General features: G+C 37.2%; 3 protein-coding genes across 5 annotated transcripts in view; 1 reads left to right on the top strand and 2 right to left on the bottom strand.

Annotated features, from left to right (window-relative positions):
• Positions 1-51,675: 51,675 nt before the first annotated feature.
• On the top strand, positions 51,676-99,140 carry GNB4 (G protein subunit beta 4). Its single transcript, XM_045851527.1, has 10 exons — positions 51,676-51,949; positions 76,060-76,157; positions 84,365-84,403; positions 85,128-85,234; positions 86,269-86,332; positions 87,788-87,950; positions 88,799-88,865; positions 88,967-89,168; positions 92,571-92,787; positions 95,043-99,140. The coding sequence occupies exons 2-10, from the start codon at positions 76,101-76,103 to the stop codon at positions 95,147-95,149; spliced, it is 1,023 nt and encodes a 340-aa protein (XP_045707483.1). The 5' UTR covers positions 51,676-51,949; positions 76,060-76,100; the 3' UTR covers positions 95,150-99,140.
• Positions 99,141-99,585: 445 nt separating this feature from the next.
• Positions 99,586-133,398, bottom strand: MFN1 (mitofusin 1). The gene is made up of 18 exons (XM_045851526.1): positions 133,334-133,398; positions 133,095-133,213; positions 130,691-130,826; positions 128,916-129,078; positions 126,077-126,201; positions 124,022-124,130; positions 122,493-122,600; positions 119,457-119,610; positions 119,271-119,338; positions 112,715-112,836; positions 111,082-111,208; positions 110,786-110,890; positions 110,411-110,513; positions 109,487-109,716; positions 107,708-107,860; positions 106,487-106,683; positions 104,556-104,690; positions 99,586-101,751 (listed from the first exon to the last, which is right to left on the bottom strand). Exons 2-18 carry the CDS (start codon positions 133,204-133,206, stop codon positions 101,670-101,672), a joined length of 2,229 nt encoding a protein of 742 aa, XP_045707482.1. The 5' UTR covers positions 133,207-133,213; positions 133,334-133,398; the 3' UTR covers positions 99,586-101,669.
• Positions 133,399-143,935: 10,537 nt separating this feature from the next.
• Positions 143,936-144,179, bottom strand: part of ZNF639 (zinc finger protein 639) — a 12,867-nt gene continuing 12,623 nt past the window's right edge. For all 3 annotated transcript variants that reach the window (XM_045852025.1, XM_045852026.1, XM_045852027.1), the window contains one exon: positions 143,936-144,179. This exon is cut by the window's right edge and continues 1,790 nt beyond it. The gene's annotated coding sequence lies outside the window, so the exon portion shown is untranslated.

The raw sequence follows: 144,179 nt of genomic DNA, 5'->3' as shown, positions 1-144,179 counted from the left end.
GCATTTAAAAAAAACTCAGCAAATGTACACTTAAAATTTGTGCATTTCATTGTTTCTAAATGTTTTACCAAATGAAAAACTATTGAATTGTAGTTAATGATGTTCATGCTAAAATATTTAGGGGGAAGTATATTCATGCTTGCAGTTTTGATATTTGAGTTGCATCAAAAAATGAGATGGATGAAGGTATGAATAAAGGGACAAATGGATGGATGGATGATAGATAGATAGATAGATAGATGGATAGACAGATAAATATGTGATAAGGCCAGTAAAGTAAAATGCTAATGGCAGACTGGAAGACTCTGGGTGATGGGTATATGGGTGGTCATTATACAATGCTGTCAACTTTCTATGACTGAACTTTTTTTTAAATAATAAACTGTTGGGAAAATAAACTTTCAAAAGAAAAAGGCAGTCTTCATTTGTTTATGAGATTTACTAGTGCCAACATTTTAGTAGACTTGGCAGTTACTGAGACAGAACAACTAAGCCAATAGTTGAATTGTGCTTTGCTTAAATTAAAAACTCAAAGATGCTCTTTTCAGATTTGCAACTCCATAAAACATTTATGAAGAATGCTTGTAAAGTAGAGGATTGCTTGTGCTCATCTTAAAGCCATTTATTGCTTGCACGTGCCTATGAATTCTAAGTCCTCAGAATGATCTATAATGCATGGAGTGCACGCTCTCAGCAGTGTTTTTCCTCTTTTCTTGACGTCAGTTGGCATTTGTAAGGGTTGCCAGGGTAATGACCAGACACATCTAAAGACAAACCTGCAAGAAAGAACTGCATACTTATTTTTCCCTTTCAGCATTAAATATATTTAAAATTCATAACACATTCAGTTTGATGAAATTCTACTTCACAGGAAAACCAGACTTCACAGTAAAGAACTCCCCCACGAACTCCCCTTCTTTGCAGTCCTGCTTTTAATTACTGGATTTTAAAAAACTGTTGATGGACTTTTATATATGCTACAGTTTTTATCTGGGGGAAAATTGTGAGGAGGTGCTGGTTGTATTTCATAAAATCATTCTGGTAAAATCAGTAGAAAGACCTAGTTTGCCTCACATGCAGGCATGGGACAATTGGGATCTGTTCAAAAAGGAATATTTCATATTCCTTGGAAAGTGAGTGGTTTTTAAAAATTAAGAAATAATTAATACTTGGGGTTATCAATCAACATGGTCAATTGATGTGTTTCTAATATGACAGATCACATTAATTTCAACTTTTATATCCATAAAAGTGGAAGCTGCATAACTTTCATGTTAGCAAGTATGATTTATTTTGTGGCAGCAATAAATTAACCATTGTGGGTTGAGAAGAAACCCCATCATAGTTAAGTTGAATTTCATTCTGTTTTGAAATAAACTTAACCTAATGTTAGAAAATTAAATGCTCCATGCATCTCAGGTATTATATTTCTGTTGGTTATTCTTCTATTTCAAAATAAGTTTTTACTATTATATACTCTGAAGTGTGTATATTTTGGCATTAACGAAATTCACTTATTTACTTTTCAAATAAAATTGGAAACATTAAACACATGTTGTTTTCTAGGGAAATCCTTTGGTAGACACAGAAACCTTTTTATGTTTGAATAAACATTTGGAAATATTTTACATGAGAAACAGGAACATTTTTCTTGAGCACACTTTCCTCTAGCATGCCAACTATAGAGGGTCAGGAGTATATCTGCCTTCGAATACTTTTAAATTTCCTAAATAACCCGTTGTGGATTTTATGGTTGAATATAAACCTTTTTTTGGGGGGGGACAATTTCTATATTTGGTCTGCATCACTTTTTGGACAAAAGATTCCATAAATTTAGTACCAAGTGTGTAAGATTATACATAATATTTTTGTATGCATCTTGACATTATTGGATTCTAGGTTCATACCAGGTGTACTTTTGTTGTAGGATTTGATGAAGAATTTTGTGTCCAATTACTCAGCTCACTTTTTTTCTGTCTTCTGGGGATGGAATCATTCCCATTCTCCTGAGTCTTCACCGCAGGCCTCTGGCTCAGAGTCCGAGTCCCTGGAGGTCATTCTCTCTCCTTTGTTTTTTCGTTTGTGTTTGTTTTTGTTTTTGTTTTGTTGTTTTGGGATTTCTACTTGGGAACTTCCCCAGCTTCATAATGTCTTTCTTGAAAGTAATCAGCATTTTATATGTGTAAACAGATTTTAGTTTGATCCTTAAAACAAAGGAATGGATTAATATACGTTGCATGGTAACATCTTCATGGGATAGAAAAATTGCTAGCATGGGAAAAAGGGAAGGGGAGTGAAATTTTACAATTTGAAATACCCACTGGGTTGTGCTAAGCTTTCTCAAATTTTCTGAACCTCTGTTTTGCCTGAATTTTCAGGGTAAGGGGCATCTATCAATGAATCCTTTATGGGGAACTTTATGACAGTGAATTAGTTAGTCACTGAGTATTAATTGAGACCCTGCTTTGTTGCCTGGATCTGCACTGAAATCTTTCAGTATTTGTGCCTTCCTGTGACTTTCCCAAGTATCAAGTTTCAGAGACCACATGAAGAAAACCAGTATTGCTGTGGCTAGGTGGCTAAGTTGGTTGGAGTGTTGTATTGTGCACCAAAAATTTGCAGGTTCAGTTCCCGGTCAGGGGACATACCTAGATTGCAGGTTTGATCCCTGGTGGGGGTACATACAGGAGGCAGATCGATGTTTCTTTCTCTCTCTCTCCCTCTCTTTTAAAAGAAAATCAATAAATGTATCTCAAGTGAGGATTTAAAGAGTGAAGGAAAGAGAGAGAGAGTAAAGCAAAGACTCTCCTCATAGAGTTCTCGAGAATTAAATGAGGTAATAATGATAAAACTTTTAATGCAGCTCTTGGCATGTAAAAATTGCTAAACAAGTGTTAGGTATTATGATTATTATTTAGGAAGGCTTTATCAAGTGTTTTTCTAGATGTCAAAAGCTGTCAGTTCCTACTTTTATGTCTCTCCATACAAATGCTGGAAGTTCTGGGCACAACTCCTGTATCTCCCAACTTTGGCTTCACTCTATCTGCACTCAGCACCTTTTCATCCTTTCTGCAACAATGGGAGAGGATCTCTGGCTAATATCTGGCTTAAGTTTGTAAGAGAAAGTCTTCCAGGCTGAGAACAACTAGAAATCTTTGGCTCCAGGCCCCCTGCCCTCCTCTCCCTCTCCCTCCCCCTCCACTCTTTCCGGCCAGCATAAGTCATTGACTCCACACTTCCTGCCTTGCACTGTAAACACTCCCTCCAGCTGCTGTCTGCATTCACCCCATGTTTAACTATTTCATTGCTAAAGACCTTTTTCCCAGAACGGTGTACATACTTACAACATTCTTATCCTCTGAGTCAAGTAATTGTTCACAGATTTTTTTTCCCTCCATTTCCCACAAGCCTCCTTATGTTCCCTATTCTGTGAAGTCCATTTGTAACCATTCATATGTAAAGTTAATTTTTCTGATGTTGTTAATTCTGAGCATAGTGCAAAAAAAATTTTTTTCCTGCAGCTCAGAACTGTTGGTTGAGAATTTCTATGTGTGTAACACTGTAATTTATTTATCACCTAAGGAATTGTTTAACAAGGAAAAGGGAGAGGAAGAGTCTGTTCTCTGGTTTTCAAAGTTTATACAACAGACTAAGAAAATTCAGTCTGGAGCATAACTTGACAGGGTCTTGGCACAGAAGCATAGTTCAGGCTTTTGCAATAAAGATAATAAAGATGGTGTTGAGTTTGAGATAGAATAAAACAGAGATCAATAAACCACTCAAACAAAGCTTTATAGAGTGGCTCTCAAAGGGGCAAAGGGTATCCTTAGCTTTATGGACCAAGAAACTCCATTTTTGGTTTAGACATTAGAATCTTGTGAGAAATATTTGGTCAGATATCTGCAAAATGAAGTGTAAAATGTTTTCTCTTCAGTGATACTGGGGTAGAGACAAGCAAAGAAAGCTTGAATTCAGTTTAAAGCCAAATACTAGTATCTTGCTGTCGACTTCCAGCATCACATGTAGCACTTAGTTTCCTCACAGAACTTATATTCTATTTAAATTTTAAGTTGCCTCTGAAAATAAGTAAATTGTCTTCAACACATTGTCAATTGGTAATACTTCTTATTAGGATGTTAATGATAAGGACAGATGTCTAGGTAAACTAGGCCAATTCCAGTTGTAGCAATCTCAGTTCTAAATATTCTACCTATAAAAACCTGGGACAAGTTACTTAATTAACTTTGTGCCTGGTTCCCTCATCTGTGAAATCGGATAATAATAGTAACTACCTGACAGGACTGTTGTGAAAATTAAATGAAGCAATACAAGAAGAGCACTTAGAATAGTGTGTCTGCTACAGTGTAAGCACTTAGTGTCAACAGCTATGTTAATTTTATTGCTATTTTTAAGTCATTTTTCCTGAAATCACTCAGTGTGCTGAGAGTGGCTTTTGAGCATTTGTACAGAAGTTTGTATACTGTAAAGGAGAAGGGGTGTTCCGTGCGTACCAGGCAGTGGTATGGCATAACAATAAAACACGGCCCTGGAGTCCATCTCTTTTAAATGGAGAAGCAAGGCATGAAGGCATAAGAATAGTTTCATCATTTAAAAACATGACCATTTGAAAGCCTGTTCTTTAGTAAGAACTGAGAAATGTTCTAAACCAAATGCTAAACTCTGTATTAGTTTGTTCGGGCTGCCTCAACAGAATACCACAGACTACGTGCCTTAAACAACAGAAATTCCTTTTTTTTTACAGTTCTGGATCTTGAAGTCCAAGATCCAAGGTGCTGGCAGGGTGGCTTTCTGGTGAGGACAGTCTCCTTGACTTGCAGGTGGCCACCTCCTTGCTGCGGCGTCCTTACCTGGTACACATACAGTCCTACTGTCTGTGGTATTAAAAAATGTTTAAGTATCTGTAATGCAATCCATTTTGAAATGTCATTTTTACCACATATTGAGCCTGCAACTTATTTTTTATTCTGGCCTTTACTGCCACATGGAGAGCTATCCCAGAGTTCCAGAGGAAAAACAAAAATAGTTTTTGAAATTAAAAAACATAGAATCTCTATGTGGTAATTAGGAGAAAATAGAGTAAATGATAACATGGTTGGGAAAAAAAGAAGGTAAAATCTATTTTTAGAACATACCTTCAGGCTGTTATGCATACCTTTAGGATTATTTATACAAAGTTGAATCTCACACACTTACCCTTTGTACTAAGAGAAGCTACAGATATTTATGCTCGTTACACTTAATAACACATATGAGTAGAACCTAGAACTGTGGTTGGTTACTTTTACTCTGAACATAAAGTAGAAGTGAGTCCAGAGAAAACATGAAGTGTGCTTTCCCAGAGTCCAATCCTGCCACAGAACACAGTGAATGTTGTCCTCTGGGAGAGAGACAAGCCATTTAAATTCAGAGAACAGATTCTTAACACTGGCAAGATATTTTTAGCTCAAGCTGTAGCTTAATTTGGAATCCAACCAGTTGAGGTCTTGCCTTTTTCTTGGATTGATTTTTTTTTTTTTAGTGGCAGTAGATAGCTCTACATATGGAGAAAGAGTTCTCCCGAAGTAGCATTTTAAATGTTCTTGAAGTATATATATTTTAAAACAGGTTGAAAATAATGTTCATGTTAAAGCTCTGAACATTTTTTTAAGCCGTGGACTGTTTTTAGAGTTGTGGTGTATGGCCCTAAAAAAAAAAAAAGATGCTCTTAATTGGTTTATTCAGCTACAGTTCCAACAGGGTATGCCCACCTGCACAGCTACCTGGTAGAATGGCAATACTGCCTTGATGCCAGGTGCCTGGCCTGGGAGGCCTGACCCAGATAAGGATGTGGGGAGTTTCTGGGCTTCCTGGAGACTATGTTGCTGCTGACACTCTAAAGGATCCCCCTGGGCTTAGGGTAGCTGATCCTATCAGCCATGATGGCTTGTCTGCTGCAGGGATCCCTGCTCTTGACTGTCCTTCAGAGTGGTCTAAATTCAAATTCTAATGAAATAAAAAAAATTAATTCCCCCAGTCACACTAGCCACATTTCAAACGCTCAGTAGTCACATCTGTTCAGTGCACTATTATATTGGAAAGTGTAGAGCCTTTCTTTCCATCATGACAGAAAATTCCATTGGCTAGCACTAGTCTACACCAATGACAAAATAATATTAGGCACTTCTGTGAAAAGCACTAGACAGAGAGTTAAGAGACTAGAACACAGTCTTATTCCCCCCTCTATTTTTTCTTAACAAACATACAAATATAAGGCTTCAGCTTACTATGTACCAAGTACTGTTTTAAACACTTACAAATATCATCTCATCCTTATAATAACCTCATGGGTTGGAATAATTATCCTTATCTTCCAGATGAGGAGACTGAGGCACAGAGACGTTAAGTAAGTGGTAGAACCCAGATATGAACCCAGGCATTCTGCCTTCAGAGCCTATAGTCTTACTACACTTACTATTGTGTTTATGAAAATCCATGTGATTTGAAAGAATTGGTTCGCCTCACTCATTAAATGAGGAAAGCTGGCTGAATGCCATCTAAGGTCCTTACCACTGACAGTGGTCTAGGGTTTATTCACAGTTGTTGTTGCATGCCTACTCTTGGAGTATACGAGATGCTGCATATACATCACAAACAAAGCAGACATGGTCCTTGTTCTCGTAGAGAGAGAAGCAGACATTAATCAAACACATAAGTAAAATACATGGACAAGTGTAATGGGAAGCAGTGTGACAAAGGATTGGCTTTCAGCACTGAGAGTGTTTAATGAGATTTGACCCAGGCAGAGAAGCCAGACTGGCTCTTTTGAGCAGGCAGAACTGGCTTAAGCAGCGCAGCAAAGAGAAGGGGAGATCAGGGAGCCTCAACTGTCTTGGCTCCCTGTCCAGCTGCTGTCCGGCAGTGTGGGTCAGCTGTGTCCATGCACCTGCATGGATGTGTGCTTACCATGGGTCTCTGTGGGGAGGAACAGGGGTGGGAGGGTGAGGTTGGAGATAGGGCCACAGAGAAACAAAATTTGCCCTTCCTCAGGGCACTCTTCTCTCTGGTTAGCCCAGATTCATGTCTCCTGGGCAACCAGGGCATGTGCCTACGTCAGAGTTAAAAATGGAACACAGGCTAACATCTGTAATGGGGACCAAAAATAATTTGGGTTTCAGCCTGTGCACAGTTTGCACAAAGGGGATAGTTGAGCACATGCCTATGTCAGGAATGTCAGCGTGTGACAGGAAAATGTGTGCAAAATCTCAGCTAAGGAATCTTCAGGTGAGAAACTTCAGGTGAGAAAATTATTTGTGTCAGGGCTTTTGACTTCACTCCAGAAAGAGTACTGATTCTCAACTTTCTGGGTGGAAATTTTGTTAAAGAAAAAACAATCACAAGAAAGAGAAGGGCAATTAGGAACCCCATTCTGAAGAGGCTTCTTTTCCTCCTCTCATTTTTCTGCTATAGGTTTTTGCCAAGGCTCCATCTTCAGCGTCCTTTGCTTCAGCAAACTCATTCCATTTCATGGCATTAATCAGCTCATCAGTAGACAGTGCAAATGCAGGTAGAAGGCCAAAAGGGAGATAGGCTTTGAACCTGGATACTAGGAAGAAGAATTGCCTTCCTAGGGTTAACTACCAAACAAGGGTAATGGCTCAGAAGAGTGACTGATCCTAAAGAGGTACCTTAAAATCCAGGGTGCAAACTCAATACCTACAGTGACAGGTGACAGAAATGCGGGACTCAGGCTGGGTGAAGTCCATGGTGAACTGAGGATTGTGCACTGCTACCATTACTCTGCTAACTGTTGTTTGATTCCTTTTTTTCTATTTTTCTTTTCTTCTTTTTTTTTTAAAGAGAGGTCAGAAATCTGAATTTTCATGGGAAATGTGGTTATCTAATGTTATATGTTAAGTGGCACAGTCTGTCTGCAGGGACAGAAGTGGTCTTTTGCTTCTAAGACTTGATAGTCTTGTTATATCTAAAGAAAGAATTTGTCTGTGAGAAGGGAAGTAGCCTGAAGAAAAGCATAATGAAGGGAAGGTGAACAAGAGTGAACAGAGGCCACAGTTCTCTAATTCTGCAATACCAGATGAGAAGGGAAAAAAAGAAGCCACTCTACGTAGCAAGCACACACCGAGTTATGTGTGTGGAGACGTATGCCTCAGATGATCATGGGTTGATAACATCAGCCACTAGGCTCATCCAGCTAACTCTGTCCTACTGGTTTGGTTCACAGCACGCTACTTCTGCTTGTAATTTGGTTTCCCAAGATCTGTCCACAGATAGAGAATGCAAATATGAATGTCCACTTCACTTGGTAGTTTTACTTCACTTTCTAAAATAATAAGTGTGTGTTCTAATTGTACAAGGTTATCTCTTTTGGTTAAACCAAGTGTGTCCCCCAGGACCTCCTCATCTAAAATATGCTTGAAAATTAAATTTCTGTGTGATGATTGTATATATAATCAGGTCCTAGATCTGGAACCGCACATCCCTCTGGGGGCCTTGGCTTCTGCAGTGGGAAATGGTATTTAAAGGCCACAATCTGTGCTGTCATTCCATCCAGGCCTTTTCAGTGGTCAGAGCTCAGAAATATACATTTCTGGAAATTAAAAAAATCACAGGCTCATACCCATATTTCCAATTTAACTCTAACATTATAAGGGATACCCCCCATACATATCTGTGAAAATTATTCCTAGTAACACAGTTATTTGCTTTATCCTGCAATTTAAAAAATAGTTTCAAAATAACACTAATATACTGTTAACAATAAACTATAACAATTAACAATAAGACTATTGAATGCATGGCTCATGATTCCTTTGAAGCTCTATTTGTCCTTAAAATATATTCCACTGAGGACATATAGTTAAAATTCTGTGTCAGTAACTTGAAGTAATTATTTTCTCTATGTGGTTATATCACCAACTTGGTATAGAGTTAAAAAGATAAAATATTTATTTCCATTTTTAAAATATTTTAGGAATTTTTTCTTTTTGATTTATCTATTAGATATGTAACATGTTAACATGACACCAAATCTAAAACTACATAATAAAATACACTCTGGAAAGAATTCCTTCCATCTGCCTTTGTATTAGTTTTGATTTATCTTCTCAGTGTTTCTTTTTTGCAAGTATGAGCAGATAGGTACTGTATTTTTCAGACCATAAGACGTACCTAGGTTTTAGAGGAGGAAAATAGGAAAAAAATTTTTGAAGCAAAAATGTGGTAAAATATTTAATAACATAAATAACATAAATAACACAATATTTCATCAATGTAAATATAAACAGAACTCAACAGCAGCATTAACAACCATTATTCCTCCCAAATTTGGCAGGGGAGTCCCTCTTATAGCCCCCAAAATATGGTATATATTTTAATCTTATCCCTTTTTCACACAATACTGAGAGGAGAGGTGAAGGAGGCAGCCTTATACTATCCAGGATGCTGTCACTCCAGCGAGGGGTTAGCTGTGCCCTGTGTCTCCCATGGTGTTGTGCTTGCCATGGGTCTTTGTGGGTGAGAGTATTGTGGTTACATAAGGAAAAATTCCCCTATTTATCTTTTCCCTTTGGATACTCTCAGTTCAAATTCATTACGCATAAAGCCAAAGCACCATCCTTCCTGAACTAACTATGCCTCCAAACTTTCCTGTATCTGTTCTCAGAGCCTCAGTTTTCATAATGACCCAGTATCAAAACTTTGGTCAACTTGGATTTCTCCATTCTGTTTAGTCTTCATACTTTATTAATGGCCAAGACCTTTAACATTAATATTTGTTGAGCATCAACTATATGCCAAGCATGGGATAAATAAGACATGATTGGTAATTCCAAAAACTGATATTGCAGTAAGAAAGACACAGAATAAATAAATGATTCCAGTATGGTATAAAGTGTTGTAATCAATTCAAAGTAGCTAGAGGTGTTTGGGGAGAACAAAGGGAGTACAGAAAATTCTAACTAAGGTGGACTTCACAGAGAAGGTGATGCCTGAGCTGAATTTTGCAGAAAGATGAGAGTAGAATTCAATCAGAAGGAAAAGAGGATGAAGATGGGAGAAAGAGCGTTCCGGGCAGAGAGCACTCAGGTACATGAGAGCAGGATGTGTTCCAAGAGCTACAGATATTTTCAACATACTTGGTGTGTGTAGTTTGGCAGAAGAAAGGGAGAGACCTGATGGTGAAAAATTTGTCTACACACCATGAACAATTTTTTTTTTTACCTGAAATCTCTGGGAAGCCTTGTCAAAGGATTTAAAATTGTGTAGTGATGTAATCGGGACTGCATTGTAAAAAGATCACCCTGGAGGTTGGCCAGAGAATGAGAATGGAATGAAAGAGGAAAGTCTGCAGGCAAGACTCATGCAGTAATCATGGGCAGAATGATGAGTGCCTGGGTTGGGGGCTGGGCAAAAAAGATCAGAGGAAACTGACTTGAGAGACATGAAGGAGACAGAACCAATGAGACTTTTCAAGTTAATGGTGAGTCTAGGACACTCTTAGACTTCTGGTTTGGCCAACTAAGTGGGTGGTGGCACCATTCACTTCAAATAGGAGCACAAGAGGAGAAGCAACAGGTTTACACATGAAGAGCATTGATAAGGGTATCCCAGTGGAATAACACTGTGAAAAAACAGCCCTGGCTGGTATAGCTCAGTGGATTGAGCACGGGCCTGCGAACCAAAAAACTTACTCACTCAACAAATATCTACTGAGCATCTACTATGTGAAAGGCACAGTGTTTTCTAGGTGTGTGCAAGAATTTATATACAACAGAGAGAAGATTAGAGAGGGAGATTTAGGAAAAAATGAGAGGAAAAAGAGCACAGGTATCAGTATTAGCAGGGACAAGAGAATGGAGTTCACACTTGAGAAGCGTGAAGGAAGGAACTGATATAAATATCCAAACAGTATGTTGATCTAAAATGTCTTCAGTATGAATGAATGCTGAAGTTCCAGAGCATTTCAAAGGCTGATGAACTAAGTTGCTATCAATTCTTATTGTATATAGCTTCTTGTACCTCCCTTTTTTTCATTGCTATCACCAGAGCTCAGACACTATCTTCATGTTCCTTTAGTTTGTGTATCTCTCCTGTGTTTGTTTGTTTTGTTTTTTATTTTAAAATATGCTTCCTTCTTTACGTCATATAAGCAAAAAGAAGAAATTGTAAACATAACACCCTTGTATTGCTCAAAGATAAATACTGTTAGTCTTTCAAGGTAGTTTTTCTTTTTTGCCTAGTAAAGGAGGGAGAAGAAAAACATACACTTTTTCATTTATAAAAAGAGGCTCACTTTGTATATTTTTATTTTTAACATGCTTTTAAAAACTTAAGCAGTAAGATATAAGCCTCTTTTTCTGCCCTTAAAGATCCCTCTGTGGGGAGAGAAGAGGGAATTTCAGGGGAGAATGGGAAGGGTTTATAGGAACAAATTTAAAGGACACATGGTCAAAAGCTAGGGGGAGGGTGGTAATGGGAGGGAAGTGGGGAGGGTTGGGTGGGTGGGCTGGAATGGGAGTAAAAGGGAGAAATCTGTACTTGAACAATGATTAAAGTAAAATTAAAAAAAAAGATCCCTCTGTAACATGATTTTGAATGACCTTATAACATTATAGTGTGTTTTATTGTTTCCAACTTTTTAAAAATTTGCCTTTATTAATATTAATTTTTCCCATCACTTTTTATTATCCTTTATATCCTCTTCTACCTCCACCTTCAACTTTTAAGAGCAACTCTGACCATTTCAGTATTATGCCATCTTACCCTTCTCTAAATTTATAATATTTATTGCCAGTGCCACTTACTTTACCTCTTACCATGAACTACTTTATAATATTTTATATATTTTTTAAACTTTTTAAGCTTGTATTTTGGTTTTAGCAAATACTTTGTGTATCAGGCAGCTTATGTTAGTTATGCTGCAGTAACAAACAACCCTCCAAACCTTAGTGGTTTACAACAACAACAGAAGTATTATTTCTCATTCATCATATTTTTTCACTTCGGCTACAGGTTAGCTGTGAACAAGTTTCACATGTTCTTCACTTTGGGATCTGGGCTAAAGGAGCAGCCTCTATCTGGAACATGCTGTTCTTGTGGCAGGGGACAAAGAATAATGGTAGAATCACACTAGGACTCTTGTCTCTGCTTAAAATTGTACATCACTCCCACTCACTGTTCATTGGCCAAATCAAGTAATATGGTAAGCCTGATGTCAGTGGGTGGGCAAGTATAATCTTCTCACATGGAGAAAGAGCAAATTTTCACATGGATGGAAACAGTAATAAAATCCACCTTAGCTCTAAATTTCTATGGATACATGTTTTTTGCTTGTTCTTTATGTATTATTTTTATGAACTAGCTGGGTTTTGTGAGGTTAAATATTAAAGGCTTTATTTTTCTTACTGTCTTTCAAATATGCCTGAATATCATTCCCTTCCCCACTATGAAAATTTTCTGGGGGGGAGATCTGAAAGCTTTTCTCAAAACTTTGAGGCACCATCACATAGTCTTTTCTTCATGACTTAAAAAATTTATTTTATTCAAAATAAAAACTTTAATCCCTCATTCAGTTTAGTTTTCATTTTTTGATTTCACAGAGAGCATAGAAAGGAGAGAAACATCCATTTGTTGTTCCACCTATTTATACATTTATTGCAAATTGAGATGATGCTCTAACCAATGGTGTTACCTGGACAGAGCACCCTCGTTCAGCATAAAGCACCTTCTCTTCCACAACTCTTAATCAGACTTAGGTGTGGACACTTGCAATGAGGGAGTCCGCTTTTCTCTATTGTTCTACCTCTTCCCCTAATCGCTCTGCTTGACTGCCGCCACATTGGTACAGGTCCTCCTGTCTAACAGATGCAGAGCCACTGGCTCTCTCTCATGGGTCGACGATTGGTGAGTTGCTTGAAGACTTTCAGCTACCCGCTGCACTGTATTCTAATGTGGGCAAGCACCTTCCGCTGGCCCTGCAACTGTTCCCATAGCTCTTGCTTCTGGCGTCACACTTTTCTCTCGGGGTTTTCTTGTTAGGCACACATATCTCTAGAATGAAGATGCTTTAAGGGCACTCATGCCAGCCACCTACTGCAGTGTGTGCTCTGGTTCACTTGAAGTGCTCGCGGTTTTTTGTTCCACCAAATTCTGAAAGTGCTGGCTAATCCCACAAGAGCCTTCCCTCCTCACTCTGTCATCAGGGCCAGCTCCAGTCAGTCCTTGGCTTAGACTTTTCCAGGTGCAAGTCAGTCTTCTGGGTTCTCCATCACCTGAACACATGGCAAGTTCTCTGAGATGTTCCCTTACAGCAACTTATCGCGCGTAAGGTCGGGGTGGGATGGGAAGATTTCAGTGCATAAGACTCTAGTAACTGTTTTCTGAAGTGATTCTCATCACCAGTGGTTCTCATCTCATCAATAGGCTGCAGGTGAAAAATGGGCTTATAGCCACAACGTAACTTTTGCAACTTCTTAGGTCCTAAAAGGTAGGTCAGCACTTCCTTTTGTTCACTACTTTGAGGCAATAGTTTAGGGTAAGACAAAAGGATATCATATCATGAGTATATTTATGAATATACTTATGAGTATATGAGTATATACATATGAGTATATTTAGAATATGTATTTTCTACCTGTGACACATTTTACACCTATACTGGCATAAACTGACATAAACTGACATCTAACAACAGGCCTGAAAAGTAGAAGAAGGTGATATATAGTTTTTTTTCTTTAAAAGTCTGCAGATTTTATTAGTGTGTAGAAAAGAAAGATTGTCAGTGTAGGTTTTATTGCAAAAAGAAAGCAGAAGATGTAATGACTTTTTGGATATACATTGCTTAACAACACTATAATTCTCATGATTTTTGTTTTCTTTTACGTTCCTTTGAAAATATTTATTTTTTAAGTGAACCCTGATTTTTTATATACCTCTATCATATAAACTTTAGCTTGTACCATGAATTCCATTGCATAGCCACAAGTACATAGACAACTGCAAGTTGATCATTTTGTTAGTTTAAGATACAAATATTTGCTTTCACAAGTATTTAGTGGCCTAAAACATCACAAGTCCTGGCTAGAGCGGCTCAGTTGGTTGGGCACTGCCCCTCAAAGTGAAAGGTCACCAGTTTGATTCCTGGTCAGGGCACATGCCTGGGTTCGGTCCCTGGTCGGGGTGCGTATGAGAGGCAACAGATCGATGTTTTCCTCTCACATTGATGCTTCTCTCCCTTTCTTTCTTCCTCCTTTCCCTCTTTCTAAAACTAAATAAATTTTTAAAAGTGACAAAAGAAAACCCATTATGGGTTATAAGATTACTGATTCACTCCATAAATCCATAATTTTATGTTTTCATAAGATATCTAGTTATTTTAATAAAAATTTATCTTTTTCTCATATCTAAGATGGCTACATTAAAGAATTTTACCATTATTTTTAAGAAGCACAGACTTGTGAAACAGCAAACAAGACTAGAAAGTTCAGAATTGTGGTTAATATGAAAAGGATTGGAATATCAAAGGAAAGCGGTTGTGAAAACTTACTCTCCTATCCATCCTTGGAGACTGTGGTCATCTGGGAAAAACCAACACTTAGAAAGATCCATTCCCCAGTTTAGAGCGACTGAACTTTACCTATTATTAACTATGGAAGCAACAGAAAGCAATGCAGAGACCCAGGAGTAATATTTCAAATCTTGGCAGCTAGCAAATGAACAACAGATTAAATAAATTTGGCTCGTGATTCATTCTACAATTTAAAGCCACTGTCCTTTAATTTAATCTTTTGAATAAAACTATGGTAGGTTTCCATCCTTGTAACTTGGACAATGAGCCAACCCACCCTGAAGGCTGATGGCTGTGTCTGGGTCTGTTTGTTGGCACTGGATAACACTGGGTCCTCTGACATTACACTTCCAACTATGTTAATTATAAGGGTTTTAGAATAGAAATATAGGACAGAAAATCAAAGAGATTCTCAGTTCACCACCAGAAAACAAACAGCAGTCCCAGATGGCAGAAGCTTTCTTTGTTGGGGGTAAAGACCACTGAAATATTGGTGAGCTATTGAAACCCAGAATACTTTGGTGGACTATATAGTTGATAATAGAATTTTCCCCCTAATGTTTTATCAAAATATTCAAATATGAACAATTTGATAAAATTGTAGTAACATCTCCTGTATTTATCACCTAGATTCTATTGTATAATTAACATTTTGCTATATTTACTTTATTATATAGAAATTTAAATATCTATTCATGTTTCTATGCACCAATATATCTTATTTTTAATGCATTTCAGTGTAAGTGGTAGATATCAATACACTTCACCTCTAAACATTTCAGCACGCCTGTCATTAATTAAGAGTCCAATATTTGTTTATGGGTTTTTGGGGTTTTTTTTGCTGTGGTAAAATTATATGCAGTGAAATGCACAAATCTTAAATGTGCCATTTGATAAGTTTTAACAAATACATTAACCTCGAACCTTGAGTTTTAATCTCCAATTAAAATGACTGTATTTTACTTTCAGGGTTGCATATTCCATCTCAACAGAAGAGTTTACTGAAGTTTGGTATTTTCTTATAAGCTTGAGTTTCAAAGACCACCGGAGAGATAAACTACAGGCACCATCACCACCTACTCAACTATTCCCTCCACTCGTTTAACAAATATACCAACAATAGCAGACTGGAAAATATAATGATAAGAATGATGCTGTTCAAAACCATTTTTTTAATTAAAAAAAAGAATGATAGTGTTCACAATGGCATCCCTCAGAATTAGTTTACAAGAGAAATGTGCAACATAAGTAAAGGTAATGATAAATCTACTGAAAGATACACGGTTTTTAACGATATGAAAAAAAAAGTCATATTCCTGAGTGGAGAGATTAAACTTGCAACACTGTCAGTCCTTCCCCTCCCGACCTGCTTCATTTATAGTCTGAAGAATATTGAAATTAAAATATCAATGAGACTGTACATCTATAATAATGAAATGATTACAAAATTTATGACCAAAAAATCTACAGTAGAAGAATAAGAGGTAATCTAACCCTATGAAATTGCTGCATGTGCCATAATCCCATCAGTAAATAACTCAGGAAAAAAGCTTGGTATCACGCTTGAGTTCTTTTTCTCATGCTGCACATCTGATTCAGCGTCAAACACTGTGTCCTGTACCTTGAAAATGACCAGAACTGACCACTTCTCATTGCTGCCATTATGACCCTCCCACCCGCCTCCCTTAGAGGCTTAAGAACATTGAAATTGAACTGGCGGAGTGGGAAGCTGCCGTCAGTCCACGACCTAGATGATCTAGAAGACGATGGTAGAACCTCTGTACCCCCGCTGCAGTGCTTCTGTCCAGACTTATAAGAGTAAAAAATACTGATTTTTTTGAGTCTCTGTCGCTCTTGAGCCAATCTAATCCTAAATAATATATCGACCCTGACCCTCCTCTACCCCTGCACCCCGGCCCAGGACTGACGCTCCCTCTTTCTGGCCCTGCTGCTCTTCGCTCCTGCTTCTGTCACAGCCCTTCCCACAGGAACTGTCATGAGTTAGGCATCTTTGTGGGTGCTCTCAATTTGTTGAAATCTGTAACTGGATTTCTTTTTTAATCTTTTTTTTTCTATTTTATTTAATCTTTTTTTTTACATTACCTTCTAGTCTCCTTATGCCCCGCTTCCACCAGCAGTCCCCACACTGTTGCCCATGTCCATGAATCCTTTTCTTTTTTGCTCACTCCCTCTACTCTCTAACCGTCCCCCACCCCCAACTAGCTGTCATCTGTTCTTCATCTGTGAGTCTGTTCATTTGGGTCTTTATTCTTTTGTGTTCTATTACCACTTAAATATTTCTTATCCAGCCCTGGCTGGTGTTGCTCAGAGGGTTGAGCACTGGCCTGTGAACTGAAAGGTCACTGGTTCATTCCCAGTTGGGGCACATGCCTGGGTTGCAGGCCTGGTGTCCGGTTAGGGGCATGTGAGAGGCAACCAATTGCTGTTTCTTTCCCTCCCTCCCTCCCTTCCCGTCTCCCTAGAAATGAATAAATAAAGTCTAAAAAAAATTTTTTAAATTCCTTATCCTGGAAATTAGACTGTTAGCCCTTTGGGCACAGGGACCTTTTCTTATTCATCTTTGTAAAATTTACATTTGGTTCTTCTTTATTTTTTCTATTTCTTTCCATTTGTTTCAAGAGTGTTCACCCTTTATTAAAGCATTTTTTTGTAACAGCTGCTTCTAATGTATTTGTCATTTTGGTGTTGGCATCTATTGATTATCTTTTTCCATGTAAGTAGACACATTACTGATTCTTTCAATGCTAATTAATTTTGGATTGTGTCCTGGACATTTAAAACAGTATAGGGCCCTGGGTCTTATTAAAATCCTATGAAGAGTGTTGGTATTTTTATTTTAGCAGGTAATCAAACCAACTGGGTTTAGGTTATAAATTTTGACCACACTTCTGGATTTCTGGCTACCTTCAGGTCCAGGCTAGATACTGGAAGAATCAAAATTGGAAAGTCACCACCAATTCATTGATACAAGTTCTGATCTTCTTCTGTAAGCTATCTGTGACTACTTTTCAGAGTCCTAATATACATGTATCATGCATCCTGTCCAGATTTTATAGTTGCATTCAGTGGCTGAAACAAAACAAATTGTGCTTATTCTATCTTACTCAGAACAGAGCCTCACTAAATCATTTTTTAAAATGTTATGTCTCCAGTTTCTATGGAGGTTAGATAAAAGAAATGACCATACAAAGAATGGTTCTGGGACTTCTGGCAAGATGGAGGAATAGGTGGACGCACCGTACCTCCTCGCACAACCAAGAATAGAACAACAATAATTTACAAATATAATATCACTCAGAATTGGCAGAGGATTTATCTGAATGGAAGTCGGACAGCCAAGAAGTTGAAGTAGACCCGTACATCCAGACTGGTAGGGGACGACGAGCCGGGAGGGCGCGGGGCTGGCGCAGGTCAGCGGCGCACGGAGGTTGGGGGAAATTTGGCGCAAAATCGGCGCCACAGCCATCCTGGGCGCAAGAACGCAGCGGTGATCCCTGAGTACGCAAGCAGTGGCTGGGGGAACCAGTGAGGCAGCAATTGTGGACCAGGGCAAAGCTCGCAGCCCAGGATCCCAGGGAAGTGTCTGAGCCCAGGAGAACCGAACTGCCGCCATTGTTCCCACCCATCCTCGATCCCGCCCCCGCCCCCACATATAATGTCACAATCTAGCGACTGGGGTGCCCAGCCCCGGTGAACAACTAAGGCTCCGCCCCCCCCCCCCCCACTGTAACAAGAGCAACCAGACCGGAAAATAAATAAATAAATAAATAAATAAATAAATAAATAAATAGGAGAGACAGGGAAAGACAAAAGACATGTTTCCAGCAGAACAGATCAGTCCCCCAGGACTCATCCTTTTGAGTGACCAAGAAATAGCCAATCTATCAGATGCACAGTTCAAAACACTGATGATCAGAAAGCTCACGGAATTGGTTGACTTTGGGTGCAATTTAGATGAAAGGATGCAGGTTACCATAAAAGAGATGCAGGAAGATACACAGAGGAGAACCAATAGTGAAAGGAAGGAATCTGAGTCTCAAAACAATACAGTGGACCAGAAGGAAGATAGAATCAACCAAGCAGGAAAGCATGGTGAAATAAGAATTCAAAAAATTGAGGAAAAACTTAAGAGCATCCAGTACACCTTTAAACGTTCCAACATCCGAATTATAGGGGTACCAGAAGGGGAGGAGCAACAAGTGGAAAAGTTATTTGAACAAATAATAAAGGAGAACTTCCCCAATCTGGCAAAGGGAACAGTCTTCCAAGAAATCCAAGAAGCTCAGAGAGCCCCAAAGAAGCTGGACCCAAGAAGAAACACACCAAGGCACATCATAATTACATTAGCCAAAGTAAAAACGAAGGAGAGAATCCTAGAAGCAGCAAGAGATAAGGGGACAGTAACCTACAAAGGAGTTCCCATCAGACTGTCAGCTGATTTCTCCAAAGAGACCTTACAGGCAAGAAGGGGCTGGAAAGAAATATTCCAAGTCATGAAAGACAAGGACCTACATCCCAGATTGCTCTATCCAGCAAAGCTCCCATTTAGAATGGAAGAGAAGATAAAGTGCTTTTCAGATAAGGTCAAATTAAAGGAGTTCATCATCACCAAGCCCTTATTTTATGAAATGTTAAAGGGACTTATCTAAGAAAAGAAGATAAAGAAAAGACATGTATAGAAAAAGGACAGCAAACTCACAATTATTAACAACCACACCTAAAGCAAAACCAAAAGAAACTAAGTAAACGACTAGAACGGGAACAGAGCCACAGAAATGGAGGGCACATGGAGGGCTAGCAGCAGGGGGGTAGGAGGAGGAGAGAGGGGGAAAAGGTATAGAGAAGAAGTAGCATAGAATGTAGGTTGAAAATAGGGGGAGGGCAAGAATAGTACGGGAAATGTAGAAGCTAAAGAACTCACAAGTATGACACATGGACATGAACTAAAGGGGGGAACGTGGGTGGGAGAGGAGGTACAGGGTGGAGGGGAGTGAAGGGGGAAATGGGACAACAGTAATAGCATAATCAATAAAATATATTTAAAAAATGGTTCTAAGTTTCTAGGTGCTTATGATATGTTGAAGAAGAAGAAGAAGAAGGATGAGGAGGAGGAGGAGAAGGAGGAGAGGAAAAAGAAGAAGGAAAGAAAAAGAAGAAGGAAAGAAAAAGAAGAAGGAGGAGGAAAGAAAGAACAGACAAAACAGGCTTTATAATGAATCAGTTAATAAAGTGACTTCACACAATGATCTAATCAGAAATTCCTAACTGAACAGCCACAGTGAATGGTCACACCTCAGGCCTACAACTACCCTAGGAAAATGTTATCTGGCCTTAAGCAAGCCCAGTCCACTGTTTTTGTGCATCTGGGATAATGCCTTTGAAGTACTCTTCTTTTAAAAAAAATATTTTATTGACTATACTATTACAATTGTTCAATTTTTTCTCCCCTTTATTCCCCTCCTACCTGCACCCCACCTCCCACCAGCATTCCTCCCCCCTTAGTTCATGTCCATGGGTCATACATATAAGATCTTTAGCTTCTACATTTCCCATACTATTCTTAACCTCCTCCTGTCTATTTTGTACCTACCATTTATATTTCTTGTCTCCTGTAACTTTTCCCCCATTCTCCACCACCTACCCACTGATAACCTCTATGTGATTTTCATTTCTGTGATTTTGTTTCTGTTTTAGTTGTTTGCTTAGTTTGTTTTTGTTTTAGGTTCAGTTGTTGATAGTTATGAGTTTGTTGTCATTTTACTGTTCATATTTTACTTATTTATTTTTATTGTTTTTCAAGTGCAGTTGTCTCCATTGACTGTTCATATTTTGGGTCTTCTTTTTCTTAGATAAGTCCCTTTAACATTTCATATAATAAGGGCTTGGTGATGATGAGCTCCTTTAACTTGTCCTTATCTGGGAAGCACTTTATTTGCCCTTCCATTCCAAATGATAGCTTTTCTGGATAGAGTAATCTTGGATGTAGGTCCTTGCCTTTCGCAACTTTGAATATTTATTTCCAGCCTCTTCTTGCCTGAAAGATTTCTTTTGAGAAATCAGTCTTGATTTCTTGACTATAAGACTTGATAGTCTTATGGGAACTCCTTTGTATGTAACTACCTCCTTTTTTCTTTCTGCTTTTAAGATTCTCTCCTTCTCTTTAATCTTGACTAATGTAATTATGATGTGCCTTGGTGTGTGGTTCCTTGGATCCAACTTCTTTGGGACTCTGAGCTTCCTGGACTTCCTGGAAGTCTGTTTCCTTTCCCAGATTGGGGAAGTTAATTTTTCATTAATTTTTCAAATAAGTTTTCAGTCTCTTGCTCTTCCTCTTCTCCTTCTGGTACCCTTATTGTAACAGGGTGCAGCCAAGGGGGGCCCCAAATAGGGATTTGTAATGTGGTCCAGAACTCAGGGTGTCCAGGAAATATTAGAAAAAATATATGTAGGATGTCCTAATTTCCACAAGTGTGAGCTGGAGAATGGGACACATGGAGCAGGGCCATTGAGAGCTGTTTTGCATAGCAACAGCTTTGCAGCTAACCTCTGGCATGGTCACTTAATGTATCTCTAACTTTTAACTGGTTTCATGGATATGTTAAATAGCTGTGGTCATGTTTTGAGCCAGGGGATGGGAGTGACTTCAACCCATGATGCAACTGGGAGGCAACTCCCCCTGGTTACAGCACCTATGTGAGAGCTTGGAGATGATTGGCACCATGCCATGGGGCCATGCCTGCCCAGACTTACTATGGCAGCCCAGTAAAGCTGGAAGAATATGGGAATGCTGGCAGGTGTAACCAATTGTGGGAGGAGTCAGAAATGATGCTGCAGAGGAAGATTGGTGCTGCGATTTAAATCCAGGCATGGCAGCCATGCTGGGGCTTTTTGGTACCATGCAGCTTTGGTGAAAGTTGGGACTGTGCATCTTTAGGGTATGCCCTTTTTGCTACATGGCTTAGGAAGCAAGAGAGACTTTGCCTGGAAGAAAATGGGTGAAAGGATTCTTGCTGGTGGTCCATGAGAAGGTGCCACATGGTTTTGGATTAACTGGAGATTGCGGCAGCGACTCAGCAGATGGTGCTGGAACCAAGGGGCTGCCTGAACCATGGACTTCTACTTCTTTTCCTGAGATATGGTACCCCAGACTGGGCAAAGGGGAAAAGGAAGTACTGTGAGTTTGTGGGCATTCTAAAGGACTTTAGTATTTTTAATGAAGACATTAAGTCATTACTCTAAGTCTGTATAACTTTTTAAATAAATAATCCCTTTCCATTTCACCAGTCTCTGGCATTGAGAGACATCTTCCTCTGGTGGTGGACAAGACAAACTTAGTACAGGGTAGGGGTTCCCTGGAGCACAAGGGTGGGTCCCCAGTTTGTTCTGTAACATTATGATTCAGATGTTGGAACATTTAAAGATGTCCTGGAGGTTCCTAAGCCTCTTCTCATTTTTTGAATTCTGTTTCTTCATTCTGTTCTGATTGAATGTTTATTTCTTCCTTTTGCTCCAAACTGTTGATTTGAGTCCCAGCTTCCTTCTATTCACTGTTGGTTTCCTATATATTTTCCTTTATTTTACTTTCCATAGACTTCACTTTTTCCTCTATTTTGCAATCATACTCAACCATTTCTGTGAGCATCCTTATTACCAATGTTTTGAACTCTGCATCTGATAAGTTGGTTATCTCTCCATTGCTTAGTTATATTTTTTCTGAAGCTTTGATCTGTTCTTTCATTTGGGCCATATTTTTTTTTCTCAGTGCACCTGTTACATAGTAAGGGGCAGAGCCTTAGGTATTCACCAGGGCAGGGCAACCCACATCACTGCATTGTGGTGCTATATGTGGAGGAGGGTCTGAGAGGGAATAATGCCACTTGATCAGGTCTTGCCAGGCTGTCAGTCACTTCCCCCACTCCCCACTAGCAAATTGGGCCCTTCTGGTGCTGATTCCTGGGTGGGTGGGTTTGTGGATATTCTAGGACCCTGTGGGTGTATCCAGCAAACTCTCCTGTGAGGCTGGGAGTTTCTCCCACTGCTGCAGCCCCCACAGTTTTTTATAGCCAGTGGTTTTGAGACTTTCTTTCCCAGTGTTGGAACCCTTGGTTGCACAGTCTCTCTTGCTCCCCAGTTGTCCCTTCCAGTTCATCCACACTCAAATGTGGGACCACCTGGTCAACCAACTGCTGCCTTGCTGCAAGTCCTCTTTCCCCAGGCTGCCCAACTCTGCCCCTCCTACCAGTCTGGATGAATGTTTCTTCTTTAACTTCTTGGTAGTCAGACTTCTGTACAGTTTGATTTTCTGGCAGTTCTGGTTGTTTTTTGTTTTTAAATTTGTTGTTGTCCTTCTTTTGGTTATGCAAGGAGGCAAAGTATATCTACCTATACCTCCATCTTGGCTGGAAATCTCTGAAATACTCTTTACAAACTGTCATTCTAGGAAGGATTTTTCCGTCTGTTGATATCTTGCTTCTAGGCGTGTCTTCAGCTTTGCTCAAATTCTAATGAACTCATAAAAAATTTCTACAGATTTGGATGTTCTTATGTCAACAGCAGAGATACTTTTGCTAAGCCACTGTCACCAAACCAGAACTTAACTAACCTAATTGCAGTTTCAGCCTCTCCCAGGAGTAGAATTTTTAAACCAACCAATATGGAATTTCCAGATTGTCACCACTGAGATAATTTGCCTGATAAGTTCCCCTGCCTTCCCATAAAGAAAGGTGACTTTGCCTGAAAAAAATCCACTCTTTTATTTTCTTACTCTCACCTTTTTTCTTTTAAAAATTTTTAAATAAAAATATTCATTTTTACAGAGAGAGAAATGGAAGGAGAAAGAGAGGAAGAGAAACATCTATGTGAAAGAGAAACATCCATTGGTTACCTCTAGATGTGCCCCAACCCAGGACCAAACCTGCAACCCAGGCATGTGCCCTGATGGGGGAATGGAACCAGTGACTCTTTGCTCCAAAGGGTGATGCTCAGTTGAGTCACACAGATCAGGGCTCCCACCCTCTTTCTGCCTTTAGAAACCTTCTACTTCATACTATTCATCAGAGCATCCTTCTGGTTGCTAGATAGGATGCTGTCAGGTCCCAAATCACTTAATAAAACCAATTAGATATTTAAATTTACTCAGTTGAATTTTTTTTTAAATATTGATTGATTTCAGAGAGAAAAGAAGTGGGGAGGGAGAGAGAGAGATTGATTTGTTATTCCACTTATTTATGTATTCATTTGTTGACTCTTGTGTGTGCCCTAACCAGAGGTCAAACCCATAACCTTGGCATATTGGGATGATGCTCTAAGCAATAGAGCTACCTGGCCAGGGCTGAATTTTGTTCTTTAACAAATGTATCCTAGTCCATTATAGGGTTTTATTTTTTTTGTGTGTGCAAAGCTGTTGGGAATGAGGAAAAAACATAAATCTAGGAATTAAGTAGTCCTGGATCTGAATCTACATTTCATAGAATGGAAAGTGGATCAATATAAAGCTCACTGAAAGGATTAAATAATTTCATGTATGTAAATTTCCCAGCACACATAATAGAAGATAAATGTTAATTCTACTTCTTTTTATAATTTAGTTTTAGGAAAAATATTGCCTTAAGAAATAGTATCTTCTTTTGGTCATATGGTAAGAATTATGTAATGTGTATATTTCTTTAAGCATTGTCTGACAGGCAGCTCAGAGCTAAGTGTGATGAGGATCAGTATATTCATTTGTGGAATTGGTATATTTGTCTCTGTAGAGTAGCGTGGTATTTAAATTTCTTTTTTTTTATTGCAATAGCCAAATTGTATAATGTGACTTTTGTAATAAAATATTATAACTTTTTTGGATGTAGATAGAACATAGCCATAAAAAAGCTAGTGTATCCTATGCCTTTTAATTCATGCAGTATTACTAAATGTTTTATGTTCCTTAATTGAAAGTTTGCAGTTATTTCCTCATAAAATAAATCATTTAGAATTAAAGTAGAGATAGTTATTTCATAGTCATGAAAATTTGGTTATAGAATAGTCACATCTTATAGTAGAAATTTATGTTTTACAATTAGAGCTAGTATGTTAGATCTCAAAACTGCTATTGCTCCTATGTATGACCCATTTTATTTTCCAAATTTTATTCACTGATTTGAGAGAGAGAAAGGAAGAGAGAGAGAGAGGAACATCGGTTTGTTGCTTTACCCATTCACACACTCATTGGTTGCTTCCTGTATGTATCCTGATTCACTGGGGATCAAGCCCACAACCTTGGGTTATTGTCCAACCAACTAAACAACCTGACCAGAGCTATATGACTCATTTAAAAAACACTTTATATAAGGTGCTGATAATATTACCAAACAGCAGGTAGGGTCCTGTTGCCTGCCATCACCCTCTAGGCAAAATTCTGGAAGCAGAGGTTTGGTAATAAAGGAGTCTTTATTCAAAAGCTACACAATTTTGGAATAACAGCCTTCCACGTGCATTAGTCACTTAAGCCCATAAATTAAGGCTAAAACCTTTAACTCTTGAGTTCTCCTATCATTCCCCCTGTTAGTTTTTAATTATCTTATTTCTATAAGATGTATTTACAAACTAAAACAACATAAGATACAAAAGCTACACAACTTTGGAGGAATAGCAGTGTTCTACCTCAAAGCCCATCCCTTCTAGAACAACAAAGAAGAATAACCCTGCCACATTCTGCCAGGCCACACCAGTCCTAGCCTGCACCTAGAGTTCCTTCTCCCATTTAAAATACCATCCTTTATGAAACACAGGCAGCTGCAGCACAATCATCCAGGTATCCCCAAGGAAGAGAAAGAGAGCAAGTCTCTGCCCTCCTGGTTAAATTTTCCAGCCCATAATTCCATATGCACTGGAGGCACCCAGCTTTTCAGCCAATCCTGTCCTAGACTGGCAGATCTGCACACCCCCCCCACACTATGTTTCTGCCCAAGAGTAGGGAGATCTGTCACATGCTCGTTCACCACCACCTCGGGTGACTTCCACCTATGGCCCTTCCCTCACTCCTTCCTAGGGATCTTATCAGGTCTTTCTGTATCAATAACATGTGGAGAACATTTTTCTAACAAAATAAGACATTATTAGCATATTCATCACAGTTAAACAGTATGCCTTTCTTTGTTAAACACTGTAGGAAATAGTTCATAGTCTAAAAACATTCATAGCACATGTTGAATTAAATGACTCATTTAAAATAGGTTTGGTTAGATTTTTGAAATAATGAAGTGTCTCATGCTTCTGATGAAAGCCTTCTTTTTTCACTCATACTTTCCTTAGAAGGAGTCATTTTTAAATAGGAGTGTTTTTTAACTACAGGCCTGATTTCTCCAGCTTGATGTATGCCAATATGCTTTTAAAAGAGTTGCATGATTATGTTGTGAGGCCAGATGTTTGAACAGGTTTTTTGTTGTTTTTTTTTTTTTAATTTGCAGGCACAAGCTCCTTTTCACAGGGCAACACAACTTCCTAATTAGTGATTGAAAGTTGTTTTTGAAGTCTCAGATTTTCCCTAGTACTTTCATTTATGGCAATGCAGCCGTATCCTTATGCACCAGTTTACTGAATTTGAGGCAAAACTTTGCTTTTTAAAATTTATTGGGCCAGAGTTTTCTCCTTTCCAGGAGCATGCCTGTACTTTTCTCCTCCCCCTCTCCTTCCCCTGAGGCATGTTACCTTTACCTTTCTCTCTCCTAAGCTCCAAGGCCCTTCTTTTGTCTCTGTAACTCTAAGTTTGTCTGATATAGATAAACAAATAAATTGGGCCAGTTGGGCCAGTTTCACTCTGCTCAGATGTCATTTGGGCTCAAATGTGCTTATATTTTGCCACATCAAGGAAATAGGATTTAAAAAACCTGTCTTACATAACCAGAAATTCCTCTTGAAATTCCGTTGGACTCCTGTGACTTATTATTACAGGGAGTGTAAGGGATAGTCTTGTTTTATCTTTATTTTTTCCCTACTCTTGTTTAGCTGAAAGATATATGAATACTCTTCAACTTTAGGCAAATATCAATTACTGTAGCTGGAAATTGGAAAAGCTTGATTAAGAGCTCCTCAAATTAATATCACAATTTTAAGATGGAGAACACTGCAAATTAAGCAGGGAGATGTTCACCTAATAAGGGATTTATTAAGTGAATCAACACTTGATTCTTTAAAATTGTTTAACAGAGGAGTGGCTTGAAGAATGTTCACAATTACAGTAGTGGAAAGAAGGCAGTTACAGAACCATACATCCCAATCTAACCTCACCATCAGCCCCTATGGCCCTCTAGTCTCACAAGGTTTGCTGTTTCCCAAGCTGACATAACACTGTCTTCCACATGGGCTGTCTTAGAAGCTATTTCTTCCTTCTCCTTATTTTCTTCAAGTTTCAGCTTACACGTTACTTCCTGATCCCTGGTAATAGGTTAGGTCTTACATGCCTTACCCTCTTCTAGTTGATCCTTAAAACAATAGTGGGAGGTAACCAAGCCAAGTGGTTATCAACTTCATATTAGACATGAAAGCTATAGATTAGGAAAGTGAGGCATAGAGTGGTTAGATGATTTACTTCAGATCATGATCACACAACTAGTAAGTGGCAGAACTTGATAAAACATCTTCTGATACTGTTACGGGAAAGGGGACTTGGCCTGGAGCTGGTCTGCCTCCGGCCAGCTGGGAGTGTGTGGGTTTCTTGACTTCATACAAGAATAAATTCACAAGTCCAGGTGATTTTGAGAGTACATTTGTTAAAACTGGGGGCAGTAAAACCAGGAAGAGCTTAGAATATTGGAAGGACAAGAGAGAGCCTTCGTGGGGCTGCTTTGGCTCTCTAGAAATGTTATAGGAAAGAAGTGAGTCAAGGTGAGGCTGCTGTGGCTCACTGAGAAGTCAGAGGAAGGGGGGCCTTGGAGACAGGTTCAGGAGGTCAGCCCAGGATGAGCTGCCACTGCCCATTGCTTTCCTGTTTGCAAGACTCATGGGGTCAGTTAGGGTTTAGGAGATGCATACCCATGGGGAAACAAGAGAGGGAAGGAAAAGGTACAGATGTACTCCTGGGAGGGAGCGTGCATGCTGGGCACTGTGTTTGAGGGTTTTTGAAGGCTGGGAGTTTGGGGGAGGTCTTAGGGGAGGATCTCAATAAAATATTCATCAGTTTTATGCTAATGCCCCCAAAATGAGATTTATTCCCTTAGCTTCATCTGTCCTTGTGTGCGGTTGGCAAATGGCACTAGTTGGATTTCTGCTATCTATCTTTGTCAGTAGGGTGATTTCAGCTATTTACCCTCTGGTTGGGAAGCAAACAAATCTGAGGGGATTGTAATTGTTTAAATCACCATTTTACTTGGTTTAGGAGTGAAATATGATCTCCTAACTGCATCACTGAAATGTAAGTTTTCCAAAGAGTAGGAATAGCACAAAGAGATTTAAGAGTCAGCGAATAACAGCTTAAGTATGTATTTAAAATGATTATATTCAAAGTACAGGACACCAAGTTTTATAAGTTGGAAGACAATAAAATTCTAGAGTTAGAACTGGGAAAAATGCATTCCACTTAGCACTGGCCAAACCATTAGCAGCAGCCCTGACTGCTGTGGCTCAGTAGGCTGCACGTTGTCCCACAAAGTGAAAGGCTGCTGGTTTGTTTCCTGCTCAGAGCACATGCTTGGGTTGCCTGGTTAAGGCACATCTGAGAGGCAAGAGGTTGATGTTTCTTTCACACATTAATGTTTCTCTCCTCTTCTCCCTCCCTTTCCCTCTCTCTAAAAAATAAATAAAATCTTTAAAACATTAGCAGTGAATTATGTCCTGTTTCATGTTTCATAACTTAAGGAAAAAGCAGAGAACTTTAGTGGAGTCAAAGCATTTTACAAGGCTAATTAAATACCATAGGAATATTAACTGAAATTTGGAAATAGGGAAAAGAGATATCAGGTGATCTTGCCATGTAGTGCTTTCTATTTACAGGCCTATTTTATAACCTTGCAAGGAGAGAAGTTAACTTGTATATACAGTTGAGTCTCATTATTCTCAGTAGTGATGTTCTATAAAAGTTGCCATTAGTAAACTACTGAAGGAACAAATACTGGTTATTGCTTCTATGGAAACTATAGGGTTACGGTAGTTTCCTGAGATTTTCTGGTCACAACATTTTCATTAACTGATCAGTAAATAACTTTGTTTTTACACATGATTCTATTTAAAAACTATATATATGTATATGTATATATATATATACACACACATATGGTTGTTTGTATGGGAAATAATATAATAATTAAAAATAATAATACAAGAATAACTGTGTTTTCTGTATTTAAAACTATAAACATACTTTTGTCCCACCCTGTGTATATATATATATTTATATATATAAATGAGTAGACAGATCAACAATATGGAATCCACAAATAATGAGAATTGACTTTGTTTGTCCTACAGAGTTATAAATAATTCCTATTCACTGTAACAGAACCCTACAGATTATGGCATGTGGCCCTGCTAGAGGATTAACCAATTTTATACCTAAGAGAGAAATCAATTAAATTGCCTTTATAAGCATGGTTTCTCAATTTGCTCTTTGAATCAGTTATAATATCCTACTGGTTCTCTTTCATTAATGTAGAATAAAAATCTTTGACATATGTTCATTTTTTATTTATCTGAGAATCATTTTTTTTTAGAATTTGAAAAATGAACTTTGTAAATTTTCAGAGACTAAGACACTGAGAAACTAAGACACCGACTAAGACACCCATGGCTAATAACTGAAGAAACTGAACTAGAAAAACTCGAACACCCTTTATTTTAAGTCTAAATTTTGCAATTTTAAGAGATTAACCGATTTGGAGAAGGAATGGGTGAGAGATAATTCAAAATTACTTAAACTGTGTTGATTTGTCAATGTAAGAAACATCCAAACCTGTAAGAATTTTTATGAGGTTTTTTTTGAGCCAAACTGACAATTGCTGGAAAGCAAAACCTCAATGAATTGAGAAAATGCTCCAGAAAATGGCAGTTTTGCACTTTATTTTATACATTACAATAAACAGAGGAGGCATAAGGGGGTTACACAAAATCCACTGGTGACAGATGAGGGAGGTGGGAGAAGGCAAAGCAGGGAAACCTTTGGGACTGGATAAAAAGGTAAAATGATAGACACATACTTCTCTTCCATAGGTGGGTACAGGATAGTTAAAAGTAGCAATGAGGGGATTTATGTGGTGGTTGTGTCCCAGAGGTTTGGAAAAAAGGGAAGTTATCTGACATTCCAAAGGTATGTTATCATTGGTGCAAAAAGACAATAGACAGGCTCAGTTAAGGCAAAGATTGACTTTTTGTCATGAAAGATTCCAGCCTATGGCAATGACTGCCCGCCATGACTTGCTTTTGGCTAATAAGTTTTAATTTCAGACCATCCTTTGTGGTGACTTTAGGTGTCTGAGTTCATAAGGCTGTCACATAGGCCTCTCCTGAGCTTGTCAGGTTTGGTATGTGTCCCCTTTTCATCCATAGATTGTAATAAAATTTGTTAAATATTTTTACTTTAATTAGCACTTTCTAACTAATCTTACTAGGATACGATCAGAAAGAAAAATTTTTTCCTAAAGTCAAAATGGAAATCAGCCATCTAAATCTACAGAAAGTAGCAATAAATTACTTAAACTATTATCTGGTAAAAGGTAACAATTTTTTTCAGTCTTAATAATAGAGGTTGTATTTAGTATCATGATAAGCAATTGCCTATATCTTGCAGTTTTTTGCCTATTGTAATTTCAATAATTTCTTCATCATATAAATCTGATACAGGTAGATGGCACGACCATGCCCTGGAGTGAGGGAGGGTTGCAGGAAATGCTGGAGATGGCAGGGGTGAAGCTGAGTGTGGCACATGACGACAGATTTTCCTACCCCTGGGCTGAAACTAGGTTGGAGGGAGGCCCAGTGCAAAGACTCTACAAGACAGCAAGGTGATTGACAGAAGGAAAAGCTCTCTTACTTCCTTTCAGAACATGGCAGCAGGGGGAGGTGCTGACTTGTCAGTCTAGCCTGGAAAAAAGTACATTTTGGCTGTGGAGCTGGACCTTTCCAGAGCACATGAAATTTTGGGACAGGAGATTTAAATGGAGGGTAGGGAGAGACACATGGTGCTTCTTCCCCTTGCTCACCCAGTGGGGTCTGGCTCACACCAAGGCCAAGTCCCACACACTGGGCCACGCTCCAGGGATAGTCCTGGACCACACCCCTTCTCTTCCTCTGGGATCTGTGCACAGATGCACATGCTGGAGTGCTTGCTGTCCCCAGGGGCTGGGGCAGCTCAGGCCCCAGGCCCCATGGATGGAGCCCCTGTGTGACCAGCTGCAGTGGCTGGCAGCAACCCAGGCCCCTGGTGTGGAAAGCAGTTGTGGCGTGGCAATGGCAACACCGGTCCCACACATGTGGACTCCAGGGAGGAATCCTGAAGCCAGAGAGCAGTCCATTCAGCAGCCTCGTGCTCCAAAAGGACATATACTGGTAAGAATGGAGTGAAACTTCTGGACATGGTTTTAGGGCTCAGTCTCTTGGGGAACAAAAGGGTTTTTTTTCTATGTTTTTCAGAAGAGAAGAACCTGGATCCAGGGAGTTTCCTGCTCCCCCAAATTGTGCAACATTTTAATAAAGACCTTTTTACTTCCTCACCAAGTTTTTTCTTATGCCTGTGTTCAGCAGCGAGCAGCCAAACCCCACTTTTGTTGAATAAAAAATCTACTACACAGCTTCCTACTGAATTGATGGGAAAAATCTTTAGCTTGGGATGTCATATATTCCTCATTTTCCCTTTTTATCTTTGAACTGCTCATGTATATGGGGTTTCCATATACATGAGCAATTTGATTATTTTCTCTTGCTAATCGGTCTCATGTCTGTTTAATTGTTAGATCAGCTGAAAGAACCTTTAGGATAGAGGAAAGTTTCTTCCTTCCCCTTGCTTCAAAAAACCTTAGAATAATCCCAAAATATTTCAGAAATATAAATTATTTTAATTTTGAATTGCAAAATGAAAGAATAACTGCATTGTGATGGCCAGCAGTAGAAGAGGTTCTACCCTTGAATAATCGGTGTTTTAGTAAAGAGAGGAACTAGCCTTAAAGCCACAGCATCTTGGTGGGAGTTGGGGTTATAAAGAAACAGAGTAGAGGGAGAATTCTGTCTTTTTTGAAGGTAAATATTTTCTTATTTCAAAAGTAAGATGTAATAGCTCTGATTGATGTGGTTCAGTTGGTTGGGCATCATTCTGCAAAGCAGAGGGTTGCTGGTTTGATTCCAGGTCAGGGCACATGCCTGGGTTGCGGGCCTGATCCCTGGTCGGGGCATGTGAGAGAAGCAACTGATTGGTGTTTCTCTCACACTGATGTTTATCTACCTCTCTTTCTCCCTCCCTTTTCCTCTCCCTAAAAGTAAATAAATAAAATCACTTTTAAAAACAGTAGGATTTACTCATTTTTTAAAACATTTTTGAAAAAATATGGAAAATTCACAGAAGAAAATAATAATCAGTTGCTACACTATCACACAAGAGATAACTTTTTACCCTAACATTTTGCTCTATGTCCTTTGTCAACATAAAAATGAGCACAAACTTGTAGGGGATTTTTGTTATGAGTTTAGTTGAGCAAAAACTAACTGATGATAATTTTTGGGAAGCAAGATCTGGAATACTCTGGAGAAATATAGTTTTACATTGCCTTCTATACATTTGGAATTAAGGGGGAAACTGTAAGGAAGATTGCATGGAGGTGGGAGAAAGCCATGTAGGGAAATCTATATGATTAGATTACAGGACAGTTAACAAATTATGTGCTTCGTGGGAGTGGTTACCTCACAAAGGTCTGAAAAGGAAGATTACTCTGGCATTTCAATGGGGTGTTAACCTAGATGCACAAGAACAGTGGACAGGGCTTGGTTAAGGCAAAGAAAGACCTCAAATCATGGGCCTGAGGCATGACTCCCCTCCCTGACCTGCCCAGTTAGGAATTTGTGATTCACCTTCACAGGGTGATCTGATCACCTTTTCTTCCCTGAGCTCTGTCAGATTTATTATGGAGCCCTTTTTGTTCACAGCTGTACTCACAATCTTTTTGCAGAAGTTTACTGTGTCTAAAAGTCGGGTGGAGATGACTGAACAAGTTGGAGATGCTATGAGCAAGGGAAGACCAGTGTTAAATATGTGCGGGTTTGAGCAGTCATTTCATGAGTGAATGTCTTAAGTGTTGATGTAAGAATGTCCAAACCTGTAGAGAATTTTTATTAAAAATGTATTTGAGCCAAACATAACCTGGATGCAAAATCTCAAAGACTGATATCAGTGTTTCCTATAGCAGCTGTTTGCAGCTTCTTTTATGCACTTGGAACTGAGGAGGGATCCTAAGGAAGATTACATAAAAGCAAGGAGGGGATTAAATTACAGGACAGTCAACAAGATTGTGTGCTCTCTTGAACACTGTTTTGGCTTATTTCAAAAGTTTGTTAAGCTACAGTCTCAGAAAAAATAAACAGGGCTTGCTTAAGGCAAAAGTAAAGCTTTTACTAAAGAAATTATATTTCTGGGGTGTGAACACACACCATGTTAGTTCATGATCAGATCACCCTGTGAGGTTACATCCATAGAACCCCTTTTTCATCCACACATGTAATAATACATTTTGATTCTTATATAATACCTTATCTGTGTGAACATGGATAGTAAACACAAATCCCACTGTACTTAATGATAGTATAAGCCGTGGGTGGGACATGCATGCTGTGAGATAAAGCTGTGCCGGAGAGAAATTATGGTATTTCCCAGGCTCCTCCTAGAGGAAGTCAGGACCTTGGGAATGATGGAGGCTAGTTTATGGTGGAGAGAAGGAAAGACAAAGACAGTGAGAATTAAAGAGAGCATATGAAAAGGTGTTCAGAGTGCACCTGGAAATTGTTATTGCTGTTATTACAGGGAGTCAGAATATCTGAGTTCAGCTACCAAATCTATCCAGTGCTTTTAAGCAAGTCACTTCCATTGGGGGCACTTGTTATTCCTTTGTAAAATGGGCTTCACTATCATTAGGATTTCTTATGTTTCCAAAATTCTGTACTTCTATGACCTGAGAATATGCAACATTTCTAAGGGATATAGGAGCACTTAAGAATATTTAAAACAGTAATAACCCTGATGTTTGCTATTTTAAAAGTTTGTAGCTATCTAGGTGTATTTTTCCAATATGTGCTCTTATCCATTTTTGCAATAACTGCTGCTGATATTTTATTTATTTATTTTTTCATTTTTTCTATGTGTACATATTTTTGTATAAAATTTGGATCATACTTTATTTGGTGAGCTTATTTTTACATTTAGTATATTGTGAGTTTTTCCCCAATCAAAAGTAAGATTTTATTGGCTGCATATTATTCTATTATTTGGCAACATCATAATCTAGTTAAAATCATTCCATTATTTGTTGAGTATCTTATTTATAATCTTTCATTAACAAATTTTTCATTAATAGTTGTGTGCATTTTTAGTTATGTATTTTAGATAAACTCTTACCAATAGTATGATTAGGTCAAAGAGTTTTAGTATGCTTAATACATATTGCTAAATTGTCCTACAAAAAGGGTTTACTAACAAATATCCACGTGAATTTGAAATTCTTCCGGCAATGGTTTCTCCATTTGACTTCTTTAAGTCTGTGTTCACTGGTCCAACCCATAGCTCTATTATACGAGACTAATATAACTCACCCCAAAAGCATATCTGTAGGTGACTAGAAAAAAGTCTCCTACTTATAGGTTGCCATTCCTTGGCCCCAGTATAGTAAAGGTGGAAAAGATGCCATTACATTCACAACATTCTTGCAACCATTTAAACATTAGTATGTTTTTGCATTTTTTCAGACCCATATTAGTCCAAATAGTTACTGAACACCAAAGAATATCAAATGACTGAGACTGAGATGAAAAGAGAGAGGAAAAATGATTTCCTAATGTTAAAGATCTTAGAATCCTTATGAAAAGGACTTTATTCATCAGTGTTTCTCAAACTTGGATGTACTTATGAATTACTTTGTGGTCTTTGTATTTAATGGAAGTATAACTGACACACAACATCACATTAGTTTCAGGTGTGCAATATAATTCAATAGTTGTATATATTGCAAAATGATCACTACAATAAGTCTAGTTAATATTTGTCACCATACATAATTATAGATTTTTCCCTTATGATAACTTTTAAGATCTACTTTATTAGCAACTTTTAAATATGTAATACAATATTAACTATAGTCACTATTCTGTATATTACATCCTCATGACATTTATTTTATAACTCTGAGTTTGTACCTTTTAACTCCCTTCATCCATTTGCTCATCTCCCAACTTCATTGTCCCCCTCCCCAGCCCCTGGCAACCACTGATCTGTTCTCTGTATCTATGAGCTGGGGGGGGGGGTTGGTTTGTTTTGTTTTTAAGATTCCACATGTAAGTGAGATCATATAGTATTTGCCTTTCTCTGACTTGTTTCACTTAGCATAATGGTCTCAATGTCCATCAGTTTGGCAAATGACAAAATTTCATTCTTTAATGGTGGAATAATACTCCATTGTTTAAGTATGCTACATTTTCTTTATCCATTCATCCATCTATGGACACTTACATTGTTTTTATACTTGTGTGTTGTAAACTGTGCTGAAGTGAATATGGGGGTGCACATATCTTTTCAAGTTAGCATTTTCTTTTTCTTTGACAAATGCCCAGAAGTGGAATTGCTGAATCATTTGGTAGTTCTATTTTTAAGTATTTGAGGAACCTCCATACTGCTTTTCATAGTGGCTGCACCAATTTACATTCCCACCAACAGTGCGCAAAGGTTTCCTTCACTTCCTTGTCAAAACTTATTTCTTGTCTTTTTGATAATAGCCATTCTACCAGTTGTGAGTTGACATCTCATTATAGTTTTGATTTGCATTTCTCTGAAGATGTTCATCATTTCTTCATCTACCTGTTGACCGTCTGTAGACCTTCTTTGGAAAAGTGTTCAGATTCTCTGTCCATTTTTTAAAACACATCATTTGGCTTTTTTTCTTTTTTGGTATTGAGTTGTATGCATTTTTTATGTGTTTTAGATATTAACCTGTTATCAAATATATGATTTGCAAATGTTCTTCCATTCAGTAGGTTGCCTTTGCTTTTTCTTAAATTTTTTTCTTTTATTGATTCTAGAGATGGGAGAAGGGAGAGAGAAAGAGAAGGAGAGAAACACTGATGGGAAAGAGAAACATCCATTGGTTGCCTCTAGCATGTGCCCCTACTAGAGACTGAACCTGAAACCCAGGCATGTGCCCTGATGGGGAATCAAACCTACAACTTTTCAGTTCGCAAGATGACTCCCAAGCAACCGAATCACACCGGCCAGAGAAGTAGGTTGCTTTGCATTTTATTGATGGTTTCCTGGGGTGGGGGGTTATTTAAAAAATGTAGATTCTTTTCTGTAGGTTGAGGGGTGGAAGCTTTAATTCTGCATTTGTAACAAGCTCCACAGACTACTCCTTGAGTGGTCAAGTCATTTGACTGTTAAGAAAGGTAATAGTTTGGGGTACCAATTACTTACCCAGGCTCATTATAAACACTTGACAAATGTCTAGAGTTATTCTTTTCAATATTATTATTAATTTTTACACCAATTCTTTTCTTCTCCTGTAGTAGCAATGGCAAATTAATTTCAGGAAATTGTCCTTGTAAAATACAATAAATTTCTTCTATTTGGAAGACAAAATAGCTATTCTTCCAACATATGCTGGATGACAGTTTCTTTTCAATGTCTTATTTCTGAAATGCAGAATAGAGGAGGGATGAATTCAGAGACAAGTGAGTTTGACATCTTTTGCTTTCCAAGGTCTTTGTTGCTTTGAATGGCTACAGATATTGCTCCCTGACTCAGTAAATATATCAGACCAATGAATATATCAGACCACTAATAAAACTCCTTTGAGAAGTTGGGGGAGAAAATATAGTTTTCTGTCCTTTTTTTTCTTAGCTAAACAACTTTAACTCATTATTTTTCTTTTTTAAAAGATTTTATTTATTTTTAGAGAGAGGGGAAGTGAGGGAGAAAGGGAAGGAGAGAAACATCAGTGTCTGGTTGCCTCTCAAATGCCCCCTACTGGGAACCTGGCCAGCAACCCAGGCCTGTGACCTGGATTGGGAGTCAAACCAATGACCCTTTGGTTTGCAGGCTGGCACTCAATCCACTGAGCCACCCCAGCCAGGGCAAACTCATTATTTTTCTTTAAACTTTCTTAGACTTTCAGTACAAGCTTTTTGTCTCTTTTCCTTCATTTGGGCTGGTTACTATCTTTATTTTCTTTCCTTTCTCTCTTTCTCTCTTTATTTCTTTATTTCTTTATTTACTTGTATTTATTTATTTATTTAGTATTTATTTATTTGTATTTATGAATGGGGTCCATTTAGGTGGAAAGAATCTTCTGTTTAAGTACAATGATTTTGTGATAAATCAAAGTCTGTGAGAGAGGTGAAATGAATCAATGACTTTTCTATAGATGAAAAAGAAAAGCTCAGAAAGCTAGATTACTTTTCCAAGGTCACACAGCTCATAAGTGACAGAGGCATTATATGAACTTAGATTTTTTTTCAATGTCATGTTCTTTCAAGCATGCCATGCTTACTTGCAAATCTGGGAGATAAAGCAAGCACACAGATGACTATAATTTAAGCCAACGTAGGCAGTAGTGATGTAAGTATACAAGTGTAGTATAAGCTACATGCTGCAAAGATCAGAGACAAGGAGAGATGTGTTCAGTTGGGAAGATCACACGTAGCTTTGAAATGAGTCTCTCAATGAGGTACTTAGTTCATGAGATAGCACTAGAAAAATTGGAAATCCCAGGACCTCTTCTCAGAAGCAGGAAGAGCCAAGTTTCAGATGAAAAAAACATAAAGATAAAGCTGGAAGGGGTGGGTTAGGGCCAGATCACAGACGTCTATGCATGCCAGGTGAGTCAGAAGCCTATTTAGTAAACAACTAGCAGCTGTTGTAGATTCTTATCAAAGAAGTTACTTAAGCATAGCTGAACTTTAGGAGAATAACGTCAGGAAAAGACAAAATTTAATAAATGTCATTGATGTACAAAATGCCATGGTAATTGTAGGTCAGGAAAGAAAATTATCTGGGAAGTTTGTATGTTTTTAGTTGATCTAGGATGGATTTATTAGTCAATCATTGTCAATGCAGAAAAAAGTAGGTCTGATTTCATGGAAGAGAATGAAATTGGAGACATTTAAGCTTCTTTAAAATTTATATTTCAGCTCATATGTGGACTCAAATAATTAGTGCATCCAAGCAATCCCTTCCAATACTAATACTTGAAATCATTTTTAAAATATTATATATTATTTAGGTATTCAAAAAGGCAAAGTTAAAAAATTGTGTTTTTTTATTGATTTGAGAGAGAGAGAGAGAGAGAGAGAGAGAGAGGGAGAGATCTGTTTGTTGTTTCACATATTGATGCATTCATTGGTTGGTTCTTGTATGTGTCCTGACCAGGGATTGAACCCACAATCTTGGTGTGTCAGGATGACACTCTAACTGAACTACCCAGGGCCAGGTCTAAGTTGTCATTAAAATAAAAGATAAAAGAACAAATCTACAGTAAGTTTTATTTTTAGAGTTGCTATTTCATCAACTAAGCTGAGATGAAACAGTACTCCATTAGATGACAAAGCTGTTTTTATTTCTCTTTAAATTTATTTCTGAGTTAATACAAATCTGACTCATTGTCACCAAAAAAGAGGAACCTTCTTGTAGAGACTTGTGCAGCTGCCCTGGGTCAATCCCTACAGGCAAAACTTGTCTTTGAACAATGCTAATAATGTAAATGTTAGTTAATTGAATTCTGGGTTTGATTGTAACTAAATCAGATTTTTAAAAATATATTAATAAATTGGACTAGAATTCTCTTTGAAAAAATTTGATTTAAAAATGAAGCAACCTACTTGTTACTTGAGAAAATGCAAATTCTAACACACTGATTCCAAAACATTTGTAATGAAAAAAATCCAAAAATTTCTCAAAAAATAAGATGGAGTAGTATGAATATCTATAATGAGCAATCATACCTCGTTGTAAAAAAAGGAGAATTAATATCATTTTGATTCAGGTCTTTTAAGCCAGGAAATCCATCTGACAGAAGGGTTAGTAGCTTCAGTTCGTTTCAGTCGAATCAAAACACAAAGAGCAGTAAATAAGTAGTTACTCCTGATAAGAGAGGGTAAAAAAGGAGCAGCAAAGAAGTTAAAGTTCCCAGACTGAAAGGGATTTCAGCGTTGGTAAGCGTTGGGGCAAGTTGGGTGATGGTGGAGTCAACTGCCTGGTTTTTATTATGTGATACAACTAAAGAGATAAAAACAAAAACAAAACCCAAAAAACTTCTGAGGCATTTGCTAACCAGAATTTTTGTCCTGATTATTTAGAAGGAAATACAATATTCAAAATGAAACTTAAGTGAAAGCAGTCAAGTTACTGTTGGAGTGTAGCCTGCAATCAGGCACAGGAACATACCAAGCAACCATTGGTCAGAAAGTTCTGGCTTCATATGTCAGCTCCCCCATTTATTAGATGTCTGATTCCATATAGGAAAGTCTCAGGAGCAAGGATATTGCTTCAGGAGGGGAATGTTTCAGCTACATTTGCATAACATTTTTCCTAGGTTGTGTAGTTGCTGGGGTAGCTGTGAGGGCTGTTGGAGATGGGGGTGGGGGGCAAGAAGGGTGGGGGCCTGAACCCACCACACCCACCCTCTGGCCCTGCCTCAGGACCTTGAGCAAGATTCTACTCTCTCTAAGCCTAATCTCCTTGTTTGAACCATGGGAACAAGATACACTTACAAGTCTGCTGTAGATTAAAACAGAGGCAAATAACATGAAGTATTGGCTCTTAAATATTCGATAAACATAAATGAACTGAAGGGATATTGAAAGGAAAATATTAAATGAGGATATCTGTTCCAAGGAAGATAATTTCTATTAAGGAAGTTTGTTTTTTTTTTCTTTCTGTTAGGGAAAGTCTTAACTCTGCTTTGTTCCTACAGCAATTTAGGTATATATTTTCTGATATTTTGTCCTAATCGCTGATTTTTTTTCTCCTTCATGTACTTTAAAGCAAAGCAAAGCAATTCTTGTTTAAACCAACATTACTTATATTCTTGCTCAAATGCAAAGGGCTGGGCTTTCCCACAGGGCACTTAAAACCAGGTGATGATATCACAGCCATCAGCACTCAGCACACACTATGAGAACAGAAGTTGGTTCCACCCAGTAGTTTTCTTCCATCCTTGGTCCCTGAAGAGAGTGAATTGTTCTAGAAGCCCTTATTCACTGCTGTCCCATGGAGGGCAAAATATTAAAGCAGCCCCAATGCCCCTCCCCACACCACATTAAGAACTAAAATAATAGTCAAAGGGAATGTAAACTGTTAAGGTAGCTCAGTGCTCATAAGTTACCTCAGAGTAAAGGAAAAGTATAAAAACTGTTCCAAGATTTTACAGGGGTATCCAACTTTTGGCATTTCTGGGCCACACTGGAATAAGAAGAGTTGTCTTAGGCCACACATTAAATACACTGCAACACATAATCACAGAAATATATAACATTTTAAGTAAATTTACAATTTTGTGTTGGACTGCATTCACAGCCTTCCTGGGCTGCATGTGGCCTATTGCCTACAGGTTGGACACCCCTGCACATGTACCCTCCTTCCACCTCTGTCATACCACCTCACCTGTCAGAACACTCAGGTACTAGAAATATTACTGTTGATTCAAGCATTTTGTTAGCCTGATTCTATTCATTCTAAATAACTATGAAGATACATTTTCTGCTTCTGGTCAACATAGTGAATAGGTAAACACAGTACTTGAAACCTCCCACAACCATATCACAATTACAACTAAACTATAGGACAACCATTATTCAGAACCGCCTGAAATCAAGCTGAACAGAACTCCTATAATATGACATCAAGACTGGTAGGAGGTGAGGAGACCAGAATGGTTCAAAATCAGGAGGGATATCTTAGCTGTGGAGGTCCCTGCCTGCAGAGCAAGGGGTCCCAGCCCCACACTAGAACCCTCAGCCCAGGATTCCAATGCTGGGAAGAGAAATCCCCATAACTTCTGGCTGTAAATACCAGTGGAGATTGTGACTGAGTGAGATGTAGGGCTTCTGGAGCCCCAAGTGTTCCTTTAAAAGGACCGTTCACTGACTTACTCAGACCCAGTCGCTCTGAGCTCCAGTGCTGGGGCAACAGCTGGAAAGTCACCAGGGGCATATGGGGAGGAACTAAAGTGCCTGGCTTTAGGATCAAGGTTGGAAAGAGAGCTTTCTCCTAGACAGGGGTGCTGGCAGAGGCCGATATTCCTTTGCTGTAATCCTCCCCACGAAGAACTTGCAGGCTTCTGTGTCTCCATCAGCCTGACTAAAACTGTTCACCCCAACCTGGTGATTCCCTGAGACTGTACCCTACCCAGATTTCATGCCCATCCAAGCATTTCCAGTGGCTTTTATGCAAATGGCCTCTCTTGGCTCATAATTCAGATTTTCCTGAAATTTCTCAAACAAGCAGTATCTGGTCTCTCTATATCCTATACCTCTTGCTAAGTGACCCCAGGTCTGGTACAAATGATAGCCCACCTCAGTTCACAGGCTGGTCTTTCCTGGACACCTCTGAACCCAGCACAAGTAGCAGCCATGAGCAAACTGCTCTGTAGTTCATATTGGGTAGTGGTCCTGGGCAGGGAACAGTCAGCAGCTGATCTTGGTCTGCACCTCCTGGGATGTCTCAGAGCCAGTGCACCTAGTGGACAGCTTTAAACCATGCCAGATCACAACCTACCACCTCCCTAAGCAACATACTCAAGTGGTGGACTTGGTAGGCACCAAAGTCCCACTGAAGTGAATCCTGCTCTGTGGCATGTGCCCTGACATAACAGCTCCTCCCCTGTAGTCTCAACTAGTCCTTGAAGCTGATCGGCCTGGGAGTCAATCTCTTCCAGTGATGTGCCAACAGCAATCAACTCTCAACTACAAGAGGACAGTGCACACAGCACACACACTGGGGGTGCAACTGGAGCAACCGACCCAGGTGACTGAAGAGGCTGTGCCACTGGCCCATATAGGACACCTACTATATAAGGCATCTCTACCGACACTGAAAAATATAGCAGCTCTACCTAATGCATAGAAACAAACACAGGGAAGCAACCAAAATGAGGAGACTAAGAAACAGGTCTCAAATGAAAGAAACAAGAAATAGATCCAGAAAAAGAAGTAAATGAAATGGAGACGAGCAAACTATCAGATACAAAGTTCAAAAGAATGGTTATAAGGATGCTATATATAGTGAGAACTTCCAGGAACTTAGGAATTTCAATGGAATTAAAAAAGGCATGGAAACCATAAAAAAGAACCAGTCAGAATTGAAGAATACACTGTTTGAAATAAAGAATATATTACAGGGAATCAATAGTAGATGAAGCAGGTAAGTGACTTGGAATACAAGAAAGCAGAAACTATCCAATCAGAACAGAAAAAAGAAAAAGAATTTTTAAAAATGAGATTAGTGTAAGAAGACTCTGGGACAACATCAAGTTTAACAACATTTGCATCATAAGTGTACCAGAAGGAGAAGAGAGAGAACAAGAAATTGAAAACCTATTTAAAAAAAAAATGATGGCAAACTTCCCTAGCCTGGTGAAGGAAATAGACATACAAGTCCAGGAAGCATAGGGAGTCCCAAATAAGATGAACCCAACGAGGCCCATGCCAAGACACCTTGTAATTAAAATGCCAAAGGTTAAAGACAAAAAGATTCTTTTGTAGAAAGATTTTTAAAATTTATTTTCAGATAGAGGGGAAGGGAGGGAGAGAGAGAAACATCAGTGAGCAAGAGAAGTTGACTCTTGTATACCCCCAACTGGGGACTTGGCCTGCAACCCAAGCATATGCCCTGACTGGGAGTTGAACCAACGACTTTTCAGTTTGCAGGATGACAACTAACCTACTGAGCCACACCAGTCAGGGCAAAGAGAGAATCTTAAAAGCAGCAAGATAAAGACAGTTAGCTTTGTCTGGTATGGATCAGTGGGTTGAGCACTGGCCTGTGAACTGAAAGCTCACCCATTCAATTCCCAGTAAGAGGCACATGCCTGGGTTGTAGGCCAGGTGGGGGAGTGCAAATGATAGATGCTTCTCTCACACATTGATGTTTCTCTCTCACTCTTTTTCCCTCCCTCTCTAAAAAAGAAATAAAATACTTTTTTAAAAAAGAGGAAAATAGTTATTTACCTATGAGAGAGCTCCCATGAGACTGTCAGCTGATTTCTCAACAGGAACTTTGCAGGCCAGAAGGGATTGGCACAAAATATTCAAAATGATGAAAAGCAAGGACCTACAGCCAAGATTGCTCTACTCAGAAAAGCTATCATTTAAAAAGGAAGGACAGATAAAGATCTTCCCAACATAAAAAAGCTAAAGGAGTTCATCACCACCAAACCAGTGTTACAAGAAATGATACAGTCTTCTTTAAAAAGAAGAAAAAAGATAAAAATATGAATAATACAATGGCAACATATACATATCTATCAACAATTGCTTTAAATGCAAATGGATTAATGCTTCAATCGAAAGACATATAGTGACTGAATGGATAAAAAAACAAGACCCTTACATATTCTGTCTAGAAGAGACTCACTTCAGACCAAAAGGCACACACAGACTGAAAGTAAAGGAGTGGAAAAAGATATTTCTTAAAAGTGGATACAAAACTAAAGCTGGGGTAGCAATACTTATACCAGACAAAATAGACTTTAAAACTAAAGTTATACTAAGAAAGAAAGAAGGACCCCACAATTCCACTTCTGGGTATTTACCCAAAGAAACCCAAAACAATAAATCAAAAATATATGTGCATCCATATGTTTATTGCAGCATTATTTACAATGGCCAAGTTATGGAGGCAGCCTGATTGTCCATCAATAATTGAATGGATGAAGAAGTGGTGCATATGTACAATGGAATATAATTCAGCCATAAAAAAGATGAAAATTTGCCATCTACAAAAGCATGGAGGGACCCAGAGGGTATTATGCTAAATGAAATAACTCAGACAGAGAAAGACAAATGCCAGATGATTTCACTTATATGTGCAATCTAAAAAATAAAACAAGGAAACAGAATGGAAATAGACTCATAGATATAGAAAATATTTTGACAATTGTAAGATGAGAGGGGTTTGGGAGGGTAGGTGAAAAAAGTGAAGGGATTTAGAGGTACAATTTGTAGTTACAGAGGAGTAAAGTACAGCACAGGAAATATAGTCAATAATATTGTAATTACTATATATAGTGTCATATGGGTAATAGATTTATCAGTGTGATCACTTTGTAAGTTACATAAAAGTCTAATCACTGGGTTGTGCACCTTAAACTAACATAATATTGTACTTCAGCTATAATTTAAAAATAAATTTTTTTTTAATTAAAAGAGATCTTTTTGCCTAAGAACTCATTAAAGACTTACAAATGAATGAGTGGATAAATGAACTTGCCAGTGACCATTCCTGAAAGTCTGCATTCATTCATTCATTCATTCACTCATAAAAGAAACACAATGGATCCCTAGTATGTGCAGGTACTGTGCTAAGACTATGCATCCATAGCCTTTGATATAGTGATAACACATGAGTCTTCCAGGAGTGAGATTTTGGCACAAAATTGTCATGCAATGGTAAACCTCTAGATCATACAAAATAATATATTATATTTTAGAGATGGTAGTTAAGGGCATAATTATACAAGAAGTAAGCTATGTAGAATATAACTTGACTACATCACACACTTGACTAAAACTGAATTTGTTATCATTAACAATTTTACTTGGCTTTCTTATATGGGTTTATGTGGGCTTTTGGAAACATGATTAAAATATCCTGGTCTACTTAGAGAAGATGGCTAACAATGTCTGAACTCAAAACTTCTTTTTTTCTTAAATAGTTCTTTGAGCAAGCACAGGTGTTTAAAATCATTCCTTTAATCTTAGAGGTTTGTACTAAAGAACCGGCTTATTAATGTTTGTTGTTATTGATACTGAGAACAGTGTTTCTACCACAAACAAAAATATTTAGTATAGTAGTTGATCTTCCTTCCTTCTTTCTTTCCTTCCTTCCTTCCTTCCTTCCTTCCTTCCTTCCTTCCTTCCTTCCTTCCTTCCTTCCTTCCTTCCAGTAGAGTTTGAAGATCAGGCTAAGTGGCTTGGTATTATACCAAAGCATTAGTTTCCATCAGGAAATTATTAATGTTATTCAATTATTCTCTCTCAGCTTTCATTGTTGAAGGGAAGTGACATACTGTTGACAGCTATCAGAGCTCTTCATGCTTTATTGGAAAGTTATTTGAAAAATTACCATATCATTAAAATCAAATCTCCAAAAATTTCAAAAGTCTTTCAGAGAACTTCTCAGACAGGTGTAAGATAATATCATTACTATATATTCACTCTCTGCCTTCTAGCATTCAGATACTGGTTAAAGGGGAAAGGGGCTTGAGTGGAATGCAATGTTCCTGAAGAGAAGCTAGCCCTTTATCTTAGCTTCCTTCTCTTCCCCAAGGAAGGGCAGCCTGATAGAATCACTTGGAAGGTTCTCCATCTCTACAAGCAAAGGAGGCTCATTTCCCAGCTGGATACCCACCTGGTCTTGGATTTGCTGACCTGTGGAGGAAGGTGCTTTCAGAACCTATGAAGAGCATCTGGAATAGAATGCATGGTATTGCATGGAGGCATTCCAGGCACAGAAGGGCAAGGGCAGTCCCTCCCATGTCTTGGTTTTTGATACAAAAGGAAGGCAGAGGAGCCTGTTTTGAGAACAGTGCTGACACAGAAGGCAAAGAACCTACTCTCAGAAAAGCAAAAGAGTTAGATGGAGTGAAAAGTACAGTAAAATAGTAAAAGATGAATCTGGAAAAGATAGGGTGAAGACAGATTATGTAAGACCTTGCATATCAGGGCAGGGCAGGTATAATCAATTCAGTAAAAAATTAGAAACCATTATAGTATTTTTAAAGCTAAAACTGGATCTAATCAGTACTCTGGGTTAGGAAAATCAATTTGACAGAAATGCATGGACTGGATCAGGGCAGGGAAAGGTAGGAGGTAAGAAACATGCATGTGTGATGCTAACAAAGATTTGAAATTAAGCACCATTATGAGATACTACTACATACCTATTTGCATGGTTAAAACTAGAAAATATGTGTATATACTGACAATATCAAGTGCTGACAAAGACTCAGAGCAACTGAAACTCCCATACACTGCTGGTAAGAATAAAAAATAGACCAACCACTCTGGAAAATGATTTGACAAGTTTCTTATAAGGTTAAATATACATTGACCATATGACCCAAAAATCCATTCATGGTTGTCTACCCTAGAGAAAGGAAAATATATATTAACATAAAATCCTGGACATCAGTGTTTATAGAAACTCTATCATAATGGCCCCCACATGGAAAACATCCCCGAAGTCCCTGAGCGGGTGAATTGATAACAAAATGTGGTACCTCAGTGCCATAGAACACTACCAAGCAATATGGAAGAAGGCATTGTGCTGAGTAAAAGAAGCCAGTCTCAAAAGGTTCCATATGCTATAATTCCATTCACACAATATTCTTAAAGGGACAAAACTATATTTATGGAGGACAGATCAGTGATTGCTAGGGGTTATGGGAGGGAGGTGAGGTAATAACAACAATAATAATAATAGGCTAGCAGGAGGACATTTTCAAAGGGTTATGGAACCATTCTGTATTCTGATTGTACTGGTGGCTACATAAATCTGTACATGTGTTTAAAATCATAGAACTGACTTTCCAGCATGTCTGCAGAGTGAGTAATTAGCAACAGTCTACCATCTTTGGAAACAGGAGGGAAAGCAAACCTGGCAGAGGTACCCATTCCATTTACCGCATGCTCAGTAGCTGGTGATTGGAAGACACTCTGCAACAATGTTCGAGCCCTGGGCAGGAAGGCCTTCTTCCAGGACTCTTTGTTTCACAGTCTCTGTCTCTTTCTTGAAGACATCATGGCTACCCTCAGACCCCTTTTGAAGCTCAAGATAGTAAAAAAAAGAAGACCAAGAAGTTCATCAGGTACTACTCAGACCCATGCCAAAATTAAGTGTAACTGGTAGAAACCCAGAGGCATTGATAGTTGGATGCGGTGGAGATTCAAGGGTCAGATCTTGATGCTCAACACTAGTTACAGCGGCAACAAGAAAACAAGCACATGCTGCCCAGTGACTTTTGGAAGTTCCTGGTCCACATTGTCAAGGAGCTTGAAGTGCTGCTGATGCGCAACAAATCTCACTGTGCTGAGATTGCTCACAATGTCTCCTCGAAGAACTGCAAAGCCATCACAGAGTAGCCCAGCTGGCCATCAGAGTCACCAACCCCAATGCCAGGCTGTGCAGAGAAGAAAATGAATAGACAGCTTGTGTGCACACTGTGTTTGTGTTGATAAAACCACAAAATTCTGCCATCAAAAAGTAAGTAAAATCAGAGCCATACATCAAAAAAATGAAGTCACATTTACAGTATGATAATTATGAACACTGAAATTCCAAAATGAAAACAAAGTAAAAAAAAACAACAAATTAGGAAGGAAAGCAAGATATTTTCCATTTGAAATATCTGACAGAGGACATCAGCAAAAAGAAACAAAGTCAATGCTAAATAGGATGAAGAAATGGAAAAAGAGAACCTTAAGTTAGTATATAGATTCACTGATTAATTCAGGGTTAGTGAATATGCTTGTGACAGATTGTACTTCCGACGCGGCTGCAACAACATGTCAGCCTTCATGCTCTCCTGGAAGCTTGCTACCCCTCCATCAAGAGATTGGTGCCCCTATCTTTGAATTTGTGACTGCCAAGACCAACAGTGTATGGTAGAAGCTATGATGTGAGCTTCCTGAGGCTAAATCATAAAAATGCAATGCACTTCCTTCTTGTTCCCTTAAAACACTTGCTCTTGGGACCCAGACACTATAGTATGAGGGCTTTCAAGCAACCCATGGAAAGGTCTGTGTGAAGAGTCATGGAGGTCTCTGTCCACAGCCCTGGCTGATCTTTCAACCAAAAGCCAGTGCCACTTGCCAGCCATCTGAGTGAGCCCTTTTGAAAACTGAGTCAAACTAGCTGACATTGCCTGGGGCAGAGAAGAGTGTGTCTGCCAAGCCCTGCTGAACTTGGCTGTTATGAGCAAAGGAAATGAATGCTGTTATTCTAATCTACTATATTTGGGGGTGGTGTGTTACATAGCAATAGATAGCTAACATAATGCATTTATTCACTTATCAACACCAAAATCAGAGTGCCTTCCTGGTTTGTAGTGTTCAAAAGAATTCTTGGGACAGGATGAGTCTTAAAGGAAAAGAGTACATGACTGATTAAGAAGTTAGACACTGGGCATAGCATTAAGTGAGGCATTAGTGATATTTGCAAATCCTGTTAGAATCCAGAACTCGCATTTTAGATATTGAATAAGACAAAATTCAGATGGGTTGTGACCTTCCCGAGGTCAGACAGATATTTAGTACCAAAGCTAAAGGTCTAAATCTGAACTTTTGATTGCAGTTTTGTATTCTTTTTACTTTGCCTGTCCCTTCCCAATAACAGATTCCAGAGACCTGAATCACAGGACCCACAACGGCCAATATATGCCTGGGTGTTTCTACTTCCTCCTCCCATGCCCATGACATACATCATTAGTTAAATACAGCACTCTTCTACGGTCACTGATGTGCATATAGATAATTAGACCCAAATTGCAATTAGAGACCCTGAATAGAAACATGCAAGAAAGATGCTATCACTGATTTGTTGTTATCAGGAGTGTCAGAAGAACACAGCAAAGGTGGGCTCAAAATATAAGCTATAAAATGATGTAATATCAAAATGCATTATGCACAAGCAAGAGGGAAGGCTTTAGACATGACTGCTCAGGATAAAGTTGTCTGAAAAAAAAACTCACAAATTTCTTACAGAATCTGCTTAGGAATCGCTTCTCGCATCCTCATGGAACTCTGTTCTAAATCCTATCAGACAATTTCTGTTTAGTATTTTTAAACTTATTTTGTTGTAGTTGAAAGAAAACCTTTACTTTAGTTCTAATGTGTGTAAATAATTTGACCTCACCTTGGAATTGGAACATATACAACAGGGCAGTACAGAGAAGTAGTACACTTTGGTAGTTCTGTTCTTCATAATGCACTTGGCATTGTGTCGGAGCAATAGGCTCAGGAAAAAAATAGAGTATTTCTAGGGTATGATTTAAAAGCAGATGTTACAAACCTGTGGCATTGTGGATTTTAGGGTAACTCACTGAGAACAGGATTCAGATTTATCTAATATAAGACCAAGAGGAGAGCTTCTGTGAACTACATCATAGGAGAACAAAACACTACAGTAGCAATTGCAACTGTAATGATCACTATCCTCTTTCTAGGAGTCTGAGTAGGGCACAGATAGAGTTAGGCATTGGAGGTTATTTGGGTAAGATAAATAACCAAGTGCATCCATTCATTCATTTGTTTGTTCATTCACTAAGTACCTAGTATGTGCAAGTATTCTGTTAAACAGTATGGGGAGTACAAAGATGAAACAGGCAGAGATTTTGTCTTCAAAGGTTCTCTAGCAGGAATGCCACCATCCTTTCTTAATAGAGTGAAATTTGAGAACATGAGTCTAATTAATGACTTAGAAATCTAAATATCGTCCAGTGGCACCAAACACAAGAGCCTTGGGTTTAATCATTAGAAGCAGGATGTGTCACTACAATCATCTACACAAATCAGCAGCCTTCAAAAAAGTATTAATAGCATGTCCTTCCTTCTCTCTCTCTCCCTTTTTTCTACATTCATTACATTATCATTTGAAAAAAAATTACTAATTGCTGCATCACTTAGATGCATTACTGTGCTATTAGGAAATTATTCCTGGTAATGAAACTCTTTTCATCAGCTCTGCTTTCAGATTTGAAATACAGGCTCATTCTTTAACAAGTGTTCTTTTCAGAAAAATATGCAGCAGACGTGGCAAAACAGAAATGTAGTAATACTCTATGAAATTGACTAGTTTGGATAACATTTAAACTTTCCTTTTCTGTAGTTGGACTTTTTTTTATCATAGACATTTTTCTGTCCACATAAAATTTTCAAGAAGATTAAGGTAATCATTTTGTGTACTTTATTCTCAAATCTTCAGAGATCAGTAAACTTCTTGTTAGATCTTCTCAAGTTTTTGTGCTTAGAAGCCCTTGATTTACATTTCCCCTAATCTTTTCTAGAATAGAATATCTCAGTACTTTCCACTGGATTTTCCTAAATACCAGCAACTTAGTTTTCAGCTAACAGTCTAACCTGACCACTTCTCAAAACACTACAATATCTGTTAAGGATCAGTGCAAAAGAACAAGACAGAAAGAATCTAACATGAACTTTGGAGTCAATCCAGTTTGGGTCCCACATTAAGCTCTGCCACCCACTGTGTAACTTTAGATAAATTACTTAACCTTGATGAGCCTCAGTTTCCTTATCTGTAAAACGGGGATACAACACACATTGAAAAGTCATTGTGAGAATTACGTCAAGTATGGTACAAGAAAGCTGGGAGCCTGGTGCTTAATAGACACTCATTAAATAACAATTTCCCTTCTGCTTCTTCCTAAAAAGGGCAACAATAACGCTCAGGATTTTAATCATTAAAACACTTAAACAGTTACAAATCCAAACCATTCAGATACCAATCAACCTTTCTGGCACTTTGATATGTAGAAGATTTGGGACTTCCCCCCTTTCTTCTTAATGGAAAAAAGCACACCTTAGGGAAAAAGAAAATTTGTGAGAAATTTCAACACTCTAGCCCCACGGCTCTTTCCAAAATGGTCACATTTTTTTCCCACAGTTGCCATCAGAGTGTGTTTATCATGGCATCATGTCTTTTAAGGTGCTGAGAGATTTATTCCAGGTGATAATGGGAAGCTGCTGAAGAAGGAATGGAGGGCTGCGGAGGGGTTCAAGTTCACTTACGATATCGTTCAAATCTTTCTCCAGCACAGAAACTCCACAAAGAACTCCTCTGCAGTTTTCCTTACCCAGGGCTATTTCTTTAAATTGTTTGACGTCAGAGAAGGAATGCTATAGCAACAGTCTGTCAAAACTGAAATTAACTCAAAAGAAAGATGGGGGTGGAGAAAGGAAAACTGTTCCCTCGGCGGGTACTGACTTCAGAGCAAGTAAATTGGGTAGATGCATTCACTTTATGACATCTTAAACATCAAACACCAAGAAAAATGTGGAGAAAATCAAGCCGGTTGAGAAGCCTAGGATGTTTAAGCCAGAGAAGAGCGACGTGACAGGGTTATCTGGAAGGCCTGTTTTCATCCCTGACAGTAGTGAAGAATAACTTCCAAGTATTGATCATTTATTTAGAGGAAGGCTCTGTGTAAACGTTATCTCATTAAATATTTTAGCACCTGTATAAGGCAGATACCATGTCCCCTATTTTTCAACAAGGAAATCGAGGTCCTGACCACGGTCCAGTCGCACAAATAGCGATGGTAGACCGCGGACTGCAATGCAATTTTGTGTGACTCTGGACTTCAGTTTACTTTCTTACATTTACAATTTCATAATGTTAAATCTAAATGAGACCTTGGGGTCTTCTGAGCCAGCCCCCCTGTCCTGTCCACGGGCCAACTGAGGCTTATGCAGTACCAGGAAGGAAACCCGCCACACCACTTGGGCCCTACTCAAAAGTGTGCGCTGGCGTCCAGGCGCCACGCCGACAAGAAAACGAAACTGCCAGGGAATTAATGTTTTTCTTCTTCTGGCAGGAAACGAGACAAAAAATAGGAAGCAGAAGCTGTGCTCTGCGTCCCCTCCCTTCGCCCCCCACCCAGGCCCCGGGCGCGCTCCAGGGGTTGCTCGCGCCAGCAGCGCGCTCGCGCCGATTCCGCGCGCCTCGTGCCTTGCGCCTCGCGCTTCGAGCCACGTCCCCGCCCCGGCCCCCGCGCTCACGCGGCGGAGTTGGCAGCCGAGTGGCGCTGGCCTGGGTGTGGCCAGTGGATCTCCGCGGCGCTGGTCTCAGCGGTGCTCTGCGCTCTGCACGCCAGCTCCGCACGCGTGGGGCTGCTGAGTGCCCAGCGGACTCGGGCAGCGCCGGACTCGGGCAGCGCCAGGTCGACGGGTTGGAGCTCACTCTAGGTAGGCAGCAATTGAGCGAGCTGTGGCTCCTCTGTGCGCCCCGCAAGGGGATCGCCGGCTTCCCGCAGGGGGCGTGAGGCGTCGCAGGGCCGTCCACCGGAACCCGGCCGGCCCGGGGAGCGGCTCGGGGCCAGCTGGCTTCCTCCTGAATCAGAGACCCGGGGCTCTGAGCGGTAGACCCTGCCGGGGAGGGACAGGACGGGCGTGCCTTAGTCGCGCTCTGTTCCAGCGAGGGGGCCGTCCGTATTCCTAGCTTCGTGACCCCCAGGTTTCTCTCGACGCCCGGGACCCTACCTTCCTAGGGCAGAGCGAGAGATCGTTCTGAAAATAGCGGTTATCCGGGATTGCCCAGAAGGGTTATTGGGTGGAGAGCGCTGTGAAAGCTCAGAAAAGTTCTCCGAGCACTAAAAATGAGCCCAGTGGTTTCGTGTTAAATTTACTTTGGAAACGATATGATTCCCCAGCATTTTGGGAGTGGTTGGGTGAAATTAGTGGATTTCAAACACTTGTAAGATCAGTACATAATAAAATGTTTTCCTTTAATCCTCACATCCTTTTTCTGCTGCAAAATACAAATGATTGGCTTATACTTTGATATTTTTTGCTATTTGGTAAAGGAAGATTGACTTTCTAAAAGCCTAAAAGCAGACGTTCATTTGTTTATAAAAGCAATGCGTTGTTATTTTGCATCTCTCTTCCCCTTTCTCTACTCCTTTTCTCTTTTAGTAAAGGATGTGGCTGCATCTGTCTGCCTCTCCGCCACTGGCAAAACAGCCAGCTTGTGGATTAGCACCCTACTGGGAAGTTTTCTTAAGACATTTAATTGTTGATTAGATCTCTATGTTGTCAGCCCATTTTAGTGTTGTAAACTGAGATGGTGACCTTTAAGTACATCTTGTAGAATAGAGATAGAGCACACACTGCTTATTTAAGATGAAAGCGAAGTGACTTCTAGTCAGGAGGAAAACAAAGGTCTGTATACACACGGTTGCAAGCCTTGAGTCTCTGCCCAGGCACATTTTAAGACTTCAGTGTGGGGCTTTGGGGTTATTACTGATGTTAGGCTCTGTCACATAAGAATGTCCAAAGCTGTGGAGAATTTTTATGAGTTTATTTGAGCCAGATCGACTACATGTGGGGAAGCAAGATGTCAAATGCTTCTGGAGAATTACAGTTTTGCAGTTTCTTTTATACATTTGGAATTAAGGAGGGAACTAAGGAACACTCTGAACGAACCTGCGGAAGAAGGCAAGGCAGGGACATCACTATGATTGGATTACAGCAGAGGCTTTCAGCCTTTTCATCTCATGGCACACGTAAAATAATGATCAAAATTGTGCAGCACACCAAAAAATATGTATTTGTGCTGATCTTACAAAAAATAGGTATAATTTTGATTCATTCACACTGGACAGCTATTGTTGCGTTGGCTATTGTCATTAAAAAATTTAACAATCTAAGGGAAAAGAGGTCAGTGCCCTTGATCGAATAGTCAGGTATTGTACGTTTTTAAAATTCTTGGGGCACACCAGTTGAAGATCGCAGGATTGCAGGATAGTTAACAAGGTTGTGTACACTCTTGAGGGGGTCTGAAAAAGGCATTTCAAAGGTGTGTTAACCTAGGTGCACAAAAACAATGGCCAGGGCTTGCTCAAGATGAAGATGACCTTTTATTTGGGCAATTACAGCCCTGAGGTATAACTACCCGTCATGACCTGCCCAGCCAGGAATTTCTGATCAGATCATTCTGCGAGGTTACCTTCAGTTAGATTTATTATAGAACTCCTTTTTCTTTTTGTCCACAGGTCTGAAAGTTTATTGTGTGTTTCAGTATTTGGTTAAAGATCATTTTTAAGATTTCTTTGCTGTATTTTGGTTTGTAGATGAATTTGGAACTGAAATAGAAACTTTTAAAATATTGTTTTCTGAACATGGTTAACTCTTGTGTGTGCATATTTGTAAAATTATAAAATTGGTTCATATGGCTGTAATATATTTAGATTTATGTTTTTGTGAGCCATAGGTGTTATTTAAGAGGTTATTCTGAGTCATTTCTCTTTGTTAACCTGAAGAATTGCTTCTTTTATTAATTTTTCAGCTTTACAGAAGTATAATTGACACATAACATTGTTTACATTTAAAATGTATAATGTGATAATTTGATACACATATATTGCAGAATGATTACCACAATAAGGTTAACACATTGATTACCTCACATAATTACCTTGGGGGCGTGCTGAGGGCACTTAAGATATACTCTCTTAGTAACTCTCAATTGTGCAATAGCATATTGTTAACCATAGTCACCATGCTGTACCTAAGGTTCCCAGAACTTACTCATCTCCCAACTGGAATTTTGTACCATTTAATTGACATCTCCCTAGAACTGTTTCTTTTAAGTCATTGGCACTTTAGTATGTCAGTACATATTTTTACACTTTATAAATAGTCTCTGGGACATTTTGAAAATTGAGAATTGCAAGTAAAAGTTAGACATTTTTCTGCCCTTACCAAATACTGCCTGGGATGGCGTGATTTCTCTGATTTCTTTCAGACATGTTTTGAAGTTCACTGTGTGATTATTTTCTTTAGCTTGCTAACTAGTTTAATCTGCATTCATTATAAGAACATCTGTCTATTGAACATCTGGGTCGGGGCAGTGCTATACATTATTCTATTTATATCTCACATTGACTTGGCAAAGGAGGCATTATACAGTTCTCTAGGTAAGGAAGCCACCTCTGAGATGTGCTGGTGGTCATGTAGTTAAGTAACTCAGTTGGGGTTCAAGGCTAGGCCTCTCCATCCCTGGAGTCCATGTTCTCTGTGCCACACTGACTTACAGCCAGGGCATGAGGAATGGTCCTCAATTATTAGCATAAATTATTAGCATATTTGTAACTTTTCCAAGACATGTTAGAGATGTGGGTTTATTTTTCCAGCATGATCATTACTATTCATCTGTGTTATTACACAGATCCTCACACCAGCCATTCCCTTCTTGCCTGTTTATTTATTCCTGATTAAATGTGTAGCTTAGAGTTCAAAACCTCCCTCTTGCTATGGCAAAATTTCTTTTTATTGACATTAGTAGTAGCTAGTGGTAGTTTAATTACCCTTCTAAAATAATAGCCCGGTTTCAGTATGGGTTCTTAGAGCCATAGATATAACTAATTGGGATGATTACAAACAGGATGATAATCTATCTTGGAATTTGGTAACCCTTTGATATCCCTCAAATTAAACCAGAAGATGTTTTGACAGATATTTCTCCCTGTAATTATCCCATCCCTCCTACAGCTTCAATTTCAGTTTCTATGGAATCATTTACATTATTATGCAAACATTCTGTTATGGCTCCCATCTATTTTTTAAATTCTCACCCAAGGATATTTTTCATTTGATTTGAGAGAGAGAAAAAGGGAAGGGGGAGAAACGATGTGAGAGAGAAACATCAATCAGTTGCCTCCTGTATGTCCCAGACCAGGGATTGAGCCTGCAGCCTAGGTATATCCCCTGACCAGGAATCAAACCCGAAATCTTTTGGTTAATGAGATGATGCTCCAAGCAACTGGGCCACCTGGCTAGGGCTATCTCTCATCTTAGATAAAATTCTTTCTTGATCCAGTATTCTGTCCCATTTCTCTGCTCCACATGTGGAAAGCATAATTTTTTTTGATAGAATGAAAATAAATATAGGACTGATCACCAGAAACTATTGAGTTGGCCAAAAGATCCATTATGTTTTTTCCATAGAATAAAAGACAAATTTTTCATTTTCACCAATAACTTTATTGATTTGGATATTTTGAGTATGTCAGCTGTCTTCCGCTATTGGCTTCCAATGGGTAGAGGCCAGAGGTGCTGCTAACCATCTTCCGATGCATAAGACAGTCTCACAGCAAAGAATTATTTGGCCACAATGTCAGTAATACCAAGAAACTTCGCAAACCACTTTTGACACATTTGATCAGTCACAGCACTTTCTCCATACGCTGCACAAATCTCGTTTTGCATCTCAGTTGCGTTTTTACCTTTCTTAAAATAATAAAGCTTAATACACCAAAATGTTGACTTATTGTCTACCATCTTCAATATTACAATGGATACATAAAAATCCAATTGTTTTTGATAAATTTTCAAAAAAAATGTGCACTATGACAGCTGTCACAATACAACCTAACAAAATTGTTCTGAATGAAGTTAAAGACAATTAAGCACTACTAGAGCCATCGTATGGAAAAAAACTAAATGAACTTTTTGGCCAACCCAATAGTTACCTACAGGGGATGGGTAGGAACTAAAAAAAGGGATAATGGAGGGAATGGCTCTGATTATACCTTTCTGTATAGTTTTGAGTTTTGGAAACATGTCAGTGTTTCATATGTTCAAAAATGAAATTAACACGAGTGGGGAAACCCCCCAAAACTGAATATAAACAGCAACAAATGAACCAAATGTATTTTAATGTATAATATCAATTCTCAGAAGAAAAAAATGAATCCAAGTATGTTTCTAACATAGGACTTTGACTATATATACACCTTTAATCTAAAGATAAAAATGACTTCCAAAAAAATCTTGAACCCTGTATAATAATCTATTACTTATAGTGGTAAAGATAAGACATAGCAATTCCGAAACTATTTTGTCTATATTGTAGGATTGGGCAAATGAGTAAATTTATTAATATTTGGGAATCTTGGGTATTAACTGAGGGAGAAAGGATATAAAAATAAGAAGTGGAAGAAGGCAATGAAGAACTCCTTGGTGTTGGATTGGGATTAGATTTATTAATATGAACTTGTGATTAAAATGTATATACATTCATAAGTACGTACACATAGATTTTCTAGTTCTGTATAATGAAAGGGGCTAGAAATAACGACATCCTAGCAGCATTTATCACAACTAGTGCTCAGATCGAAATGGCTGGTTCCAGCCAGAGCTAGGGCAGGGAGAGGATAAGATGAGCCTAAAACACAAAGAAGTGTTGAAAAAAATTGACAGAGGCATGTGAAAAGCACATAGGACTAGCTCGAATGGCCATACTGGGAAAATTTGAGCATCAAAATGAATTAAAGGTAATAATTGATTATAACCCATTGAATAAAATAAGAAATCAACAGCCATGATAAGTAAATAAAGTGAGGAAAAGGGGAAAGCTCTGCTAAATAGATCACCAGTTAAAAAATGTAGGAGGAACAATAGAAGTCAACAGTTTGTGACTATCATCGTGGTAAAACTAGGCAAATGCTATTAATGGAGAAAGTTGGATAGGGAAAATGGTAGTAATACTATTTCCAATCATCTCTGTAGAATTGATCTCTGTAATGACTATAGGGAAAAAGAACTTCACAGTGGAGAAATCTAGCAGACACCACCTCAACCAACCGATCAAAGTTAATGTCAGCAGTGGTGGGATAAACATGCTTCTTTTGATGTGCTTGATCTAGAGACATCATTACTTTTCTGTAGTATTTCTAAAATTCATAACCAAAATCAAACCACAAGGAAACAATAGAGGAACCTTAATCGAGGATTGTTCTACAAAGTAACTGGTTTGTACTCTTCCAATATGTTACTGTGCAGAAAGATAGAGAAAGGCAAAGGAAGTGTTCCAGATTATAGGAAGTTTGAGAGTCCTGACCGTGAAATGCAACATGTAATCCTGGATTGGATCTTGGATTGGAAAATCCAGTTGCTCAAGAATATTATTGGGACATAAAATTTGAATATGTACTACATAATAAATATTCTGCATAATGAATAAATGGTGTTGTATCAATGTTAAGTAAGTGTCCTGAATATGAATGCCCTTTTTTAAAGATATTCAGTAAGTTATTTAGGAATAAAGTATCAAAGGATCTTCAATATACTCTCAAATGGATACATGATAATATTATGTATAGAGAGAGTGAGAGAGATAGAGCGAATATGGCAAATGTTAACAATTTGTCATTCTAGGTGAGGGTATGAGTGTTCACTGTACCACTTTAGCACTTTAAAACTTTAAGTTTGACATTTTAAAAAAATGAAAAGTTAAAAATAAACCTTTAAAGATGTCCCCCCCAAATTTTCACATAGGCTGCCTCTACTCCTCATCTCCTATCTTCTTCTGAACACCACCCCTGCCCTGCCCCATCCTGCCCCCCCTAACCCCCCACCCCCACCCCTGCCCCTGGCCAGCAGGAACTTTATCCTTAGTGTGCCATGAGACCATTCTTCTCAAGTCACCAGGAATGTCAGTCTTGCCAAATTAGATCTCTTGGCCATGTTTGACTCGGGTGACAGATAGAACTCTCTCCTTATTGAAGCATTTTTTTTCCCTTGGCTTCTGGGACCAGTAACTCTTGTTTTCATCCTGCTTCTCTGGCTGTGGTTTCTTACTCTTTCCATCTCAGCAAATGTCTCCACCACCCACCCAGTCGTTCATGCTAAAAATCCTGAGTTATCCTTAATCCCCCTGTTCTACTCATCCTATATCTGCTCTTCCATGGCAGGTATTATGGACTCTAACTTAAAAATTATTCCAAATATGACTCTTTCTTATCACCTCCATTGCCCCTCCTCTGTGTCAAACCACCAGCTTTCCTGGCCTGAATTATTGTAGTAGCTAACCAGTTTTTCAACTTCCAATCTCTATCTCCCAGCAGCCAGCATGAACTTCAAAAGATGTAAAGCAAATCAGATTATACCTCTTAGTCATCTGAACCCAATACTGTTAGATAAAATGTGAAGTTTTTGCTATGGTCAGGAGGCCTACGTGATCACATGGCTGGGTCGCTGCTCACCTCCCTAATGGCTTCTGCTTTGCTCACTTCCCTCCAGCCTCACTGTCCTGTCTGCTGTTGATTAAGCAGCACGCCAGGCTGGTCTCTGATTCGTGGCCTTGGCAGGTGCTGTTGCTTCTTCTGGGACTGCTCTTCCCTGCCCACCCCCCCTGCCCCCACCCCATTATCCGCACACCTCACTCAGTCATTTCATTCAGGTCTTTACTTAGGTTAAGTTATTTTAAAGTAGCCTTCCTTGTCACCCTCTAATTTCTTGCAGTATTTTTTTTCCTGGACAGTACCTATCTGTACTTGAAATTGTCATTTATTTATGTGCTTTGTTATCTTTCTCCTAGACAGATATAGAATAAAGCTCCATGACAACGGGAACTTTTGTTTGTTCTGTTTGCTGCTGAACCCTTAGAGCCTGGAATGTGCCTGGCATGTGTTTGGAACTCAGCTGTTTGTTTATTTATTTATTTATTTACTCTTTATTGTATTTTTTCCCATTACCATTTAGTCCCAACAGTGTGGTGATTGCAGGGGTGGTGGGAACTCAGATATTTAACTAAATGGATAGCTACCTGAATTGATGCTTGCCAACTCTTGTGCTGTGTTTTCTCTAACCCTATTTCAAACGAAGAGGACTGTCTCAGGGAATCTTAGAACGTTAGTGCCCTTTAAAGTTTTCTGGTGACACTGCCAAAGCTGCTCTGGAAGCCAACAAGATACCAGCTTTGTTCCCCCCAGTTTCATCTTTCTTTTGTCTGCCCTCTGGTGGAGGTAATACTGACAAGCAGCAGATGAATAGTCGGTAGGAAGAAACAAAGATGGAACAGCCTTGGTCACAAACTGGATAATTAACTTTTAAATTACAAAGATTAAAAAATGTTAATTTTAGTTTAGCGTATAGATTAATCATAATAAAATCAGAAAGAAAGGAAAAAGGCAATAGTTAGATGAAAAAATACAACTATTTAAACTGTAAAATGTTTTGATTATTTTAAATAATTTCTGTTCAAAAATACTTGTTTCTATTAATATATTTAAAAAACAAAAATCATGATAATATTTATTGAGACCATGTTCCAATGGCCACTGTGATGAGTACTTCACCCCCACGCACTAACTTCAATTCTCATGACAAATCAATCAGTTAGGTAATATTCTTATCTCCACTGGATTAAATGAAGAGACTGAGCCACAGACAGAGCAGGACAGGAAGCTGGCCAATGTCATGTAATAAACAGTGAAGCCAGAGTCTAAAACTCCATCTGTCTAGTTTCAAAACCCAGAGATACTTATCATTTCACATTAGAATGTGACAGGTGACCCAGTGTCAAGCCCTTCACCTCTCCCCAAGTCTCTTTTTCATGCTTGAGCCCTTCAGAGACATCTTGCCACCCGAACAACCTGCTCCTGTTTGCACTCTTCTGGTGATGGGGTGCTCACTCTCTGATGAGGCAACTTGTCCAATTTATGGACAACTCTAATGACTTGTAAAAGTCCTTCCTTCTCCAGGCAAATGGATTGATTTAAGATTCAAAATCGGTCCTGAGTAGACTTGTTCTTGATGCTATGAAAATATTTTAAATATTTCCCTTGTTTAGTTCAAAGGCATCTTTTTCTCAACTGTCATAAGAATGTCAGTTGGCCTCTGTTGACTCTTCTACATGTCAGTCAGCATACCCCTCTGGAGAAGGCGCATTCAAACCCCAACCTTTGGGTACTTGAGGCAGCATTCTGAACTATTTTGCCTCACTACGTTTTGCTAATGTCCTGTGTGTGGTACAGGCACCAAAGAATTTCCTTTGGTGCAAAAGTCATGTCAAAAAAAAGTACTTGATAAGTTTCTCAATATCATTTTCCAGTGTGCATTATGGAGTGCCCTTTCTTCTCAGATTGCTGACAACTACATCTTATTTAATGTTCTGAAGTAGAAATCACATAAAATGATTTCAACACTTGTGGACTTGCTAAAATAATATTAAATTTTCCCTTAAGGTCCATATTTTATATTTAAAGCAGTATATAGCTTAAAAATTGCCCCACCCCAGTTTTGGTTTTAGCAGGTTTAGTTCCTGTGCCCTATAGTTATTACCAAGGACACTCAGTATATACTTTGCTGGATAAGGGCAGATTCCCACTGGATGCTTGTATGTCGTACTTACAGTTGGAATCCCCAAAGGGAACATTTGTTTGGAGGGTAGCATTAGTGTTGGCATCTTTGCAAGTTTGCAAGTACTTAGAGCTCTAACATTCTATTTTTAATAGGCACATAATATTTCATTTTACAGATATACCATACTGCTCTCCTGTTGATTTAGTTTTGTAATTTTGTAGTACATAAACATTTGGTGATCACTATCCTTAACTATCACTCTTATGTATTCAAAAATATCTAGTTTTTAGGAGCCTTACTGGTTTTTCTTCATCGTCTAACCTGTAACAAGTCTTAGGTATAAGACTTAGTTATAATCTGCACCATAAACTGAGGACCCTACCTTGGGAGGGACAAAGATGAGAACAATGGTCCCTGTGCTCAAAGAGCTAATAATCTCTTGGCTTTTACCCAGGAATTTTGGATATTTTTGTTATGGTAACATTTAGCAATGGCTTGACTCCATTTTTTTCCCTTCAACTTAAAAAAATATATTTTAGTGATCTTCTTACAGTTGTCCCAATTTTCCTCCTTGGCCCGCCTCTTCCTGGTGCCCCCATTCCCTCCAGAAATCCCCTCCCTTAGTTCATGTCTTTGGGCCATGCATATAAGTTCTTTGGCTTCTCCATTTCCTATACTGTCCTTAACAACCCCCTTTCTATTCTGTACCTACTAATTTGTACTTCTTAATCCCTGCACCTTATCTCTCATTCTTCTCCTTCCCCTCTCAGCTGATAATCCTCCAAATGATCTCCATATCTATGATTCTGTTCCTGTTCTGCTTGTTTGCTTAGTTTGGTTTTTAGATTCAGTTGTTGATAGTTGTAAATTTGTTGCCATTTTAATGTTCATAGGTTTGATCTTGTTCTTATACAGTTCCCTTTAACATTTCATGTAATAATGACTTGGTGGTGATGAACTCCTTTAGTTTTATCTTGTCTAGGAAGTGCTTTATCTGCCCTTCAATTCTTAATGATAGCTTTGCTGGATAGATACTAGGTTGTAGGTCCTTGCTTTTCATCACTTTGAATAATTCTTGCTAGTCTGTTCTTGCCTGCAAAGTATCCTTTGAGAAATCAGCTGACAGTCTTATGGGAACTCTTTTAGAGGTAATTCTCTGCTTTTCTCTTGCTGCTTTTAAGAAACTCTTTATTTTTAAATTTGGCATTTTAATTATGATGTGTATTGGTGTGGTCTTCTTTGAGTTCAACTTGTTTGGGACTCTTTGTGCTTCCTGGACTTGCATGTCTATTTCCTTCACCAAATTAGGGAAGTTTTCCTTCATTATTTTTTCAATTATGTTTTCAACTTCTTGCTCTTCCTCTTCTCCTTCTAGCACTCCTATGATTTGGATGTTGGTACATTTGGAGAAGTCCTAGAGGCTCCTTATTCTATCTTGTTGTTTTAAAATTCTTTTTTCTTCTTGCTGTCCTGATTTAATGCTTTTTTTCCCCTTAGGTTTCAAATTGTTGATTTGATTCTCAGCTTCATCCCCTCCACTGTTGGTTCCCCATAGATTTTTCTTTATTCCACTTAATGCAAACTTCATTTCTGCCTGGGTCTTTTTTATGCTGTTGTGGTACCCAATGATTTCTTTGAGCATCCTGATAACCAGTGTTTTGAACTGTTCATCTGTTAGGTTGCTTATCTTCATTTTGCTTAGTTCTTTTGCTGGAGTTTTGTTCTGTTCTTTCATTTGGGCCATATTACTTTGTCCCCTCAATTTGGCAGCCTCCCTGTTTGTTTCTGTGTATTAGGTAGAGTTGCTTTGACTCAAAATGATTTAGGAGTGTGGCCTATAGTAGAAAAGGCACCTATAAATTGTGTGGTGTGGAGCCTTAGGTCATTCATTGCCTGGGTGGGGCAACCAATTTCACTGCTTTGTGACTCTGTGAGGGGGAGGGCTCAGAGAGGGGACAGTGTCACTGTCTGGCCTCTGGAGATTGCCCCTGAAGAAGCTGTCTCCCCAGCATTTGCACTTCACTTTCTCCCTATATGTCACTTGTGCCCTTCTAGCTGTTGCCCTGGTGCTGAATCCCAGAGCAGGTGGGTCTGCATGAGTCATAAGTTCATTGCAGCCCTTTAAGAAGAATCTCTTGAGAATCCCAAAGTTTCTTCCGCTGCCCCAACCCCCAATGGTTTTTATAACCAGAAGTATGGGGACTTATCTTCCTGGCTCTGGAACCCTGGGCTGGATGATCTTGTCTGGGGCTAGCATTGCTCACTCCCAGGGTGTCCCTCCTGATTATTATCCACTACATGTGAATGTGGGGCTGCCCATGCCCCTGCCACTCTGTGCCACTCCACCTCTCTGTGACTCTCTGTGTCTCTGCCCTCCTCCCCATCTGGATGAATGTGGCTTCTCTAAATCCTTGGTTTGTCAGACTTCCATACAGCTGGATTTTCTGACAATTCTGAGTGATGCTTGTTTTGTAGTCTAGTTATAATTTTTGCTGTAGTTGTATATGGAGGTAAAGTGTGTTTACCTATGCCTCTATCTTGACTGGAAGTTTCCCCTTCAATTTTTATGAGTTCCTCAGTTAATTAACTTTACCCAGGAATTGTTCCAAGTACAAAAATTGAGCTCTAACTATTTGGTAATGTAAAATTAAAACCCAGTAATGCATCTTAGGCTGACTAAGGCTTTGTTGTCTAATTAGCATATGGCATAGACTATACATTGTATTTAAGATAGTTAATAAGGCTTATACAGACCAACTTTTATAAGGAAATAATTAAAAATTTTTTTTTTACTTTCTAGACTTCTGTAAATGGAATTATGTATTTAAATGGAAATTGAAATTCATCAGCAGTATTCTCCATTATGTTCATTATGTATTAAATGGGCCTCTAGAGAAGCTGTTGTGGGTAGGGGGGGCATGTGATAAACTCTTAGAAAAATGTCTCCTTGTCATGTGGTATAAAAAGCAAAAACAGCTGGTACTTAAAAAATTTTAAACTTGGATATTAGTTTTCATGGTTATATATTAACTTTGATCAATGAAAATTTATCAATAAGGAATTTCATTATGTTTATTAATTATTTATGTGCCACTATGGAATCTTTGCAGGGAGATAAACAAATTTTAAAAGACACATACAAAGACTCCTCCATGCCTTCAGATGTAAAAATGAGGAGAAATGTTGGTCTGTAAATTTCACCCAAGGTTATGTGCTAACTGATCTTCAGTGAGGGGACATCTTTGTGGAGTTGTTAGAGGTGATAATGAGAGTATGAGGGGATAAGGAGTAGTGTGTGCTCTCTTAAGGCTGCTGAAGAGTGATACTGGTATATGTGGTGCTGAGTGTTGCAGGATGAAAACACCAGTAGGAAACTCAGAGCAGTAGAATAAAGCTAAATGTGACTAAATGTAACAAAAAGTGAATACACTATTCAAGCTCCCTTTGACGGATGGATTCTGAGAACATTAGTGGTGAGGGTAAGGAATTGGGCATGGAGTGGAATCCCCAATAGCTAACCTGAGTTATTCAGGTTATTCACTAGCTGTTGGTCTAAACCCAAGAGAGCAGTTGCATGGTATTTTGTTAAATAAGTGTAATCTTGAAGTAGCATCATCTCAGAACAATATCATAGACTTTCTTTTTAATTAGTAAAACTTCCAGTTTTATCTTGTTTCTAGGTGTTATGGCTTTGTGTTAGAGAGCATGAAATCTGCACTGGGAGAAAGACACCGAGTGCTAATTATGAGGTCTGTCTGGAAAAACTCAAACCATTGTTAATATAACAATAATGGTTTGTATGACATCAATATAACCTGGCAGCCAAGGAGAATGGACTGGAATGCACATGTGTGAACAATGATGACTTCACTGTACTTGTCAGTAGGGGTGATAGATGCTGTAGAGTAAGCATGTGTACTGTGTCGCCACCACATTCAAAATGACTGAGGAAGTAGAGCAATGAATTTGCATCAGATTTTGCATTAAGCTTGAACATTCCTCCACGGAAACTATTGGGATGATTCAGAAGGTCACAGCTATGGGCAACTGGTGATTGGCACCTTCATCATGACAATACATCTGCTCATGCATCATGTCTCGTGCAGTTTTTTGGTGAAACATCAAATCATCCAGGTGATTCAGCCCCTCTACAGCCCAGATTTGGTGCCCTGCGACTTCTGACTTTTCCTAAAACTAAAATCACCTTTGAAAGGGAAGAGATTTCAGGCCATTGATGAGATTCAGGAAAATATGATGGGGCAGCTGATGGCGTTTGGGAGAACTGTGTGAGTCCCAAGGTGCCTACTTTGAAGGGGACTGAGGCATCACTGTCCTATGTACAGTGTTTCTTGTATCTTGTATCTTCTTCAATAAATGTCTCTATTTTTCATATTACATGGCTGGATACCTCATCGACAAAGCTGATATGATTGGTAACTTCTTATTATTGGGAGCTTTAAATATTTTACTTTTTTTAAAGTGATGAATACATGGAATTGCAGCTATTTTGCCATGAATATGTTAATTGCGCAAGTCCCATTTTGTCCAGTGAAGCCCAGTCAGCAAATAAGCTAGACCATGGTGTCTATTAGGCACTCAAACACTTACTAAATGCAATTCTCATATCCCCAGTTTTTGTATTTTCATTCTTTAGCAGTGAAATTCATTAAAAATTTTTAGATGTAACTAAGAGTGATAGGTAACCAAGTCTGATAAGTTTAAGGATTTTTTTCCCCCCTGGTTAAACAAAAACAACAAATTATGTGATTTTAAAATGATACAAGACTGCCCTGGTTGGGTAACTTAGTTGGTTAGAGCATCATCCTGATACTCCAAACTTGGAGGTCTCATCCCCAGTCAGGGCACATACAAGAATCAACCAGTGAATGCATAAATAAGTGGAACAGCTTGATGTTTCTCTCTCTCTCTCCCTCCCTCCCTCTCTTTCTCTTCTTCTCTTTCTAAAATGAATAAATACAAAATTTAAAGTGATACAAGACTATGTGGACTTAGTGATATGGAATGAACCTCATATGGTCCTATTAAAAAAACTCCAAGGGGCGCTAATACTTGAGTAGAGTCATATAAGAAAAGATAGGCTGACAAGGTTATGATTTATAACTTACAAAATCATTTATTTTCCTAATATTTGGCCCACAAAGTCTTAGAAATCCTAAAACTAGAGGTGTATCTACTTAGAGAATGTTGTTTTAAGACTAAGTAAAAGCTCTGCTGTTTTACATAGCTGACAGTGAATTTATTAAACTTGGTTCTTTAAGAGGTAGTGCAGCTAAAAATATAAGCATACTACAATGATTTCAGCAGATACATACACAGTGGTTTCAAAGTGTATTGAATAACATTCAAAGGAAATCTTTAGTATATTGTTCTCATGAAACATTTGGTTTTGGTGACATAATGCTTTAAATATGCTCTATTGTAGCACTTACATCCTGATATAATTATTACTACTTATCTGCTTTTCTTACTGGAATGGGCCCATTCCTATGCCTGTTGTGGGTAGGCGTGAAATATATGTTTATTGAGTGGAAGAATGGTTCACATGGTGATTTGGATTGACAGTACATCAGGATAGTGCTCATTTCTTTATTTTATTGTATATTTTAATTGATTATTGTTATTCTATTACAGTTGTCCCAATCCCCCCCTGCTTTGCCCTCCTTCACCCAGCCCACCCCCCACCTCCACAGTCAGTCCCCACACTGTTGTCCACATCCATGAGTTATTCATACATGTTCTTTGACTAGTCCCTTCCTTTCTTTCCATCATTTTCCCCCTCTGTCCTTTTCTCAGGTCGCTGTCAGTCTGTTCCATGTTTCCATCGCTCTGGTTCTATTTCTCTCATTGGTTTATTTTATTCATTAGGTTCCTCTTATAAGTAAGATCATATGATATTTGTCTTTCACCAACTGGCTCATTTCACTTAGCATAATATTCTCCAGTTCCATCCATGCTGTTGCAAAGGTAAGAATTCCTTTTCTTTCTGCTATATAGTATTCCATTGTGTAAATATACCATCATTTTTTGATCCACTCATCTACTGATGGGCACTTTGGCTGTTTCCAGCACTTAGCTATTGTAAAAACCACTGCTACGAACATAGGGGTACATAAGTTCTTTTGAATTGGTGATTTGGGATTTAGGGTATATTCTGAGCAGTGGAATCACTGGGTCAAAAGGCAGTTCCATTTTTAGTTATTTGAAGACATTCTGTACTGTTTTCCACAGTGGCTGGACCAGTCTGCATTTGGTGTTCTAAGGTTCTCTTTATTCCACATCCTTGCCATCACTTGCTTTTTTTTTGTTTTGTTAATGATGGCTGTTCTTTTTTTTTTTTTTTTTTAAATGATGGCCATTCTGGCCAGTGTGCAATGATATCTCATTGTGGTTTTAATTTGCCTCTCTCTGATGACTAGTGATGCTGAGTATCTTTTCACACATATAGGCCCTCTGTATGTCCTCCTTGGAGAAGTGTCTATTCAGGTCCTTTGCCCATTTTTTATTTATTGTTTGTCTTCCTGGTGTTGAATTGGATGAGTTTGTTATATATTTTAGACATCAAACGCTTGTCTGAAGTATCATTAGCAAATATATTCTCCCATACAGTTGGTTCCCTTTTCATTTTGATGTTTTCTTTAGTTGTGCAGAAGCTTTTTAGTTTGGTGTATTCCCATTTGTTTATTTTTTCCTTTATTTCCCTTACCCTAGGAGATACATCAGCAAAAATATTGCTGTGTGGAATATCTGAAATTATACTGCCTATGTTTTCCTCTAGGGCTTTTACGGCGTCATGACTTATATTTAAGTCTTTTCTCTGTTATGAATTTATTCTGGTGAATAGTGTACATTGGTGGTCTAGTTTCATTTCTTTGCATGTACCAATCCAGTTCTCCCAGCAACATTTATTGAAGAGGCTATTTTTATTCTATTGTATGCTCATGCCTTCTTTGTCAAATATTAATTGACCATAGAGACATGGGTTTATATCTGAGCTCTCTTCCATTGATCTATGTGTCTGTTCTTATGCCAGGGCCAGGTTGTTTTGATTACAATGGGCTTGTAATATAGTTTGCTATCAGGTAATTTGTTCTACTTTGTTCTTCTTTCTCAAGATTACTGCAGCCTTAGGGTCTTTTTTGAGTCCATATAAATTTTTAAAATGCTTGTTTTAGATCTGTGAAATATGCCATTGGTATTTTAATAGGAATTGTTTTGAATCTGTAGATTACTTTGGGTAGTGTGGACATTTTAATGATGTTCATTCTTCCAATCAATGAACACAGTAAATACTTCTATTTACTTGTGTCTTCCTTAATTTCTTTCTTCAGTGTTTATAGCTTTCTGAGTATAGGTCTTTTACCACTTTGGTTAAATGTATTCCCGGGTACTTTGTTTTCCCTGTTGCTATAGTAATGGGATTTGTTTCCTAGTTTCTCTTTCTAATAGTTCATTCTTGGTGTCCAAAATACCCTAAATTTCTGAATATTGTCTTTATATCCCACTACTTTGCCATATTCACTTATTAGTCCAAATAGTTTTTTGTTGGAGACTATAGGGTTTTCTATGTACACTATCATGTCATCTGTGAACAATGGCAGTTTTACTTCCTTCTTTCCAATTTGGATGCCTTTTATTTCTTTTTCTTGCCTGATAACTGTGGCTAGAACTTCCAGTACTATGCTGAATAAGAGTGGTGAAGGTAGACACCCTTGTCTTATTCCTGATCTTAAAGGGAAAGCTTTTAGTTTTTGCTGGTTGAGTATGATATTGGCTGTAAGTTTCTCATATATGGCCTTTATTATGTTGAGGAATGCTCCCTCCATTCTCACTCTGCCAAGTGTTTTTATCATAAATGGGTGCTGGACTTTATCATATGCTTTTTCAGTATCTACTGCTATGATTATGTGATTTTTGTCTTTCCTTTTGTTTATGTGGCATATTATGTTTATTGATTTGTAAATATTGTGCCATCCTTGCATCCCTGGGATGAAGCCCACTTGATCATGGTGTATGATCTTTTTTAATGTATTGGTGGATCCAGATTACCAACATTTTGTTGAGGATTTTATCTTGTATGTTCATCAGAGATACTGGCCTGTAGTTTTCTTTCTTTGTTGTATCTTTATCTAGTTTTGGAATTGCTTATTCTTTTAAGGTACTTTAGGACTATAGACAAAAATAATAGGAACGATTCAGGAAGAAAAATCTTTTTGAAAGATTTCCCAAAATGTTGACTGGACAATACTAGACCTACTCATTTAAAGCTTCCAGTGTATCTCTCTATCTATATAGGGGTAAGCAAAAGTAGGTTTATATGATACAAATAAATAATAAACTCTGTGTTTCACATACTCACAGCTATAAACCTACTTTTGCCCACCCTGTATATGTAGGAGTTTTAAAATGATTCACTGAAAGCATAGAACATATCCATTCTATATTTAAAACATGCACTCTGCATTAGATTTTCATGTAGAACCTGATATTAATGTACTTCTAGTCTTTGTTAGCTTTGCTTCAAAGACTTCTTCCTCTTTTTTCCCTTTTCTTGATTTAAAAGATAATTTTTTAATTTTAATTTTAAAAATTAAACTTGCTTAAGCACTTAGCTTTTATAAATGGCAGGTAGTCTAAAGCATTGCAGATGCCACACACATTTCATTTATAACACACAAGTGTGACTGTGTATAGTAATGAAACAACAGAATCCATTTGCTTTCAATTCCATGAATTCCTGTTAATTTTTTATTTTTATTCATGACATTTCATTGGACTGTGAATGTACTCTCTCAGTTTAGATTTCCACAACAAGTACATGTCTTGGTCAATGGGAAAACCCCTTATTAGTATCCAAAGTATTCACCCCAGAAGGGTTTGCGATATTTAGATAAAGACCGTGTTTTCTTATTGATGGATTTATTACTATATGTAGGCTTATCATATTCTGTCTTATTAAAAAATTAACCATAAGTTATTTTAAAAAGAAAAAATATATAAAAATGACTTTTGGCAGTTCAGAATCCAAGTTGTAGTTTTAGTTAATTCCAAAGATACATAAAACATTATTTTCTTAGTGGGTTTTTCTCATATACTTTACTACTTTAATGAATTTTAATGCATTTAAGTCTTAAAGTAAAATAAATTGTTTTTTCAAGTTATCTTTTCAAGCAGCATGGATATTTCAAGACAGAATATATCTTGGTTCCTAAGCTGTCCTTTCCTTGGGTAGTAAATGTCCTTACTACCCAAAAAATATGAGGACCATAGACTTTAGAGTCCTCATATTTCTTAAAGAGTAAAGCAGAACCAAAGACAAATAGATTATTTTGAAGGTGATAATGGCTGCCAAAAAAAATCAAGGTTTTTCCAGATGTATTGTTTCCCTTGAAGAAAAGGGTGATAACACCTGAAATATACCAAAGAGTTGTTTGTGATCTCTGTGTAAAAACATTTTAAGTTGTGAGTGTTGAGATACAGGAAATTTATATATGGGACCTTCTATGTTTTTTTTTTCTCTATTGCTTCTTTTTGCATTCTGAAGCCATACTTCAGAAACATTTTCCCCCCACAATTCAGAAATGGTAAATAATTTAGCAAAATATAAAACCAGTAAGTATGAGAATGATTTTTTCTATAACTATGATTTCCATCTAATACTTTATTTTTTTAAGTACTTAGATGTTTTGTTTGACCAGGAGGATAATGTAAATGACATTTAGCATTTAAAGGAACTTTTTAATATATCAACACATTCTTGAACTTTCCTCTAATCACATGGCTTCAGATTTGTGTCCTTGTGTAAACCACAGTTTAGACCTTCGGTTCTCGAGCTCCAAGAGGCATCAGCAGAATTACCTGAAGTGTTGGCTAAACCCAGATTGCTGGGCTCCAACCCCAGAGTTTCTTATTCTTTAGACCTGGGAAAGGGCCTGAAAATTTGAATTTCTAACCAAAAAATTTCCTAAGTGATGCTGATGATTCTTGTGGCTAACCTCTGAGAACCACTGATTAGCTATTTGGTTACATTAGTGGTTATCACTGTTTCTTCCCTTACAGTCCTGAAGGGTGTAACATTAGTAATAGTGCCTCACTGCAGACATTGGAGTGGGAATGGGCAAAGTATTGTTGGGTTGGGTCAGGTGTCTTCAGGAGGTGGGTGGAGTTTGAGGAAGCCCTTCAAAGGACTGGATATTTTTTCTCCTATCCTCTCCCCTCTTGGAGTCTTTCTCCCTCTCCCAGCCCCATGAGAGATCTTGGTCTATAAGAAGGAGTCTATATTGGCTAGGGATGATGGTTCATACTTCTCCCAGAAAACAAAAGAACTGGGATGCTGAGGCTGTGAGGAAAATTCTTTCTGGTAATCATTTATTTTCCTTTTGTATTTAAAGTATGATTGTATTATATTTACTGATCCATCATAGATATAGATATCAGCTTGAGGAGTGTTTATGGTTATAGCTTCTTCATAGATTCCCATTCTGGGCTAAATGAGCTCTAATATAGTATTCCAACGACATTTTAAAGAGTGGACTGATTGCATGGGATGGTTCTGGGCCCTCCTTTATTTTATTTATTTATTTTTGTAAGATTATTTATTTGAGAGAGGGGAAGAGAGAGAGAAAGAGAGGGAGAGAAACATTGGTTGGTTGTCTCTTGCACACCCTCTCCCCCATCCAGAGACCTGGCCCTTAACCCAGGCACGTGCTCTAACTGGGAATTCAACTGGCAACCATTCGGTTTGCAGGCTGTTGCCCAATCCACTGAGCCACACTAGCCAGGTCTCTAAGGACATTTTGTAAATGTGTATTATTTAATCCATAAAACAATCTCCTGGGGTAGATTGGTCTCTGCTGTACAGATGACAGAATCCAGACTTAGAGAGGTTAAATAATTTCTGGAATCACACAGTGATTATAGTCACATTCCACCTCTGTTAGGTTGTGTGAACTTGGGTGAGGTCCATAACCTTCCTAACATAGTTTCCTCATCTGTTGAATGAGGAAGGTATTAGCCCCTACTTTCTGAGGTTGTTTGAGATTGTTAAATGAGTTACTATGAGAAATTTTGAATCGTGCATGGCACATAATAATAAGTGTTCAATAAATGTCATCTCTTGCTTGGCAACTGCTACTTGGTATCTTTTAAGTTCTGGGTCATTATGCTTTTATACCAGTAATCCTCCTTTTATGTATTACAGGTTAACAACCTCTTCTCCACAGTTTGGATATCCAAAATGCATTGAAAACTGCATTTTTTAAAATAAATCATTTACTGGCAAAACCTGATGTAATTTGAACTTGTTTGGTGCCACAACCTGAGCTGAGCTAGCATGGAACTTGCTAGTCTGTTTTTTCCCATTGGGTTGTGAACGTGCTTACATTTTGCTGTAGTTCTCCTTCTTGATTTTGTGAGGTGCTTCCCCAGGGTCCATTTGGGGTGTTATGGGATATTTGGTGAACACATTTTTTTTTAAATCTGAAAACTTCATCCCTGGCCAGGTAGCTCAGTTGGTTAGAGCATTGTCTCAACATGCCGAGGTTGTGGGTTTGATCCCCAGTCAGTGCCCATACAAGTGTCATCCAATGAATGCATAAATAAGTGGAACAACAAATATCTATGTTTCTTTCTTCCTCAAATCAATAATTGAAAATTAATTAAAAAATAAAATCTAAAAACTTCCAAATTCTGAAATGCATCTGGCCCTAGGGCTTAGGGTAATGGATATGGACCTGTGTCTGTTTTTTTTCTTAGACTGCAAAGCCCTGGCGAGCTGGGACTACATCTTATTCACATGTTGCCCCAATTCTTGGGCACATAGTAGGCATTCAGCCAATGTTTGGTGAAAGAATGAACTATGCCAGAAAACAACAGTGAGGTGCAGTGAAACAAACCTGACGCTGAGAGCAGCACCTTATTTGTTTCCTGACACAAGACTAACAGACCGCCTTCACTTTACAAGAGGCAGAATTGGTTCACTTTTGGAGCACTTAAAGATGTTCAACGTAGGCCCTGGCTGGTGTAACTCAGTGGATTGAGCGTGGGCTGTGAACCAAAGGGTCACTGGTTCGATTCCCAATCAGAGCACGTGCCTGGGTTGCAGGCCAGATCTCCAGGAGGAGGCCCACGAGAGGCAACCACACATTAATGTTTCTCTCCCTCTCTTTCTCCCTCCCCTCCCCTCTCTCTAAAAAGAAATAAAATCTTAAAAAAAAAGATGTTCAATGTAATGAGAAATTTGGTAGCAAAATAAAAAACCAAAACGTAATGCCTGTGTTACAGTTTCAGCATCTCTAACTTCTGTTTTTCTCTCTTATCCATTCACCCATTCAGCTCTAATTTTTTGCTGAGTTCTTGAGAAAGAAAGCCACCTGGGAATATCTGTATAAGGAATACTTGGGATGGGTAGGCAAGTGTGTGTTTAAATTCCTTAGGAAGAATGATCATGAGCGCTTTAAACACCTGGCCCAATTCCTTATAGGTTTAGGGTGTTTTGAATTTTACAAAGTATGGGAATTATAGATCAGAATTTCAAAGAGAAGAGTAGAATATTACAGATATGATTATAGTAACAAACTTGAAATTCACTTTTCTGATGAATAGACTTAGTAAGTAAAAGTAGTTTATGCTTAAATTGTGAGTGCAATTTAAAGTATTTTTCCATTTTATATGCTGTCATAATCAGAATGAAAATTGTTAGTAGCTAAGATATTTGTATTTCCTTGTCTCATATAGATTAAAATAGCTATTCACTAACACAGCAGTATAATTGTGCAGGCTACATAATGCCTTCCTTTAATAAAAATTCTGTGGGTATTTGAAGAAATGGAGGAAGAAGGCAGTTTGAATTATGCAACTGTGTTTTTTTCCATTTTGTTTAATAAATTGGCTGGGATACAGTGGCTCATTGGTATTTTTTGATATTTGTAACTGGTACAGCTGAACTTCTAAAAGATAACTGATATGCTGCTTTCTGCTCAACTTATAATGCTTTCACTGTGACAGTTTTCTAAAACGGGTTAAATGAATCAAATACTCCTGTTGAAAAAGAACTTAGTTAAAACATTACAGTAATTGAAAGAGCTTATATCAAACTGATTCCTGTTAAATTATTCGTTTAAAATTGTTTTAGTCAGCAACTTCAGTACCACTTCAGAGTTGAAGTGAATGGAGGATGGGTGTCTGAAAAAAATTCTGATGGGAATCTGGCATTGGGGTAGTCATTTTGGGCTCTAATCAGGAGCTGAGGGGATATAAACCTTCTCAGGGAAGCAGAGAAAGTTATTCTGTAGAAAGAGGAAAAACAAAAATAATGAAGAGAAAAACAGGGCAGTTAGAGAAAGAATACTAGTAGTTTTCAGGCTCTGGTCTCTTCCTGAGGCAGTTATATTCATGCCTTTTGGTTCTGTGATTCATCCTAAATCTTCAGAACAGTTTCCCCTTTATTTCTTAAGCTATTTCAAATTAGCTTATTTACCAGAGAAGAAAGTGTCCTGGTGCTAGGGATATAGCAAAGAATAAAGCAAACAAAGTTCCTGTATTAAGGAGCTTATATCCTACTAGGAGGAAACATATCTAGATGGTGCTGAGTCTCACAGTGACCATTTGGAGACAGGGAAAGGGGGCTAGATGGGAGCATGAGTGCTACCAGCGAAGGTCCCTGTGAGAGGTGCTTTTGAAGCAGAGGTAAGGGAGCAAGCAATGAAGACATTGGGGGTGGGGCTAAAAGCATTTCAGGGAAGGGAAGAGCAAGTGTAAGGACATTGATGCTGAAGCCTACTTAGTGTGTTCAGGGAACATCAAGAAAGCTTTGGTGTGGAGGATGAGAGTGAGAGAGAGAGAGAGAGAGAGAGAGAGAGAGAGAGAGAGAGAGAGAGAGAGAGAGAGAGAGAGAGAGGGAGAGAGGGAGAGGGAGAGAGGGAGAGAGAGAGGGGTAGATGAGCAGGTCAGAGGGCTGTGTACAATGGTTGAGGAGGGCTCTGTGACTCAAGATAAGGAATAAGGCTCTTCTCAGAGTGGAGTGAAAAACCATTGTCAGATTTAAAGCAGAAGAGGGACTTGTATTTTAAAAGGGTCACTAGCCCTGACTGCTGTGGATCAGTTGGTTGAGTGTCTTCCTGGGAAGCAAAAGGTCATGGGTTTGAATCCTGGTCAGGGCATGTGCCTGGGTTGCAGGCCTGATCCCTGGGCAAGGTGTGTGCAAGAGACAATGGGTAGATGTTTCTCTCCTTCTCTTTCTCCCTCCCTTCCTCTCTCTCTAAAAATAAAATGCATTTTTAAAATGATCACTAGTTACTATATTTAGAATAGACAGGGGAGTGGTCAAAAGCAATTGAAGGGAAACTAGGAGAGAGAGAATGGTGGCTTGAATCAAGGTGGTCAAAGTGGACATAATCAGAGTTGGTCAAATCCAGGGAACTTTTTTGAAGGATGAACTGACATGCTTTGTCGATGGTGTACATGTAGGGTATGAAGGAAACAGAAGTTAAGCATGACTCCCAGGTTTTTGGCCTAAACAATTGGAAGGATGGAATTACCATTTACTGTGATAAGGAAGACCTGAGTGAGGTGGGGAGGGGTCTGTTCTGAAGTATTAAGATGGAAGTGCCTGTTAGACATCTAAGTGGGGATGTCTGCTGGTGCCCTTTTGTGAAGTACTTCTCGCTGGACTCCATTCTTGTACTAATTCTCTAGGATTCAGTCTTGAAAACCACGACTCAAGATTTCTCTTCCATCCTCTGATCACATTCCACCATAAAATCCTTTATAAAGAATCAAGATCTGCCCTGGCTGGCGTAGCTCAGTGGATTGAGCGCGGGCTGAGAACCAAAGTGTTGCAGGTTCGATTCCCAGCCAGGGTACATTCCTGGGTTGCAGGCCATAACCCCCAGCAACCACACATTGATGTTTCTCTCTCTCTCTCTCCCCCTCCCTCTCTCTCTCTTTCTCTCTCTCTCTCTTTCTCCCTCCCTTCCCTCTCTAAAAATAAATAAATAAAATCTACAAAAAAAAGTTATCTTTGTTTAAAAAAAAAGAATCAAGATCTATATTTACTAAGCAATCTTCCGTTTTAGTAATAATTAACCGTCTCATTGGAGTTTTTGAAGGACTGAAAAGAAGCTATATGTCAATATTTTTCAAGCAAATTAATATGTAAATGGAGAACTGAATTAGTGTCTCTCTGTTTTTTATAGTTGCTTTGTGTTGTTAATTTTGAAGTAAACAAATTTAAAAAATGAGTGAACTGGAACAGCTGAGGCAGGAAGCCGAACAACTACGAAATCAGATTCAGGTAAGAGCATTCTTTTTCATTTTTTTCAGAAAAATTTTTAACACTTTTATTTAGTACCAGTAATGAACCAAATTTGTTCAATAGGTTATCAGTCTACTTATTTTAAATAGTTTATAAGACTAGAAATGGTCAATTTGCATTTATCATGCTTCTAAAGATCTCTCCAAATGTCATTCCTGAAAAATACATATGTGGAGTAATATCCTGTGTGTCCAGAAGAAGTTAATGTTATATATGTAATCCTCGCTGACAGACAAACATAATTCTCAGTCACAGACTTGGAATCATAGTTTGATATTTGGTGCAATAGGAGGCAGATTACCACATTGTAATATACTAAAAATTATTCATCTCTAAAACATTAGATTGCAGAAAAAACATTAAAATTATTAGTGGCATAATAAAGACATGTCTATCTGATTTTACTCTTAGAAATCAACTCAAAGCAGGGAACCGTGAGAAACAAATACAAGGTCCATCTTTAATACAACTAAAAGACACTTAGAGCTTCTTAGTAGAATGGGGTAGAGTTGTCAGATGCAGAAGTGCCTCAGGGGGTGGGAGGGCTCCGAGAGGGACTTCTGCAGCTGTAAGTCTCACACAGAGGAGGAAGTGCTCCCTCAGGAACTCCAGTAATAACTCCAATAATCCTTTGGAACAATGGAAATGGATGCTTCCCTGGACTGGGGAATATCAAGGTAGGCAGAGGGTGGGGGGGGGGGTGGGGGAAGAAAGGATATAAACATTCCTTCTTTTAGGAAGCCTCTCGTTGACAGGGTGTAGGAAAGAGACTAATTATGTGTAGATCAGGGTGGCTAACTTCTTTTCACAGGGAGAAAGGAAGGGTAAAACAATTTACAAATATAAATGAAGGACTTTGGCACGAAGCAGGGAGAAACTCTTGATAGCTTGAAATCCGGCAGTGGCCCTTTCCAACATGAGCTTTTTGCAGTAGGTATTTCAGAACTCATCTACTTTAAAAGTGAAGAGTAAGAAAAAAGGAACAAGTGCAGCCTCTCCACAAAGATGTTACAAGAAAAGAGGGAAAAGAGCAGGATGAACAAGGAATGGCAAAAAACACTCACTGGAAAAGTGTTGATTCTGAGTGGGTTGGAATCATAATTGGTCTTGTTGCCAGGAATTCAAAGAAGCTGATGTGTTAGATGTGAATAAGAACTCAGAGTTGATCAAACCGTAGGTGTCTGAGCAAAGCTGACAAAACAAAGGAGGAACTTATTTTGCCTGGGATGAACAGAGAAGGCTTCATGGGCTAATCCCTGAATTAGATGCTGCTGCCACTACCAGAAAGGATTCTCCACCATCTGTAGTTTTTGTGACTTGCTCCAGATGGTGAGCAGGAGCTACCTGTTGGCCAAGCACATGGTCACATGCCCATCTCATTGTTAGAAAATTCATTCTCTGTACTTAAGAGTTTGCTTTTTTCCCTTTTTCTGTAGATTCTACCAATAAGTAAGATCATATGGTATTTGTCTTTTTCTATCTGACTTATTTCACTTAGCACAGTGCCCTCAAAGTCGATTCATGTTGTTGCAAATGGCAAGATGTTGTTTGGTTTTATGGCAGAGTAATATTCTGTTGCCTATATGTACCACCTGTACTTGATCCATTCATCTGTTGATGGGCACTTAGGTTGTCCCCATATTTTGGCTATTGCAAATAATGTGGAAATGAACATGGGATGTCTGTATCTTCTCAAGGTAGTACTTTGGTGTTTTTTTTTTCAGACAAATACTATTATTCAGAAGTGGAATTGCTAAATCACATGGTAGTTCTAATTCTAATTTTTTGAGGAACCTGCATACTGTTTTCCAAAGTGACTGCATCAGTTCCATAGTACACCTCAGCAGCAGTGCACAAGGGTTCCCTTTACTCTACATTCTTGCCAACACTTTTTATTTGTTGTCTCTTTAGCAATAGTCACTCTAACACACAAGGTGATATCTCATTGTGGTTTTAATTTGCATTATCCTGATTATTAGTGATGTTAAACACCTTTTCATACCTTTCTTAAGTCTCCTTTTGAAAATGTCTGTTCAGATTCTCTATCCATTTTTTATCAGATTTCTTTGTTGTTAAGTCGTATTGAGTTCTTTATATGTTTTGGAAATTACCCCCTACCATGTATATGATTTGCAAATATTTTCTCCCATTTAGCAAGTTGCATTTTCATTTTGTTGATGCTTTCCTTTGCTGTGCAGAACCTTTTTAGTTTGATGTAGTCCCACTTATGCAAGTCTTCAATCCATTTTGAGTTAATTTTTGTGTTGGTGTAAGACAGTGATCTAGTTTTATTTTTTTGCATGTGCCTGTCTAGTTTGCCCAACATTATTTGTTGAAGAGACTGCCCTTTCCCCATTGTATATTTTTTCCTCCTTTCTTGTGAATTAATTGATTATTATGCATGAATTTTTTTCTGGGCTGTCTGTTCTGTTCCATTGATCTCTGTGTTTGTTTTTATGCCAATACCATACTCTTTTAATTACTGTAGTTTTGTAATATAGTTTAAAATCAGGGAGCATGATGTCTTCAGCTTGTTCAGTTTCTCAAGACTTCTATGGCTATTTGGGGGGGTCTTTTGTGTTTTCCATACAAATTTTAGGATTGTTCTGTTTCTGTGAAAAATGACTTTGGAGTTTTGATAGTGATTGTATTGAATCTATAGATTGCTTTGGGCATAATGGACATTTTAACAATGTTCGTTCTTCTAGCTCATGAGCATAGAATATCTTTTCATTTATTTACATTTTCAGTTTCTTTATCAATGTTTTATAGTTTTTAAGTGTTCTTTCATCTTCTTGGTTAAATTTATTCCTACATATTTCACTTTTTAAAAAATACTTTAGATTTTTATTGTTGTTCAAGTACAGTTTTCTGCCTTTCCCCCCAACCCCTCCCCACCATCCCAGCCTTCCTCACCTCCTTCCCATTTCCATCCCCCTTGTTATTGTCCATGTGTCCTTTATAGTTGTTCCTGTAAGCCCTTCACCCCAAAAAACTGCTAGAATAAATGAATTCAGTAAAGTTGCAGAATAGAGAAATCCACATACAGAAATCTGTTGTGTACTTATATCCTAATAAAGAACTATCAAAAAGAGAAATTAAGAAAACAATCCCATTAACAATTGCATCAAAAAATTGAAGTATCACAAGCTGAGCCACACCAGTCAGGGCTGTCGTATTATCAGCATGAGCTCTGAGAGGCAGGGTTTGAGGTTTGCCCACTGCTGCATCCATGGTCCCTGGAACAGTACCTGACGCACCCTATTCAACGCGTTTTTTAACCGAATGACTGAATTACGAAGATAACCTAAATGATATAGTTCATTTCATAAAGCTTAAAATTAGGGAACCTTTTTTTTTTTTTAGAATTTATTCTTCAAGTCCACCACTTTTGGAACACGGTTCAGGTCATCACTGTCATTTCTGGAAATTCTTTTCATTGTAGGAAAGTGGGCTAAGTCATTCCTTGCCAAATGAGGTTTCTCAACCCACAATTTGACTAAGAATGAGAGAATCAAATCGTATGTTTGTGTAACTACTTATAACACCCTGACATAGAACTATTCTAAGTGTTTATAAATAGGTTGAAAGGGCAGCCAGACAGACTGTGCATGCCATCTAGGGTTTGCTGCAAGTGGAGGCAGGCGTTTTTCCCTGGGCGGCCTGGAACACGGTGTCCGTCTGGGACAGTTACTTAACAGATACTGTGTGCACCGTCTTTGCACAGGAACATGCTGAGCACAGTGGGGGAAAACAAAGTTAAAGAGGATACTGCCCTAACCTTTGGGGGAAAATATTGTTTCAAGTCTAGAAGGAGGAATTAATGGCATGTCCGATTTTCCCACGTATACAAATCCTCTAAATTTATTATTAACTAATAAACTTGGTTGAAAACATTTTGTTACTTATTATATATGTTCTTTTCCTGCCTTTTCTTATTTTTTTATATTGATTTCTGTTTCATTATCTTCCTTTTTGATAATTCCCTTCAGTTTGTGTAAAAATTTAAGGTGTCTGAAAGCCTACCCTATAATGTTTAGTCATAAACACCAGTTTATATGTTATTAATTAATTCTATTGATATGGAAATATAGATGTGACTTAGTATAAACTGGCTATTTATATAAAAATTGTTTTTCCTGAGATTTCATGTCTTTTTCTCATATTGGATCTAAAATATTTTATTTCTAATAGCATCTGTATCCAGTGTACTTGGAAAGCATTTTCATAGGAGTGTTATACATTTTTTAAAATATTTCTAAAATGATCTGGGTACACTAGCAATATTTCTTCTATCACCTCAACTTCTAGGTTCCAGAACAAACAGAACTCTTGCTTTTTGCTGAAGCTTAGTAACAAATGTAACTGCAAATCCTGTGGCCTTATTAAATCAACTTTGTTTTTAATCAGGGGATACAATTTAAGAATCTTTTAATTATAAACCCAATATATATTTGCACAATGAAATACAGTTGAGAGTCCATTAAAAATCAATTAGCCACAGACATGGTTTTTCAACAAGGGTAACAAGACCCTTCGATAGGGAAAGAATAACCTTTCTATGAAGTCGTGCTGGGACGACAGGGCACCCACAGACAGCAGAGTGAACCTGGGCTCCTTCAACACACCATGTGTCAACACTAACTCAGAGTGGTGCCCAAATATAATGGCTAACAGGGTAAAATTGTTACAAGTAAACACAGTTGTTCATCTTTATGACCTTGGATGAGGTAATGGTTTAATATGACACTAAAAGCACAAGCAACAAAAAGAAATAGATAAATTGAAAACTTGTGTGTCAGAGGACACTATCAAGATGAAAAAGAGAGCCTATAGAATGGGAGAAAAGATTTGTAGATCATACATCTGATAAGGGTCTAGTATTCCGAATGCTAGAACTCCTACAACTCAGCTGTAAACAAGTAACCCCTCTGAAATATGAGCAAAGGAGCCCTGGCTGGGAGGCATAGTGGGGTGGAGCATCGTCCTGTGCACCGAAAGGTTGCAGGTTTGATCCGTAGTTGAGGTGCATATGAGAAGCAACTGACCTATGTTTCTCTCTCACATTGATGTTTTTCTCTCCTCCCCCCACTTACCTTCCTTCTCTCTAATATTAATAATAAAAAATATTCTCGGGTGAGGATTTAAAAAAACATAGGCAATGAACTTAAATAAACATTTCCCCAAAGAAGATATACAAATGGCTCATAAGCACAAGTAAAGATACTCCACATGAAAAGATGCTCAGTATCACTAATCATTGGTGAAATGCAAATTAAAACCACTAGATACAACTTCACCTCCACTAAGATGGCTGTGCTAATACTAATTAAAACAAGAAGAAGACAGCAACAGCGTTGGTGAGGATGTGGGGAAATTCAAACCCTTGTACATTCCTGTTGGGAATATAAAACTGTGTCACTATTAGGAAGAAAAATTTGTCAGTTTCTAAGTTAAACAAAGAATCACCATGTCAACCATCAATTCTACTTCTAGGTATATACCCTAGAGAATTTAAAACATAAGTACACACAAAAAATTGTACGTGATGTTTGAAACATTATTATTCATAAAAACCAAAAAGTGGAAATAACTTAAATGTCCATCAATTAATCAATGGATAAACAAATATGATATATGAGGGGGACCCAAAAAACAACTTATTTATAAAAAATTGTATATTTATTTTTACATGTTTAAACTTCAGTCAACTTCAAGGTACTCACCATTTGATGCAATACACCTATTGAGATGTTTTTTCCACTGCTCAAAACAGTTTCTGAACTCCTCAATTTTGATGCCTTTTAGTTCTTCTGCCATTTTCTATTTCACCTCTTCCACATCAGCAAAATGTTTCCTTTTGAGGACTTTTTTTATCCAGGGGGTAAAAAGTCACTTGGAACCAGATTGGGTGAATAGGAAGGGTGGGGCACATGGTCATGCCATTTTTGGTGCTCGTATATCACCCATCATGAAATGGACAAATGCATTGAAAGAGTCTTAAAAAAAATTTACAGAAGCCAGACGCAGCCTCTCACAACAACACCAGGGGGTACACTGATACAGATGGGTTATAAACTCAATTCAAAGTAAAATTTCTGTTATCATAAAGAATTCAAGGACTTCTAGCCAGGATGGAGGTGTAGGTGGACACACTATGCCTCCTCGCCCAACCAAAAGAAGGACAACAGCAAATTTAAACACAAAAAAAACACCAGAACTGACAGAAAGTTGAACTGTATGGAAGTCCAACAACCAAGGAGTTAAAGAAACATTCATCCAGACTGGTAGGAGGGGCGGAGTTGGGCAGCCGAGTGGAGAGGACTTGAGGCCAGGCTGTGCCTGGTGGGCAAGGCGGCAGCTGGTGGAGCGAGCAGTCCCACATTCACCAGCAGATAAACTGGAAGAAACAACTGGGAAGCAAGGCAGACCATACAACCCAGGGCCCCAGTGCGGGGGAATAAAACCTCAAACCTCTGACTAAAAACACCTGTGGGGGTTGAGGTGGCAGTGGGAGAAACTCCCAGCCTCACAGGAGAGTTTGTTGGAGAGACCCACAAGGTCCTAGAATGTACACAAACCTACCCGCCCAGGAATCAGCACCAGAAGGGCCCAATTTGCTTGTGGGAAGCAGGGGAAGTGACTGAAATCTGGCAGAGAGCGGAGCAAGCGCCATTGTTCCCTCTTGAATCCCTCCCCCACATACAGCGTCACAACACAGTGACGTGGGTTGTCCCACCCTGGTGAACACCTAAGTCTCCACCCCTTACAACAAAATAGATGCATCAAGACCAAAAAAAAAAAAAAAAGGCCCAAATGGAGAAACAGGCTAAAGCTCCAGAAAAAATACAACTAAGCAATGAAGAGATAACCAACCTATTAGATGCGGTTCAAAACACTGGTAATCAGGATGCTCACAGAATTGGTTGAATATGGTCACAAATTAGAAGAAAAAATGAAGGCTATGCTAGGTAAAATAAAGGAAAATGTACAGGGAACCAACAGTGAAAGGAAGGAAATCAGGTCTCAAATCAACGGTGTGGACCAGAAGGAAAAAAGAAACATTCAACCAGAACAGAATGAAGAAACAAGAATTTAAAAAAAAATGAGGAGAGGCTTAGGAACCTCTAGGACAATTTTAAACATTCCAACATCTGAATCACAGGGGTGCCAGAAGGAGAAGAGGAAGACCAAGAAATCAAAAACTTCTTTGAACAAATAATGAAGGAGAACTTCCCCAATCTGGCAAAGGAAATAGACTTCCAGGGAGTCCAGGAAGCTCAGAGAGTCCCAAAGAAGTCAGACCCAAGGAGGAACACACCAAGGCATATCATAATTACATTAGCCAAGATTAAAGATAAGGAGAGAATCTTAAAAGCATCAAGAAAAAAGCAGAGAGTTACCTACAAAGGAATACTCATAAAACTATCAGCTGACTTTTCAAAAGAGACCTTGCAGGTAAGAAGGGGCTGGAAAGAAGTATTCCAAGCCATGAAAGGCAAGGACCTGCATCCAAGATTACTCTGTCCAGCAAAGCTATCATTTAGAATGGGAGGGCAGATCAAGTGCTTCCCAGATAAGGTCAAGTTAAAGGATTTCATCATCACCAAGCCCTTATTGTATGAAATGTTAAAGGGACTCTAAGAAAAAGAAGATAAAAATATGAACAGTAAAATGACAACAAACTCACAGTTATTAACAACCACACCTAAAATAAAAACAAAAACAAACTAAGCAAACAACTAGAATAGGAACAGAATCAGAGAAATAGAGATCATGTGGAGGTTTATCAGTGGGGGAGTGGATAGGGAGAAAGGGGGAAAAGGTACAGAAAATAGGTAGCATAAATGGTAGGTAGAAAGTAGATAAGGGGAGGTTATGAATAGTATAGGAAATGTGGAAGCCAAAGTACTTAGAAGTATGACCCAGGGACTGAACTAAAGCAGGGGGAGGGGTTGTGCAGGGTGGAGCTGAATAAAGGGGGGAAAATGGGACAACTCTAATAGCATAATCAATAAAATATGTATTTTTTAAAAAGATGACTAAAATGGTTAATTTTGTGGTATGTGAACTTTATCTCAATAAAGTATGTTTGCATACCTATATTTACAATGAAAATACTATTTTAAATTATATTTAGTGAATTCCATGTGTAAATGCATTATAATCTTCTTTCTTTATTTCAGGATGCTAGGAAAGCTTGTAATGATGCAATGCTTGTTCAGGTAAAGTTTTTTTCCCCTCAGTTTACTTTACTAATTCTTATGATACAGCTGCACACTGATGCAAATGACATTCAGTTTTTCATTAGTGTCTCATTGAATAAGTGAGATCTCTAAAAATGCTGTAATTTGTCAGATGCTGTAAAAGTGCTTTGAAAGCATACTTGTTATAAAAGAAGTCTATGGAAAATAAATACTATGAAAATATGTAGGTTCTTATATGTTTCTTTGAAGGTAGCCTCTTGATTCTTTATGATATACTCTGAGCCTTTTTAATTGTATAAACTCTTAGGAAGTTTTCGTTAATTTAATTAACATTAATAATTTTCATTAAGGAAATATGTTATATGCTTGACAAATATAAAACTGGCTTTCTTATAAACAGTTAAAATTATAAATGTTTTACTCCCGGATCATCTACTGTTAGGTTTTTATTTGGGCTTCTTTAACTGAAGTTGGGAGGTATGTCTGTTCGGTTTAGTTAATAGTCTACAGAAGCTATTCCTACTGGAAGGTGTGCAAGTGGCACCACTTTAAGTCAATCATACCTTTTTCTTGAACCACATATTGGTCCTATAATTACCCTGTGGCAATATTTATATTAGATTGCCTTCAGTTGCTCTAAGGTTGTTTTGTATCAAGATTTCTTGCCTATCAGTAGTTTCTACTTCATTTCCTGAGCCATGACTAAAGAAAAGAATAACATCATTCATATCTCATTCTAAAGATCACATCGAACATGGACTCGGTGGGCCGGATACAGATGCGAACCAGACGCACACTGCGGGGGCACCTCGCTAAGATCTACGCTATGCATTGGGGATATGACTCAAGGTTTGTGCTGCCATTTTCAAACTGTCCGCAAAATTATAGTCATTAAGAATCATCATTTACATGTCCTTAAAAACAAATAATTTCTAGTTAAAACTGCATTTATGAAGTGTTTGCAGAAAATGCATCTAATATGAAACTGCTTTCAGTAAAAATATTCAATGACACTTTAAAAGTTTAGAAATATTTACTATGGAAAATAAATACATCTCTTAAAAATATCCATTATCAAATTATCCAGGTTAATTGTTTGAGATTTCTTTTCTTTGCAGTTGGGTATTATACTTTGCTTTTTACTATGTCAAAAGCAGTTCTATTGAAATTTCAGCAAATAAGCATGTATTATTGAATATTGCTATTTACAAGTTACTGAGTATTACTATAATTATTACTGAAATTCACAAAGGATCAGAGTGCATATCTATCGTTAGCTCTCCAGATTGCATTTTTCAAGAAGGTAGTCTCTTTTGAGAAATTACTTGATTAATTCAAATAGCAGTTATATTTTCCCCTTGCACTTTCTTTTGGCATTAATTTCATGCCACTCCTCTGATTTACTCAATTTCTTATAAATACGTGTAAATATCTTATCTACCAGATAGATGGTGGAGCCTCAAAGGTAGGTGGTATTTTCTGTGTTGTACCCATAACACTACCTTCACAGGCTTTCAATGGACATGTTCAGTTGAATGAAATACGGTTGTTCAGCTTCCATGTACTCTGATGTCAATAAATTTAAATCAGTAAATACACACCAGTCAGCCAGTGCCCACCAGGATCTTGAATAAGAACCTAGACTGCTGTCACCATAACATTGGTGAATCATAACACAGACATTTTTAGCACAGTGTCTAAATTTTGCTAAATTTTATGTTACGTTGAAAATTTTGGCATGAAGAATAAATTTCTTTTAAAGTTGGGAAGATTATTTTCTGGTATCAAGTTTTTATTTGAAAAATTGTGTATATATTTTGGAACTGTTCTACATTAATGCGATATATAACTAATTTAAAAATTATTTTTGTTTGTTCCTCTAGGCTACTAGTCAGTGCTTCTCAAGATGGAAAATTAATTATTTGGGATAGCTATACAACAAATAAGGTAGAATTTCTTAATGATTCTCTGAAGTAACATATTATTTGAAAAGGTGTTCATCAGTTCTTTCCTTTGTTCTATTACTTCCAATTGTAATTTCCTTCTAAGATAAATGTATTCCATTCATTTTAATTTAGATTAAAATGAGGCTTAGTGTTGGATTTAATACTTAGCCACTTTTTTTAATTTCCAAGAACAACTGCGGAAATATTGTTCAATATGTTTTACTAGACTCTCATATTTTATATTTGAATATTAGAAAAGAGTGTGTATCAGTTTTACATACAAATGATTTTTTAAACAAATTCCCATTTCCCAAGGTGACAGTGACCCTGAGATTTTGATTCTATTTGTGGGTAAGCCAGGATGCTAGTGTGAAGCTTTTCTTCGTCCACTCTGGGCGTTGATTTGTGTTTCTGGACAGCTCAGAAGAGACAGTAAATCAGAGGCAGATCACAACTTGCTTAGATCTCTTGCTGGGAAAAGCCAGTGGGGTCACCCTAGTTTGTCCCCTGGAAGGAATCTCTGGCATGTAGGTGTTGAGTGGTAGTGGAAAAGCTTCAGGAAAATGTTCACAGGTCAAATACCTTGAGATTCTGTGTATACTGTTATCATTGTTTTTCATTAAAGTTTAAAGAGCATCATTTTGTGAAGTAAACAGTATCTTCAGACTGGTAGAGAATTTAAAGGTAGCCAAGACAGATTTGCATTCTAACAGTTTTTCTATATTAATTGGCATTGAGCATGTGTCTTTCAATTGTATTTTCCTACAACAACCAAATTGTGTATTAAAAATATTATTTTGAGGTAAGTGAGAGCACAGTAGTAATCAGATGATGTGTTGATTCTCTGTATGGACCATTTAGCCTTGCTAGTCCCATACACATTAAGTTTTGCTGCCTGACTTGCAAATGACTGGTGTTGGGCAAGAAAGCACCAGGCACAGGTATGAGTAGATTGCAAAGTGTTCCCATTGTTTAAATTTGAGCCCAGAGTAAATTTGAGTCTAGAGTAAATTTGAGCCCTGTTATTAGAAGGACCATCTCTTCACAGAAGAACCATTGTAACTGACTCTGATACTTATATTACTTAATGATATGTTGGAAGAAATCCGTCTTTTGAACACTACTGCAAAAACAAAGAATTTTATTACATTTTTTATCTTTAACATTTTACACTTAATATTTCCAATTGTTACATAGCTTGAAATATCCTTGTTCTTGCTTTATCTCTTAAAAGAATAAGTTCTGAAAAGAGCAGTTATTTATAATAGAGAAAAAATAATATGCCTTTCAGTGTACATTAGTATTTTAGTTTCCTTTCTGAATTCATTGCATTCTCTATTTTGCCTCAATTTTTATATGCATTTAATTGTTGGTAATATTTGCTTCATTGTAAACGGGTGAGGAAGCTGACTGTCATACTTAGTAACAGTGCTTGTGTGTTCTGCTTGTCCTGCAGATGCATGCTATTCCTTTGAGGTCCTCCTGGGTGATGACCTGCGCTTACGCCCCCTCTGGCAATTTCGTGGCCTGTGGAGGACTGGACAACATCTGCTCTATATATAACTTAAAGACCAGGGAGGGGAATGTGAGAGTGAGCCGAGAGCTACCCGGTCACATAGGTGAGCGCCACTGAATGTAGTCCTAGTTTTCCTAAAAATAGTACTAGTTCTATAAAGATGATAAATTTATTGTGAAAATTCAAACAATAATGAAAAATACAAAAAGAAAACAAATATTTTTTGTATTCTCTGCAACCATTTAACAATTATGGGATTTTGGTATCCATACTTAAGTATGTAACTGAAAGTGTATATTAAGATAACACTTATGAAGTATTTTTCACTGGGACAGCATGTTGCTTTATCTGCTGGAGTGCACACCACACATCACTCAGCAGTAAAGCTTTTGGCTAGCAGTGTTAAGTAGGAATTTTTTGCCAGTCCTTGGGATTTTGCCTCTCCGAATTCTTTGCAGTACTATTTGGCCATGCTTTTTACAAAATCACTACAATGGTATTTTCCTACCATTCCTGTATTTTGAAATACTGGTCAGTTCTGAGCATACAAATGGCACCTTTTTCATGAAGCATTCACTGGGGTGGTTGTTCTAGTTTGTCACAATACTTCTAATCGCTCTGCAAGGTACTTCATCCCATCTGCCAAAGATTATAGATATTGAGAGGAGTATGTCTCTCCTCAGCTAACCTGTAAGCAGGAGGGACTGTGTTTTACTCAAGCTGTAACTTTCAGAGGGGCCATCGTAATGTCAGTGTCACAGTAAATACCTAAGAAAGAGTTCATGAATAAAATTTCATTTCAGACAGCATAGAGTTGAAGTAATTGAGAGTAGGATGCTAGATTGTACTAACAAACACTGTTGCCCCGGTATTTTTAAGAATATTAGTATTTCATATGCTATTTTGAGTTATTTAATCAATGATAACCTAAAATGTTACTCTCTGCTGTAGGCTACTTGTCCTGCTGTCGTTTCTTAGATGACAGCCAAATTGTTACGAGTTCAGGAGATACAAATTGGTAAGTTTATTCCAGAAGAACACTGATTTTGGGGTTGTGGATGGTAGAAGGAACTAATGTAAGAAGATATTAGAGTCATTTTTATTCATTTCTAATTACAGTGCTCTATGGGACATCGAAACTGCCCAGCAGACCACCACATTCACTGGCCATTCTGGAGACGTGATGAGTCTCTCTCTGAGTCCTGACATGAGGACTTTTGTTTCTGGTGCTTGTGATGCCTCCTCCAAGTTATGGGATATTCGAGATGGAATGTGCAGACAGTCTTTCTCTGGACATGTCTCAGATATTAATGCTGTCAGTGTAAGTGCTTAGCATTTCTAAGGGAAATTTATTGTGCATTTACAGTGCCGAACTCTATAGCATGATCTTCACAACAAATTGCCTATGAGAATTTTTAAAAATAATGTTTTTATAATGCTGAATTCCCAAAGAGTAAGGTTGGTTCAAAAAACAACCCAGAAAGGTTTTCTCCATAGACCTAGGTTTTTATTTGCAGATGAACAATAAGCTCTATTTCCAGATGTGGAGGGATAGACCATCTTGAGCAAATAAGGTGGCTGTCCACAGGTGTGTTCAGGTTGTTCACAATATGCCCGTTTTACCCATTCGATGTCTGTTGAATCTGTAGGATAGCTTATTCATAATATTGGTAACTTGCCTTAGTTTTTTCCCAGTGTCGTGGGTTGAATTGTATGCTTCCAAAATTTTAGATTAAAGTCCTAACCTCCAATACCTCAGAATATGACCTTATTTGAAAATAGGGTTATGCCATGTGATTAGTTGAGATGCACTGGATTAGGGGTCCTAATACAATATGACCAGTGTCCTTCGGAAAAAGGAGACATTTACAGACAGCAGGCAGAGAGGGCAAACCGTGTGAGGAGATGCAGGTTGAAGACAGACATCTACAAGGCGAGGTGAGAGGCCGAACAGATCCTTCCCTCACCACCCTCAGATATCTTGATCTCAGACTTCCAGCCTCCAGAACTGTGAGATGACAATAAATCTGTTGCTTAAGCCACTGAATTTGTGGTTCTTGGTTATGGCAGCCCTAGCAGACTAACACGTTTGGCTAGAGGGTTATCGGTTTTATCTATCTTCTCAGAAAACCATCTTTTGTTTTTAGCAATATTCTCCATTTTGTCTTCTGTTTCATTGATTTTCACTCTGATCTTTGTTTTTTCTTTTCTGCCGCTTCCTTGGGTTTCATTTGTTTTCCTTTTTCGATTTTCTTCCCCCACCCCTTTTTCTAGTTTCTTAAGGTAGAAAGTGACACCATCGATTTGGAGCTTTGTTTCCCCTAATTTTGGAACTTAAAAGTTATGGATTTCTTTCTAAGCATTGCTACTAGCTACACCCCACAGATTTGTGTGTTGTGTTTATGTGCACTTGGGAAAATTCCACTGTTACTGGGTGGAGAGTTTCATAGACGTCAACTTGGTCAAGATGGTTGAAATTGTTATTCAGGTCTTCTGTGTCCTTACTGATTACTGTCCGTCTTTTCTATTCATTATTGAAAGGGGGGTGTTGAAATCTCCAGTTGTGCATTTGTCCATTTTCCTTGTAATCTATTGGTTTTTTGCTTCATGTATTTCAATCTATAAACCTTTAGAATTATTATTAATGAATTGGTTCCTTTGTCATAATGAAATATTCCTCCTTATCCCTGGTAATGTTATTTCCTCTGAAATATTTGTTTGATATTAATACAAATATCCCAGTTTTCTTTTGATTAGTGTTAGCCTGGGCATATCTTTTTCCTTTCTTTTACTTCTTAAATAATTTATTTATTTTCAGAGAGAGGGGAAGAGAGGGAGAAAGAAAAGAAGAGAAACATTGATGTATGAGAGAAACATCAAATGGTTGCCTCTTGCATGCCCCCAACCAGGGACCTGACCCATACCCAGACATGTGCCCTGCCTGGGAATTGAACCGGGGACCTGTTGCTTTATGGGACGATGCTCAACCAACTGAGCCACACCAGTCAGGGCAGTCTTGCTTTTTCATAGTGTGATGATTTCTGCGTTTTATAGTTTAGGCCCAAAGCTGACTTAATAAGAGTTGCATTTAAAAAGTAGGGAAAAAACCCCATTATTTGCATGTGATATTTTTAGCTATCTAGATACCCCCAAAAAGAGTTCAGTGTACTTTTTGGATTATAAAAAGTATTATAAAATCAGTAACTTTGTTACACCGACAATAGCCAGGTAGAACAAAAATGGAAGAAAATCCTATAGAGAGCAGCAACAAAAATTATAAAATAGACAAAGAATAAATTTAGCAAGAACTGTGCAGAATCTAAATGAAGACAATTATAAAACTTTAATGGTAAACATTTTTTAAAAATTCATGTTTCTGAATAGGAATAGTGACTGTTTAAAAAAAATCATTTATCCCTCAAACTAATTTTTAATACAAATTTTAATCAAGATGCAAGTGAATTTTTTTGAGGTGAGTCTGAGGAATATGGAGAGAGGAGACCTCTTCATCAAATATCTGAAAGCCAAGCAGGAAAAAAGGAGAGGACAGACTGATTTGAAGCAGAATAAAGTGTGTTGCCATGCCAGATAATAAAATTTACTGTCAAGTTACAATGATTTTTTTAAGTGTGATACAGGTACCAAAAAAGGGACAGAGAGAAAACTCAAAATTAACATTTTTGAGTATATAAGAGTATAGAGAATTATAGATGTAGCAACAAAATGAGTAGAAAAATTATTTCACAGCTATGACAATTGATTAACTATTAAGAAAATTAAATTAGATCCCCATACCGAATGCTGCATATCAAATAAATACCAGATGGGTAAAAACTAAGATGTGAAAAATGAAATTATTAAAGAGGGAACTAGAAGAAAATATAATTGAACATCAAATAACAGTCTGGGAAGGACTGACTTTGTTTATAAAAAATTAAATCTCAAAGGGAAAGGTAACCAAATTTGACTATATAAAAATTAAAAATTATGTTTTTAAAAAAGTAAACAATATTAGAAGGCAAATGATAAACTATAAAATAATTGAAACAAATTTATATTCTTTATTTCACTCCAAGAAATCAACAAATGAAGTACTAACAACACAGTAAAAACTAAGCAAAGGATATGAACAATTATTTCACAAAAGTAATGCAGACAGCCATTAAATATATGACAAAAAGTTGTCTCCTCTTTATAAAAGAGTCAACATTGAGTAGCACCAGTATCTGTGAAAAGGGATGCATAAACTAATAATGCATGGTTTTGTTAACTACTAGCTTAACATTATAACCTAGCCTAGCTGGAATGATTCATGTCCTTTTTCATAAAATCTTTCCTATTTATTTCTCATAATGGGATTTTGAAACATTTAAGAACCCACATATTTATGGAATTTGAATTCCATCAATAGTAATATTTATATTTAAGTATTTCAGTAAGACACGTGGAGGACCAGAGCCAATACTTACTGAATACTAGCTCTGTGCTAACCAATGGGCTATGTACTTGGCATAAGTTATTTCATTCAATCCCAACCAACACTCTGAAACTGGAAGTAAGGCCCAAAGTGTGTGAGAGACCTCAGTGCCCGACAGCAGCCACCGGGTCAAAAGCCAAGCTGGAATTTGAATCTCGGTCTGTTTTCTCTGGTGTATTATTACACTGTCTCACATGATTTTCTGTACATGTCTATGGAATAAATGCTTGTTGCTTTCCTTTCTAGTTTTTTCCAAGCGGATATGCCTTTGCCACTGGCTCTGATGATGCCACTTGCCGTCTCTTCGACCTACGTGCAGACCAAGAGTTGTTAATGTATTCTCATGACAACATCATCTGTGGGATCACCTCTGTAGCCTTCTCAAAAAGTGGGCGCCTCCTGCTAGCTGGCTATGATGACTTTAATTGTAATGTGTGGGACACGCTAAAAGGAGATCGTGCAGGTTAGTTCCTAAGTCCACATTATGTGTTGGTTTTGTCTGGGAACACGAAGAGGTTCCCATCTGTTGTTTGAGGCTCCTGGACACCCAGATGTGGGGAATGGCAGCCCAGTGGTTCTTGGGCATGGTCACTGTTGCCCTTTGAGTTTACAGTTCATACACCCTAGTTACATTTCTGTTTTCTGAACAGTTAACATCTAGTTCTGTCATATCTTCTTTTTTTTCAAATACAAGTGAAAGTTTATTCAGGAAGTCAGAGGCAGAAAAAGTGAGCCAGCTGGGCTACGTGGGCTCAGGAAATGTTACAGAGGCAACAGAAAGGCCTTTGGAGCTTAGGAGAAAGAGAGCAAAGGGGCACACCTTGAGGGAAGAAGAGGGAGAAAGATATGCGAGAGAGAGAGAGAGAGAGAGAGAGAGAGAGAGAGAGAGAGAGCGCGCGCGCGCGAGCGCGCACCCTGAAGAAAGAAGAGGTTGGAGAAAGGCATGGGGGGAGGGTATGTATGTGAGAGAGCGAGCATGCAAGTAAATGTGCATTTTTTTTGTTTAATAAGTTTTGATATAAAAAAGAACTGAATATAATTCAGTGTGGTCTTTTCAAAATTAGTTTTCTTATAACCTTGACAGGAAACATTCTAAGTGCTGTAGACAATCTTCCTCCTGGAACAGATCTTGTCTGGGACAGGACAGAACCGCTGTCCCCCTTAGCCCCACACTCTGAGTTTCTGTCCTGCAGCTTCCAAAGTATTAGTACACACATCAAGTCACTGGGGACTGTCGCAAATTACGTAGGGTGATTTAACTTTTTTTAGAGTTAAAGTTATATGTAAGGAATCAAAAATTTCTACATGGCATGTTACCAAAACACAGTAGTCCTGACAGCATGTTTTCTGCTTCCAAAAGTGGCTTAACTTTTAGGCATTAACTGTTGAGGGTTTGGCTCTATCATTCCCCCTCCCTACCACATTCCGCCCAGCCACATCCTTCCTGTCTTCCAATTTTTCCCATTTTGTGAATTTTGTTTAGATACCAGAGTTTACATAATTGTGACTTTTTTTACACAGTACTTAGTGCTGAGCCATGAGTTATATACTCTGACTTCTTTTGCTATGCATCTTTTTAATGTTCTCTAGGGTTAAATTAACTTTTTGGCTTATTCTTAGTTTTGATGTACTTCTCACTAGTTAATCTTCAACCTTTCTGCCAGTTTTGATATGTCTCAGAATGGACCCATTTTCATTCACTGTGTATTCAGTGGGCCTTTCAATCTGGTGACTTGTACCCTGTAGTACTAGGGAAGCTGGGGGTGTTATTTAATTGCTGTCATTTCTCCTCTGTTACCATAGTTTTCTGTTAACAAAACTATGAATATTATAATGCCAATAAGTTCACAACTGAATCTAAAAAACAAGCTAAGCAAACAACCAGAACAGGAACAGAATCATAGATACGGAGATCTTTTGGTGGGATATCAATGGGGAGGAGGAAGGGAAAGAGAAGAATGGGGGGAAAGGTACAAGGAATAAGAAGCATAAATGGCAGGTACAGAATAGACGGGGGGAGGTTAAGAGTAGTATAGGAAATGGAGAAGCTACAGAACTTACATGCCCGACCCATGCCCGACCGGAACTAAGAGGGGAAGATTGCTGGAGGAAAGGGAGGTGGGTACCAGGTGGAGGGAGGTGGGAGGTAAAGAGGTAAACTGGGACAACTGTAATAGCTTATCAATAAAATATGCTTAAAAAAAAAAGCAAATGAAACTAAAGCTAGATGAGTTTGATGGCTTCAGAAAGCTATAACCAAAACATTCCAGTGTTTGGTGGTTTACCGAATAAAGTAAATAAATCATGTTGGTATTTCTAGAAGTGGTGACATAAGGCAACTTCATTCTTATGTTTTGTTGTTCTTGTGGAAAAGGGTCTATTTCACTGAAAATTTTGTTTTGAAAATAGCATAGCTCAGTGGCAACATTTGGAGTAGCATAAGCTTATGTAAAGTGATAATGTTTACTGTTGTCCTAGATATAAGAAAGCATAATTATGAAATAATTTTTCAAAAAGAATAGCACGACACACCTCAAAAATTCACGTAGCACAAAGAATTGTATTTTACTTACGTGTCCAGCTTACCCCTGGCACTCCGTCTCCAGACTCAGAGAAACTTGTTAGCTTCTAAGTAGTAACCTCCCATATCTTCTCTGCAGACCTAAGTTTAATTCTACAACTTGCCATTGCTAACGTTTTACTGAACTTTGCTTTTAGGTGTTCTTGCTGGGCACGACAACCGTGTCAGCTGTTTGGGCGTGACTGATGATGGCATGGCTGTTGCAACAGGCTCCTGGGACAGTTTTCTCAGAATCTGGAATTAACAGTGCATACAATGTTTCTGTTCTCTGTTGATACCTGGAAAAATCAGTGCTGCAGCCTAGAGCTGTGAAAAAAAATTCTACCTTATATTTGCAGTTGAAGATTTTTCTATTGAGATTATATACAAAGAGCAGCTTTCAGTAAAATACAAAACAGAAAAAAAATGGTGAAAAAAACAAGGCAAAGGTGCTTGCTGAATCAAAAGGACCAGTGTATTGAGTTGAGCTAGTTTAACTTTGATGAATTTTGCTTTTACTCAGTTTGTTTCCTTGTGTAGAACAAAATGTATACATTATAGCAACCTATCATGTTTGTGTTTGCCTTTTTTAAGAACTGCATCTTTAACTTTGTATACATCAGAAATGTCACATTTTTGTTTTTTAATGGAGGAACCAGGCACAGTAATAGAGTAGTCCCTTATGTGCATGTCCTTATATTTGAAGAAAGTCTCTGTGAATTCTGACCTCCTGGTTGCCTCAAGTTTTAAGAATCGCTAACAGGGTAGGTACCTGGAGTGGAGTCCTTTTCAATGTCCTTAGTTTCTGGTGCATCTTTTACCATCCTATCAGTTTAAGTAAGTGCTCATTTTCAGCCCTCTGAGAGGAAGATAACCTGAAAGCTAGGGAATAGAGATTTCTCTATGAAACTTCAGACATACATAAGAAACTTTATGAATAGGTAGATAGCAGTAATTGCCTATAAATGGTTCTTGACATTTCAAAAAGGTTATGATCAAATGACACTTTGAGTAATCCTCCAAACAACTGGACTTCACTATTGATTTCATATTCAAGAATCGAGTTAGTAGCCTACTCATTACTCCAGAACAGGGATGAACGTCTGCACCGTCCTTGCATCTGGAGCACTTCCCCAGTGCTGGTATGTGCTCCATTGGTATGCATCTAGAGCTAAGGAAACGTGACGGATGCCTTTTTTCAAAGTGTAAAATCTAGCCAATCACTAGACCTGTGTATAGTTGTTACAAGGTGGCTTAATGAATTTATGTTCACCTAAAATCTGACCTGATGTAAACTGTGCCTTCAGGTTTTAAGAAGGAAACATTTCAGCTCTGCTCTTCTGTGACTTTTCTTCCCTGAAAACAAAGTAACTGGTTTCTTAGTGGTGCGACTGTGCTTCAAAAAATGCCTAGATCCAAGTGACTCCATTTTAAAGCCAAAAGAAAAATTCAAAGAGCAATTCTTAAAGGAGCCAGAGGAAAATACTAAGCAATTCATTCCTCTGCTTGTCAATGGTATAATGTGTTGTCTATTACTAGAATGGGCCCTCCTGGATTTAAACAGATACTTTCCCCCTTGCATTTTTCTCTTACAAATAAATCTAAATGATTGACAATGGGAGATTGTTAGTCTTGCTTGATGGTGCATTGTGTTTTGTTAGTAAACTCTGTCAGATACTTGTTGAGATAGGGTCACCTATAATCCTGAATACTTACAAATTTTATGTGTCAGTTTTCATTTTTATGTTGTGAATGTGCTAACAAGTACACCAACTATAATGAAGTCAGTTTTAACATTGTTGATATTAAAAAGAGAGTAAAATGAATAAAGGAGGATGAAGATATGGGGCCAAAATAACTTGTGGATGGCAGGCACGAATGGATTTATACACAGATTTCTATGAACGTTATCCTATTAGTGTTTGTGGACTATTTATATTACTTCATATAGAACAGCTCTTTAAGATCAGGCAAAAATATTTTAAAGGAATGTACTCACTTCCAAAAGGGGGTGAGGGTTTGCCATGTAGTTCAGCAACTCATTCCTAACTCCTAATCAAGAAAGCACTTCTGCCATGTGAAAAATAGAGTATCCCCTCTACTTTTAAAGTTATTCTAGGAGCAAAAAACTTTAGTCAGAGAAGCACCCAGACTACAATTCTATGATCTTAAACATGCTGATAAAAATTTATTTTAATGTTATTAGTTTCTATGCATAGCTTAAAAGCAATTCCTGTAATTAACTATTAGGCATCTGAAAGCTACCGAAGATTGTGGCTACTTATATATATGACCAAATGTGACCTTGTTACCACATTAACTTACTAGTTAAACCTTTGCTTTCTAGTAGTATGAATTCCACTTGCTAAATATTTTTAATTGCAGTTTGAGTTCAGCTGATTGTCTATTTAATTATTGTTCATTAGACTTCCTGAAATAAAAGAAAATAGTACATAACACATAGAAACTGTATAGTTCGGATCTTGGCTTTAGAAGACTTAAAAAATATGGCCAAATGTAGTTTTAAGGAATTTGTACTATCAACAATATTGCAGTTATCTGAGGCCTATCAATTCTCTTTTTACCTTGTAAGAAACAGGTTTTACTTGTGGACTTTGTTTTCTAAAGATCTGACAAAAATATTTTAAAGGCATATATTCTTTTCTCAAACAACTTAATAGTAACATGCCCTGTGGTTAACCAAAATCATCCCAAAAACCTGCTCAAAAAGCACTTGCTACCATAAGCTAGGTCCCTCCCTAGCCCTTAACACCTGTGATTCCAGGGTTACACACACCATGAGTTCCATCTGCAAAGAGGCAAAGATTTGGGCTTAATATTTCAGCTACAAGGGATACTAGCTGGCAGTTCTCCTTATTTTAATTTAGATTCAGCTGAACCGATTAATAATAGTGCTTGTGTCCTAGACATGATGGATGTAGGGGCTTCTGGAATATGGGGTAGACAATTTTAATCTATTAAAAGAGAAATAGATCTTCACTTTTCCAGGTGATAAAATGTTTATTACTGTTAAAAAATACTGTGCAATATTATATAACTGACCTTTTGAGTTCTTAGATTTAATAATTAAGATTGTCCATTTTAAAAGTGAAAACCTTCAGGGAAGTTTATACTTTGAACACTGGTGAATGTCTCACATTTAAAACCGTTTAACAAAACTGAATAATTGTGGCTTATTTGTTGATGTATTTGAACTTATGGAAACTGACTGAACAATCTCCCAAAAAAGCCAATCATTATTTTAATAATGAACATTATCTTTCTAGAAACTTTAGGCTGTGAGTCAGGATTAAATCATTTAAAAAAATTTAGTTATCTTAAGGTTCTAGTTCCCTTTTTTGCCATCGTGGAAAGCAAAATTTTATCTCTCTCCTCTCCTGTTCAAATTTTTAAAAGACCCACAAGCTAGACTATCTTTCTTGTGAGGAAGGGTAGCACAATGAATAAAATTGACATTTTAAATTAGTTTAAGTAGAATATAAAGTACACTTTCTATTTACTAGTTTTTCTCTTGTTCATTTTGAGTTGCCCTAAATTGAGTGCTGTGTTTTAAAACATTGGTTACCATAGGTACTCATGAAAATGGTTTGTATTTGAATGTCTAAGTTAGCATTGTTTTAAAAAGTAATTTATTAATCACAGATTGATGGTACACCTTGTATTTAGCAAATATGTTTGCATGTTGATGAAATATCCTAAGTCTTTTTTTGTTAAGTCCAATTACTGATCCTATAAAAGTTATGAGAATGCAGCATTATGGAAAACCCAGTTGATTTAACTGGTGTTCAATGTGCCCAAAAAACCTTAGATCAGGCAGTATGTATTTCTTAATTAATAGAACTTCAGACATACTTGATATTTCAAGACTTTTCTTTCTGTTACACAATGGTGCTCTATTCTGTTTTCTTTACAAAGCATCATCTAAACACTGTATTTGCATATTCTTACCCAAAGGCATCCCCAACTAAGTGGGTTTTTTAAGCTGGTTAAAATGTTTTTCTTTACCTACAATGGTTCATACCCACTTGTGGCCAACTGACTGGGAACATCAGTAGTACGATTATGGGAGAGGCGAATGTACTAGACTTTAAACCAAACATAAGATGGATTTGTCCCATGATTTAACAGTATTCTTGGATCTTCCTTGCACACTGATTCGTTTATTTGTACAGTAGCTCTGTGAAATAATGTTGGCTGTGAATTGATATTGTAATCAATAAAGTGCTTTAACCAGGTTTCATGTGGCATATTTAAGTCCCAGAACTAAACTCCAAGCCCAGTATTTCATGCTCAGTCCTAATTCCTTTATCTAAACATTTGTCATGGGCTACAGAACATGGAAGAGATCATGTGTTCCTGATCTATCCTTTTGTACTATGTTGCCTTAGCCCTAAAGGACCACAGATTTTCACTAAAAAGCACAATTAAGTCATTCTTTCTCTGGTGCCCCCTTAGGATATAAACCATTCTATTGCTTATAGGACTGATTAGAAGGTTTTTACTTTCATCACCACAACCTTGGAGAAGGATGAATGAAGAAGCTTTCAGTTTATGGCCAGGCATGCTAAAAGAGTTAATCCAGTCAAAAGATGAGTCAGCCCACCCAAGACAGTTTCCAGTCTAAACCATAAAAATCAAGAATAAAGCTCACTAAATGCCCATATAAATGCTACACTGATCAACTATCAGACAAACAAGTTTTATTTTCACCTTGAAGTTTGCATACTTATAAAAAATGTACTTTTGTAAAAAGTTGGAGGTTATACAAAGTTTATAAATATTCCTGCAAACACACACAGTGAACAATAACTCTGAACTACATCAACTGTAAATTACATGATTTCTGTAGAATTCACAGGCTTGGCTGTAGGTGCATTTAGTTCTAGGCATAAAAGTTGGGTTTCATTATTTTAGTGTTCCATTTCCAACACTCCTACATTTTCAAACTTCATCAGGTGGAACTGCACTCAAACTGGTGATGGAAAACTTACTACAAGCTTACATACCAGAACCACAAATCCAGGAGTTCCCAAATGTTAGTGTGCCATCGGGATCACCAGGGGGCTTGTTAACAGCAGATCACTGGTCCCCAAAGTTAGAGTTTGATTCAGTATGTCTGGGGTAGGATCCAAGAATGTGCATCTCTTACAAGTTGACAAGTATACTGTTGATCCAGGGACCAAACTTTGAGAACCGCAGTGGTACACTAATGAGGTGATACCAAACCACTATGCTGTTTCAGAAATTCAAGTACTATGTATAAAGTTAAGGACTTGAACTTGTAAACTAAATTAGCAGTATCCAGTCTTAGACATCAATTTTTCATGTTGCAATTGTTACCCGATTCACACATGTTGGTGGCAGGTACCAATTTTTGGTTATAAAGCAACAACAAAAGCTATTAGTTAATATTTATTTGGATTTGACACTTCATCCTAGTATCTGATTGGCATAAAAATATTTTTTAAAGGCTTCTATGGCCTAAATGATATTCTCCTTAAAATACCCTGAAAAACAGTTTTGCACCTGCTGTGAAAAGACAGAATGGCATCTAGGAGCCTTAAAGGCACAGAAAAGGAAGTAGTGAGTCTTTAAAGAAGAAAACAGCCTGAAAAGATATCCCTCCCACAGAAAAGCGTGAATATATGTATTTGGCCAAATGCACTGTGTCCTCTGTGAGTGCGCATTTCTAACAAGCATCCAGGTGATGCTGATTTGGTGGTCCTCAAGGCTACATTTTGCATAGCAAAGCCCTAGAATATCATTTTTAAATGTTTCCATATCAGTTCCAATAAGTTTTTAACACAAACACGCACAATACTTGAATCCATAAATACTTCATTAAGCTAAAAAATACAGTGCTAATTTTCAACCATGCCCCGGCAAATTCATACAATTAAATAGAAGTAAAGCCACCCTGGGGGACAATCCAGCAGTGCCCTCAGCAAACACCTTCTGTAGAACGGTTCGTACATGACTCTAACCACCCAAAATTCAGACCTCCGTTTCTGGCTATTTTATCACTTCAAACTTCAAAGGCGATATAGAAAACTTTCCTTGCTGCTGTCATAGCTGAAGCTGAAAACATTCTTTAGAAACATCAGCACGCTATGTTTGACCCAGAAACTTTTAGAAGAGACTATTTAGAACGACAAACCTTTACACGCTTTACATCAGTTTTAATGGGAATATAAGGAGTAAAAAAGAGCGTATTTATTAGTGTTTTACATACCTGGCAGAGTGGCAAAAATGACTGTAACTTGCAAGATAATACACTCAAGAACATCCTACACTCCTTTTTGGTGGTTAGAGCAATGGAGATATAAAACAAAAATGTGACTATTCCCATTAAAGTGACATTGAAAATTAGTTTTGATAAAGAAGATGAAGGGAGCATTCTCTAACTCCTGGATGCCAGGAAGCAGAGTTTTTCAGAATCAAAAACGAAGAGAGCCCTAAGTAAGAGCAAGGCCCCACCCCTCAGGGGTCACATAATTGGTTCTGTTGCTTCTAACTAATTCATCATTTTAACACATCAAACTATTTAGCCTGTTCCTTACCTAAAAGTGAAACTAAAGAAACATAATAACACTCTTCAGAAATGCAAACACCCTGAGATAGATCATTATCAGAATTTACACAAGAATTTGCTATTTAGGTATAGTGGGTACAATTCATATTTAAAATAATTTCATAAAAATAACTGTCCCAAATCATCCAAGTTGCATTTTCTCTTATGATGATCACCAAAGCAATCTCTATTGTTAAGATGCTTCTTCATTGCTTGAATGTAGAAACTGCTTAGTAAAATTCTCCAGCTCATTTTTAAGTCGAACAGCTTTATTTCTATTTTAAAAAATAAACAAAACACCAAAATAATTATTAAGATCCACAAGAAAAAAAAATGCATCCCATCCCATGTTAAAAATAAAAAAGCCCCCAGGTTGCTGCTGCTACATTTAGCTAAACTCAGACTAAACAATGAAAACCCTTTTTAGAGTACTATACATGCTACTGCAGCTTTGCAGTAAACAGAGTCCAATGTTCAGAACTTCAAAGGATGAAAAGCGCAGGAAACAGTAGTCCTATCACTTTACATGGGAGATAGAGCCTAAGTCACGTACCGTCACAATTGTCCTTGACTTTCTTTTAAGTTAAGCATAGAGTAAGTGCTTTTATATATGAACCATAGTGTAACAAAATATTTTTTTAAAAAATATTAGAATCATACTTGATTCAGCCAAATGTCCATAAAAAGAGAGGAAAACAGGAACTAAAACTGACCAACAAATACAGATTTATGTCTCCCATTCTCATATTATGCCAGGGCACATACATACTTGAGGCCATCTAAGTTACATGTACATATGAATGCCACTGCAAATTTCTTTGGACAACTCTTTTTAAAAAATTTTTTATTTAGTATTTTTTTCTTAGAGAGAAGGGAAGGGAAGGAAAGGAGAGAAATAACAAAGTGTGGTTGCTTCTTGCAAGCCCCCTACTGGGCACCTGGCCCACAACCCAGGCATGTGCCCTGACTGGGAATCAAACCAGCAACCCTTTGGTTCCCAGCCCAAGCTCAATCCACTGAGCTACACCAGCCAGGGCTGGACAACTCTTCTGAAGTACCAGGGCAATCAAATTTTATCTGAATGGCTGAGCAAAATCCAGTAACAATGGAGATTCCAAGTATGGTATTTGTTTTTTTTTAATTTATCTTAGAAAAAGGGTAAATTAGCAGATCAAAAATATTCATACTTATTCCAGTCCAGCCAAAATCAGAAAGGTACATAAGTGTCAATAATTTTTTATCATGTTTTGCCATAACAAGATGAAAGACTATTTAATAACCTTCCTAGGTTAAAAAAACAAAAATACTTCTACTGGATATAGTTTCACCAATTTGGGAAGCTGTAACTTATCAGGAGCAATGAAACACTTGGGTGTGTCTGTGTGTGGGAAAGGAGGCTGGCATCTAAGACACAGGCAGTCATCTTCTCCAGAGATTCTGAGACTGAGGTACAATGAGAACGTGACTGTGGATCAGATCAAGACACCATGGAGAGACACAACACCAAGTGTTTTAAATACAAAGTCTGTCCAAAAAAAGTCCAGCCATATAACAAGAATGGTTTGTGTTACATCAATGTAACCTGGCAAACAAGCAGAGTGGACTGGAATGTGCATGTGTGAATAATGATGACTCCACTGCCCTAGTCAATGTGGGTGGTGGACACTGTTGTGTGAGCATGTGGACTGTGTGGCCATTGCATTCAAAATGACTGAGAAACAAATTTGCATCCAATTTTGTGTTAGGCTTGAACATTCCCTCATGGAAACTATTTGGATGATTCAGAAGGCCCCAGCTATGGGCCACTGGTGATTAGCAGCTTCATCATGGACAACACACCCGCTCATGCATCACATCTCGTACAGAGTTTTTTTTGGGAAAAGATCAAATCACCCAGGTGACTCAGCCCCATACAGCCCAGATTTGGTGCCCTGCCATTTCTGGCTTTTCCCAAAACTAAAATTACTTTGAAAGGAAAGAGATTTTAGACTGTCAATGAGATTCAAGAAATGTGACAGGGCAGCTGATGGCTAATGGGAGAACTGTGTGAGGTCCCAAGGTGCCTACTTTGGGGCCTGAAGCATCACTGTCCTATGTACAATGTTTCTTTTTTTTCCCTCTATGTACAATATTTCTTGTGTCTTGTATCTTCTTCAATAAATCTCTCCTTTTTCATATTACATGGCTGGATACCTTCTGGACAGACCTTGTATATGTCCCAAAATTTGGGACACAAGGACATCTTCTCCAATTGCAGACACTGCAAACTGCTCTTATATGGACAACTGTATGTAGTATGTACCCTAGTAGGCAGCAGCAGGGATTAAATGATGCTTAATGATTCCTTCAGACTCATAGGTGAGCCAGTAATTGGGTAGTGAAGTAGGAAGTTAAAAACTGCCAAGAAGTATAGACCACATGGCAAAACTGCTGGTCTTGTCCTCTAATGCAGAATTTATTTAGACCCCAAAGAATCCATGATAAATCACATTAAACCAGAATTCCATATTATACTAGGATATATTTTACTTTTATAGCTTCAAATGTAGTAGTCCTCAGTGAAAATGGTAGTTATGGGTCTTAGGTATACAGAGCTAAAAGTATCGATACTTATAATTACAGAACTTGTGATCTCAAAGGGGACTAATATTGCCCTGGCCAGGGAGCTCAGTTAAGTGTTGTCCTGCTATGCTAAAGTTGTGGGTCCCTGGTCAGGGCACATACAAGAACCAACCAATGAATGCATAAGTAAGTGGAACAACGAATGACTGTGTTTCTTTCCCTCTCTCTCCACCTTCCTCTCTAAAATCAATTTAAAAAAAGGCGGGGGTACTAATATATCTTAACAGAGAGTTCTAAGTTTAAATCTAAAAACATTCATTTACATCAGATGTTTTTTCTTGTTGAAATCAGCATTCACTGAAATTGTAATACTATAAAATTAAATATGGAAAATTATAATTAAAGTCAACAGAGAGCTAAAGTTTTAATACAAATTCACTAGTGGTTTACATAATTATATTCTGGTTATGAGACCAATAAATGTTCATATTACTGAGAAAAAAAATGGTTCAAATACCTTAAGAGCTTTGAATTGTTTTGAATTTCCTCCAACTGCTCTATCTCTTTGGAAAATCTAGCAATTTCTTCTTCCAGATGCCTTTGTGTAAGGTCAACTTGTTGGCACAGGCGAGCAAAAGTGGTTGCCATTTCCCTTAAAATAAAAAACAACACAAATGTCTTAAAATGCATGAGCTTTTTAAAAGATCATATAAAAGGAGGTCACAAATTTAAAATATACTTAAGAACGTAGGTATCAAAAAACAAGATGCTAAGAATGGGATAAGGGAGGTATGGCACCTGTAGGCTTAATGTGACTGTGGGTGTAATTTTATCTGGCCTCAAGTCCATGCTCAACAGACAGCATCACCTCTGCTATACGGCTGTGAATATGAACAAGCTATAAAAAGGCAAAAGATGGCTACATTTCTTCAGAAGCACAGTAAGCCTTACTCTTATCTCCTGCCATAAAAATAATTACTGAGAACAGGAAAGAAAATTTAATTAACTCCTGTGACTGAGGCAAAACTACTTTAAATCATACCAACATTTAATCATATTTCTAGAACTGAAGGGTATTAATTTGTATTAATTTATTTTGTGTGCTAGTTCATACGTTAGCTTTGGCAAACATCATGTTTGTATTTTGTAATTGGAAGCATGCCTCGTAGTTGTACATCTCTGGAATACAAGTAACTGTCTTACTTGTTTTTCTCTGCAACTAATATCCTGTGCATCTTCACCATGGTCTTTTTCCTTTCCACTCTCTCCCCATTGCAACAATCATCAATACTGAACAAATGAAGCATCTTTCATTATTTTAATGTTTTATTAAGTTAATATTTAGCTAATATTTGAACTGAATAATTAGTTAACATTTTCCCCATTAGAGTGACACCCTCTAAAGAAAGGATCAAGTTATTTTTAACTTTTTTTTAGACATTATTTCCCATAATGTCTAGCATAGTTATTGTCACATGGTAGACAATGAATAAATGTTTGATGATCAGATGAATGGAAAGCTTCATTAACTTTGTTGTTATGTACATGAACCTCAACTGACTTCTACTACAGACCCAGCTATCTTCACTGGAGGAAAGATCTTCCTTGATGTAAAATTAAACCTATTACATAAAATCTGAGCTCAGTAAATATTTGGTAAATGAATAAATGAACTAATTCAGTAGTCTCATGTCCATTCCCTAATTTTCTCCATTCTCTGTAGCTGTTAGTACAGGTTTTCATCTTATGTCTGAAACAGTTATCATCTCCCAGCAAATTCTTGTCTCCTTAATCTAAACCATTCTGTACACACCACACCACTGCAAAGCTATTTGTTCTACAGCTATGTATTAATGATATCATTTCTATGTTTCCTAATTATCCAAATCCCTGTCCTATTGTTAGGTTCATACTTGAATGTACTCCCATCCCTCCATACATACACAGCTCCTACTAAAATTCATGTTTCTGAACACATTGCTTTGCCTACCCTCTTTGCCTTTGGTTTAAGCTGTTTTCTCTGCCTATATCTTCCTGTTCTGCACATTCTACACCTTCTCTAGAAAATTTTATTGATCCACTAATCTTCATGATTTCAGATTCTAGAGCCTCTAATATTACTTATCACTTTTTACCTTTTATTATAATTGTGTACATTATATCTTCCATTAAATTGCAATCATCTTGAACTCAAGAGAACTTTTTAATTCAAATACAGAATATTATGCATTGATTTAATTGGAATTCTATACATTTCTACTAAATCAATGAAATTAATATTTATGATATATAAAAAAAGACAGTGGATCCAAGTATTTATCAGAGTAATAACAAATGTGTTTTTTCACATTGTGATAAATGAACTATACTCTTGTGCATTTTCTCCACGTATGTCACACTTCAATGAAACTCCATTTTTAAGAGCTAAATATGAATTTTTCAACTTACTGTTGTACTTGATGGCTACAGTTTGCACTTGTGAAGCTAACAATCATCTGCAGTTTTTCAGTTGCATAGTTCACAAACTGTTGCTTAAAAGCTCTTTCCTTGGCTCGGTTGGTCCAGGTCAGCCTTTCATAAAGATATAAAGCTCCATACATACTTAATGAAACAGATATGAGTTTCCAGCCCACAGTTTTCCAAACCTGCAAGATAAATTTACAGCTCAGTTTGAGAAAGAAAAACACTTCTGGGGAGACTGTACTACATACAGGTCTTTTTGAGTCAGATTCATTTTTAAAAAGTATATATTCCTGTCTAGAGAATCTGAAGTTATCAAAAACCAAACAAGCTGAAAAAGGAGTAGTACATAAATATCAGGCAAGAAGTTTTTAACCTGCTAGACATTTGGTAAGTTGATTCAATGTATCTCAAAAAAGGAGATTGATTTCTTTTAGGACAGAGGTTTGAAACAGCAAACTATGTAAAGGCATGCTGTTAAATGATATTAAATTTTTTTAACATAAGAACTACTACTGAAAAGTAATCTTTAATACCCTTTGTATTCAGAGAAGATTAGGTAAGGAATTTGGATCATTCTGGTTACCCCACGTACAAATATCACTTCTTTGTGTGCAGTGATAGGAAAATAGTTGGAAAGCATTATTTTAAGGACCAGCGAGTTGGTGATATTTCTTTCCTAAAGATGTATTTTAAAAAAATTTATATTATGGTAATAACTTCACTATATATATATAGATATATCTATACATATCTATATATATATACCTATATCTATCTCAATCATTATGCTGTACACCTAAACTAATACAATGTTATATATCAGTATTTTCAATTTAAAAATCTTTAGACAAGACTTAATTCACTAATTCTTTTTTAAAATTTTATTTACTGATTGATTTTAGAGAGAGAAGGAGGGAGACAGAGAGCAAGAAACATCAATTTGTTGTTCTACTTATTGATGCATTCGTTGTTTGATTCCTATATGTGTCCTGATTGGGGATCGAACCTACAACCTTGGTGTATTGAGACAATGTTCTGATCAACTGAGCTACCCAGCCAGGGCTTAATTCACTAATTTTAACCTACAAGTTTTCATGACATTTTACAGATCTAGGAAATAGAAGTAAATATACATTTCTCTTTGTGACCTAGCAAACAGCTTTGAAAATTACAATCTTCACTACAATAAAAAGTCCCATTTCTTACCACTCCTCCAACAACAATGATGCCCATAGATGTTCTGGATGTAAGAGAAGCTAACCCTGTTATTAAGGTAACCATTAATTCTTCTTGTGATGCATTATCTGGCGTTGCTGGATTATTAGGAGCAGTGGGAGTAGAAGCTAAAGATCTGGGGAGCTAATAGCAAGGAAAAAAGAATTATCACAATTAAACAACTACAAATGAAATAACATTTATAAAATTCTACTGCATGTTTTAAAATTATAGTAGTAAATTAATGACAAGAGTAATGCCAATTAATAAGTTTACCATAAACATATGAAGAAAATAAAAATGGTCTGAAACTCATTTTTTACGACCTAGATATCATAATATACAATCAGTCTACGCGTTAACAGTAGGCCCTCAACTCAAGAAAAATTAAAACTGTATTTAAAAAAGTTCTAATACCAGAAGTGCAACCCTTTAAAAAAATTGAACTTTAGTATTAAACCTTTTACACTTAAAAATTCATCATAAGAAAATTAAAAGATAAGCCACACACTAGAAGACCATATTTGGAAATCACATTATCTGATAAAGGACTTGTATCTCAAATATATAAAGAACTCCTACAAGTCAGTAAGAAGTCAAACAACCCAATTAAAAATTGGGCAAATGATCTGAACAGACATTTTACATAGCAAAATACACAAATGGCTACAAGCACATGAAAAGATGTTCAAAATCATTAGTCATCAGGGAAATATAACCAAGCTACAATGAGATACCACTTCACTCACACTAGGAACAAATAAGGCTGATAATAACAAATCTGGACAAGAATGATAAGAAACAGAAAACCTTAACACATTGTTGGTGGGCATGTAAATATTGTACCCACTCTGAAAAAAAATTTTGGCAGTTCTTCAGAAAGCTACACATGGATTTGTCTATGGCCCAGCAATTTCACTATTAAGTATATACTCAAGACAAGTGAAAACAGATGTCCACATAAAAGCAGAACCTGAGTGTTCACAGCATCATTACTCATAATAACCAAAAAGTATAAACAACTCAAATATCCATCAACCGATATGTGGGTAAATAAAATGTGTGAGGTGTATAATGGAATGGTCCTCAGCCATAAAAGGAATGAAGTACTGATGTATGCTACCACCATCTGTGCACCACGATGACCCTTGAAAACATTCTGTTAAGTGAAAGAAGCCAGTCATAAAAGACAACATTTTTAAAAATTCCATGTATTAGGAAACTTCTAAAAAGGGCAAAAAGATAACTACTGACTAGCAGTAGGGCTGGAGGTGGGAGTGATGATTGACAGCAAAGGGCACAGGGTATCTTTTGGGGTGATATAAATGTTCTAAAATTGGACTGTGGTGATTCATAACTATCTGAAAAATTATTGAATTGGTAAATTCAAAAAAGTTTCTTAAACCTGTATTAATTACAGTTTATCTAAAGTCTAAAAACAACAACTTTTAAGATGAGAATATAAAAAAAGAATTTCAATTATGTAAGTAGAATGACCTGTAACAGTACAGAAGGAAAACTTTCGACTTGGTTTTCTGCTATGAATAGCATACCTAATTCAGAAATGGCTCCAAGTGATAGATATTAGTTCACAAACATGCAAATTCCACATAGTTTACCCCAGTAGAGAAAATCACATAAGCAAAATACAAAAGGAGAATCTTGAGTGGTGAGAATAAAAGACACATACCTGTGCAGGAGTACAGCAATAAACACCTGATAAAAAAAGACTACTTCAAACAATAGAAGCAAAACAGAAAAAATCTGTACCTGAAAGAGGGGCTCAGATAATCCTAGAAGCACCCTCTGTGCATTCGTAGGGCCCAAGAAACGATGGACAAGGGAAGACCAGCCCAAGGAAAAACGAAATACAATATCCTCTTGAAAATCTGAACATAACTTGTGGCAATTTAGGTCATAGCTAAGATCAAATTTCTTGCAAGGAATCAACGTATGTAGTTTATTCTGTACACCAGCTGGAAGCAATGGCTTTAAATTTTCTATAAAGAACAAAATTAGGACATTTATTTTAAAAAATAATAGTGTTAAAAGGAAGAAAACTGTACTTGAACAATGATTAAAATGAAAAATAAAAAATAACAGTAAGTGTGGTGACTGTGGGCTGTAGGGTGGAGGATAAGGGAACTAGATAATATTGGGAAAATAAAGGAATTTAAAAAATTAAAAATAATAGTAAATAATGTTTTCATTTTATTTATTTTTTAAAAAGATTTTATTTATTCCCTTGCTGGTGTGACTCAGTGGATTTAGCGCTGGCCTGAGAACCAAAGGGTCACTAGTTCAATTACCAGTCAGGGCACATGCCTGGGTTGTGGACCAGGTCCCCAACAGGGGGTGCTTGAGAAGCAACCACACTGATGTTTCTCTTCCTCTCTTTCTCCCTCCTTTCCCCTCTCTAAAGATAAATAAATAAAATATTTTTCAAAAAAGGATTTTATTTACTTTTAGAGGGGGGAAGGAAGAGAAACATCAATATTTTTTTTTTAAAAGATTTTACTTATGCCCTTATTGGTAGTCAAGCCGGTAACCCTTTGGTTTGCAGGCCAGAGCTCAATCCACTGAGCCACACCAGCCAAGGCTGTTTTACATTTTATTAAACATCTAAAGGAAAATATATCCTTTACCAACAAAATAAAGAAATACTACACATGAACTTGTGGACATAACTATTACCAATAATTTCTTGTTGCGATTGAAGCATTGAAGTGTTGACTTCACTGGTGCACCGATCAGCCAAATTTCTTCCCATACCATCTTCTATATGCTTATTTAATTCCTGGTAAAAACAGTAAATGACCACATCATTTTTTTCTCTAGAATATAAAGTTTTATAAAAACTTTAAAAATGTAGTAAGTGTTAAAATGATCTTATTCTAAGAGGATAACTTTCTTATGTATTTTAATACAAAATAATTTACATTTATTACAAGAGTGCACAGGAAATGGTGACAGTTCAACTGTGTACTGACTGCCATAAAGCCAACACATAATAGTATAGAATAAGGTGAGGGAACTATCTGAATAACTTTTAAGTACAATTTAACTTACATTTTTATATACTTTCAATACACTTGGAGTAGGATGGAACTCAGAACAAAATTCATCAACCAAAACAGAGAGTCGACAAATTTCATCTGTCATTGCACATGACACCTGGAAATATGGAAAAAAAAAAATTTGCAAACAAAATTAAACAAATTCATCAATCACTCAAAAATTCAAATTGAAAAAAAAAAAACACCCCAAAAAACAAAGTATTCCTTTTAAGTTACAGGAATAACATTTTAAGCATTATGAAAAATATTTCTATTCCATTTTTTAACCACAGAGTTCCTGTTACCCACCTTGTTTGCCACCTCCTCTGTAACCTCCCTGATTTTCTTCTTAACATCCAGTGTTAAAAGGTTCATCTGGTTTCGGATAAAGTCCAGTCTATCAATTTGGTCTTCCCTCTCTTCCATTGAATAAACTCTATCATAGTATGAAAGTAATTAATATTCAGAGGATAGTAAAGTCTCAAAGCAATTAAGCAAATGCACTCAATTATATATTAAACTATCTGTTAGCATGACAGAAGAAAAAATCTTGTACTTCAACATTGAAAGATTTAAATACTTCACTTACAAAAATTTTACAGATGACTGGATTTAAACTACTTTGTTTCTCTGCCCATGTGTCACCTGAATCCCACCAAAGGATTAGTAAGAATTCTAAGCATCCAAACACTTCACAGATATGAAGAGAATTCAATACTGACTTTATTTAATATATAAGGGCCAGCAAATTGGCCAACTCTGCAGATGCTAGTTTCTGTTAACATTTTCTTGGAATGTAGCTGTGCTCATTCATGTACTAACTACCCAAATGCCTGTTTTTGCTCTAAAATCGCAGAACTGAATAGTTGCCAAAGATAGTATGGCCCACAAAGCCTAGAATATCTGGACTTTGTTGTTCTGAGGTATTATGATTACATAAACCACCCTCAAATCACATCTTTTTTAGGTCATGTTTAGTTCAATGTCCTATGTTTTTAAAAATTAATAAGGTCAATCCAGCAGACCATATATTCATTATATAGAAATAGTGTACAGAGCCTGAAATCAGATTCTAGAGTATCACCCTTTTGTTATATAAGCTGGAAATTCTCTAGTTTTTAAGATAATACATTCTTAGAAATGTGTTAAAATTAGGCAATAAACTTAGATGTGAGAGGAATTGTTCCCAGCAATATCAGATACATTTAAAATTCCAATTGCATGTCATCTTGGACTTTTATGCTTTATACCTTTCTTTTAATCGGCTTAAGCTCACTAAAAAGGTTCAACTGAGGCTCAACATCACTGTATTTGTCACATCAAGTAACATCCTGATCATTTCAAGTGTATCAAAGTTGTAACAACTACTCTTTTCTTTGATGGTGTTGGCATTTTCAAGCATTCATTTTCATTTTTATAAAGTAATAAATGGAATAAAATACTGCAATACAGTATGACATATATGGTAATGCTTACCAAACTGACTTTCTGGCTGGCAGTTAATATCACCTTTGGTTGTTTGCCAGCTGGTAAAAAACCACCACTGGCATAAAAGAGTGATTTCAAGGGATCAATGTATGAATATATGAGTGACTGGTCATGTGTTAAATGTAAAAAAGAGGGTCATCTATTTTGATTTCTTCTAGAAATTTAGCTCGAAAAATGTCTCTTCCACTGCTGTAAGATATTTTAAAACCACTAAACATTTTCAAACCACAACTCATACACAAGAATACTGAGGTGCAGGGAATGCAAATGATGTGTACAATAAGTAAATAAATATTTACAGTTTCAAATATTTAAAAATGTACAAGTAAAGATTAGCTAAACCCAGAAGTTTTATTCTAGTAGGAAAGTATTCATAATTATTTAAAATTTTAGCTTAAGGAATTCATATTGACATAAAACTTACATTTTTATTTTGCAATAAATGCATTCATACCTTTTCTCTGCTGCTGCCACGTTTATTGAATCCATTATGTCTTGCACAGTATCTAGTATCTGTTTAGCTCTGATAGTGTGCTGTTCAAACTTTGTTTTCACTGCTGACTGCGAGATACACTCCTGCGAGGGGCCGAAGCCATGACACATTACTGTAATTCCATCCCAACATTTTTAGGAATTTTAACACAAAAACTTGCTGTTTATAACTTTAACCAAAACAGAAATTAGGATATAAAATAAAGGCATGATAAACACAACTTAAAATTACAAAGGTTAAAAAAATTACAAAGATTCAAAAGTAAAAAGGGCTTCCAAACAGCAAGTTCAAATCTTTGTGTAATTTTACACAGTAATGTGCAATGGTTTTTATATTACTTTTTGAAAGTAAATAACCAAGTACTATTTTCAATGTTAAAAAAGGCTTTTCTTCTAGAATTACTGATTTTATTTATATCACCTTTAATCTACTTCTAGTTTAAATTTTTCTCATACTTGCAATAGATAGCCTAATAAAGTTCTTCAGTTATGAACTCTAATTCTACAATTTAAAAAACTAGTTGAATGCTGGGATTCACATAAAGTTTTTTAAAAAGGACTTTTGCAGATTAAAACTTGAACAATTTAAAAAATACTCTTAAACAACCTGAGTAATACTTTAAATTGTTTATAGAAAAAGTCTACATTTATTTCAAAGACAACTGTTACTATCATTGGTCTGCAGTATGTGCATACTGGTCCCCACAATGCCCTATTATTAGTTTTACCTTCAAGTTCATGCAGCTCATAACCTGTTAACAGTTGTACAAATCAGAGCTTGATGACCAGTGTTTTTTTTTAATAGAATATTTCAGAATCACATATAGTGGTGGATGTTTATTTTGTGAAATTTTAGTTTCAATTTTAATATATATACATACTAGTTATTTAAAACATTTATGATGATTCACTGAATGTTTGAAAAATCATTAAATTAAAATCAGCCTTTCATGTTTACTTCATAGAAAGTCAAACTCTGTACTGACATAACACTTGAAAACAACTACAAGTGTTTACAGAATAGTACTATCTGATCTTTGAACAATCACAAAATGTTCAACCAGGTCACAACATCAGTAACTATAATAGGTGGTTTGTAGGATGCCATGTTTAATTCTGTGGTGAGTTATTAAAAATTAGGAATACACCCCAACTTGAACATTTCTCTGCATTTAATGTTTTGTACTAGTTATACATATGGTATAACTTTTTATACTAGATATGCAAGGGTGGACATCCTCCGAAACAGACTATATTTATAAAAAATTGTGTATTTTTTTGTACATGTTTATACTTCAGTCACCTTCAAAGTAATCTCCATTTAATGCAATACACCTATAGAAACATTTTTTCTACTGCTCAAAACAGTTTTTGAACTCATCGATTTTGATGCCTTTTAGTGCTTCTGCTGTTTTTTATTTCACCTCTCTCACATCGGAAAAACGTTTCCAGGATTTTTTTTATCCAGGGAAACCAGAAGGTCACTTGGGGCGAGAATGGGTGAACAGGAAGGGTGGGCCACAGGGGTCATGCTGGTTTTTGGCAAAAAACTGCTGAACACTCAGCACAGTGTGGGGCAGGTGTGCTCATAAGTTATACATCACAAAATTCGCAAACATATTGAGTCTTCATTAAAAAATTCATTGAAGCTGAATACAGCCTCTCACAACAATGTCAGCCAGTACACTGATACAGATAGGCTCCTAGAACACTCACCTAGCAAAGGAAGCCTGTACTACAAAAGGCATGACCTCCAGAAGATAGTTCCAGGGCTTGGGGTCACTCCTTGTATATAACTAGTACAAAATTGTGGTCATTCTTTCTCAAGTTTTTACTATCCTTCATTAAAATAAATAATTTTCAAGATTTAAAGGGTATTTACTTAATACTCTAGTCCTACACACAGGGTGGGGCAAAAGTAGATTTACAGTTGTGGGTACATGAAAGAGAGCTTATTCTTTTATTTGTTAATTATTGTATTATTTTCTGTACGAGTAACCATAAACCTACTTTTGCCACACCCTGTATATCATCTTGAAATCAGTATGTTACATTCATTCAATGTACTATTTATAAACTAGCTTAGCTTTCAGATCTCTAAAATGGTTATTTGTTCACTTCACAAAGACAAGACTTAAAATGTCTTTTGCCACTTTAGCTGCCCTCTTCAGGATTTGTTTGAGGTATAAAATACAAAGCAAAAATCCTTTCTCTAGCTGTAAGCACTTGAGGGTAATTCATTTAGTGAACAGTTTTGAAAGCTTTAACTCAGAGACCATTCCTTCCTTCCACTGCAGGGCCTCACTTCTGCTGATGGGTAAGTTCACTGACACATTACTCCATATCACTAATCATGAGGGTATTGGTGGTAGGAAGTTACAGCATTCCTGCTTAGTACATGCCAAAGTAAAACCACTAACAATTAAACAATATTAAACTTTTAAAGTGCAAACCTGTTTTTTTAACAAATAAAACTTCTGTTTTACTTTAAATACTGCCTCATTAATTGCCAAATTAACTTCCACAAAAACTATAAAGAAACACTAAAATATTTTTAAACGAAAAAAGGTTAAAAAAATTTTATGTTCCTCGATGAAGCAGATCTAGATATCAGCAATGAAGTCTTCAATTTGTAGATAACAGCACAGTATTAGAGCTAAACTAGACAGGAAAGGAAAATCTTCAAAAGTTATTAAGCAATATAAAATTATTCCTTGATTCAAAATATACAATGAACAACAAGTATAAAGAAGAAAATAGGCAATCTTCAAATTAAAACACCATCCCACAATGGTGTTCCCACTGATCAGAAAAATATCAAGAGTCAACCTGCAAAAGAAATACTCTGTTTTACTGAATTATTTCTCAGAACCCTTAATAAACTAATATGCTTTGGATCTCCATGGGGAATATAATTATCAGAAACTCTAATTTTCTGAGTTTAATATATTACATCAAACTAACTTAAATTCCATCTTGTTAAGGTATCCATTAGACTGTTTTATAACTTATTAAAGATTCAGAACCAAAACAATAATCATATCTCAATTAAGATAGCTTTCAGATTGTCTAGTAACATTTAAAGAAGCCAGCTGGTAAGCAATTGTACATAATTACACCAATAAATATTAATATTTATATATAATTAAAACATAAAATGAACTTGTCAAGGCCCCTTGATAACACACCCCAAACACTCAATAACATACTACTCAACACTCTTGACTTACTATTTTAAAGTACTATTTTTAAATAACAAGAAAGTAATAGAAAGAACACCAATGTAATATGTCTTTCAAGTAAATATACCAAATGTTAACATTCAACCTCATTTGTGTTTATCTTCCTTCTCTGGCTATATCTATATAGAAATATTCATATATTTTACATATATGTGTGTGTATATATTCCTGCTGTGCGTATATAACCATATAACCATTCCTGCTGGGCAATCTGATAATTCATTGCAGCCACCACACCTTACTACTAAACATACAGATTCATGAGACAATTATTGTATTTAGAACATTTATCACTGGGACAAGACTGTTAACCTAACACAGAGTCCATTTTCAAATTTTAGCAGTTGTCCCAGAAATTTGGTTTACAACAAATTCATTGACATTTTACAGAAGAGTTATTTTATATATTTTTGTCCATCACACAACCAAAATTATTAAAAGGTAATGGCCAAAGAACTGAACAGAGAGATTTAGATTTCTCAAGGGCCTTCAGAACATATACCTGTTTAAATACAGATAGAACACAGAAAGAAAATGTATTAATGGAATTAATGTTCATTTTGATTGACTTTACTTGATTTCATTTCCAAGCCTTATTTAATTTGGTACTTTGTTTTTTCATCAATATTTAGCTCCCTTGCACCAAATAAATCTCAAAGAAATCCACGGCAAAAATCATGATAAAATAATGAATTTCAGCTTTTCTTTTCACCAAAATCATTAAAACTACAAAGAAAGGAGAATTCTAAAACAATGACAAAATGTGTATAAAGGCCATATTCTGTAATATAGCCTTTAATGCAAAGAAAACAAGAAAGTAATAAATGGAAGTTAGATGAAAAGAATCAAAACATCTGAATCTTAACTCCTGTATTAAATAGGATACTCCAAAAACTGTAATTAAAAATAAACAATGAAGCCTAAACTGAATTATGAAACCCATTTACAAATTCGTGGCCTTAAAATTTTTCCCTAAAAAACAAAAAGCAGAACGCACTTTCCACAGAAGACTGACGACTGTGTCTATCCAGCTGGAGCTGAGACACTGAAGATGTGTCTGGGAGCAGGCCAGTGTGGACCACTGACTAACGGCCTAGCTGAAGAGGGTCCTGGCCATGGAGCCACCTGGCTCTGGGCAGCCTCACTGCTGTGCTGTTTTCACAGCCATGCTGTATTACCACTGAACTGTTTGCACTAAATAAAGTTTCCTTCTTCAAAAAGAAAAAATTGAAAAAAAGAAGAAAAAGCAAAAAACAATGATGCTTTAAATGTTTGGACACCCAGACAAAATTTTTGGTCCATCTTATTAATTCTTTAGATAAATTCAAGTAATTTCTGATTCCATTTTAGATCTGTAACAGTTTCAATTAAATGTTTCAAATTCTAAATCCTGGCATTCTCTGTGAGTTTATTTAAAAACTCCTGCTCATAAGCAGTTTCTTTCCATATATAATTTTTAGATGTCCAAACATACTTTTACAATAAAACAAAAACTGCCAATTTTCTCCTATAAACATTAAGAATAGTTTCTAAGTCTGCCTGATTATTGTAATCAGTTGGAAAGCTTTGAAAATATACCAATTCCGAGGTCCATCCTAGCCCCACTGGATCAGACTCTGGAACAGACCAGGCATCTGCAGATCTCTAAAGCACCTCATGTAATTCAGCCAGGTTTGGGAACCAGTGCTCCATAGTACATCTTTTGTTCTTCTCATCCCCACCTCTTCAAGGAGTTATTTTGGGAAAGCTAAACTGTACCAAGAACCAGTATATAAGTGTATAACAGAACAGTATATGATTTGGTAGGAGAAGCCAATGACAAACAGGGAAGAGATGGGAAGAAGGAAAGGAAGATCAATAAATAAGGAAAGACAAGGGAAACAGAATAGATCCCCTCCCAGATGTTTCCCCATGGATAAAATAACTGGTAAAAGTGAAGAGAACATTAAATCTCTTGTGAAAGCAAAAGAGAAAGACAATAAACAGACAACAATGATCTCTTGGTAACCGAGACTTTCATGTATCCTATAGTCTGAGAGGACATCTGCTGCTATCCCAGGGGGTCTCCAAACAATTAGAGAGATCTTACCTTAATAGCTGGTAGTGGGTTTTCTTTCTTAAGTAACTTTTCTTCATCTATCTGAATAATCTTTCTATTTCTCACCAAATTAAAGATGAGGGACAGTGAGCAAATATTTAATTCTGCCTAGTACATTCAATATTCATGTTCTTACTATTAAGGCAGTTACTGCTTATGAGAAAGAACAATTATAGACCTGGCTGGCGTAGCTCAGTGGATTGAGCTCGGGCTGCGAACTAAAGTGTCGCAGGTTCGATTCCCAGTCAGGCCACGTACCTGGGTTGCAGGCCATGACCCCCAGCAACCGCACATTGATGTTTCTCTCTCTCTCTCTGTCTGTCTCTCTCTCTCCCTCCCTTCCCTCTCTAAAATAAATGAATGAATGAATGAATAAAATCTTAAAAAAAAAAACAATTACAGATGGAAGTTTTTTCAGTTCTGAGGTCTGTGTTCATTCATGGGTAAGGATATGCAATCTAAGCAGAGCTAGACTAAACAGGGCTAAATAAGAGTTTAGATATCTTTAACATCTAAAGAACTTTTCAGTCCAATGCAGGATAAGTTTTAATATCTCTGAATAAAACACCTACACCAAGACATTAAGAAGAATCCTCCCTCCTCCATGCTGCAAACACATTAGTTATACATGTGCCTCAGTAATTCCTGCCAAATTTCTGAAGTACAGGACCTGTATCTTAATTATTTTTGTATTCATTCATGTGTTAAGGACACTTGGTATAAGACGTGAAAAATTAACAGGTGACAACATAGTTTAGAAATGTAATAAACTTTCATCAAATACCAAACTATGTTCTGTATGTCCCTACAAATATAAGATACAAAGAAAAAAAAAGATGATCTTCACTTTGCTTTATTATCCATTCCAACAGCAATTACATTTGCTTAGTCTTATACCAAATTACTCAATATAGAGAACTTCCCTCAATGCACAACACAAAGAATATTAGAAAGTAGCTTCTTGTGGATATAAGAAAAAAGAATAAGAAAGAAATTAATTCTCAATTCTTACGGATCATCCATTTTGCAGGGACTTCCATTCTTCAAACTTTCCTCCTTTCACTTGCTATGTAACTCTACTAAACAACAGTAAGGTTACTGACAAAGACAAATAGTGAAAATCACTCTCATCCAATGCCAGGGTTTCATATTAACCGATACATTCACATAATTCCTACCTCAAAGATTTGTTCAAAATTCTGAAATTCTTGTAATCTTGCCCGAAATCCTTCAGCAAGTGCCCCACCTGTAACATTTAGGTGAAGATTTAATAACCTAATCTATACAGTAAGACAGGATTTCTGGCATGCCATTTTTATAATCTATATTTGTATTTCAAAAGGAACTCTATGATGAATACCTACCACCTTCTGGCATCCCCTGTGCTTTGTGCATTCTAGCATTGAGAACCTCCTTTGCAGAAACAAAAAAAATACGATTCCGTGCTTCTAAAGGACCCACAACTTTGAGTTCCTCCACCAAAAAATGTAGGCATCTTTCTGTGTGCTGTCTGCGTACCTAGAACAAAACAGGGTATTCAATGAACTGCTAAGAATTAAACAAATATAATCACAACTGACAGCTACAGACCAAAACTCCACTTAGAGTGATATCATAGTAACAGTTCCCATATACCTAACAAACCCTAATTATAATTCTAATAAAGTGAAGTGTGATGCTTGCTGACAGAATATTTCTCTCTGTTAACTTACAGTAGTGATTCTTCCTTTGAACATTTAATTTAAAATTCTGATGGATCATCAAATATCACACAGCTGTTATAAAACATATTGTAGACAAATATTAGTACTTCATGGCATGGGAAGATATTCCTAGTTCTGTACCAAGTATGTGCGTGATTATACCACAAGGAAATGAAGAGTGTATATGTGTATTTATGTAACTTAAGAGGTGGCATGCAGGCCAACACCTAAAAAAATGGGTAGCATTTTTATTTCTTCCTTGTGCTTTTTGTATTTTCCAAATTTTCCACAATGAAGTTATTAATACCTTTGAAACCAGAAAATAGGGCTACAATAAGCTACAATGAAGCAATTTTTATTTTGAAGTCAGGACACAAATACTATATTTCCCTTCTTGATAATACTGCGAATTAAAGTTGGGGAGAATGCATTAGCTGGAGAAAAGGTTACAATGTTAGGTTTAAGATTAGCACTTGGGTATTAAAATTAGGACTAAGGGTTAAAAATAGTTAGGGTTTGGTACTAGCTTTTAGTTATGGTAAGAAATTTCTATGTTAATACTTATTAAAATTAAGTATATAATACTAAGTACTTAATAATAAAATTAAGCTACATAAGAATGGAGAAAAAACATTTGTGGGTCATATTTCCCAATTCTCTGATGATTAAATGAGAACCCAATTTCAAAGAGATATTACAACAAGAGTTAATAATACCAGGATATAAAGCTTCATATAAAGCAAAATTCTAACTTTGGGTATGGGAGGAACAATGAAAACAAACAATTGAACATGTGAACCCTGATGGAATAACGTAAATTTAATTTTTTATACATTTCATATATTACAATAAACATACACTACTATCAAAATCAGAAAAAATAGTGTCAAGTAATTTAAATAAACATTATTTATAGACCAAATATTAAGATACTCTATTCTTTTTAAGGTCTTTTTTTTAGAAATGTTATTCTTTTTAAGGTCTTTAAAAAAAAAAACAAAACCCTCACTTGAGGATATGTTACCTAATTTTCAAAGAGGAATGGAAGGAGGGAAGAAGGGAGTGAGTGGGGTTGTGGGGAGGGGAGAAAGAAAGAGGCAGGGAGAGAGGGAGGGAGAGAAACATCAATGTGGAAGAGAAATATCGATTGGCTGCCTCCTGTATGTGCCCAATGGGGATCAAACCCACAACCTAAGTATCTGCCCTGACCAGAGATCAAACTCACAACCTTTTGATGTATGGGATGGCACTCCAACCCACTGAACCACCAGGCCAGGGCTCTATTCTTTTTAAAAGTTTCTAGCCCCAGCTGGTGTGGCTCAGTGGGTTGGATGTCGTCCCACAAACCGAAAGGTCGTCTATTCGATTCCTGGTTAGGGTACATGCCAGGGGACATGCCAGGGCACATGCAGGCTAGGCCCCTGTTATGTGGCATGCAAGACTCAACCAATAGATATTTCTCTTGTACATCAATGTTTCTCTCCCTCTCTTTCTCCCTTCCCCCCCTCTAAAAATAAATAAATAGAAACAAAGTTTCTAAAACCACCAGCATGACAAAAATACCAAGTGTTGGTGAGGATGGATATAAATCACCTGAAACTGTCAAATCAGCTGGTGGGGAGTATAAAGTGGTGTAAGCACTTGAGAAAACTCTTGGGCTGTGTTAACTAAAATGGCATATTCTTAACCTGTAATCCAGCAATTCTTCTCTTAGATATATACTCATATCTTACTGATCTCTGCATTATTGACCTTTTGCAGAAGGTAAATCTATGGTTGGGGGGTGGGTTATTCTATAGTTTAGGATGTTCATCATTATCTCTAGCCTCTACCCACTACATGCCAGCTGCACATTCACCCAGCTGTCAACAAAAATGTCTTCAGACATGGCCAAATATTCCAGGATGTCAAAACTGCCCAACCTCTCACACTGAGAACCACTGGTATACACCCAACAGAAATATACACCTACGTGTTAAAAAAAAAAGACATATATAAGAATGTGCACAGCACTATTATCTGTAATAACTAAAAACAAGTAATTTACCATATGCCTATCACTAGCAGAATGAATAAATCAATTGTAATTAATCACAGGACGAAATACTATACAGCAGTGAGAATGCTATTCTTCAACTATGCACAACAGTATGATTGTATATCAAAACAAGATTGAAGAAAAGAAATCTTGACACAAAAAAGTAGTTACAATATGGTTCTATTACACAAAAAGTTAAACTGGAAAAATCAGTCAAAGGTGTTAAAAATCCTAAGTGATTATTGTTGGGAGGAAGAATAGAGGATGGAAGGAAGTTGCTCCCAGAGTGCTGGGAATGTTCTGCTTCTTGATCTGGATGGATCCTGACAAAGTTGTGCTAAACTGTAAAATTTAACAGAGCTGGACACTTATGATGTGTACACTTTTCTACTACATTATACTTCAGTAAAAAATTTCAAGAAAACAAAGAAAAGGGGAGTTTCAAGATCTAAAATGATTAGATAGTAATTTTATAACACAATTTCCCTTCAAAGTAGGTTAATACCTATATCAAATACTGACTCCAGATTTTCTACACTTATATGCTTTTCTCTAGTGAAAGAGCAGCTGCTTACGATGTGCTATATCATAGGTATACAGTTTTCTCAGATAACAATGTACATGACTATATGTCAAGTATTATGGGGGAAAAAACTTACATCTTCCATATATTCTGGCTCTGATGCAGAGGCGTCCCAACGATTATTCAGAATGAAAATATTAGGCTTGGAAAGTCGCTCATTTACCTTGTGAAAAAACTGTTTTTCCTAGAAAACATCAAACAGCCAATAGTATCTATGTTCACTTCTAAAATCTATTTTTATATTTTTATCTATAATTAAGGTTTTCTTTTCATCTAAATTACGGAACCATTTAGACAACAGTGATTAATACTCATTGGTAAGTATCCCAAAGTACTATGATCATTAAACTTTTCAAAGATGAGAAAATTATAATATAAAAAAAGGAAAAGTAAAGATTTTCCTGCTCCAGCCGTAAGTCTTTTTCGAAATTCAATTTAACAAGTATTTTATCTGGCTCTGTTATATGCAGGACATCAAAGGTACTACTGGTCATGACAGTCTAAATTTTCAAACAGCTACCTCAAATCTTTTTTAAAATTTACATAAAGTAAAATAATAATATAAGATTAGTGTACAACACATCATAATAAGCAACAGCAGAAAGTATGTGCCAAAAATACTGTAAATCAATGCTGGGACTAATCAAAGGAAGGAGACAACATTATCTAGTTGAAATTATGAGAAGGTCCATTAAAAAGGTGGTGATAAAGATGGACTTTTTGAAAAAATAAAAAGTTGGAAAGGGGGAGAATTATGGGCAAAGAACAGTATAAACAAAGGCACCAAAGTTAGAATACATGTCAAAGTTTGTTTATCCAACTCCCCAATAGTAGTTATTTTCTAACACCGATTTTAAGCATTTATCTATCTTTTATACCATCAGGTTATAAACAATGGGCAGTGCTGTCACAGCAGCCTGGTCTCTTGTGATGCAGACTGGGCCACTGGCCACACAAATGCTAATCAACAATGCAACAAAACAGAGGTCTAGCTGGTAACACCTAGGGTATATGGTGTTTGGCCATTTCTATGCTTTTGATGAGTAACAATTTTTAAAAATTGTAGTATAGTTTTAGATATTAGATTATCTAAAAATCTGGAAATTTTTTTTGGAATGAATCTGGATCTAGAAAATTTGGGACAATCTTCTAAGTTTGACAATAGTCTAGAGTATACTCAAGTTAAGCTAGGGAAGGGTTAACAAAACTCAAAATAGAAAAGCCTTGCCTGCCAAATGTGGGAGTGAGGTGGTGGTGTTATACCTTATTCAAGAGACTTAGTATCCTAACAATTCTGGTGCCCATTCTTTCTGAAACTGGCAAATAATCATGGCGAATGTCAACGACACACACGTATCACACCCTGAACTCAAAGATTCAGCAGAAACTAATGCCATCAAATCCCACACTGCTATTCAAACCTTGTGGGAACACTCAAGACCAGAATCAGTCCTTCCTGTCCGAAGGAAACACAAACCCTTCTGTTCACCCTTGATATTAGAAGTTCTTTCAATCCAATATTTGGATTTCTATGGCTTTTCAGAATTAAAACAGACACCATTTCATTTCCTCCCACTCAAACTTAGTAATATAATCAAATCCTACCGTGTTCATTAATGTTGATTCAGAGTTGGCAACCAAAACAAAAACATCAGCATCTAAGCAAAACTTATCAATCCAGCTATCCAGCTCTGTAGTGACATCTGTGCCTGGACTAATGGGAATAAAATAAAAATTATATAAAATTTCTTTCAAAAAATTTGGATTGTACACAATTTTTAAAACTTTTATAAGTAGTTTAGAGACTAAAGGACACTTTCTACCAGTCATCGTATGAAGTCTAGGAGATTTACATTCTGACCTATAAGAAAGCAGCTGTGGCAAGGTGAGATAGCCTGTGCTTTATATAATTCTACCTATTTACTCCGCTGACAAGGAACTCCTAGAGCCTATCCAATTGACGACAGGTGGTAAAAAATAAAAAATTACCAAAGACAAATAACCTCATGGTTTTTAACAAAGCAAATAACAAAATTGATAGTTCAATCTGTTAAATCTTTATGCTTTAGAAGGCTAAAAAATACGTAATAAAAAAACAAACTAAGCTAATGCGTAATAAAAAATGAAGGTGTTATCAGCTATGTATAGTACAGCTCAGAAAAGACTAAGTGCTTATAAGTGTAAGTCATGAAAAATAAAACAGCCTCTGCTAGACACAAATTTAATATACAACCTACACTATACAATTATAGTGCCGCTATCAAATTGACAGGTTGACAGTTGGTGTCATAGATACATTCTAGGTATGAAATAAAGCAAAATTATTGGCTAATATTACTACATTTAAACCAAGTATGTTTAATTCACAAGCATCTTCTCATTCATTGAGCAAGTTCTGTTGATTACTTGAAACACTTCAAATTAAAACGAATTAAATGTCCATCATCAAAAACAAAATGGGTTCCACAGAACACTGAATTTTAACTGAAAAAACCAAAACACATGAAAATTTTTAAAAACCATTAACTACCTTTTTTGGTTAATGGCGTTGCTTACCAGATATGCATTATTATTTCACAAAGCACCACTTTAGTAGGGTGATTTAAAGAACACATATAGATGCAGATTAATGAGAAAAATTGGGAAAAAAATTCCAACAGTACTTGATTAATTCTTGAACAATGATGAGCTATATGAACTGTCCAGCAAAGTTACTTTGGGAAACTGGGTCTCAAGAATAAATTCATTACCAGTTTTAAAAATTAACTATTTAGAATTCTCTATCTACTGGGTTGGCCAAAAAGTTCATTTGTTTTTTTTCCATAAGATGGCTCAGGTAGCACTCAGTTGTCTTTAACTTCATTTGAAACAATTCTGTTAGATTGTATTGTGACAGCTGTCATATCAGCATGCACTTAAAAAAAAACTATAAAAATTGATGAATTTTGTGTAGCCATTTTAATATTGAAGAGGGAAAAAAATACGCAACATTTTTGGCATATTATGCTTTATTATTTCAAGAAAGGTAAAAACACAATTGACATGCAAAAAAAGACTTGTGCAGTGTGTGGAGAAGGTGCTGTGACTGATCAAACATGTCAAAAGTGCTTTGCAAAGTTTCCTGCTAAAGATTTCTCATTGGACTGTGCTCCATGGTTGGGTAGACCAGTTGAAGTTGATAGTGATCAAATTGAGACATTAATTTAGAAGAACAATTTATATTGTTCTATTGGTGAGAGATAGCCAACATACTCAAAATAGCCAAATCAATAATAAAGTTATTGGTGAAAATGAAAAATATGTCTTTTATTGTATGGAAAAAACCATACAGACTTTTTAGCCCACTCAACAGTTATCTAGAACTAGATAATCTCTAAGGCCCAGCCACTCACACAAGCTATGAAGTCAGAGTAGAGAAGTAAGACAAGAGTGGCCATCCTTGAAATTTCTTATAATAGAATTAGACTGATAAATTGGCACCTTTATGATATCATTAAAATACAAAAACCAACACCATATCTGTCCCTTAACAATCTAGAAAATGAGAAAAAAGCAGCAATTGAACATTTAAAATTTTTATGTACTACATGCTAAAGCAAGCAGCATTATTCTAACAAATACACCCTTACAAAAAGAAAACAAATTCATATGTAACTTTACCTGTCTACTAAAACCAGGTCATCTCTCAAGAGGGCACATTTTGCCTTTGGCCAAAACACATGCACGAGAGAGCCAGCTTTCAAGTCTTTGTCCATATGCAGGGCATGGGCCAGCTGATTAACTGTCTAAAGTGGGGGGGGGGAGAAAAAACAAAACACTTACTTACAATAAATTGCAATAAAAATTTAAAATACTATGATCTGACACATTTATTTTTTACAAATATGCAAAAAAGCAGAACTTTAAATAATCTAAAATAAAACCATGTGAGCAATCTTGAGAAACCTGTGTTTTAAGATTACCAAACAGAAAAAATAAACTAGTACCCTTAAAAACAATTTACTCTACCATTCTACACAAATTATCAGAGCTGTAAAAATTCTAAACACCCCCCGAAGTGGAACTTTGGCAATGGAATTCCTATGTAACCTCTGAAATTGATATTGTATGTAGAAAAAGAAATGTATACTATATCAAGGGGGAAAAAAAGCAATACCAGAAACAGCACATGATATAAAGCCCTTCTTTAAATACAGAGAAACAAACCCAAAGGGTTTCCACTGGTTTCAGGAAGTGTGTGAGTTTTGTTTAGAGTTTTTCTTTTTGTCTGCTGTACTTTCTCATTCATAAAATGAATGCATATTGCTTAGTACTAACAGGGAATAGAAGAAACATCCCCTTTCAGCCACAGTGTGTGACCCAGTTCAGCCCAGCTCAAGATGCTGACAAACTTCACGGCTGGTGCTTGAAAGACAGAATTGTGGTGCCTGAAAGAGCTTTTCAAGTAAATAAGGTGCATTTGAACATGTGATAGTTGATATATGCAAAATAGAGGTTTCTGCTTTCTTTGCCCCTTTCATGGTAAGAGCAGGAGTGAGTTCTGATGTGCCAAATGTCTTTAAGACATATGTCTACCCCACAGAGAATTTCCATAGAATTCAATTTCAATATTTAATTTTTTTCTACCAACCAGTCCCAGCCTGCAGCTTGACACAGTAACTAGACTAGCTATTCTACACCTATCTTAAGACAATTTAAGATGTTCAAGAACTGAGGTTTGACTATGATCAAATTTGGGACGAGTTTTACTGAATGTAAATTATGCTTCAATAAACATGATTCTAAAAACTTAAAAAAAAAGAAAAGAAAAAAATCATTAATCAAGGAAGGGCATCAGCACATATACCTTCTGGTCCACTTGTGATCTATGCCACATTTTAAAGGGAAACATTTATTTTCAAATGGACACAATAGTCCTGATCAGGGTTGAAGTGAATCTCCATTAGTACAACATTAGGTAGGTTTTTTTTTTATTGCTCTTATAAACTTTTTAATAGAATTTAAACTTGTACTAAATTCTTCATGCCTCACTTATAAAAATAAAATAAAAGCATCTATCTACAGAACTATGGTGAGGTTTGAGTTATGAGAAGTACTCAGAACAGTTCATGGTACATAGCAAGTGCACGATAAAGTATTAGCTATTATGGTTGCATTTCTCTTACTAAGAAGTAAACTATTACTTAGCATGAAAACAAGACTGAAAGTCTATTTACACCTTAAAGCAGGCTACTACTTGAGCTAAACAAATTTAAATTTTGGAGTAGAGGAGAGGAGTAAAAGAACATGAAGGAAAAGGACTGGAAGTAGACAGCATATATAAGGAAAAGCAAATGATTACCTTAAAATATCACAGCACACTTGACTTGAGGAACGAAAGTCAGAAGTAGTCTGAATTCTAATTTGCTAAAAACCTTCATTACAAACTAGGTGATCCTTCATTTGTATGGGTTAAAAGTTTAAAAATATTTTCATAAACTTCTTCTCATTCCTAATAACTAATGTGAAGGTTACTACACAAATCGAGTTACCTGACACACATCAAACAGCAAACTCACAGAACAAGAATCCGACACATGAATACACCTACAATTTACCAAAAACTAAAAAGTTCAAACACTGAACTCTTGCATTTGTGGAAGAGAAGTTACAACTTAAGAGCAAGTGACTGTGGTGAAACATAATGCCTTTACAAAAAGCTCTCATTCCGGCCAGAATCTCACATCCAATTTTCTTTCTTTCTTTTTTTTTTGCTGAAGGAAATCTAGTGGCACTGAATCCCTTAAGAAATTTATAAAAGGTAGATAATTGTCATTGGCTCTCATCTGATAAAACTATAACATTTATTCATGATTATGTTTACTAAATACTCCAATGTAAAAGTTTCTAAAAGCATGCATGTATCAGAAACAAATTCCAAGGGCCCAAATTTTTTAAAGTTTTCTTTAAAAAGCCAAGATCTGAGATTAAATAGTAGTAACATACTCTAACATTGTTTTAAAAATTTAATAAGCTTTTAACTCTCATTTACTTATATTTCAAGTTAAGGACAGGGTTTCTTCTCCCGACAATTTAATTCTGAAGCAAAAGAATTTTAGAGAATTTAAAATATTAGTGATGGCTTTAAAAACTATGAATACAGCCTTAGCCAGGTGGCTCAGCTGGTTGGAGCGTCATCTCCCACAACAAAAGGTTGTGGATTTGATGCCCCATCAGGGAACATACCCAGGTTGCGGTTTGATCCCCAATAGGGGTGGCACATGGGAGGCAACTGATCGGTTTCTTTCACACATTGATGTTTCTCTCTCACATAGATGTTTCTCTCTTTCCCTTCCTCCCTCTCTCTGCACCCCCCCCAAAAAACAACAAACATATTTTTGGGTGAGGATTAAAAAAAAGCTATGAATAGACATATTAATGGTTCTATTAACATCTTATGTTTTTTAAAGAACTAGGGCATTTTTCAGGTACATTATGTTGCTATGGTCAAATGTAATACCTTCACACTTTTTTTTTCATCTGATCCTTCTGTCATAAGGTAGGCTTTATCTCCATCGGTTCCTTCAACACTCAGTAAGCAATTGGTTGTATGGCCAATCCCACTGGGTAGGACTTTATCCCACAACATTGCATTTATAACAGAGCTCTTTCCACTGCTTGTCCTGAAGAATGAATATACAAAACCATGAAAAACAAAAGATAACAGTAAAAATTTTGTTCTTTTATTGGGCCTAAGACTGACTTTTCTAGAATTCAAATGTTGCTAAAATTTCACTACTTGCCATTTTTCATGAAAGAGTCAACTACCTGATTTACATGAATATTAGCAATGTACATTGCAGAAAGATAAAGTAGAGGAAAACAAATCCTACCTTTCCTATAAAGCTCTCCTTACCTTCTCTATCTTTCTTGCTTCTTGTAGCAATTTGAAATCACAGCCCCTAACTCTGTGACACTACCCATTACAAAATGTGGCCTAACGCCGCATGTCCTTAAATTTAGACTGGACTCTTTTCACATCCATAGCTAAGACATACTTCTCCTTCTCAAGTAGGGCAGTTGAAGCATCCCGCTCCAGGCGGCCTTTTATTTTCCGCTCCTACTCCACCTTAATCTGAAGTGCAGCACCTTTAACAGACCTACCTCATCCTTGACTCTTAAAAGCCCTGAGAATATGATTAAGTGGGAGAAGCAGACAATAAAAACATAAACAAAAACAACAGAGCCCTGTAAAACTACTTGAAGAACATAAACAAGGTACTCTGGTAGGGAATAACTGAGGAAGGATACTTTAAATAAGAGTGATAAGGGAAGGTTTCTAAGATAGTAATATTTAGGATGAGATCTAAAGAGAAGGAGCCAGACATACACAGAACAAGGCAAAGAGAATTCTAGGCATAGGAAATTGCAATTGCTAAAGCCTTAAAAAGGAAAATAGTTGAACAGGCATATGAGGTTTAGTGAGTACATAAATGCCTCTATTGGTACATAGCCCACAATATTTGAGTAACCAACTATAAACATAGTCATTTGTCTTTGCAACCTTGGTGCCTAAGAGTGCATGGTACATAGGTAGTTAACAAATGATCCTTAAATGAATGCAGAAGCTGTGGCAGAGATCATTCTATAGCTCCAGCTGGTTACATTAAGAAATGGCACTTTCGCCCTGGCTGGTATGGCTCAGTGCATTGAGTGCCAGTCTATGAATGAAAGGGTCACCAGTTCAATTCCCATTCAGGGCACGTGCCTGGGTTGCAGGCCAGGTCCCCAGTAGGGGGCGCTGGAGAGGCAACCACACGTAGATGTTTCTCTCCCTCTCTCCCTCCCTCCCTTCCCCTCTCTAAAAATAAGTAGATAAAATCTTTTTTTAAAAAAAGAAGAAAGAAATGGCACTTCCTACTCTCTGGGAATCATGGGATTGAGAATCCTTTTGAAAAACAGACCTGATCATCAACAGAAGCTTAAAAGAGTAAACCACGTATTATGGGTATTATCTATATTTCTATTCTTATAACTGGCCAATTCTTAGAGATAGGCATCCTTTAAAAATACAAAAATATTATTGACCTTCATAAAGCTTCATTTTATACTAGAAGCTAAAACGAACAAATTCTCTTGCCTACTAACAGCTTTAACATTTAATATAGCCACAAACTGTTGTGGGGAGAAGGGAGAGGAATATCACTTGCTGAAATATCAGACACAAAGCTGAAGCTATGACAGGAAAAGCTGATTTCTGGTAACTACCCTTGAGAAGAAACAATAAAGGATTACCTGCCAAAAAAGGCCACTTTCATATGTCTCCGAGACAGCACTTCACCAATAACAGAAAGCTTGTTTTTATACCTCTGCATTTCTGCTAGATCATCCTCAGTAGCTACTCGATCAAGTTCTGAATTCCTGTACGTTGCTGAAAAAAATGAAATGGTATTAGAAAAAGTCATACAAATGAGTAAGTTAATTATATAATGAAATACCTAAGATATGCATATATTTTGGTTCTGTTCTATATTAACATGCCATTTGAAAAGTAAAAATGCTCATATCTGAATATTTTGTAAAAGGTGAATGCCTCCTTACAATGGGTCATAAGAATCCTGCCCAAAAGAACATCAAAATTATTAAGAATTTACAGGGACCAGTCAAAAGGGCATATTTATTATTCGTCTAGGTCTCAAAAACACAAAACCACCAACTAAGACAAAAATGTACTTCTGAACAGAGAAACTAGAACATAATATGCACCTATTGTTACTCTACCCTGACTGGATCTTCAAATCTTGAGCTGAGAAGAGGGATATGTATGCTAAGACTAAAGTTTGAATGGGAGCACCCAGGAAACAGGTATGGTTCAAGGAGGCCTCCAAGCTAGGGAAGACTGCTGCCTTATCACTTCCTATCTGCTTGGCACAGGGATGACACAAACAACTCATTCCACAGGAAGAAGAACTGCAGATTGAATCCCACCATAGCCTCAACCTCCCCTCCTCTAAGGATAAGGGTTACTTGAAAAGTCTGGGTTTGAAAAGCAGAAAAGCTTTTCAGTTTTGTTTGTTTTTATTTAGGATTATACATGCTTACAGTCATATTTTTATAATCTTATTTTGCAGGTAAAAACATGAAAGATTCATTTGGTTATTTAAAAGGTCCTAATTAGAGACAATTAATGACACATTACCAAGTACTCATCTAGTTCAACTTAAGCTTTACATACTCATCATACTTTTCAAGTGCATTAATAAAATATGTATAATTTGGTGAGTAAAGTTAAGACTGGCTTAAGTATAATTACATTCACCTTTGTTTTCCATTTTATTCTTCTATGTTCTTCCTAGTGTATTTGCTTTCTCTCTTTTTTGAAACATTTTTTCTTGAGGTTCTAAAACCAGTAAAATTGAATTTGGATTTTTAAGCGGCTAGCCACTAGCTCCTAGCATGATGATCAATAACTAGTTCATTATACAGAAAATAATACATTTAACTTCATCTTCACTTCCTATCAACTGTTTTAGAATAAAATACTATTCAAAGTCACTGTTGCAACACAAAGAGGACTCATGGACACGGACAACAGTATGGTGACTGCAGGGGAGAGGGAGGGTGGGTGGAGGTGGAAGAGGGTACAACAGAGATAAACGGTAATGGGGAGAAAATACAATAAAAAATAAACTACTTAAAAAAAAGTCATTGTTCCACCTCAAATTTTCCCCAAACTAAATGTAAAGATTCTATACCTGTATTTTTCCCCCTCACTCCAACAAAACTTGAATTGAGTCAGGCTTGGTAACACAGATGCGATAATAAGGTATGATACCTACACTCAAGGAGCTCAAAATCTGGTGAGGGGGGGTCAGGAGGGAAAAGAAAATTTGATTCTAACCAAACTATCAAATGTTTCCCCACTGTCACTGGAGTTTACAGAATCCCTCCCTTTTCATTGTATCCTTCAAGGTCACATAATCTTAAGAACCAGAAAAGTTTTCAACATTTATCTCTAAGGCAGTATTCCCTAGTAAACCATTCCCATCCTTCTGTGTGAACAGTTGCACTCACTTTAGGAAAACTTTTTTGCCCTTTCCCACAGCATCCCAGCCCCATTTGAAAGGATAAAATTGGTCTGAGATACTGGCTTAACTACTGAGTAGGGGAGAAGGTAAGTGTAATGGCTAACTGCGGGCTGCCTGATTTTCAGTCTGGGCATATATTAGCCATGTGATCTTGAGCAAGTTGCTTGACTTTTCTGTGCCTTGGTTTTCTTAATCTATAAAATGAGTGTCATTAAAATTGTACCTCAATGTTGATATGAGGATTAAATGAACTGTTAATGTTACTGGAATGAGTTAATATTTATAATATAAATTTAATTATAATTTAACTTAAATTTATTTTGCATAAAATGAGTTAATAGTTTTTAAAGTGTTATTAATATAATAAAGTGCTCATAATATTACATACAAGCACTTATTTCTTTGTTGTTAATATCATTTAATCTTTCCTCCTGTGGAAGGCAGAAATGGGTTTTATTGTCAGGGTATTTCTCATTATATATATATATATATTATATATATATATATATAAACACAAGGTCCCAATATTTGTGTTCAGCAACTAAGGTTGAAAGAATAATGTACCTTGGTATATTTTCCAGTTATTATTTGAAAAACTTAGAGAAACTAACCTTCAATAAAATATGATCCTTCAGTAACAAATTCCAGTAACTGGTCAAAAATTACGGTAATTGCCTTCTTAGCCAGCACAAAGTGCTTCAGTGGAGATGCAGTTTCTGCCATTATGGTACTGGGGGGAGAAAATAAAAAGTTAGAAGTGTACAAATGAATCCTGGCAAGGTAGCTCAGTTGGTCAGAGGTCCTCTGATCCACCAAGGTTGGGGGTTCCATTCTCAATCAAGGCACATACCTGGGTTATGGGTTCAATCCCCGGTTGGGGTGTGTATAGCAGGCAACCAATCAATGTTTCTCTCACATCGATGTTTCTCTTTTTCTCTCTCTCCCTTCTTTTCTCTCTAAAATCAATAAACATATTTTAAATTTTTTTAAATAAAAAAAAAGAAATGCACAAATTACACTGGATCACAAACACCTGAAAATTTAATGGCACTTTCAGGCGACACTGATTAACAATACAATGAAATAAATTAAACCAACTGCCAATTCTCTTAGATAATTGTTCTTTGGAGAGAGAGGTTTTAGTTAGTCAATTAAAGATACTTTTGGGTAATATACCATGAAAATAAGTGAACGCTATTGGCCAAAATCTTGGTTTCAATTTCCACTTTTATTTCCCTGTGGTGAATATGAAACTGGGGTTAAATTGTGACTACACGTGACTCTTTGGTGTATCAGGAAAAGGGTTAGTGAGAAGCCAAATTCACAAACAATGAGTTATTAAGTCTCTCAACCTGGAGCTCTAGGTGGAGGTGGATATGCAAAGTGAAGAATCAAAATCCCGAGAGCATAAATCAATACTGGCGTTTAGAAAGAAGTAGTTCTCATCACAACAAGAAGGCAAGGCTTCACGCAAGCAGTGACGTTTCCAGCCAAAGTACGAAGAACTTCAAGGAACAGAAGTTTAAAGAAAAAGAATTTTTCCCTGGCAGCTTTCACGAAAAAGACACTAAACAAAAACGATTAAACACCAGTGTCCTGGTGTGGATGTGTGGGATGGAGCAGAGTAGGCATAAGGAAGGCTGAGTTTTCCACAGGTCAGAATCGACCGCGGGAGGGAAGGCGCTGCGTGGGAAAGTCAGGGTGACGGCAACGACCCGGTTCGGCCCGGTGACGACACCTACCTCGCGGGAAGGCCTTCCACGCCGTGCACACCGGCCACAGGAGCCCCGCCGGCTGGACTAGGGTCCAGACCCCACAACTGCCCTGCGAGCGCCGGCTCCGGACCAGGCTCCCCACTTCCCGGGCTCTGGCCTCGCGGGCTCCACGGGCCAGACCCGCCCGCCGGCCCCGCTCGCTCGGTCCGGTCCACAGGACCGCGGCGGCGACTCGTCACAGAGCACCCGGCGCAGGACTGCCCGCCCCGTCCCCGGCCGCACCAAGGTCACCCCGAGCGAAATAAACCGGCCGGCGGGCGGCCAAGGCAGAGGGCACTCACACGGTCCTGGCTCCAACTTGTCACCGGTAACCGCAGATCAGCCAACAGTATCCAAACCGGCTCATCCTCTTAAAGGAGGCTGGGAAGCTGGGAAGAGCCGGGAGGAGTGCCAGGAGGGCGGTCACTTCCGGTCTCTTGCCCTGCCTGATTTTGTTTGGCTCCTTGGCCGGAAGTACACCCACGCCCAACGCCATTTTTGTTAAAGGCAGAAGCCAAGTTTTGTTATGGGCAAGGAATGCTACCAGACGAATGATTTGTAGTTCTCCCCCGTCATCCCTCTACTTCTGTTTACTCTCTCTTCTCCTTTTAAAGTTTGCAAACCTCTACCTAGCCTAGTCACAGCTAACTCCAATGGCTAGTGTAGTGAGGGAGAGCTGAAGAGAGGTCTGGTGATACAGGGTTGGGAGAAGCAGACCAGAAGGATCCTGGCTTGCTGGGCCAGCAGCAATAAAGGAGAAAACATTTTGACTGCTCCAATGCTCTCTGTTTTGTGCACTTGGGTTTCTGGGCTTCGAACACAGCTGTGAGTGCATGTACGTGTGTTGAATTACTTTATAAGTGAGACTTAAGAAATTGATGTATCCTTGACTAGTGCTTCCCAAACTCTGCAGTTAGGAATCTCCTGGAGATCTTGTTAAACTGCAGAATGTGATTCATGGGGTTAGAGGTGAGACCTGCAAGTGTGCATTTTTAACATTCTTGGAGGCCTGTTGCTGCTGGTGGTATACACCCGGCTCCACAGAATTCCTGGGGATTTCTTTTGAGAGCTGGCTAGTGAGGTGCAGTTTTGATGTAAAGCCATTTCATCTTTCTGAAGTACTTCATCTATAATATTGAAGTAGTGCTTAGAACAGTGCTGGGCATATAGTAAGAGCTAGATAAATAAGTATTTTTCTTTTTATAGACCCGCCCCCCAAAAAGAGAGGGGTCTATGAAAGTAACCTCACAGGGTTATGATCGGATCAGATCATAAATTCCTAACTGGGCAGGTCATGGTGGGTAGTCATGGCCCAGACCGATAACTTCTTTAGTGAAAGATTTTAAGCCAGCCCTGCCCGTTTTGTGCATCTAGGTTAACACACATTCCCACTGTGCTTTTGCTAATCTTTCTTACATCCCCTTCTTAATTTCAAGTGCATACAACTTTTTCTCAGGAGCATTTGAGAACTTGCTCCCTGGCATATGTCATCAGTTTGGCTCAAACTCATAAAAATTCTCTACAGGTTTAAATGTGTTTTGCATCAACATTCTGTTGGGACAGATGAATATGAAGAAGCAAATGCAATAATTAGGTCATTTCAGATAGTGCTTACTATTCCAAAGAAGAAAAAATGACAATGGAATAAACTATCTGAAGGAAAATGAGAAAGACTTAACCACACAAGGTCGTCCTTTCTGGGGAGGAAAAAAGCAATATTAAATTGCTTTCTTCAGGAAGCCAATCTTTGGAATAACTTCAGGAAGAGTGACCAAAACACAGCAAATAGGGAATCTAAAGTTCCATACAAAAGAGTGATATAGTTGATGAAAAGACAGAAGGCCAGTATGTCTAGGATATAGGGAAGGAAAGGGAGAACGTGGGGAGAAAGTTTAGAGAGGTAGGCAGGTGTAGAGTCACATAGGCCAAGATCAAAAGTTTACATTTTATTCTAAGTGCAATGCCTAGCTATTTTAAGCTTGGGGAGTAATATGATCTGATTTGCATTTTGAAAAGGTCACTTTGGACTGTACAGAGATTCCACATGGTGTTTATTAAAGGGTCCAGTCTAGTGGCTGGAATTAGAGGCATTCCATTTTTTAAAAGTGACTTTTAATATTAGCAATGTAGTAAAGGCTCTACACCTAATTGCAAAATAAGCTGGAATCATTTGACTTGAAGATATTTTATGTTTCTTCCCTGACCTATGTGGCTCAGTTGGTTGGAGCATTGTTGGGTAACTGAAAGGTTGGGATTTGATTCCTGGTCAAGACACGTACCTATGTTGTGGGTTCAGTCCATGGTTGGGATATGTACAATCACTGGTCTGGGCATGTTTGGGAGGCAACCAATCAATGCTTCTCTCCTGCATTGATGTCTTTCTCCCTTCCTCTCTAAAAAGCAATGGAAATATGTCCTCAGGCGAGGAAAAGGAAAAAAAGGATATTTTTTGTTTTCTAATACCTTATCCCCTCTCCTCACCCTCTCTTCCCACACCATAGACAAAAACACACACATTGACACAGTATGCTAATCATTTCTGTTAGGAATTCTTGGAATTGTAATCTATCAAAATTTGTGTACTTAGCTAAAAAAAAAAACCCTTCACATTATGATGTGAATGACCAAGGGCAGTCCCATATTTTGCTACGAAAAGGGTGGATTGCAGTATGTATCAGTCAGGGTTCAAAAAATAAGAAATTTATGCAAAGGATTGGCTTATATGATTGTGAGGGTTTTCTAGGCAAATCCACAATGTGTAGGGCAAGCCAACAATAAGGGCAGAATGGAAATTCTTGGGCAGGAGTGTCAGCCTTACACTGCCATATATGGCAGCATTCATTTTTAGAGAAACCTCAGTTCAGTGCTCAAAGCCTTTTAACTGGATTAAGCCCACCTATATTAGGCAGTATAATCTCCTTTACATAAAGTCAACTAATTGTTCATCACAAATGCTTTCCCAGCAACACCTAGATTAGGGTTTGGTTGAATAACTGGGTACCATAGGCTCTCTAAGTTGACATATAAAACTGCTATCACATTGTTATGAGCTATCTGGCAAAATGATTCAAAATTTATAGTGTGAAGGCTTTTTGACTCAGCAGTCCTAGGAAGAGTCAAACATGTGAACAAACACTTGGCTATAAATATATAATAAAACATAATATGTTAAAAGGTACAAATAAATATACAATCCAAATGAAAAATTGGAAATAATCCAAGTATTCCTCAATAGGAGATGGATTAATTATACATGCAGAAAATGGAATATGATATAGTCATTAAAGTTTGTTTTTAAAAATTCTTGACATACAGAAGTGTTAATTATATTGGCACAGTATACACATGTTTTATTAAGAATTAAAAATATAAACTATTATATTTTTCTCATTGTAGAAAAATACAGGTGTAATGCGGAAAATGTGAAAATAGAAGTACAAAGAAAGTAAATCTCATGTAATATCAGCATCCAGAAATAAAATTTATGTGTTACATATGGTTTACAAAAATATCCAGCCATGTAATATGAAACATAGACACATTTATTGGAGAAGATAAGATACAAGCAACACTGTACATAGGAGAATGACACCTCAGTCCCCTTCAAAGTAGGCAGCTTGGGACTCACACAGTTCTCCCAATTGCCATTAGCTGTCCCATCATATTTTCCTGAACCTCAGTGATGGTCTGAAATCTCTTCCCTTTCAAAGGTGATTTTATTTTTTGGAAAAGCCAAAAGTCACAGGGTGCCAAATATGGGCTGTAGGGTTTTGAGTCACCTGGGTGATTTGATGTTTCACCAAAAAACTCTGCACGAGATGTGATGCATGAGTGGGTATATTGTCCACAATGAAGGTGCCAATCACCAGTTGCCCACAGCTGCAGCCTTCTGAATCATTCGAATAGTTTCCATGCAGGAATGTTCAAGCTTAATGCAAAATTTCATGCAGGTTTGTTGCTCTACTTTTTCAGTCATTTGAATGTGACAGCCACACATTACAATATCTACCACCCCCACTGACTAGTACAGTGAAGTCATCATTGTTCACATATGCACATTCCAGTCCACTCTTCCGGGCTGCCTGTTTACATGTATGCCATGCAAATAGTTCTTGTTATATTAACAATGGCTAGACTTTCCAGACAGATTTGTATGTGTTCAACAAATATATATTGAAGAAAAAACATTTAATGGAAAAGCATGAGCTTTAAAGTTGAAGACCTCATTTGAAATCTAGGTTATGCCACTTAATAACAGTGGGAAACCCTTAACTACCCAGTTTTGAGCATAGGAGACAAAAGATTTAACATTGTAAATATGTCAATTCCCTCCAAAATTACCTAAAAATTTAATGTGATTCCAACAAGACTTTAGATGGCATTGGGAATATTTCTAAATTAACATGGAACAAAAATTCAATAGCTAAAACAGTTTTCAAAAGGAAGAGCAGAGAGAATAAATTCACACTATCTGATAAAGACATATTGCAAAGCCGTAATAGTTAAAGCATACCGTTATTGCCAATGCATGTGATAAAGTTGCAGAAGCAAACAGATGAGTATAATGAGTACAGATACAGACCCAAATGCCATTTATGCCCATGAAAGTTGATATATGATAAAATTGGTATCTTGAATCACTGGCAGAAGATATATTATTTAACAAATAGTACTGGGGAAATTGGCTCACCTGAATGAATAAAAATGAAATGAGAGAGCTTCCAGGTGATGAACGCATCCACGTACTAGGAGGGTGATGTGTCCCAAATCCATGGAAAAAAAGGTCCTGCACTTTCCAGACTTTTCCCTGTATCTCTTAATCTGGCTCTTCATTTGTATATTTTATAGTAACTTTTATAATAAACCAGTGATAATAACAACAACAAAAAAAACCTTGAATCATACCTACACACAAAGAAAACCAGACCTAAACATGAGAGGTACAACCAGAACATCATTAGGAGAAAATGTAGAAGAGTTTTGGGACATTAGGGTTAGAGAGGATTCTGTAAATAAGATAGGCAGGAAGCACAACCTATAAAGGGAAATGTGATGGATCTGTCTGCATTAAATTCAAAGATTTTTGTTTGACACAAGATGGCAGTAACAGGTGACAATCTGGGAACTTATTTTTTGCAGTATGTATAGTCAACAAAAGACCAATATTTAAAATTTGTAAATTATTTCTGAAAATTAACCAGAAAACCCCAAAGAAAAGTAAAAATGCATATAGAGAGGCACTTCACAAAATAAGAAACCAAAATGATTCATAAGCACATTAAGGTATTTTCAATCTTGTAAGTAATCAGATAATGCAAATTTAAGCAATAATTACATACTACTTTAGCCCCTCAGATTTGCAGAAAATTAAAAAGTTGTATATTAATTGTTGATAAGGATTTAGAAAAACATGAAGAGCTGATGGGAGTATAAACTTTAGATGTTTGGGATATTTTGGAAGTATTTAATCACAAGTATACAAAAAATATATCCCCCTCCCACCACAGAAAAACAACCCAAAATCAAAATCACCTCAACACACACAAGAATATTGACAGGAGCACTGCGCTTAAAGCAAATGCTTAGAAACATAGAGGGCACTCAGTCTGATAATTTAATTGAACTGAAGTTCAGAAAGGTGACAGACGCTTTCTGCCTTATGTGGTAAATCTCTTTGAGGACAAGAACCATAGTTTACTTATCCTTGTATCCCTGAGCACATGGCTTGATCATAGATAGTCTGTAGCTGTTAAATTGAATTAGTGAAATAGAAGTTTTAGGGAGTTGCAGAGCCCATGGACTATTTAAGAAAAATGTAGTAACATCGCACATGCAGTCCATGGTTACAGTCACACAATTTATAGTTAGCGAACAGGTGTTAGAAGTCGGTCGCATATGCTTTCGTCCTATACTCTCTAACATGTCATTTTCTCTTTGTAGGTGTCTGGTATGACATTCCATGGAAGAAATAGGGCACATTTGAACTTTTTCTAAAGATGATTCTTTGAAAAGTGTTGGGGAGTTAGAAGTTCTGTTTATCCTGGCTTTAAAAGTATGATGTTAGGAAATGATTTTTCTAAGCTATTAACAAGTTTAAATGAGAGTTTTGTATTCTCAAATTTCAGTCATTCATGTATCAGCTATCTAATTTTTTCCATGTCCACGTATCATTATGTTTTAATTCATGTTTTTCTTTCAATCAGTTTGCTTTTTTGTTAAAAAATTAGTTTTGTCCTAAGTAAAAATATTGTGGTTAAGTTTTACAACATATAATTTACACCCATGAAAATAAAACTATGTAGCATATAAAATTATTTTTATAGTTGTGTACTTCATAAGTCTGTATTAAAAGAACTCTGAGTTCCCTCCCAGATGAACATTCTGTCATTCTAGTTTAGTTTCTTTCCTTCAGCACTTTAGCGATTCACTACAGAACGTTAAATCAGTGCCATAACAAAGTTAACTATACAATTGTAACCAAAGAAATTATTTCACAATATCTGTATCATGATATTCTATTTAAAATAAAAATGGACACATTGAAATTTATAAATTCAGCACAAACTGCTATTAGACAGGAATACATAAAATATTTACAGGGTATTAAAAGCAAGTGATACGGTATATGGTGCGATGAGGGTAACTTATTTTAACAGTTTGATGAATAGGGAGAAGGAAGAATTCTTCCTGTAATACTGCTTTTTAGGCATTAAAATCTCATTAAATATTAATCACAGTAGTTTGACAACTACATCAAACTAGTTGCAAAAGGTAGTAACTCTGACAAAACAATCAAGTTGGGGTTAATGGTAAAGTGCCTAGAATTAAGTAATTCAATGTTTTGTAAATCAGATTTAAAAATTAGGAAGTGCAGCCCTGGCTGGCACAGCTCAGTGGATTGAGCGCAGGCTGTGAACCAAAGTGTCGCAGGTTCGATTCCCAGCCAGGGTACATGCCTGGGTTGCAGGCCATAACCCCCAGCAACTGCACATTGATGTTTCTCTTTCTCTATCTCCCTCCCTTCTCTCTAAAAATGGAATAATAAAATCCTAAAAAAAAAATTAGGAAGTGTTAACCTGTTGAAAAGTTTATGTACGATGAGGTCTGTCCAGAAAAAGTTGAGCCATTGTTAATATAAGGAGAATGGTTTATGCAACATTGATGTAACCTGGCAGTCAAGGAGAGTGGACTGAAATGCAAATGCATGAACAATGACAACTTCACTGTACTAGTCAAAGAGGGCAGTAGACACCCTTGAGTGAGCATGTGTACTGTGTGGCTGCTGCATTCAAAATGACTGAGTAGAGCAACAAATCTGCATGAAATTTTGCATTAAGTTTGAACATTTCTCTGCAGAAATTTTTTGGATGATTCAGGCTTTTGGGGACAATGCAATGACTGCAGCACAAATAAAATTGTGGCACAAATGCTTCAAAAATGGTCAAGAATCTGTTGAAAGTGATCCACACATTCTGGAAGGCCTGATAGAAGTAGAATACCTGAGAATGTTGAATGTGTAAGGGCTGCAATCAACAAAGATTGAAGCACTGTGGGAGGTGCCAAGTTGCCTACTTTGAAGGGGACTGAGGCGTCATTGTTCTATGTACAATGTTTCTTGTATCTTGCATCTTCTTCAATAAATGTCTCTATTTTTCATAGTACTATGGCTGGATACTTCCTGGACAGAAAAAAAAAATACCACGCTGCTAAGAATTTAGCACACACCTAACAACTTGCTATAGGCCCAGTGAAACTGAGGAACTAATAAATATGTGATGACATACTTTGAGAGAAATTGAAAAAAGGTGATTTAAAATGGTAAAACGGACAAATTTACAAGAGAAAGATGCTTTTGAGTAGTGCACAATCACTTTGAAATTTTGGTATACAAGGTTAATGTTTTGGAATTTCCAACTCTTTGCAAGATTACGATAAAAACAGCAAGGAAGAAAATGACCCATCACTAATGCTCACTGCCAAGAATTCTATTGTAATATTAATAAACAACACTCTGTTGTTTTCTCATACCTGAATTGTGGTTCAAGTCAGAGTACAGCAGAAATGCCTCTTATTGAGGAAAACCCCAAAACAGAAAAATTTCCTTTAAAGTAGGTAAATTTTTCCAAAGAAGTTCATTGAGCTAAAAATATAGACCAGTTACCTCAGTAATTTCATCAGTCACAGACTTATTTGAAAGCTAAATGAAACCCAAAAGGTTTTGTAGGGACAAGCAGTCAGTGGGATGTCACTTCAAGCTGCAGATTCATCAAAATTATAAAATTGTTTCTAAAACTTGAACTTCTTTTTAGTTTCATCACTCTCTTACTAACACTTATCAAACGTAAAGCAATAAAGGACAGAATTTTAAACAACCATCCAGGCATTACTTATTTAAGGTTTGTTTTCTCAAATTCCTGGCTGGATGTGTATCAGAAAAGTTACCAAGAAAAATTACCAAGAAGGCAGCAGAATGGCTAGGTTAAGTGGTTATGAAAAATACCCCAAGGACAAAGCTTAGGCTTTTTTAATGTAACACAGTGTAATGGAACATTACTAGACTGGACGCCAAATAACTTGGATTCACTCCTGTCTGCTATAATGGTTTTGTGACCTTGCCCGATTAACCATCTTTCTATTTCTACAAAAAACTTGGAAAACTTAGAGGGTTTAGATGAGATGGTTTCTAAAGTTTCTTTCTAATTTAAACAATCATAATTTTAAGTCTTCTCAGAAACATGGGTACCAGATAGCCCTAGCTGGAAAGTTACAGTCAGATGGAATGGCAGGTTCTGGGAAAACAGGCATGCACATGTGACTAAATAGTAAAGATGCAAATGACTGATTTTGAAAGTATTTTTTTGCTGACAACTTTCTCAAAACAGACTAAATTCCCATGGTTTTTGAAGCAGGAAAAATCATAGGTCATAAATTTTTTCCAACCGTATCAATATTCCAAACAATATTATTAGCTGCAGTTTATTAAACTTGAAGCCAGTAATAAACAAAATTCTATCTTCTTGATACTGCTTTTTAAGAAGCAGCTTTTGCACTGTGGTGTTTGTGTCTCTCCCTCCTTCCTCCCAATTCATGTTGAAGTCCTAGGCCCCAGTACCCCAAAATATGACCCAATTTTGGGATATGGTCTTTACCAAGTGAAAATGAGGTCCTTAGGGTTAGCCTTAATATAACCTGACTGACGTCCTTATAAAAAGGAGAAATTTGGAGACAGACTTGCATACAGGGGAAACACCTTCTGAACATGAAGACGGCCATCTACAAGCCAGGGAGGGAGGCTCAAAACAGATCCTTTCCTCACAGCCCTCGGAAGGAACAAACGATGCCAACTTTTTGATTTTGAACTTCTAGCCTCTACAACTGTGAGACAATAAATTTCTGTTGTTTAAGCCACTCAGCTGTGGTAACTTTTTCTGCCAACCACAATATAGGGAAACCAATATAGGAGCTAAGATTATTTACCATTACCAAAAGTAATTTGTACATTATTATGCCAGCAATGTCTTATCTCCTAGATCTTCCTAATTCTATATTAATACTTCAGTGGGTTTTCTCAGTCAATAAATAATTCTTCTTTAAGACTTTATTTATTTATTTATTTATTTATTAAAGAGGGGGAAGGGAGGGAGAAAGAGAGGAAGAGAGATCAATGTGCGAGAGAAACATTAATGAGTTGCCTCTCGCATACCCCCAACTGTGGATGTGGCCCACCCAGGCATGTGGCCTGACTGGGAATCAAACCTGCAACCTTTCAGTTCACAGGCCAGTGCTCAACCCACTGAGCCACACCAGCCAGGGCTCAGTCAATAAATAATTTGACATCAGAAGTTTGGACATGCATGACTTTGCAGCTGCGTAACTGAAAATGAAATGTGAACAGGTTAGGAGTTATGAAATGTTACTTCTCTATGTCTAATCCCTTACCGG

Source organism: Phyllostomus hastatus, unplaced genomic scaffold (genome assembly GCF_019186645.2).
Source record: "Phyllostomus hastatus isolate PE091 unplaced genomic scaffold, TTU_PhHast_1.1 phas_contig_86, whole genome shotgun sequence".
NCBI lineage: Eukaryota > Metazoa > Chordata > Mammalia > Chiroptera > Phyllostomidae > Phyllostomus > Phyllostomus hastatus.
This window is presented reverse-complemented; position numbering and strand designations above follow the sequence as displayed.

What these genes read in the sequence shown, in the direction of transcription:
- GNB4 (XM_045851527.1), top strand. Translation starts at nt 76,101, where the DNA reads ATGAGTGAACTGGAACAGCTGAGGCAGGAAGCCGAACAACTACGAAAT. An exon ending in CATTGGGGATATGACTCAAG is followed by an intron (nt 85,235 to 86,268) that starts GTTTGTGCTGCC and finishes TTGTTCCTCTAG; the next exon opens with GCTACTAGTCAGTGCTTCTC. An exon ending in ATAGCTATACAACAAATAAG is followed by an intron (nt 86,333 to 87,787) that starts GTAGAATTTCTT and finishes CTTGTCCTGCAG; the next exon opens with ATGCATGCTATTCCTTTGAG.
- MFN1 (XM_045851526.1), bottom strand. Translation starts at nt 133,206, where the DNA reads ATGGCAGAAACTGCATCTCCACTGAAGCACTTTGTGCTGGCTAAGAAG. An exon ending in AGCCAGAATATATGGAAGAT is followed by an intron (nt 119,611 to 122,492) that starts GTAAGTTTTTTC and finishes GTTTTGTTCTAG; the next exon opens with GTACGCAGACAGCACACAGA. An exon ending in AACAATTCAAAGCTCTTAAG is followed by an intron (nt 101,752 to 104,555) that starts GTATTTGAACCA and finishes TTTTTAAAATAG; the next exon opens with AAATAAAGCTGTTCGACTTA.